The following is a 125,849-nucleotide window of genomic DNA, read 5'->3' as shown; positions in this document are numbered from 1 at the left end:
CCTGCAGCGCCGGCAGAAATGGACCGCTTTGGTTTCGGCCGCGTGCAGCTTGTCACAATTGTTACAGTTGAGGAGAGAATGGAATGATTTTTGGGGGGAAATCACATCTGTTGCAGCATTTTGGGCCATATTTGGTGTTTACATACCAGGCCTGTATTTGAGCCGACAGAGGAAGTGTTTTCCAGGATAAATGCGTGAGGAAGGAGTTCTGTGGTGTTTATCACTGTACAGATCTCCACGTGGGACCTCTGCGTTGTTTTGGAGAAGAGAAAGATCAGGCGGCGGTGTGACGTTCGTAGGAGGACCTTGTTTTCATGCTGCTCTTCTCTCAGGAGAGGATTCAGTGTCAGGCTGAGAGGCTTGTTTTTGAAGAACCAGTGCAGCAGCAACTTCATGCATGAGATCAGTGCAGAGAGAACGGGTTGTTTTTCACCTCCAGATCAGAAGCTCTGCTGAAAACATCACTGTCATCATCATACCTGTTATTTTGAGTGTTTGATGATTTACTAACATTTCATTTTTAGCAGCAGAAATCACACATCTTATTATTTTTTAACATAATTTAATACTGTGCTGATTTTGTGAAGATAAACAATGAATGATTTCTGGTAGTCACGTTGTTTTATGAGGATAATTCTCCTTTATTCATTTCTCCGAAGTGGCGGCTGCCTCGGCTCACATGCTCTTTCCATTTTGGAGTGGGGATGTGAGTTTGTTGAATACGGTGTTGGCCCGCCGTGGGTAGACGAGGTCGTACGGGGGACATCTGAGTCCTGGGTCACCCCCTCCCGCCCAGACCACAATACTTTGGAGCCCACCCATTCCTCACCCCCACTCCGCTCCCACCCACCCCGGCTCACCCATCCGCTCACAGCAAACTGCTACTTCAGAGGAAGTCCTGCTGGTCCCGTGTGGAAGGGCAACAAAACAGGCCCTTCTCTCAGCTGGTGAAGGCTGTGGGATGACTCTTAGGCCAGCCCATCCTCATCGTCACCCTGGCCTCCCTCTCTCTCTCCCATCTCCTCCAGCTTGTTTTTCAGTAGGAGAACTGAAACCTGTCGGGTTTGTTTTTCTCCTTCTCCTGGCCCTGTGCCGGCTCTCTACAGCACAGGTGTTGATGAAGATTGAATCATCTTTCTGACAAACAACAATGGGCTTCAGTGTGTGTGTGTGTGAGAGAGTGTGTGTGTGTGTGTATATTCGAGTGGTGTGACAGGTATTGGGATAGCTGTGTTATCTTCTAATATGTTCATCTTGCAAACCGGTTGGACAGTCTGACAGCAGCCACTCTTACAGTCAACACATTTTTCTTGGCTGAGACAAAATGTTGTTATTCTCTTTCCTCTCGTGCCACTGAGCCGTACAACAAAGTGCAAACTCTGGTTTTCATAACAAAGCAACCTTAAAGGCTCAACAATATTTACACGTCTTCTCCTGCAACATCTTAGATCCGCCTTTGCTCTTGTCACATAAAAGGCAACGTTGAAGCATTTGCAGAAGCATTTGACCTTTGGCCTAATTTGAAAAATGTTTTCCCTAAATGGAGGTAACTTCTCTACAAATGACGATGATGAGAACCTTTTATGTTCTGACTTTTCTTTTTCTTGTTAGTTATGTTGTTTTTTCCACCTTATAAGTATTTGTCCCCTCATCCTATCCAGGAACTTTGTTTGCTCGTTCCTTCCTTTATTATGTTATGTTGTATTATTATTATGAAGAGTTTCTCTTCAGCTGACTGGCCGATTTTTTCCCCTCTTATTATTCTTTTTTACAACTTTCGAATTCTTCTGTCCGAATAATATCAGGACTTAATACTAAAGAAAAGCATCACAGCACTCAGCCATTTTCACAACTTGGAATTTTTCCCTTAACATTGCGACACTTTCCCAACAACTCCTCAAGTTAAACTAAAAGAGAAGTCAAATCTGGTGACTAATCTAAACGGCGACGCCAGTGTCAGATCAACATGGCAGAGGTCATGTAGGGTTTTTCACTCATCAGGAACCAGTTTGTCGTGGCAAGGCATGGGTGACATCACTGTTTAAGCACTGTGTACAAATAGGAGTTCCCCTTTAACTTCATCTAGCACAGTATTACCTCCACATTGCACCATCGGGACTGTACAGATGGAAGTTAGACTTCTCCTTCCCTTAGTCAGATTTCAGTGTTTGTATCTTCAAACTAAAACATTCAGCCCACTACTAACATCTGGAAGAGTCCAACTGACAAACCAATTTTAGTTTTAGTTGAATTACTCGGAAGAAATTGATACTACTGGTACTTCTGTCCCCGGACGTCTGTGTCTGTTCCAGTCATGAGCGTCTCCTCTAGAGGGAGGAAACCCAGCAAAGAGCCTTTTGGGGAAACAGAGTAAGGAAAACAGAGCTGAGGCACATCGGTCCCACAACACCCATCTACCAACACCCCATGGGAACGTTCGTCACATCTTCCTCCTCCTCGCTGCTCCTCCAGCCAGAATTCCAGCTGGGGAGTCAGAAGGTCGTCCAGCTGATTTAATCCACAGGCCAAGTCCCACACACACACACACACACACACACACACACACACAACACAGGAGGATGAGAAGTAGACCAAACATCTGCTGTGTGTTGTTGTAGAAGAAAAAAAGAGAAAAGCTGCTTCTTTATTCAGAAGCATTATAGAAATAAATAGTTATATTAAATTACAATGAATTTTGCAGATTTGTTTGGGCTTGAATTCATTTTTCATTAATCTATTCGGTGTTTATTGGGTTTCAGTAAAACTTGGACACTTTTGGACTCAGAGCTCGTATAAGTTTGGTATTTGTCGGCCTGATGGTGGCGCTGTAATAACCGATTTTATGTTTTGGCCTCCCTATAACCTTTGAACCCATAAGTTGTAGAACCAAACTACTATTTGCGTCTACTTTTCTTGGAGTCATTTACCTCAAATGTTACATGTAAACGTCTGGACAAAAGTCCTATGTTTGTTTTTTAATATCTCTCGCTGTCTTGCTACATACAGTACATGCTGTAGTACTGTATGTCATGGATGAATGAGTCCAATGTGACCAAACTTGGTGGACACGTGTGCTCACTTCTAAGAAACATCAATCAACCTGACACACCCTGCAGGGGAGTGGTGTGATCAGGTCTAATCAACAACCTGTTAAATCACAGAGGGACATGATTGGAGAACAATGTGTCCTATTTTATTGATACAGGATGCAGCATGTGTTTTTCACACCTGAGGCTCCAGAAAAACATATAGTGAGACAAACACTTAAGTCCCGATCTGTCCTTAAAGCTTTGTTGCTGTAACATGTTGACATCCACATTGCAAAAACACACCATAAGCAAATGTTTGATCAGCAACCTACAAGTCATGGCCAATCAAAATGCAGGAGGCATTTCCAGGTCGGCCTGTAATTCCCTGTTTCCCCTCAGTATGCGCAGTAAGGTAGATGATAGGTGACCTAATGTGTTTTTCATAGGTTAAAAGCATTGCAGTGGTTTTACACAGACGTGTCCCCTCTACATGATGGTGACTGGGAGAAGAAGTCATGTAGTATATATATGTTATATGAGATGAATGTGTATGATAACATACAGTATATAATAATTTTTGATTCATTTGTTTATGATTAAAAAACATTTACATCAATGAGAGGCTTAATCTCAAGAGTTAATCTGCAAAGATGACCACCAAATCAATGAAACCATATGAAATTTAAGTCTTACTTTTAATATTTGTATCATTCTGTATTCCGGATCATATTGATAAAACTTTGTGTTACTTAAGTTTATTTGCAAAATTGTATTGCAATAGTAGTTTATGAATCTTTGCAGCGTGTGTCAGCGCTGCATCTGTCCTGTGTTACTTTCACATCACGCCCACTGTCATTGTGGACTGCTCAGAGACCAAACACGCCAAACTTTGCACAGCAACTGCTACGGATTACACAACAGGTCTCCAGTCACGCAACACACGGCCGAACAATGGTGAACTGGTGATTTGGGGAGGGAGAGAGGAGGGTGGAGGGGGAGAGAGTGTGAAAATGAGACAGAGAAGAATGGGTGTGTGAATGTTGATGATGACCCAGGGTTCATAAACTACCCAAACATCTACAAATAAAGAAATAAAGAAGAGTGGAGAGAGGGATGTTTTGTGTGCCACTTTGTCCACTGTGTGTGTCTGTGTCTGTGTGTGTGTGTGTGTCTGTCACTGACTATTATTCAGAAAAAAATAGTCAAAATAGCCTCGGAATGCCTGAAATCTGGGTGGGCCATCCTCAACTCAGGCATCATCAAACCTGGCAACCAAGAAGCAAATAGCCAGACAGACTGACTGAGAAAGATGGAAAATTCACAAAAACCGAGAAAGAAACTCAAAACACACATAAACGTAACACATCCCAGTGACGTGCTGTGACAGATTGAGTGCAGAAAAAGTGCTGCAAACAAATCTGTCAAAGGGTCAAATCCCTCTGCAGCTAACCAGAGAGTCTGCTGCCCCGGCCAGTTCAGCCTGGCACTGACCTGGATCAACACACACCACAGCAAAAAACACACATTATGACAGGTTTGTTTAAACGTGATGTGTGTTATAAAGTCTGACCTGCACAACAGAAACAACAGAAACAAAGAGAAAAAAGGATGGATGGATGGCAATACACTACAACCCCACAAACTATGGCCTCTCTCTCTCTCTCTCTCTCTCTCTCTCTCTCTCTCTCTTTCACTCCTTCTCTCCCTCTCTGCATGCTTGTACAAAACAGCTGTTACAGAAACGGGCACAAAAACGTGCAGCAGCCCCTCACACACACTCACACACACAAAGAGAAGAGAGGGAGAGAGAGAGAGAGAGAGAGAGAGAGAGAGAGAGAGAGAGAGAGAGAGAGGCTCCTCTGTCCAGCCGAGTTGAGACTCCAGACATTTAAGTGACAACATATGGACGATGTGTGTGAGGTGTGGAGGTGTTAATGCACTGAATGTGTGTGTATGTGTAGTGTGTTTTGGATTTGTAATACTGTGAGATATTCACATTACACCATGCTTAGTTGATGTTCTGTTCTGTGCTCCTCTACATGTTGTCTTAATGTTTGTCACATGTGTTTTCTTCGTGTTTCCATGAGACTAGAGAGTGAAGACTGAGCCACACAACTTTGGAACACACTGACTTCAGCATTCAGCTTCAGCCCCACAACAAAGGGGAAGTGAAACTAAAAACTGTGTGGGTGTACGTGCGTGTCTGCGTGTGCCTGTGTGTGTGTGCGCGCTTGTGAGCAGCTGGGAACAACAGACCCCGCCCTCGGCTCTCTCTCATTGGCCCCACTGTTGTCAAGCTCATTTAACAAGAAAACGAACCAATCAGGACAAACCTAGAATTTCCCTTACTTATCAACAACACCTTAGCCGCCGTGACGTTACACGGCCCTTTAAACGGCTTACCGCAAGAGTTTAAATGCCTTCGGGAGGAAACACACACACACACACACACACACACACACACACACACCGACAAAACCAGTTTCAGTCCTGTGTGTCTTCTGACTTACTCTGCAAAGTTTGCAATAACAAAGACAACAACAGGCAGGTTTATGTGGCGATTAATGTATATAGCCCTTCGCGTTGATGCATTAAATAAACTGGCTCACCCGTGCAGCAGCTTCTTGGTTGACTGCCTTACAGTGGTGTCCCAGCTCGGGTCAAAGGTGGTGACGATAACACGGGGCCCACAGCTGGAGAGGGCCCATAAAAATTCCAATAACATGACTTTATTTAAACTGGAGGAAGGAGGTGAGAAAATACTCTTTCTGGGAATTCTCCTGGACAATCAATGGCTCCTGCTTGTGTATATTTGTTCAGATATGTCGTCGCTCTGTACTCAGTAAAGTCACAAGATTTTGATTATATGTGCACATGAGCAAGAATGTGCAAAGAAAACGTGCGATACGGCCGTAAACGTTTTAATGTTTACAAGTCTGGAGACGCCACTCTCGGCATGTTCCAGCAGCCCTGCAACTGTCCTACATACAGCACCTCTGTACAGTACATCCTGCTGTGTTCCTGTCCCTGTAACATGAGCATGTTTGTGTTCTCGTACATTATAAATATAGTGTAGAATGATCGTAATGCTGAGACCGAGCAAAGGCGGCAGTGTGTGTGGGTCAAAAGAAGTGGGTCGGGTCGTGTTTATACCTGTCGCCCACACGTGAGGGTGCGGCAACGATACATAGAAGTGAGGAGTTGTGGAGAGTTTACAGGAATTCACCGTCTTCTGCACACTCTGTTAGTTTAGATACAGCAACACCCTGTGACACCTTCTAAGATATACAGCTCTACATTTAAAGATGGTTTGAGTTGTAGCCTGAGGGAGATTAACTAAAGGACTGAATTGATTTCCTTTGCATTTGTGCCATCCAAACTATTTTGGAGCAGTGTGCAGACAAAGGGCACACATTTTCTTTTCATAGGTGAGCAGGGGGAAGGGGGGGGGGTTTATGCAATCGGTCAATCGGTATCACATGAAACTGAAATGTCAAAAGTCTGTCTTGGTTTTGTGCAAACGTGACCATGACCCCCGCTCACCTGGAGTACTAGCGACTGTGCCACCGCGCCAAAGTAATTATGATCCCTTCGTGTCGCTACTATAAACAAATCAAACGACACGGATGACTGCTAACCTCTATGTCACGCTAACTGTGTTTGTATTGCTCTTGTTTGCCCATATTAACGGCACATTTCCCACAAAGGACAATGGCGGTGAGAGGGCACTTGCCTCGTTTATGGCCCTGACAGAGAGCGAGGCACTGGGTGAGGGGTCAAAGCCAACCGACTGACCAGCAGGACTAATGTTGCAGCCTTTATTTATCTGAGGTCTATTTTTATCCTTTCCTAGAACCCAGAGTTCATCTGGATTGTAATGATTTTATGGTTTTCCCTGTCTTTGTTATACCTCAAATTTAACCAATAAAAAAATCATGGTCAGGAGTAACAACAATGCCTACAATGTCTTTTCTGAACAAAGTGTACATAAGCATAGCTTCTACACATGCATGTGTGCAACAGCGAACACAACACACAAATGCACACTGAGACACGTTGAGGCTGGTGAGAGCACAAGTAAGAGGAGAAGGAGCTTTTCTGCAGTTCCTGTGTTTCTCAGGTCGGCCATCAGCTGATAGGAAGCTCACACACGCGCACACACACACGCACACACAGACACAGTGTGTGTTGTTTTCTCTACTTTCAGTCACACCTCTCCTCAGAGCTGGTCATGCCCAAATGTCCAGCTGTTGGCTTGGGGACGGTGCTGACTGAGCTGTGGCCCCACCAGTACACTCACTCTGCATTGTTGCCATTTGGGAACATTTTACACAGCGATGTTTGAGTGACCTGTACAGTGACCATAGAGTAGATATGAGTGTGAAATCAACATGCTGCCAACCTCTTTGGATCTGCGACAATGAACACACAGGTTGAAGAATGCACATAAGATATAATACCGATAACCGCTATTACATTTACATGACACACACTGAATGCTAGTATCTGTCCCTCCAATTAAGCTGTGTACTCGCATGGAATCAATGAAGGAAGCTGCAAATAGCTAGAAAGTTTAGAAAGTGACAGTTTTATATGCATTTTTATGCATTTGGGCTCAGATGAGAAAGTTCTCACACATTTTCCATGAGTCCTTGAATGACAGCAGTGAGCTCAGCGTTTTTAATGGGACGCTGGCTCACAGAAAGCTCCACCGTTTCTCAACAACAGGAAAGGCTTGAGTAAACTTGGCCCGTTTAACTAAAGTTCATTAAAATGTACGGTTGCTGCCAAAAGCAAAACCACATTCTGTCTAAGATCACTTGCATTATACATGACAGAGGCTATTGTCTTGACTCACCTTACATCCAAACATTTGGTTCTTTGGGAACAGAAAAAAACCCAATTTCTTATAAACAATCAAACCTGGCAACCCCCTAAATACGGTTTCAATCTGAGAGAGGGATGAACTGGAATCGCCAAACCTTATATTAGCAAATCAATAAAGTTCTCCTTTGTCTGTAAATGGAAGAGAAAATCCACACACCCATACACACACATGTACATCTTCTGCAGCATTTACCGTCCCACATTCTGTCATCATCAGGTGGACGTTGACAGTATGCAAATGAGCCGTGGCTCTGGATTGGTTGACTCTAAATCATTGCTGTCTGCAAAAGGACCGTCTGAAGATGAGTAAAGTTATGAGAGGCTAGATTTATGTTTATGTTTATTCCGTTACAAACAACAACATCACAAGAATCGCAGGCTGAATCCTGGCACGTTCATTGCACTCCATCTCTGGGATTTACGTTCATATGAGGGTCAGGAGTCACAGAATGAATACAGTTAATGATAGTTTACTCAGCAGCGTACCGGTCCTAATATGTAAGAGTGTGAGCATGTGTGTATGCATGTATGGGAGGAAGGAGTAGCAGGAAGGAGCAGGCGGGGGGGAGTTCGATGTAGCTCGCAGCTCTGGCTCACGCCGGTTTGTGCTGCTTTTTGCCGGCCCGTCCCCACAGCGAGGCTGCGAGGTTAGCAGCAGGGTGGATGCTGTGGGGGGTGGGGGGAGTCGTTTAGCGCCTCGTTTGCCCTTTGCAGACCATGCGCTCTCTGCAGTGCTCAGGGCCTTGGCAGGGGTATGCGCCAACATACCAAACAGATATCTGTGTGCATCTGTGTGTGTGTGTGTGTGTGTGTGTGTGTGTATTAATGCATGCAGCGTACATCAACACCCAGAAGAATCAAGAAGATCCTCAGGCTGGTCATAAGGATACTAGTTTGGATAGATCACATACTGTATATGTACTCTATATACACTGTATGTAGGACAGGCATATATAGAAAGTTTCCACATGCACATACACACACACACACGTGCTGAGCAGGGTTATTATTCCAGCGTGGTCATCTTTAATGCATTTCTAAACCATGTTTATATTGAAGAAGCAGAAGTGAAAGCTAAAGGATTGTGAGTCCACATGGGTAACAGCAAAAAATATATAAATAAATCAAAATCCCTCTGGAATCTGGAATAATAACAATCAATAATAAGCAGCCTGAAGCAGCTCTGAATATATAATGTTTACGTTTGACAGCATCATTGATAGAAACTTCACTGAGCCTTAACAGTGAACAGAGCTGGACACAAGGGCTTTTGCGGGGGGATGTGTGTTTGTGTGGGGGGCGGGGGGGGGGGGGGGGTCGCATCGCCACAGCTGTTTAACTCAAACACAAGCAGCAGCAGTAGGAATGTTACCGCAGCATGAACGTCCATTTCAATCGTGCAGCTTAAACAAAACAAAACAAAAATCCCAAACCCCTTTTCTCTTCTTTAGCCATGGGATTAGAGGTCAAAGCATTTCCTGCTGGAGACAAAAGCCAAAAGCCTGCATGCTAGAAATTGTTGCTTTTGCATAGGATAATATGTATGCACACACACAGTATAGGTCCAGGGAGGATTTTAACCAGCTGGGGGAATGAATAAAATGCAGCTGGAGAATTATGCAATGGAAAATCTAAGTGGTGCTGCCTTGCTTCTCCTCGCTCCACAGGTGGAACTCATTTTCATCTCTGGATGTTTTCAGTGGCAGACGGACAGATTCTTGCCAAAGTGTGCTCACGCTGGATCAGCACGTGCATTTTTGTAATCAATGAGGTGGAGAAGCTGTGTGATTTTGTAGATCCTCATTCAGGATTTTTGTTTTTTGTTCAGGGTTTATGTTCCCTCTCAGGTCTTTAATGGCTCCACTCTCTGATGCACATTGTGATGCAGGAACCGGCAAGATATGAGGAGATAAAACATCTGGGCAAACCTTTTTTATTCTATTTCTTTACACTAATTTTAAGAAGTTATCAGCACGTGAGAGATATTGTTGTTTCATCTTCCTGTTGTCTTCCCCGATGCTACACAGGAAGTGTAAACACATGCTGGACTGGCAGATCAGCCTCCACGCAGCTCTCATTGGTCACACATTATAAATCCTCTGAGTCAGCACAGAACACTTACTATCACACAGTGAGGGATGTGTGTGTGTGTGGGGGGGCGGGGGGGAATGGGGGAGTTGGTAGTCTGAGTTATGGCGTGAGGTCAAAGGTCGTCCACCCCCAGCACAGCTCAGCTTTCCTTTATGCCTCAGACATCCAGTGAGTGTGTTTACTCTTGAGCTGGAGTCCCACTAATGATTCCATTACCACTACTATAATTATTACTACTATAATAATATAATTCTATTCAATTAAATTAAATTAAAGGCCTCATACTTTGCAGCAGAATGTCGTATCAGCCGAACCCTCATAACCCCGGAATGGAAACCGCGGGGCGGCAGCGTTGTGACTTTGGCTTCATCATGCAGGGATTCTAAATTTGCCGTGATGTGTGAATATTACTGGGAACGTTTGTTTATAGATCAGATCTGAGCACAAGTCATGACATCGGGCTGCAAGGACCCATCCAGGAGAGTAAGTTTAGGCCTTGGCACCTGGTTGAGTCCGGTAATAGTGTCGGTTCTCACCGTCCCAGACGCTGACACACACACACACACACACACGCACACCCTCTGACCTCGCTGCTGCTCCGCTATCGAATTTTTTATCATCTGATCTTTGGCTGGCAATCCAACATGGAAACTGAATTCAGAAAACACCTGATAGTTCAAAGGCCACATCATCCTGCCATCCTGCCATCCTTAAATAAATAACCATAGCAAATCAACAAGACATGAGTCACTCCGTCGCATGTAAATATGTGATAAACAAGATGCCTTTCCTGGAAGTGGTACATCTTCATAGTATCTGCATATAGAGCTACAACTTATAGGAGCTGTAATTAGATCCCAGCTCTGACATGGGAACAAACTGTCCCAGAGAGGTATGTGTGTATCTGCACTTATGTCAAAGACGCTGGCCTGATCATCAATAAACCCAATTTGACCCAGTGATGACACTGCCTGATGTCTTTATGTAAAGCGTGGGGGACACCTGCTCATCTGTTTGTCTTCTTGATGATCCTGTCATCATCATTGTCACTGACGTCGCTCAGCTGTGGATCCTCTTACGTTTTGGGCAATGTATATCCAAGTTGGTCCTGGTGACAACAAGCCTATGACGGAGCGCTAAGAAAAAACTTCAGCCAGTCTGAGTCAGAGGAAAGAGAGGAGGAGGAGGAGGAGGAGGAGGAGGAGGCATATGAAGGGGGGTATATAGCCCCGAGAGTCAGCCTACGCTGGTTCAGACCGGTTCCTGCCCCCTTCCCCTTCTCTCCAGCTCCTGTTCCTCCTTTTTGCTCGTTTCCTCTTCTTATCACATTTCCTCTCTTCTTTTCACCTGTGTTTTTACTTTCTTTTCTCTCTCTCTTACTCCTCCTCTCATCTCGCCATTTCACTTTCTCTGCACTTCTCTTCTTGTCTTTTCTTCCCTCCTGTAGATTTGTACAGACAGACGTAGGATCTCTCCTAGATCTCCTAGAACCAGATCCTTGCTTGTGTTGTGTGTATATTTAAATCTCACATGTACAGTAGGTTGCTCCGGGTAACACAGTAATTAAATGTAAATATAAAGGCCTCCAGGTTTTACACGTTACTCCAATGTGTGTCATTTCACAAAGGCAGTCATTCACTCTACAAAAACAACAACACAACATGTATCATATGATCCATGTTGAGTGGTCTTTAAACAACAAATGATCCAAATAGCTTTGTTTGTTGTTTACAGGTGTGGGAAAAATTCTCCACAAGGCAAAAAAATACTTGATGAAAATAATAATGATTGTTGTTATTGTAGATTGTTGTAGCAATTGTGAAATCTGAAATGACTTGATAATATCAGACTCAGAATCAGGATCAGGATCAGGAGCTTTTTGACTTGATGGCCAAAAAAATCAATTTCTCTACTCTGCCATGAAGATCACTGCGCAACTTGAACCCTTTTGCACTTTTGTGTGTTTTGAGGCTGAACAGGAAGTAGAGCATGAGGTTCTTATTCACTGGAAGACGACGAGCGCTCAGACTGTTACTGCAGCCTGGTTCATCTTCTCCACACAAACAGACTGGTCTTTTTTTCATGCAGACTCTGCGTTGACGTGACGCCGCATCTCCACCCGGGGGAGGAGCCTGGAGATGAGATGTAAACAACAGAGCTTCCCTCCACCAGGCGTCTGGCCAGAGGGATTAAAGCCTTTCAGCAAAAGCTCAAAGAGGAAAGCGAGTGGGAAGAGTTCTAGAACCAAACACTGACTGGCTTTTACGTCAGTTGAGATTGTAGTGTGTGCTGCGTGATTAGACCTGTCGAACACCTGGTGTGTGTAGATCTACTCGACCCACAGCGAGAAAACACAGCAGTAACACCAAAGAAGGAGAATAAAGGAAATGTGTGGATTGCAACTTTAAAACTTTCTACCCTGACATCATTGAAACATTTTTTTATGCTGGTCATACTTTGCTCCTGTAAAGAACTTGCAGCGGGCCTTGAAATGGGACGCTCCCCTCTGAAATACATCCATTTGTGTCTCAGCTCTGTTGGGCTTTGTCACTCACATGCATAGCATCTGGCTGAAATCACCTTCTATCTGAAAGCTATTTATCAAGTTGTCTGTGAGATCCTGGCACAAACAAGCAGCTCTGGTGGCAGGGAGACATTTGATAGCACGACTTCCTAATTAAAGCTTGTTTACACTGGACGTTAGGTTAGCTGGGATTTACTGCACGTGCTTGATCATCTCCTACTCCGACTAAGCTACGTAGCCTGTTGTGTCTTTTTGCAGCCTTTGGTATGTGATTGATGCTCCTGATTAAAGAACAATGCAATCCTGGCGCCGTTGGTGCTTCGCTCCACCTTTTAAACTACACCTACATGTTTATTAGACACTCACTAATCCTGTACTTTTCCATTGACACCTTCAGCTCTGTTCACACAGTAAATGATGAGATAACTGCTCCATTTAGAGGTTGTAGTCGGTGTTTTTCCTCCATGAAGCCTGAGAAACTTCCAGACTGAAATACAAACTGTTTTCACACAATTAACAAAGGACAAAATAGGATACACACACTGGTTGGATAGGATTTTCACATAGGTCATCCTGAGAAGTTGTTCCATGCAGACGGTGTTTTGGTCTATTTGTCAAACCAAGATAGGAGTTACAAATATTTTCCTCCCCTGCGGCAAACAGCAGATATCGGCTGTGGCGACACACTCGGTGGTTCTTGTGTTTCAAAGCGAGTCACGTCAACCAGATAGGAGATACCTAGACCAAAACAACCCAGACAGAGAGACAAACTTTGTGACATCATCATGTACTTCCAGCTTTAACACATAAACAACATAAACCGTCTCATCACACTTAGTAATTTACATTCTGCAAGGAGCCGTCACAAAACCAAACATGTCAACAAGCCAACAACTGTAATAAAGAGCTTAGGTCACAAGTTTTCTGATTACAGGTCTGAATATATTTTCTTGCAGGGCGTCACAAGCTACTGTGGGAAATCAGAGGTAGAAGAAGAAAAAGGATGAGTTGAGGGTCGATGCAACAAACAGGCTAATGAAGGAGTTAACTTTTATTAAGTAGCACTCAACCACGCCTCTGGTTGCTAGTTTGAACCCTGGGGTCAGCTATAAGCAGCGTGTTTAGGAGGTGACTCACGTTGACTTACATGCGTAGCACACAACAGGGGGTCAAGGAGAGTGGGGGGTGAGGGGGATGAGAAATAAGCTTTAAGAAGTTTCAGCGTTTGGCTCAGGCACCTGCCCATAAAGTCAAGCTGTTGCCTGATTGTACGTTGTAGTAAGGATTTGATACATGCATTTTAAACGAAGCCTCCTTTCGTCATGTCGATATTTTTAGATTCTATCTATAGTTTGTTTTCCTGCTGGTCATCGCAGCCTCAACCTTAACCTGCAGTGATTTCATTTCAGTTCACCCTGGACTTTGTGTTATCGGAGCCATATGGCAAGTTTGGTGGCCAAGCTGCTGTTTATGAGGGGGAGAGAGAGAGAGAGTCTTGTTTAGAGCCTCATCCTCCATCAGTGACCTTCTCACCACAGCAGAAGCCGCTGAGTCAGAGCTAAAGCAGTCTGATCTTCCTGACCTCAGACCTGCTGAGCTGAATCTTTAGTATCAATGAAACGATGCCACATTATTGCTGAAGCATTTTAAGCAATCATCAAATGGAAGATCTGTTGGATGACATGGCACCAAAAAATACCTTTTAAATTCACCTGACATATGGTGACATTAGTGTAGAGCCTAATAACTTTGACCCTAATATTGGATTTGTTTTCTTGTGTTCTCACTAAATAATCTATTTTATGATTCATTTTGTTTCCAGGCATGTAACAACATGTCCACATTCCTCTCAGCACATGAGGACAGCATCAGAGGAACAACATCCGCAGTGTGTGTAGGTGTGCGCCTGTACGTAGGTGTGTGTCTGTGGCACATGAATCATTTGAGAGTACTTTAATTTCATTTAACTAAACATTCACTCAGCTGAATATTAGACACAAATGACATTGCCTGTGGGTTTCTCCTGTGTTTGAGACTCAGTAAGTTCTCCACATAATTTAAGATTTTTTCTATACAGGATTTAATGTGTGTGTGTATGTTTGTGTGGTCCAAACGATTGCAACCTGTGGTTGTCTGGTTACAGGATGGCTGAATCTCCTTCACCTGGTGGGTCATGTGTTCTGTTTTCAGTTTGTGGTCCTGTTTTGTTGAGATTTGTGACTCATTTCTTTTTGAAGATAACATCTGCAGACTAGGCGTCAGCAAACACACTCCAAGTTAATGACACCCAGTCATGGGGATATTTCTGCTTTTGGTTTCCCTCACAGATAAGTTGCGCTATGATATAAACTGAAAGCCCCGCGCCAAAACAATGTATCTTTTACTTTTGGTAGAAGATCCCCAAGCAAGTTTTGGATGTGCTGCTCTTGGCGTCATAACACCTTAGAAATATGAAGAGAGGTTCCATCACTCTTCCGGACACAGCAAGAGCTTGGCGTGGCCACAAGGTCACAGAGATAGATGTGGGCTGTTATTATGCCTGATTTGTCATCGAAGCTTCATGAGGAAAGGAGGCTCTTAGCCAAAACAGCCCAGACTATCAGGGCAGGACGACAGACGCATAGAGTCGAGAATGTCATTTTAGTGTTTACTTGTCTCGGAGGGATTTTCTGCTGAGTGTGCATTCACCTTCATACACGCCAGCCAGGAGACACTTACCCAACATTTTCAATTTGAGTGTAATTCTATATCATTCAAATCTATGCATTCACTCAGGGATACAAATACGACAACAACGTATTTCAAGCAATTGTACACTTTTATTTCAATTGGTCCACAGGTGACGGTCAAGTCAGACTAGGGGACTTCCTGAAAGAACCACTATGACGTTGCTGACACACACACACACACACACACACACACACACACACCGTCTCAGTTTCAGTGAGTTCTTTGCTGGCCCACAGAAGGCAGTAGGTTGACCTCTGCTCTTGAACAATGGGCCTCGATCTACAGCCTCAAAAACACAATACTATAGCTCCCTCTAGTGGACATGCTTGATACATGCATGTTTTCGGGTGGGTGTTTGTGTGTGTTAATAGAAATAACTATATATAATACAAGAAATAATAATATCAGTTTAATGTCATTACATCAATACTTTCCAGTTATCGTATTGATTATTTATCCGTGTCAACATCTATGCCATCCATCCATCAGTTTTTGTTTAATGATAACGCAATTCTCTCTTCATAGTTTGTATTATTATGCGGTGGTTATTGTCGTTGTTGTTGTTGTAGTTGTACAACATTATTATTGAAGTAAGTTAAAATTAATGTGCTGTGCATTTCCAAGTGTTTCGTGACATTTCGGCAGTAATAAACTTTAGGTTTCGTTCTCAATTTCAGTGTAAAACGGTCCCTCAGTACTTTGTAGTCAACAGGAATCTGCTTCTCTCTGCCAATCGACCAGGACGCATTATGCAAGGAGCCACGTAAGTCGACGATGAAGCTGGTGTAGTATAGAAAATAAGGTTTTGCCGTGAATAGGGAAATACTATTTCATAAATGTTATAACCTGGAATTACAGTTGTTATTTTTGTTGTTGTTACGGGGTATAATGTAAATAAAAGCACAATAAAGTACACAATAAGTGGACAAATATACATAAAAGAAACCGAAACATAATTTCAGTCGGATAGAAAGGCCCGTTAGGAATCTGGAAATGTCTCCATAATGGTGTAAGCATGGAAAGCGTGTGTTCTGTGTGTGTCCTCAGTGCCCAGGAAGTTAATTTTTTACAGTGAAGTCTTAAAATAAGTTCCTTTCACGCACACACAATGTTTGAGTTAGAATAAGAGTGGTTGTTTTAGTTTTCTTGATGGTAGAGAAGTTACTCGACATGAGCATTTAGTGTAAATGTAGTGTCAGTAAAGTTACAGTGGTCAGTCTCTGATAGAGGCTGAACTTCGAAATTCATCTGACATTTTGCCTGAAATAACGTTAGCTGCATCTGCAAGTACATTGTATTCTAACTTTACAGCAGGTTTAGTGTTGTGCTCAGTCTCCTTTGTGGTTTAAATGTTATGAGGAAGTAGTTACTGCCAGTGATCGTAATCTTATTGTGTAATCTTATTGTGTCATGTGAATACATTCATATTGTTTGCTGTCCCTCCTCTTCATTTTCTTCCTCCTCCTCAGACTCATGTATGTTTCTTTTTTTTCACAGCTTTAGTTTCGGACCCCGCACGGCTGCTGTCAAGACAGAGGATGCACCCAGCGACACGCACTCCCTCACCACTCAGAAGGAAGAGGGAAAGAAAGAAAAGACTGAGAATAACAAAATATATCCTCCATTCTCAGGCAAGTCACTACAATATTTTCTTGTCAAAGATTCTTCATGTTTGAGTTGTCTTTTAATAGGATTGCCTCTACACACAGACATGTTGTGTTTGTTTGACCGCTCTAGAGATCTTTAAGTTCTTTAAATGTCTGAGTGTGACATCACTAGTTCTCTGCTGAATAAGAAAACTCCCCAAACAACCAAATGAAAACACAAGTTAGACTCAGCTTCATCTTCCTCCGTGTTTACCCATGAAACTCTTAAACTCTACAGCAACGCTGGCAGATCCATGGAGAGGAATGCAGTGGACAGAAGAGTGAGTACAGCCTGGACTTTACAAATGAATAATTGTTTTGCTGTCACCCTTAGCAGTGGAAAGAGGTACATGATGCTTGATGCTACAATGCTTGACTGATAAGTTCTTCATAACTTCACTGCTGGTGGGATTTGGTCCCATATAAGTACTTTTTGTGTTTACTTTCAAAGTGTATAAGACGTTGTTGTGAGTGTCCCTATATTTCTACACAGAACATAAAGAGCCATATTGTTCCATTTACAACAGCAGCTTTCATTCAAACCTAGGCAAAAGATGAGCCTGATGAAGACCGTGGGCTCCTACAGGCCAAGCTGTCAGGAGGTGACCCGGGCTCGGGTTCTCCTTCTGGGCCCGGTCAACTCTGGAAAGTCGAGCTTCATCAGTTCGGTCCAGTCTGTGTTTAATGGAAGAGTCACCAACCGTGCCATGGTGGGGTCGTCCTCGACTAGCTTCACCAAGAAGGTGGGATATCTGGGCCGTTCAAACATGATTCCTTAGTGAGAGAAGAGTTTGACCGGTGATACATAAACTGAGTCAACTGGTTTGATATGGAGCATTGCTGAGGTCACAGACGTCCTATGAGATGCTCTGCTGCTTCGCCGCCACACATGGGATCAGTGAATGATTGTGCAAGTGTTCTTTGTCGGGATGGAAAGTTGTATATCAGTTCAATCTTCCTTGCATCAGCTGCAGTCCTTCACCATTTATGGTCAGAAGGGAGGGGAGCCTACTGGGCTGGTGCTGTGTGATGTTATGGGCCTGTCTGATGGAGAGATGACCGGGCTGAGCCTTCATGACACCCTGGCCACCATTAAAGGTCATGTACCTGAGGGACACAGGGTAGGCAGGATTTGAATACTTATCCTGTGTTGTGATCTAACCTGGAGTCTGTTTCAGTGAGCAACATTATCATCTATCGTTTCAAGAGAGTGTTCAATCCGTCCAAATCTAACATTGAGTCTTCATCTCTTCCAGTTTAGGGCAGCACAGCCAGTGAGGTCAGAGACTGTGGGCTATGTGAAGAAGCCGATGCTCGAGGACAAGATCCACTGTGTGGTGTTTGTGGTGGACGCCTCCAAAATCTCCTCCTATCCCAAAGGTCTCAACACAACTTTCCAGCAGCTCCGGGAGCACATCAGTGACCTGGGTGAGCACAAGATGGGCACAGACTGAAAGATATGAAGCCATCTGACTCTTTGGTGTCACAATTATGCTGCAATATTTGTTTTTTACCACATTAGAAGCATTTTTGTCAACTGATGTTTCTGATGAGATGTATAGCCCTGAAATTGAAATGTATAATATAGTGAACCTCTCTCATACCTTGCTCTGCTAGGTGTTCACCAGGTGGCTCTGCTGACCCACGTGGACTCGATTTGCTCAGAAACGGCCAAAGATGTCACCCAGGTTTACAGGAGCCGCATCATTCAGCAAACGGTAGAGAGAGATTGTGGCATATAATATGCAATTGTCGAAATAATAATAAAAATATGGAATGGCTGGACATCACATCTGCCACCCATAACCCTCTGTAATTGACTGTTATTTAGATGAATTTCTTGTGTTTGTATTTAGATTGAGAAAGCTGGAGCCCTGCTGGGAATGTCCGCCTCCTACATTGTCCCGGTGAAGAACTATTCGTCAGAGCTGACTGTGGATGAGAACACCGACTTGCTTCTGCTCAGCGCTGTCGACCACATCCTGCAGTATGTTGACCTGTACCTGCAGGACAACGCAGTAAAACACAGTGGCAAGGTGGAAATATGAACATCCAATATATACTCTCCACAAATACTATTTCATCATTTTTGTTCCACATTCTTTGAAAACTTTTGTACTTTTTTGTTAAAACACTTCTGAAAACATGTCAAAATAAAAAGTGTGGCTATGTAAAGGATGAGTGGTCTGTGGTGTTTACTAGCCTTTGTCTGATATTGCTTTTGTGTTGGAATCTAATACTTCTTACTGTCAGGTTCTGTCGGGTTTATTGCATGAAGAGGTTTAGGTTGTAGTCAGAGTTGCCTTGAACACAACCATATCAGCCATTATCAGTAACGATGGGGAATTACTATTTTTAAGCTCCTCAAATTGTAAACATAGAGAATTTTTTATTTTTTATCTATATCTAATTCAAGATAAAAAAAAATTGTGTTGCCTGCTTATTTTGAAAAACGGATGTAGTCACTTGTGTATCCCCGCACTCAGGTGGTAGTTAGTAGTAGGTGGAAGGCGGGAGTACGCGTACACCAAATGTGGGTGCGGCTGATTTGACCACAGAGTTTCAAATGACCGCCGACTCAATCGCAGTTGTTATATCCAAAATGAATCCTCTAGTCTAGATCCTACTCGGGTTTTCCACGCACCCCGCGTGGGCGTGTCCACGCGGCCATAAACCAATAGCGCTTTAAGTCAACACAAGCTGCAAGTCATCCTGACTCTTACGTTTCTAACGACCCGGAGCAGAGCTACATGTGAATGTGTTAAGCGAGCTCTTACGTGTCTTAACTGCTACTTTAACAGCGACTGGAGCTACGACTTTTAGCAACTATTAGTCCGAGGAAAGCGCATGGAGTCTCTAAACGGCACCCCGGGCCCCTGTGCGAAGACGTGGCTGAACCATGCCAAGACTCTGAGGCTCCACACCGGGAATTTAGTGAACCGGAGCCGGTTAAAGAAGAGATGTCCGTCCTCACCCAGCGAAGAGGTAACACACTAACAACTGAGCGTGCAACTTATAAGCTAGCATGTTGGCTAGGCTGCCCGGCTTAATATTTCATTAGCTACTCGGTGTATTATTACTGAAATCCCCGCGTATATAGTTATAGTTAAAGTGTTAGATCACCGCTGGGAAACAAGTAATGCAACTTTATGATCTAACGTCAGGTGGATCGTTAGCAGACAATAACAGGTGACCTCCACCTGCTGCTGAATGAATGAATGAATGGATGACTAAATGTTCAAAGTGGATCAAAAACAGCAGTGAAGTTCTTACATTCATGTTTCTGTGTCATGTTTCAGCTCAAACAGTGTATTCAAGCCACGCTGAGTGATTGGGTTTCCACCAAACAGCCGCCATCCAACGAGGTAAGACTGAGTTTGTGTTGTTGTGTCTCTGATGGTCTCAGTCACATGGCAGTGTATAGTTGCACACAGAGACCCCAACATTGAATCTAGTGGAACATGCATCTAAACACAACAAATCCTAAACGTTTTGCATGTTGTCATACAGAAAACTCTCAACAAAACAGCATTTGAATTGACTGTTGTTGTGCCAAGTAGATACTGATGATGCATTGAGAAGATTCCAATGCCTGACAAAGCAAAAATAACTGCCAGACATCAAAGTATGGCCGCTGCGCTTACTGAAAGCAAGCTGTCAGGGTGATGATCATGCTGTGTTGGCTGCTAAAAGCCCTGTGGGTGAGGGTGTGTGTGTGTGTGTGTGATTTGTTGGGGTGAGTGATTGGGGCACAGAAAGAGTTGTCAGTTGGGGGATTGTGCAATCAGTCTATCCTCAAATCAATACACTTTCTGTGAAGTCATTGTGAACAAACACATTCCTGAGCTCTTTAAAGAGGCCGGATCAAAACAATGCTGTCGGGGCTGTTTGTCTTCTCCTCAGCCAATCTGTGCTTTATCACCGTGTGTACTGGGCACGTTGTAAAGCTCAAATGTGCTCTTGTCTTGACTTTCCAGGACCTTCCAGATACGTTGGACTGCTCCATTCCTCAGCCAACAGATGCTATTACACCTGAGGAGAGGGAGGAGCTGAAGGTGTCGGGTCAGTCTATATTCTATAAACTATAAGAACCTTCTGCAGGGAGACACAGGGCAGCATTCGTTATGGGGTCTTTATGTTATACATGTATAATATCTCAGACACTATTGACCACAGGGTAATGATTTCATCTTGCCTTTTCACAGTAACACTAAGTCACTGAGCTCATTATCATGCCACTGTATGCTGCTTGTGTTTTACAGCTAAATTGTTCCTGTGTGAGTCTGGCGAGTCTTCTATCAGAGATGCAGTGGAGATGGGTGAGTGTTTGATCTCTTAAAGCACAGCTGATCTGGAACTTTCTTCTTAACCTCAAACATACTATTACTGTTATGCTATTACTGATCTGACTTTTCTTTGTCTTTTATTTAAAGCCCTTCAGACGCTGGCTGTGTCCCAACTTGACTCTGTTATCTTAGCACCGCCGCTGCTTACGGACGGTGACCATCAGACTTTGGCCCACTTTCAGCCCGCCTGGGAGGAGCTGGAGGCTCTGGTCAGGAACCAGCAGATTGCAGCCATCGGCACCTCTGACCTGGACAAAGATCTCCTGGAACAGCTCTACAACTGGGCTCAGGTCAGTGGGGCTGCTTCTCCGCCGTCACAGTCCAGCCGATGCTCTGCCGGTGCTCAGCTCGCCCCCTCCAAGAACTGATGTGCGTTCCCACCACTTAGAAGCAGAGTCATACTTGTATACCTTCGCTTTTTTTTCAACTCTCCTGATTGCACTTTATTGTTTAGCCGAGTGTTTTTGCAGTGGAAAAACTCTGAAATGTTCTTAGTTTAGTACCGACACAAGCTCAGGTGGAAGAGGGGGTTTGGTGTTGTTCTCTTTGACTGTAGAGGAAGTTTTGCATATAAGAATATTGTAAGGTGATTTGCATTTTCGCATAATAGGATTTGACCACCACAGAGCTTCTATTGTTCAAACTGAATATTAAATCCCGTCCCTGATGCCGTGTCCTGTTCCAGGTGAAGCCCAGCAGTAACCAGGTCAACCTGGCCTCCTGCTGTGTGATGCCACCGGACCTGACAGCCTTTGCTAAGGAGTTTGACATCCAGCTGCTCACACACAATGATCCCAAAGGTGAAGGCACTGTTTTTATTTTTTCAGAGTCAAAAGGTTTTACAGGTTTTTCATACACTTAAATGAAAAATCCCAAATTGAAGGTTGTTATTCCCGGAGGGTTTAAATTCATTATGTGTGTGCGTGTGCGTGTGCGTGTGCGTGTGCGTGTGCGTGTGTGTGTGTGTGTGTGTGCGCGCGTGTGCGTGCGTGTGCGTGTGCGTGCGTGTGCGTGTGGTATTTCACATGTGGTGACTCGTACTTTAATGCTTCTCCTTGAGCTATGAAGTGATCGCCGTGGACCTCTTGCGTTTCAGAGCTGATGTCTGCAGCCACATTCCAGGAGGTGCTTCAGGAGGGAGCGCAGGAGCTGAACGGTGCCGAGTGGAGGCTGGAGTGGGTGCTACGCTACTCCATCATTGTCAAGAGCCGGGGCATCATCAACGCCAAGGGCTACCTCGTCAGTGCCAGGAAAGCAAAACCCTAGCACGACCCCACCAGAGAAGGGGACAGACACAGGGATGGAACCATTATCATCCTTTTCTTTCTCACATACACACACACACATGCCATGCAACGTCATAGCTGTAAATAAGAGATGCTGCTAATCACCACCGGTCCCGACGTTTTTGTTTGATATATATCTCTGTATTTTTTTCAGGTAAATATGTGAAGGTATGACTACACTGCCAGTGAAATAGAAAACAGAACACGATATCACACACACACACACTACGTGACAGATGATTTTCCGTACCAATCAATACTTTTTACTGTCGTCAAACCACTCGCAGCAGAGGCTTCGTTTTGCTAAAGGAAATGTAGGCGTTGGGAGACTTTGACGGAAGGCGGTCGCTTGAGTCTTGTTCTTACGTGAAGTGCCTCCGGTGCCTCCCAAACCCTAAAGCGTGATCATGAGAAAAGAGCTTAAATGCTGCAATACATGGAAATATGAAGAGGAATAGAAAAAAATGTTGATTGATTGTTTTAGTACACCTGTTTCAAAGTTTTAAAAGGAGAAATGGAATCAAAGGAGAGCACTGTACTCCTGCTGCACATTCCTCCACTGGGAAGAAAAGAATGCATGAATGTTGATCCTCCTGCATACAGTGTCTGTGTTTATGCTTCTGATGATTTAATTAGATTGCATTGGTCTATTTTGGTTTTAATATAATTGTTTTTCCAATACCTTTCTCTAACTGCACTGTTTGTTTGGTGTCTCGGTTATTGTTCACTCTTACTATGCTTGTGAGATTTATTTTATAGATGGAAGTACTGCCCTATTTGGAGATTGAAGTTCTTATCATTTATATCCTTTGTTAGCACTGGAAACGCCAAGACAAGGCAATGTGAAAGTTTGTTTTGGAATGATGGTCGTTCTTCCTCACAGGGTCCAGTAAATCTCATGCAGACAAATCCTCTGTGGTACTGTAAACGTATTTAATACTGACACATAATGTATATCATGAACTGGCTTTATTAAAAAGATCAAAATTTTTGTCGCATGTTTTTCTCATTTATTAATATTCTTTTTTTTTTATCGTCAATCGTTCATTAATACAAGAAAAATAACAAAGCAACTGCGCCATCTAATCAGCGCCGCTAGAGCGCGCACGTATTTTCGCCTTCGTGGTAGCCGTATTAAAACGGAAGTTAGCGTGAGGATACACAACAGACTGACAACAGACAACAGATTTATATCCGTTTTTCAAAATAAAATCAATAAATAACCTGACCACAGATTTAACTCAAAATCAAGCACTTTTACTGTATCATTTTAGAGAATTTCAAAGTTAAAGTCTCACAGTTTGTATGTCTGATATTTTCTACATATTCTCAAAAAACCGACCGGTCACAGGAATGGAGGAAGTAGAGAAGTGTGTCAGTGCAATGAAAACATTCAGGGTTGTGGATGAAGACGAGGATGTATCTAATGCATGGACCGATCATATAAGTAAACCTGTGTTTGATAAAATAAGATCAATCACATCCAAAAGATTGAGAATTGTCTTTGGAATTTCCTAGATTTAACACAGGAAAAGTCTTAATTTTGTCCTTTAGCACGTAGTGATAATAGTTCTGATGGTGTATATAGATGCATTTTTTTCTGATCCCTATCTTATTCACCTTTCTTATTTGGTTGTATTGCACAGAAACTAAGTGCCCTTCCATTTCATTGCATGTTTTACTTTGCAATAATGCTCATGTGACAAATAAGGAACCTTGAACCTTGAACCATGGTTCATTACAAGTCTTTACTACCGTCTCCATGGCCAACATACATCATGCTATTGTCCCCTTTTAGTTAATATGTATTATAATTTCACATTTCAAATATTGGCCGTCAGTTTGTAAGTATCTCCGCTTTTCTTTCAGATATCGGCTCATCTTAAGGCAGACGGGCTGGTCCTGGTGTAATTCATAAAACGGGTGGGTGTTGTGACACGCTGCGATCATGAGTTTCTCGCGCAGCGCCGATGTGAATGCTGGGAGATGTAGTTCTTCTGCCGCCCGCACTTACGGAAAGGAATCTGTTTAGAACTACAAGTGCTACAGTGCAGCGCAGCGGGCTCGTACGGGACCGCGGCTCCTCTGCCAGAGCGCATCCTGGCCAGACTCACTCTTGGATCCTGGTGGGCGCCGACAAAGCGGGAGGAGACAAACGGTAATCGGTAACGTTACACATCTGTATGTCTTTTTATTAACGGCGACGTGGTAACGCGTACACTTTTAACGTTTGTCGTTACAGCTACCGGCCTTTAGCGACCCCTACCCTAACGCTACTTTAGATAAAGCTGGACACGCTACTTATCTGTGGAGCCAGCTGCAAAACAGCACGCTAGCTTTAGCTGCTACCGCTCATTTCACACACTTACTAACTAAAGTAAGCACGCAATAACATCACATTAACATTCTCTTAATCTAGTGAAGCCCAAATGTTTTTTAGTTATTGATAACAACAACACTAGACAACATTTAGCTGTTTAGAAACGAGCTGTTGGTAAAGTTGAAGGCATAAATGTGCCGCAGGGTTTAGCTCGTAAAGTGTGAAGTTGTGTACAGAGAAAATACACATTTAAGCAATAAGAATAGATAATTTTTACAGTGGAAAAACACCAGAGTTCCGATTAACAGACTTAAATCTGCTGGAAACTCCTTCCAGTCAGAAGTAAGTGTCAAACTTGTCTGAGTTTACTTTATGCTTCTGTTTTGGTAGCATGAATGTTTAAATCTTTAAATGTTACTTATCTATTTATATCTCTAAATTAATCTGTTATTTAGATTAGCTGTACACATTCATTCATGGACATTTGTTTATAGTTTAACCTTCTCTTTTAACTTCTCTTTTTTCTCCTTTACTGAATTTGAATTTATATTATATTGTATTGTTTGCACATTATACTCCCATGATCGTGTTTGTGTCAAAGTAACTGTGAGATTCTAATGTGATTGTATTTCTCTGCATTTTTTATTTCCAGGAAATTAGAGGCGAATTTTTTCAAAATGGCAGGTTTGTCTCTCCAAAAATGTCTTCATATTTAGTATATTCTATAAAAAAAAGTGCATTTGTTTTCAGGCACATGATGATGTAATTGTTTGATTTCTTTATTTGTAGGCAAGGAGAATAATTTCCCCCCCCTGCCGTCATTCATCCGGATCAAGCCGTGCTTCTATCAGAGCATCGAGGATGAGATCCCCGCTCCCCACCAGTGGCTGGTCAGGAGAGTCTACAACCTCTGGATGAGTGAGCGTTCAGGCCGCCGCCTTCCATTTTGTGCATACATGTTCCTGAATTTCAGCAAAGAAACGCAAATTCTCATTCTCCCTCCTCTCCTCTCCTCCCTCTCTGCAGTGTATTCGGGTACGCTGTGTATGAACGTGATCTCCTGCATTGCCTGGTGGGCCGGGGGAGGAAGTGCCGCCAACTTTGGCTTCTCCCTGCTGTGGCTCATCCTCTTCAGCCCCTGCAGTTACACCTGCTGGTTCAGACCTCTGTACAAAGCTCTCAGGTGAGTTCAGCCTCACGACCCTGCACCGTTTCCATAGCTATGCTCATATTTGTATTTTATATTGTATGTAAAGTACGCAACAACACAACTGATAAGCCATCTCAGCTATAAACACTGAAATTTGTCAGTTTGTTTTTGTTTGATTCTGATCAGATCTTTTTGGTTCTTTTGTTAAATATGTATTGTTATCGTTGGTGAATAATTGTGTTCTGTACAAGAGTGATACCGGTGAAGCCACAGTGTCATGGTTCTGTGAGTCGGGTCTATGTTTGTGTAGCATTCAGGGGGCAGAGAAGCGAAGACGAGGAGAGACAGAAGAGAACTAAAACCTTAAAGAGAACCGGGCTGTGTAAAGAGACAACAGAGCGACAGCAGCAAAGGTCGTGTTGAAACGACATAGATAGATGACATCAGTGTTGTTAGTTCTACAATCTGGTAGGTTGGCAGGATGACATCATACAACAGAGCAGGCAGCTTCAGAACGCATCAAAGAGAAACCAAAAACAAAAACAAAAAGGAAATCCCAAACGAAGCCCCCCTGAATGATCCAACATTACATCTGATTTATGTTCCTATCAACTGGAATCATTGACACGTTCTGAACAGTTGTGGTTTAGAGCAGCAGCAGTTAACGCGCCACTCGCTGCAGCTTAACCCAGATATGCTGCGGCTGCTGTCTGTGTCCGGGCCGCTGAGCCCAGCCGTCACTTCTGCTCACGGCTCTCAATATGCACGCTTACAGAGCAGGTGGTGTGTTGGGACAGAGAAAAGTGTGTTTGTTTTAGAGGGGAAATGCATCTAAAGTTGCTACAACATCCAAAATAAATATATAAAGTAGCTAACTGGAGTTGTTGAAGTATACGAGTCCATAAACGATGGCTTTGTCCTCCACAGTGACAGTTTGTAGCTTATCTGTGACTCGGTTGATTCGGCGTATCTAGTTCACTTCAGTGTGTCGCCCTGCCTCTGTATCCATTTTGTGGGAGGGAAAGCAGGAAGCAATGACAGAAGCACGGCCACAGCTCTCACCGTGCCGTCCCCCCCATCTCTCCACAGGGCCGACAGCTCCTTCAACTTCATGACCTTCTTCTTCATCTTCTTCCTTCAGTGCGTCTTGACCCTCATCCAGGCTTTAGGCATCTCTGGTTGGGGAACATGGTGAGTTGAAGTTTAAGAGTTTGGGGCCGTACTGCATGGAGAGGGCGCCTTTAAGTGTATAAACGCACATTAACACGCAGATCAGATTCATTTGGTAGCGGATGCGGTTGCAGTGAATAGAGTAATACATTTTTGTCTGCTTTCATTTCTCTAAATATCTGTCTGAGTGATGTTAGTTTTAGAGGTTATAGAAACAACACAGGCGTCTAAATCCTCTGGAAAGTAATGAATAGAAACTTCAAACTGCCTTTCAGTGCTGGTGTGCTGTGTGATGTCATTCCCTCATTTGTCGTCGTGCTGCATTCAAATGTTTTCCGACTTCATCGTAATTCCTCACTGCTTCATGGCTTCTTTAAGTGATGTTTGATGTTTAGTTGCTAATTGCACACGGTTGACTAACCCTTACTACCTCCTCATCTCACCTCACCCTCACCGACGCACCGCAGCGGCTGGATCGCCACAGTGATGTTTTTCAGTTACAACGTGGGCTCTGCTATAGTGATGCTTATCACAACTCTGCTCTTCACTGTGGTGACGCTTTTAATGGGACTGGTTCTCATTAGGGTGAGTATACACACTGCACAAATGAACACGCTGCACAAAACGCACACTAAGAACCCCCTCCCGCCCCTCCTCCCCTTGCGTCCGGTCTCCTGCAGGTGCACAGGCTGTACCGCGGCGGCGGCGGGAGTCTGGAGCGCGCCCAGGAAGAGTGGAGCACCGGGCTGTGGAAGAGCGCACCGGTGAGGGAAGCGGGCTTCAACGCCGTGGCCCAGACGGCTCAGGGTCCCAGTTTGCCCCAGTACCCAGCGGCGGTGCCCAACTACCCCGACAACAGTCAGTGGTGATACGGGGAGCGGCCTCTAGAGGGAGACAGGTAGCCGGCCATTCCTCCGGCGCACAAGTACGCTGAACACTGTATGATTTCACCTTCATGTGACGAGACGCTTTGATGTTTTGTGTTTGAGTGAGAGGAACGATAGAGGAGAGGATTTCACACAGACTGAAGACTTATCTAGAGAGGGCTCCATTCCATTTCACCTGTGTTTACATGGACTTTACTTTAGAAGAGTCACAGAAAAGTAGTTTCACATAGATAAGACATTTGTTTAGAGAGATTTAATATGTTGCTTAACAAAATATACAACTGGAAGAAAGTGAAGTATTAGATGAGGGGTGTGTGTGTGTGTGTGCCTTAAGTTATGGGCTTTATGATGGGATTGTTTTATTTACTGCCAGAGCTGCATGTTAGAAAGTGAAGTATGTCCAGGTTTGTTTTGAAACAAGAAAGAAAAAAAATAACTGCACGATTTTAATGTGATGCCAATGTTTTCTGTGTATTTGTGTCAATTCTGGGAGCATTTGTGTTTATTTTTGATACATGGTGCCTAATGTTGTCCAGCGCTCCCCTCTGCTTCAGCCGCCGCCGCCGCTGCTTCTTGAATGCGCCTTAACCCCTGCGTGCCGGTGTTGCATGCGGAGCACTGCCCTATGCTTTCTCTGACTCCTCCTCTGCCTTAACAGATGCAGCTTCTCTCGTTTGTTTAATCGACGGCGTTCCCGTGAAGCAATGTGTGAAATGCGGTCGAAGAAGGCCGTTGCGCAATCCAAAAAATGTGCCAAAAAAACTCTTGGATCTCTCCTATATTTTGATACTGAAGTCACACCCAAAGTAGATAAGAGTGTTTGGAGCCTCAGTGGGTTCTCATGCTCGGTTCAGCGCCTTCAAAGATTCCGCTAGTTTCACTTTTTCCAAAACAATGCAGATTATCAGAGTGGTCTGTGCATAGTTTACCTTTTCAATAGCCAGCCTGATACACACACACACACACAGGACTCTTTTGCTTTTATATACATTTATACTTTGGTACCCACTCAGCTTGCATGTAAGTATCTAAACTCTAACTGGAAGAAAAGGTGTGTGCCCATTAAGAAGTTGTTTTTTTTTATTTCCCCCCCTCATACTAAAGTGTCCTTCATGGCCGACTGCCAGGATTCGTGTTTGATTTTGTTTTTCTTTGTGATTTGATAAATGAAATGAAAATGCTGAAGTGTCAAAGTCGCCTTTAAATATGACAACATTTCAATAAATATTCTTATTCAGACTGTGTGTGTGTGTGTGTGTCATATTGATACTCAGGGAACTTCTTACATTGCTGAGATGACAGGAAGTTATTTCCTTCAGTCTGAGTCCATGTTAAAGGTTAAACGTTGATTCTCTACCAGCCCGTTGGGTTTTATAATATTTTATTCTTCAGTATAAAAATGCATCCACTGAGAATGAAAGTTTCATTTTCTTACTGCAGCAAACTGGAAACCCTTCAAGGCCCCTGATGTAATATTTAAACAAATCTTTGCAACTGTATTGACAGTATTTATTAATGACCAGGCAGACACCAAAACATCACTTTACCTCCTTTGGTTTATCATAACTTTCTTTTACTGCACTGTTAAACTGAGCAACCCCGCCCCAGCATATCTGCCTGTGTAACATGTAGTACAAGGCAGCGCTTAGTACTGACAGGGAGAGCCTGGAACACACACACACACACACACACACTACTCAAACTACATTCAAGTAATTTTACTTGGTCTCAGAGTTTCAGACATCTTTCAACAAAAACAAAACAGGTCTGAGGTAAATGTGCTGTCAGTGTGTGTATATATGTGTATGTGTATGTGTGTGTGTGGATTTCAAGCGGGATGAGCACAGCAAGTTCAAGCGACGCGCTCAAATAACATTCCTTGTTGTTGGGAGCGAGGGGCTGTAATCATGAATACCACACAAGCTTCCAACGAGGCATCCCGAGTGCTACACACACACAAATCCCACTGAAACTCCAAGCTGTGACTCCTCTGATGGTTAGGGTCGACTCACTGACAGAACAGTCACGCCCAAATTTCTACATCCAAATGACTTTTTTATCTGTCATAGCATCAAACGCAACATCCCTACAAATAGATCTCCAGTCACTGAATCACCAGGAAGGGAGGGAGGGAAGGATAAACACCTTGTGACATGAATGTTGTAATGTCTTAAATAAACACAATATTCCATCAAATGAAATAGTCCTGGAAAAAGAGGTCACAGTCTTTGCTACTTGTTCACTGTTGTTATTTACAGGTGCTAGCTTGTTGAAACAGAGACTTCAACGAGTCAAATAAATAAAGAGTTTGTGGTAAAACAAAGACATGGCTGTACAGAATATATCACAAACTGTACACAAGGAACCATATACAAAATTATATTCATAAAAAATTATATTTATCCAGGAGAGAATGTACAACCATCTTTAAAAAAAAAAAATAGTGTCCAAGTAGAGCAGCTGCCTAATTCAAATAAGACAGGCAAGAAAGAGAGTGAAAAGGTTTGATCCTATGAAAATGCGACTGGAGTCAAATCTCTGATTCGTCATTTATGTATCCCAGACCATCCAGACATGAAATGTTGGCCATAGATGTGGCGAGCTGCAGCCCGTTCCCCTTGAAGTCCACCGCAGTGTGATTATTGTTCGGCGTGGGCGCAAGGATGTTTTCCGCAGGCGCCGTGTTCTGGATGTGCATGCCCTCATTCGACGGCCTCTTCCTCCCCTTTTGACCGGAGCGCTTTAGAAACCTGGCCCAAACTTGAGGTTTGCCTGAACGCTGTTGTCTGGTCGAACTCTGTCTAGTCCACATCCAAGCGATGACGCCTATCAGGCAGAGGGAGATCAGCGTGAGCAGACCCACACCCACCTGTAAGCGAGTTATCCTGCTTGTGTCTGTTTGCATTTCCTTGAGCTCCTGATCTGTTATGTCCTTGCTCGGACTGTGATTAGAGCTTGAGTTTGAGGTGGTGGGGTTGGTGGTGGGAACAAACCCCGGTCCAACATCAGAGTAAGGCTGTAAACGATAGACCGCCACAGTCCGGTTGTGTACTCTGTTGTTGACGTGCTCGACTGAGTCACAGCTGTACAGGCCAGCGTCGGACTCAGCGGCGTCCAGGATGAGGAGGCCTCCGCTGTAGAAGACATATTTGTGGTTGGATTGAAGTGTTTCTTGGTGGAGACGCCAGTGGACCTTCGCCAAGTTGGAGTGGAGCTGGCAAGGCAGCCTAATGTTATTCTTCGGAATGAGGATGAGGTCCACAGCTGCAACTGGATCTAAACACACACATATACACACATGAGGGTGGTCTCACCAAGCAGTCTCAGATGAGACAACAACAGTCTGGTAGTCAAAGCGACAGATGCAGGTGAACACAGAACACGGTCGGTGGAGGTTCCTGTGCGTGTGTTTACCTGCTGTAGGACACAGCGAGACGTCCCCGTCCTTCAGACTCTGGATTGCTGTCTTTGGGTTTAAGCCGTGGACTGACGAGCACTGGTTACCGGTGAAGTCCCAGGCACAGTAAGGATCCCTGGCCAGTATGCAGTCCATGCAAGTCGCGTGGCGCTTACAGTCGCTGAGCGGAATCTGGACAACGGCAAACATGGAGCCTGCGTAGATCTGGCCCTGTAACACACACACAGACACACACCACAATTCTCTTAACTACCTATGGGCAGCTATGAAGTAATAACATCTTCAGACTGAGACGTAAATATAAAGGCATGTGACCAGAGTAGAGATGAACTCCTGTCATGAGGTCGTGTACCTTGCTGGATGAGAGGCGCAGGATGATGATTGGCTCAGGGTCTTTGTACAGCTGAAGCTCCTCAATGATGAACGTCTCTTCGGCGTATTTGACGGCCTTCTGAACGTAGCCGTTGTCTATAAGGAGACAAACACATGTATTATCTGAAATCTTTGCTCAAACCGCTCCTGCATGTATTTCTCGTCACGTAATCGCACGACTTACCAGTGCCCATGAACATGACGTGATAATTCTGTTTGTCCAGCGCCGTCACACTGTCCACCACGATCCGAGTCAGAGACGGCCCCTTCCTGACCAGCAGAGGACCCCCGGTCAGAGGGGGGACGGCGTCGTACATGACGGGGTGATCTCTGACCACCTGAAGGGTTTTGTCAGGGAGGCTCTTGGAGTTGTTATACCCGCGCTTCCGTGCCTCATCATTGATGCACTGAAACACAAACACTACACGTTAAGAGTTGTGGAGGTTTGTGCTCCTATGTGAACGTTTGACACCAAGTCTGGGTCCAGTTTCTGTTCTTTTTTTGGGACTCACCGCTCCTGGTCTGGGTACTGGCACATGTCCGGTGTTCATCACCCACACCTGAGACGTTTCCACATCCACGGGTTTTTTAAACCTTCCCTCATTGAAAATGTCTCTGATGTCGAACATTTTGAATGCACACACTGCAGACACGTCGGTCAAATGCCTGGAAACACAAACGAGTCAAGTCACACACCGATCCAAACCAGAGCAGTGAACAGACGGCAGGATCCGACTGTAAGTACATACGGCTGCGGACTGAAGATGGCGTAGAAGATGTTGTCCTTCCAGTTCTCGTGCTCGAGCAGGAAGACATCCCGGACAATGGCGGGCAGACTGGGCTTAGTGACGGAACAATCCAGACGAGCTTTCAGGAACGTAGACCATTTCCTGGTAAGCGTCCGCTGGCCACCCACATCCCCCTAAACACAGACACGGAGACACACACTGTTCCATATCAACTTCACAACAACCAGACCTGCGTTGGGACTCTTAAGTATGTAATGTGTGTGTATGTGTGTGTATACCTTGCAGACCCGCGCCACTCGTGACACCTTCACCTTGCCCCTTTCGTTTTCATTTTCATTTTCCATTTCGCTGAAGAACAGGTACACCTTATCATCATCGCCATCGGTACTATTGACACTCTCAGCTACAAAGGTCATGAACACAAAGTTGGGGTCTGAAAACACAAACGTGAAATTAAAAACTTGGAAGTCATTTCCTGATTATTGGAAAGACGGATTCACACGGATGCTAAGGGCAGGCTGGTGTTGAACGCCATAGGTTGCAGAGGGACGCACCGTTGAGCCAGGTGGAGAGTGTCGAGGCCGAGCGAGAGGGCTGGCCAGTCGAGGGCGAGCTGCGAGAAAACAACGGCTCGGAGCCCAAGAAGTTGTTGGATGTAGCAGAATACAGGTCACTTTCTGTTGGAGAGGAACAAAGGATGAGGCTCAATGGCTGTCAATCCATCGTTCCTGTTACAGTTAGAACAATATGTGATTTTAATGCCAGACATGCAGGGAAATGACTGGCTCACCTTTGAAACCGGTAAGGAGATTTATTAGGATATTGGGTCAAAATGTGTGTCTTTGGTGATAAATAAGGCTTTTCTGTTTGTGCAATTTGAATATTTAACAATGCTCTACTTTTGTTTCCTTGTTCCTTGTTTCTAGCAGCAAACTAGTCTCTCACACACACACACACACACACACTGACTCACTCACCGACCAGGATGGAGGAGTACCTCTGGAAGGGATCAAAAGGACACTTCCCCTTTCCGTCCTGCTGCTTTCCCTGCAGCCTCAGCTGTCCGTCGGCAAACGTCTGTTCGGTAAAACAACAAAGGAAGGAAACGTGAGAGTGTGAGAGAACCAGAAAGTGAAGGCGCTGGAATTAAAGGGCCGACAGGGTGCGTTTGCATATTTGAGCTTATTCACTCCAGACTACATCAACTGAGCTGATTGCATTTAGATTCCTTTCCTCCCTTCCAGGCAGACACAGATTCAATTCATTTCAGTGCAGTATGAAAACATGCAGAGCTTTTAAACCTGCTGACATTAACTTCAAATAGGAGAACATTTAAGATCTCTTTTTAATTCTCCTGTTTGACTCTTGTACCTGCTTATTCCCACACTTGAGTCAACCTTTAAAATACTGAACATACACAGTAAGACTCTAACCAAAAGATGTTTTTACAGCAAATTGATTCCATTTCTTGTGAATCACTTAAAACCCTTAGATGCTTTGATGCAGCCCAGCGTGTGTCGCAATTAAATTCTACACTCTTGCTTGATTTGCAAAGACGATGCATCATCCCACCAGTAAACACTTCACATGCACGGTGATGGATTTGTGTCCTAAAAGAGTCTTTGGAAGTTTCAGACAGAACTTTGAAGTCAAATCAGTGGAAACCGACGCAACGCCGGAGGGAAGAAAGTCAATCTGATGCAATACAGAGCGACTGCAGTCATGTAAGGTTAAGGTTTGTCGAATTTAACTACAGATGCGACAAAACGAGGATGTCTACGTCTTCTTTGGTCATTTCAGCTTCTTCAGAGTTCTCTCAGGGTTCTTTTAGGACCTGTGTGTTTGACTTACTAGATGCGTTTCTATAGGAGTGGGGAAAATAACAAACAGGGGCAATTTGAGTGACATAAACCTTAAATCAACATTAATCTTTACTTACCAAGTGATCACATTTGGGGCTGTAAGCGTCGGTGCCGCACACAAACATAGTGGTGTCATTCAGGGTGTGTAGGGCCCGGATGTAGTTGCGGCAATCCCACTGCAAGGAGAGACGGCAGAGAGAAATTGCCAAGGTCAGAGCTTTGTTAGTTCAGCCGCAAAAAAGAAAAAGCACAAACACGCAAAGGGATCCGTCGGCCGCGGCGGCTGCCTGGAGCTGCGGCGGTGAAACGCAGGGTCAGGGCCGGGCACGTGCTTCTCCCCATCAGGCCTTTATTTGGACATTCAGAATGAAGCGACCAAGAAAAAGCACTATGGAACGAAAGGCTTAAAAAGGGAAAACACACACACACACACAGGGGGGAGTGAAGCGCTCACAGGCAACACTGAACATCTCAGGCTTCATCATCCTCACAGCAACCCGGCCACATGTTCGTCACGTCTTTCACAAACCTCAAATTGTTTCCCCTTGTTGGCGCAGCTCCTCTGCTTCTCCTCCGTCACTCCCCAATACACCTGCATCAACACAAGAAAAGTGCCTCTTGTCAAAACGCGCAGAAGAAGTGTCACAACCCACAGGGGGGCCCCGTCGTGCTGCGGCCTGCTGACACTCACCAAACTTGTTATTTGCTTAATATATGTGTCTAACATGGAGACTTGTCAGTGCAGCGTGTAGGAGGAGGAGGAGCCGTTCCTCTTCTTCTTCTTCTGACTGTTCAACTTCTGCAACTGCATTTATGAATCGACGTTCAACGGCGTAGACTTCAACGACATCATTACTCATTTAAATTCCTCATGCAAATCAACTGTTGCGCCACTCAGCTGGCTGCTGAAGTGATTGCGGCGGCACCTCGCCTGCATGATTCAGCAGAGATTCATCCAAAGATGTAACATTTAAAAATAGGTCACTGGTGCCGTACTGTCACCATTTTCCTTACCAAAACATATTTTAGAGAAGGCAACACTGGAAAGTACAGTATTGCTGATTACAGGATTAGCTCAGATATTGAATTGTTTCCTGACGATAATCTATTCGGTACACGGCCTCTAATCCACCACTGAGATTAAAACATTAAAGTGTTTTAATCCGGTAATCAAGAGCAATTTCATCATGCAGAGCACTTATGAACACCGGCGTATAATGACACAAGTGTGTGTTTATAAAGGCTTGTGCGGACATGTTCCACTTCGTCTGTGGTGTGAATGTGATGATAGAGTTAATCCAAATGGAACAGAGGCTCACAGGTGTTGAAGATGAGGTCGTTGAGCGTCACAAACTAAGACGAGGAATGAAAATGTACGTAAAATACATTTAGGATCAAAGTTAAATGCTCCAGGCTGATTTGACTTCCAAGCTGCTTTTGGTGCCTCTATGCGTGTGTGTGTGTGTGTGTGTGTGTGTGTGTGTGTGTGTGTGTGTGTGTGTGTGTGTGTGTGTGTGTGTGTGTGTGTGTGTGTGTGTGTGTGTGTGTGTGTGTGTTCGTACCGCAGACTTTTTGTCAGATACATCATTGATGTCCAGAGCGTAGATGGCCTCTCTGGCCCCCAGCAGCAGGACACCCAGGTCCTCTCTCATCAGCATGGTGGAGTAGTTGGTGATCCCTTCTTCACTGAACTCCTTGTAGCGACCTGAACATAAAGAAGCATCACATCTGCATCAGCACGTTGCGTCTCCTTTCATTTTACCGTCACTGACTTTGCTGCCGAAAAAATGCAAATGTATGGAAATTTACTAGCTAACCCATAAAACAAGCAGTTAAAGTATCAAACTGTGCCCATATATCTATCTATAGTCTGCAGCAGAGTTTAGTGACGTTAGGCTCTGAGGTTTGAGGCAAAGATGAACCCCCGGGTCTATGAAACCAAATCAACCAGAAATAAACAGCCAGAGCACAGTGAGTCTTTGTCGTGGCAAACTGTGTGACCCCCATGGATCCTGGACTTACTCTGGTAGGGGACAGTCTTTCGTGGGAGACAATAGCGAGTATTGAGCGCGCCGACTGAAGAACTGAGCAGCAATCCACAGAGAATGCTCAGGGTCCAGAGAAGAGACATGACTTAAGACTCCAGATCTGTCTCTATGTGTAACAAGCCGCTCCTGTCCTCTCTAGAAGCTGCTGCGGACGCCATGGTGTCCGGCTACTGCAGAGGGACGCTGGAGGAGATCGTCTTCATCTGAGAAAGCCATGATGAAAGAGTAGAGGTGAGATATGTGACGAGTGTGATGGAAACGTTTCATTTAGCGCTTTTATACACTTGGACAGACAAAAGAGATGTCATCATGCCAACATCAGTGATGTCAGAGTAACAAAGTGATGTCATCAACCTCTACATTGATGTCATTGAATCAACCAGCTACTGCTTCCTATGACATCATCACATGAAGGATGTAGGGAAGGACATTTTCTTTAAACAGTCATTTATCCCAAACAAATCAACTCAATCTATAACTGATATGATAACAAACTCTAACAAACTATTAAGATTTTCTTTTTGTGCTTTAACAAATTGCAACATTTGTTATTACTTTTTGGGGCATTTCTTGCGTTAAACAAATGATCAGTTAATGATTTCCATTTCAGTAGCAATTGATAGTAATCAAGAATACAAGAAAACACACACAACACCAAAAACACAACACAGAGGAGCAGAGAAAATGTGACAGTGACACAGACTGGTGCAGAATATGTAAAATAGGGGACAAAGACAACAATTCTAGTAACACACAGTTCCTAGAACAAGCTTTAAAAAGTCATAACTGTAGCCATAACCTACAAAAGGATTCAGCAGAAAGCCATGTTGCCCACCGCACATACTCTCTCTCTCTCTCTCTCTCCCTCACTGTAACTCTCTCTTCCTCCTCAGCTCTTTCTCTTCCTGTCCTCTGCCTGTTTCCTCTGGACTCTGGGGAGGGTCCAGACAGCAGAGGGGGGGATCAGCTCAGGTTTGGGCATGCATGCAGATCACAGTGATAATTTGCTCTTTTAGCTTGCCCTCTCTCTTTCTCTCTCTCTCTCTCCAAAGTTAGACTCCTTTGCTGAGTTTCAGTCTGTTCTGACTAAGCAGGCGGTGTTGCCTCATTCAAAATTAATCATGGTGCTTTTGAACAAACCCTCCTTTTATAGATACTGGTGGAGCAGAACTCATAAAGATGCACATCATCCATATTCACTCGTTCGCCTCCTATCTTTGGACGGCCTCAGCTCTTAGTCAGTATTTGGTAACTAACGGTCGCTCTCCCACCTCCTTGTTTCAGGACGAGCTGCTGCACGTATAACACTGCTCATCTGTTGGCAGAGCCGGGATGTCTTGCATACTTTTCCCCCTCGAGGAACGTGGTGTGTGTGTGTGTGTGTGTGTGTGTGTGTGTGTGTGTGTGTGTGTGTGTGTGTGTGTGTGTGTGTGTGTGTGTGTCAGCCTTACAGCTGGTTGGAATGACTGTGAGTTGTTATTGGGAGTTTGACAGATGCTCTCTCACGGTGCAGACAGGCAGGTATCCCTGTCCCTGTCTCTCTGTCTCTGTCTCTCTGTCTCTGTCTCTGTCTCTCTTGTTTTCCCAGGCTCACACTCACAAGCTGACATGTATGTGTGTGTGTTTTTTGTTTGGAGGCGGAGGGGAAATATCGCTGAGGTTTTTGTTCTTGCGTTGTCACTCATCTGACTCAGCGATGGCGCTGATGGTTCATCTCTCACTGCATTTGGTCGCACTCATTGACTTCAATCCTCTACAACTGCACTCAAATATGAAGAAAGGTGTTTGGTTTTGCTCTATAGCTTCATTTCATAGATCATATATTAACTTCATTATCAAGTTAATATATGATCTATTAACCAGGTCAGCCATTAATAAAAGGAGCCTTTGGTTGTAAATGCAGGATCCCTTTGGTGTACAAGGTGGTGGGTTTATAACCTGATACACTCACTCTCTAATAAACTACAAAGTAAACAATTCATTTTTAAAGAATTGTGACAAGCCCTCCGTTGTTCTTGACTTTCAGGTTTCCCCTTCCCGCTCTCACTGAAGGAGCTCAGGCTTTGTGTTTCCTCTCTTTCAGGTTGAATCACGCTTTCTTTGCCACCTTATCTCCCACAACAATAAACTAATATCGCATGAGGTGTGTTCTCCACTTTGGCAGACAGGACGAACGACACAATGGCGTGAAAGCCAGTAAGCAGTTTGTTTAAAGGGGATCAAAGCCTCTTTTTTTTTTCTTCTTCTTTCCAGTACAGCCAGCAAAACCTGCTTAAGGATCGGCCATTAAACACACAACTGCTCTGTGTAACTGTAACTGTGTGCATTTGTTTTTGTAGGACCATGCAGGACCTCGCCATACATACATTACACAAGTTTAAAATCATTTTCTGAATTACTTTGAGCTCAGTTTCAAAAACTGATGATGATCTTGATGTTTGAAGCGAGTAAACACCTTTGATAGTGTGAAGAAGGACAACCGGCTTCTAGAAACCAAAAGCAAACAGCAAGAGCTTTCCAATATGATGTTAGATTAGGAGTGAATCCATGATTTTGACATGCACATATCCAATGAGCTGCAACCACGGTGCGTTCAAATGCATCAGATGAGCTCTGAGCCACACACAGAGGAAACCCTACAGCAACACCTCCAGACACCTCAACCACTCCAAGCAAGAAGATATTTATAGAGAGTTCTGCAACTTTCAACTATACCTGTAATGATCTGTGACGGATTCTCAATGACTAACAATTTACAAAGTCAACCCCCCCCTAACAACAGCAAACGTGAACAGGCATGCACGAGAGATCCACGTCCAAAAAAAGCTGTGTGAACGGTGAAACAGCTGTAGGGAACGTGGAGCGAAGGCGTCCTGCAGCCAACGTTGTTATTTGAATCTTTTTGACTGCGTTATGTGCGGTGGATGGGCAAGGCCTCTGTTCTGTGACTGATTGACCGGGGAGGATGACATAAAGCGACCCGCTGAGCGACCGAGCCGTAAACTGACCCGTTGGTTTTGCTGCTTTCCTGCTCTGTTGCCCTGCTGATCCGTCTGGCTGTGATACAGCGTTCCAGCACGATGGGGCCTAAACAGGAAACTGCCTGTGGGAGGAGGGTGTTCACCTTTGGCACTCCTTCTATGACAGACACTGTTGTGAAACATTCACTGGAAAACACACACACCCCGGGTCAGTGGCAGGTTATATTTATGAGAGCTCCGATGGCTACGACAAACTGGCATGACGGCAACTTCACTTCTTTTGTTTTGATGTGCACGAGATTGTAATTAGGGGGAAAGAATCCTCGTCTCTTCAGCATGTGTCATAGACTGAAGGCAATAACAGTTTGGCTAATGCAATAAAATGTAAAGACACCCAGAAGCATCACCCGGTGACATATTAAGATACTGTATTACACGCTGGCCTGACTAATGATGCATCATTGATGAGACCTGTTGGGTTACTTGCACTCCCATGTGCAAGGGCAAGTCTCAGCAGGAGCCACGACACAAAGGGAGAATATGAACACCCTAATATCTGTGCTTGTTCCACCTGAGGAGTGTGACAAGTTCACTGACAGACGGGAACAGAGAACTGGAGAAAGAACCTCGCAACACACAGAAAGGAGGAGGCCACTGAAACTCTCACCATGGAGTTTACCGTCGACTTCAGAATCATGAACGCCTCATTTTCAATATTTTCAGAGAAATATCAAGATCTAAGTGGATTCTTTCTCCTTAAACTGTGATCTCCTATGTGTGTCATGTGTTTCCTACACAGTCTGACTGATCTGAACGCAGCTCTATCTCCAGATCGCTGCATGTCAAAGTCTAATCTCCTGTCGACCTGCTGCAAGTCCATTTTTTATTTGTGCTCGCCGCAAACCCGTCGTTCAAATGTGTCCGTGTATGTAAGTCAAAGGGGAAAGTGCATCACCACCAACTCAGACCACAGACTCAAGAGTGTATTATGTGCTGTGAGTGTGTGTGTATGTGTGTGTGTAGTGATCCTCCACACTCACACTCTGACCCCACTGAGCAACAGTAGCACATCTAAAATTGGGCAATCCGCCCCCCTGAGCAAGTGCACTCACTGACAGCACTGAGGTCACTCCCAGATCATGTGCTCGCTCCAAACTCAACACCATCAAAACACAACTGGAAACAAAATGCAAACATCGGAAAATGAGCTCATCTGTATTAAGATATTTTGTGGAAAATGGTGGAAAACTAATAAACTAAGCCAATTCTGCATTTCAACAGCTGGTTGGTATTTATTCGTAGAGGATCTACAAAGTAAAAGCTCTTTCCATGAGGGAATCAACCCGCAGCTCTTCTATACTCTGACTCGTCCCGCGGTGTGGAAGCTCCGGGGTCGGTGTCATAGTATCCGCGCTGGTCGGTGTGTTTAGGGGTTTGGGGTTAGAGTGGATCTGAGTCCTGCTCTCTGCGGCTAATAATAGATTAGGATATCCCGTAATCTTAGATAAGACTAGAGAATTTGCTGTGCGCTCTCCGACCAACACCACAGGTTGCCGATTCAATTCCCGCAGCCTGATCTCTCCGTGGAAACGTCCAGGCGCAGCGGGAGCGAAACGCCGGTAAACAAAACAAACAACAATAAGTCGCCAAAACAGTCGAGGTCAACGGCGAACTCGCCTTTACTCACCGGGGCGTCGCGTCGGTCTACATGAGGAAGCGGCCGGGCGGAGCCGTGACGGGCGTGAAGTGTGTGTGTGCGTGTGTGAGTGTGTGTGTATGTGTGTGTGACCGGGTCCTGCTCGCTGGTTTGTGCTCCACCTGTAACGTTCGCTCTCATCTAATTCCTGCAGGGAGCGATTATGTGTCTCAAGCGGCGGTTGGCGGCGCCTGATCATGTGACTTTTGATTACATTTCTCCTCAAACTTCCCTTTGGCTCACAGGTGACGACAGCAGAAAGCCTCAAATTGACGCATCTTGTGTTTATTTGTTTATTTTATTTTATTTGATCTTGTTTGACTTTTTTTTATTTAACGCGCTTATTATATTACTGCAACAACATTAATGTTATCATAAAAGTCACATATTAGCACATTTAAAAAGTCAATATATTTACTTTATATTTAATGCAAAATCATTAACATTTTTTAGCTTGATAACAAAACATAACATAACATAAATAATAATAATAAATTCCAGTTCGACAGATTTGTATTCTTATATATACACTAACATTCGGCGGTATATTCAACTTTTGTCAGGTTTAAAAATACAAAAAAGTACAGTACAGTTACAGTGTACAGCATGTGCCATCTAGTGGTGGAAAACACCACAAAACACATCTAGTTTATCCTCTTAAACTCTTCATGTTTCCCAAATATCCCCGTAAATTAATGACAAATGTGTAAAATATGAAATATAAACTCCCCAAAGAATTAATTCCGATTTTTTTCAACCGTTGAATCAAATGGAAATGTTGTACAGTATATGTGCATTATTTTACAGACATTGTTCCAGAATTTATGTTATTATATTTGTTATTTTTTTGAAGTTGTTTTGACAAGAATTTTAAATTTAATCTGGACTTGAGTAAAACGTTTATGAGGTTAAGAAAAAAAGCCAATCATCATCATCACCATCATCATCATAAAAGCTCATTATTAACATATGCACAGTGGCGTTCAGGGACTTGTGAGGTCCACGACCCCTTCATGGTCTTCGATTTGGTGTGTTCACATATGGACTTGGGCTTTGGCGGTGATGAGAAGGAGGAACCATCTTTAGGTTGTCCAGCTGTGCCCCAGGACGCGGCGAAGGCTGACGGTTGTGTGTGTTTCCATAAATGGGGCAATCTATGACCAAATTAAAAACAACAACAATATAAAGTTAACTTTCATTATTGTTTATACGTTACTTCTGTTTCTCGTCCGTTACAGCGTTTGTGGAAAATAAGACAGAGTGCAAACGGAAGGTGGTCTTTTGATTCTGGGTCTATAATCAAAATAGTTTTCTTCACAGCTCAAACCACACAGATGAGCAAAGTGTTATCATGTCCTACATCTTCTTTTAAAACATTGCGCTGTCAAACCACAACTAAACTTTGCCTCTGAGCAGTCAGCGGTCACAAGGGGCTGATAAAGCTGCAGTGTTTCCTCCTCATTTACTTTTCTCTCACACACTCTCACATAATCTGCCTGCTCTCACTTTAGTTACTGCTTCATCAAAGTTTTGAATTGAATAGATCATCTATCCTTATCTATATCTACAACTTGTCCTCTGTGATATCATATCATGCATAGACACAGATTTCACCTTTAAACTGGATGAGTACCTCTGCTCCTGTGTGCTCTTCTTCTCCTCTTCACCAAGACATATACCACCACCAGGACCACCAGCATGACCACGCCAACTGCCAGCGCGGCCCATATCCACCAGTCCAATGCAACACCCACTGTGGGAGACACAGTTACTGTGGAAGAGATATGACAACTTTGTTTCGACATGTGATAAATCATTATGAATAGCTGGTAATATTTTAGATCTGCTTTATTCCAATCCAACGTGTTAATGTTGTGAGAGTTTGAGGATCGACACTGTGACCATGTTTGCAGAAGTTCCCACAGTTCAGAATAAATAAAAACTTAATTAGAGTTTTGTCTTCAACAGAGATAATGGACAATGTGGTTGTGTCCATCTTGTCCACGATTTGTTGAAGAGACACCGCCGACATTTTGGAAACATTAAAAGTTGTTGATTCTGGGACAGTTCAGATTTGACTGGGCCCTAAAAATATGTGGTGCACGCTTGTCCACGAGCCCTCGGAATACACACGCGTCCACACACACACACAAACACACTCAACTGCACACACACATTCATCTGCACCTTGTATTCCTGTCACTGTAGGGAGTGACAGAAAGGTTGTATGTTCCGTTTTGCTCACTGCTGTTGCTGAGGAAAAAGTGATACTTTAAGAGGCATACCAGTATTTGTAGCAACCCTTCATATTTTCAGCATTCATTATTCAGTAATTAAAAAATATGCTGGATCAGATATATATGATATAAATTATACTTACCAATATGTACTTGGGTTCCATTGCTTTGAATTCCTTTAAGAAAGGGAATTTCTACCATAACTCTGCAAAAGTACCGTCCGCTGTCGTTGAGTGTGACATTTGTTAAAGTGAAATGGGACCATGTCTTCTCAGCATCTATCCGATGAGCCTTCGAGTCTGGTTTAGCAGAATTATCAAAGACCTCAGTGAACCTTACTGAAGCATTCAGGTGCCACTCCACCCTAATCTTTGCCCCTGAGATAGGAGGTTCTATCCTAAAACTGCAGCTCAGAGTTACAGAGGAACCAAGATGAACCCAAACGCTGCTCTGAGGTTCATCCAGAATCAGAAGTGTGGACACAGATATCACAGCAGGTACGACTGAAATGACAGACGGACAGAGATGGACAGAGACGGACAGAGATAGACAGAGACAAAAGAGACAGTGGGATAAGTGAACATCGCAACACATTCTGATGACACCTGTGATGATTCAATCTATTAAATTCAATTTCCCAATGACTCTTATTCTGTCGGTTGAATACAAAGTTGGGTTCCTACCTGTTAGTAACAGAAAAGTTGTTAGTTTCAGCCACATTTTCATTCTATGGTTGTGGCGGTATTCTCGTCAGACTCATCCTGTCTTTGCACCCTGTGTGTCTGCAGGTCTGAAAGATTGAAAAATGTGTGTGGGTGGAAGAAGGAGGCGACTAAACTTACTTTGTGCTGAGAGTAAGTAAAGTCAGGTGCACTGAGGGGATTGTGGTTACAACAGCTGAGGATGGAAATGATGTGGGCTTTACAGAAGACAAAGTGCTTTCCCACACACGCAGACACACTTACACATGCTCACAAACGCTTCACATCACTAATATCATAACAGATCAAAACTGACTGACACCTTCAACCTTTTCTGTAGGTAGAAATCAAACATCGATTCCCTCAATGTGTGCCAATGTGTGATAAATTCTCAAGTGGCCGACTGTGAATTAAAGACCGAACATTCAGAATGACAGATCGTTTCTAAAAACCCCTGTGGGTTTTGGTTAAAAGGTGCTAAACACACGTTACCCTATCTGGTTCAGCGCGTAACTATCCTGAGCTTGGCTTCCTGTCAGAAGACGCAACTGAGTCTGAGGGGAGATCTCACTGAGAACAATCTCACTGCTTCTCCAACCACAATTTTCAAAATGATAGATGGAGAGAGATTGAATGGCTGTTGTTTTCAGACAGAGCTTTTGTTTGGTGGAATGTTCTCACAAATTATTAACACATAATTCAGATGCATTTTTGTATTCACCCAATGTTAAAGTGGTGTAACACAGTTGTGAGAAATCATGTGACAGAAAACCAAAGAAAAGCAGGTCGCAGACACTGACAGTACTGAAACCGCAATGAAAGGTTAAGATTTTCTGACAACTGTGATGCCGTTAGAAAAGTAGTTTATGTAGCTGATGTTATATTTTATGATTCTAGCTGCAGTAACAGAATGAATCCATCAAATATGTTTCATCAACGTGTTTGCATGTGATTTGACCCAGTTAAGTTTCTTCTTCTTCAAATATTTAACAGTCAATCAACACTAACATTTGTTCAGCATCTTGTAAAAGGATATTTATGCTAAGACATGTCAAAATGTAAAAAAGAATTTAGAGAGTGTGGAACATAGTCTTCTATTTTATACAATTATATTATATTCTAATGTGTAAATAACGTGAAATACAAAATAATCGGACAGATTGGTGGGGGGAAATTTACGTTTATTAATAGGTCTGCATAAGTAAATAATTAATAATATGACAGGGTTGAATGAACTCTCAACTCAGGTAAACTTCCGATTTGTCTAATTTAGTTTTATATCAAACCTGTGTTATCATACTTGATCCTACCGTCCTTGAAAGCAGCATTACTCACAACACAACAGCACAGCATTACCCAGAGTCCCCTTGTGACGCATGCGCACATCGCACTCCGGCCCAAGGCGTTGGTGGTGGTAGGAGTCCGTCCGAAGATGATGCACTCCGCCCCGGCAGCATCAGTACCAGCTCCGCTGCACAAATAAAACCAACCCGGGGGACAGAGGGACATAACCGGCGGTGTTTGAGGTTGGTCGGGCGTCGGTACATCGGAGCGGCGAGATGGGCGACCAGAAGGTGAGACGGAGCCGGAGAACAGGTGTCTGTGATGGGGGAAGCAGTTCAGGGCGTATCGGCAGTGTACAAAGAAAGGAGGGGGAGACGCGTTCAGGAACTGCGTTTCCTTTTTTAAGTCAGCGTTTGTTCCGGAAATCTAGGTGTTTAAGGTCACCAATGATTCTGAGACGGGACCCAGTGAATAAAATGCAGCAGTTTCATTCTCGGACCGAGGGGGCCTCTTGGCAGCTTCACGATAAGCGTTCGAAAATCCCTCAGTGGCAAGCGAAAGGGCTGCCTGCTCTCGGATAGATGAGCCTAAGATGATCAGAGGCGAGGCTGCTGTTGTATCAGAGCTCATAATATAAGCCATCTGTTATGTGTTCAGACGTTAACACCGATGTGCAGCTGCTTTATTGAATTATAAATGCGCATCCTTCCGCTGCCTGAGCACGGAGGATAGTTCCCTTCTCGGATGTAACCTACAGCCTGGAGGATCCTCTCAGGTCCCATATAGTCCAGAGCAAAGTGTGTGTGTGGTCACATTGGTGTGACGTCAACTCCCGAGATGGAACTAGTCATGCAATTCATACAGAATATGAAACATCTTACTCAGCCTCGAATGGTTTTTTTTTATGTCAAAACAAAATGACTACAGTAAATAACAGAAGAAGTTGTGTTTTCTCCAGGAGTCTCTGCGTAAGATCACCCACACGCTGGCCGTGAAGAATGAGGAGATCTCAAACTTCGCCTGCACCCTCAAACAGAGCCTGGATAACTTAGAGGTAGAGATGAACTCAAGCTGAACTCAAACCCTCTTTTACATCCAGTCCAGGCTAATGCACTTACTCGGTTTTGTTTTTGCGACACACCAGGCCAACTCCAACCGAGTCCACGAGGATCTGGACTCTGAGTTCAACGCCCTGCACTCTGTTCTGGATGAGCTGAAGGAGAACATGACGACTCGCATCAAACAGGAGCGAGCCAGCCGCACCTATGAGCTGCAGGTAGAGAACAACACAAACTATCAACATCCCTTTTAAATGCATTTATACAATGTTCATTTGTATTTGAGGAACTGTTTTGGATTGTTCAAACTTACAATTATTGGTATTTTAATGGTAAACGTTATGGCTTGAATGAGTGAAATCACCACAATAAAAGCTCAAATGTTTGTTCTTCTTAAAAGGGAAAAAAAGACTAAAATAGACAGAAGACAACATTACTGAATAGACAAAATTGTGGAAATAGTGCTTAGTCTTTATTTATCCCAGTGACTCAGGTATTAGGTAGTTGTTACTTTATAAAATAATGTGTTTTGCCAGAGAAAGTCCCTTAAAGAAGCGTTTCACACTGCTGGAACCCTAAGGACCAAACCATGACTCTCAAGTGATGCAGTCAGCTGTGACTTATAATATTCTGATTACACACTGCAAATGAGACTCAGAAAAATGTGTGCGTCTGTAAATTGCCTGTGTCCGTTGTTGTTTGTTTTCCCTCAGAGTCAGCTGAGCGCCTGTTCCAAAGCCCTGGAGAGCTCTGAGGAGCTGCTGGAACTGGCCAATCAGACGCTTTGCTCCTCTGAGACGGACGGCTTCACTCAGGTAAGCCACCGGCCCGCCAGCTGACACGACGCCTCCCCCCCCATCATTGATTATTTACTCTGGCGAACGGTGACTTCCATTGTCCGCCCATTTGACCTAACCTGTCCCTCTTGTGGTGGCAGCAGCAGCAGCAGCAGCAGCAGCAGCTTGTTGTTCTTGTTCAGTGTTGAATTACGACATGATGATGATGATGATGATGATGATTGGGCCTGGACTCAGTTTTCTCTTCGCTTCCGTATCTCTTTCTCCTTTTCCTTTCCCCCCTCTCTGCTTCTCCTCTCCAGGCGGCCAAAGACATTAAGGATAGGTATAGTACACGGATATGCATTGCTCCCCTTGCTTTCCTTTAGCGTTCTCTCAGCCATCTCATCACAGTGTAGCATGCATGCGTTCAAACATGTAGCCATCGCACCCATTTAGCTGTAAGTCCCATGGAAGACTTTAGTGTTTGTGTTTCCCACTGCCTTCTCCTTCAGTCAGTCCCATCTTGTGTGGCCCCCTTCCCTGGACGAATGCTCCTCCTTCCCTCCCTCCCTCTCTGCCTCTGCTTGTTCATGTTCTGATCCTGGTGATGAGTTAAACTAGTCCATGACGTTTACTTAGTTTCCTTTCACGTAGCCAGTCAGCGTTAGAATCACCAGTTTCCCCTGTTTTGAGTCGAATAATGGATGATGCTTGTTTGTGCCCTGTGTGTGTGTGTCTTTTTGTATTCCGTTGTGTGTCTCTTTTGTCTACAGCGTGACAATGGCTCCAGCCTTTCGCCTCTCCCTGAAGGCCAAAGCTAGTGACAACATGAGTCACTTGATGGTGGATTTCAGCCAGGAGAGAGAGATGCTGCAAGGCATCAAGTTCCTCCCAGGTCTGCCCCACTTTTACACACACAGACACACACACACTGTGGTACAAAGTGAACGCTGGGTGAATGCAGGGAAATATCAGGGAATGTTTGTTTTAAATATGATAAAGGGGGAAATTCAGTCGTGAAAATTAGTAATGTTAATGTTTGGGATGGAAACTAGAGTCTGAAGCACCTACTTTGCATTTCTTTCCTTCTTTTTTCACCCCATTTTCTAATAATAAGAGCATTCTGACTCCTCCCAACAGTATGTAATGGGTCAACATGGTGACCAGTAGGAAACATGACAACATTTGGATTCACAGAGAGCGAAAATGTGCATATCTAAACTCACTGTATTATACTTTTGGATGTTTTCCTTCATGTTGTGGTGTAATAAAGAGGTGAGCATGTGTGGAACGTTAATAAAAAGGTGCAAAATGCTAAAAATCCCTCCACTAAGTTGCTTAAATGCAAAACAAAATTGCTCCATTTTGTTTTGGTTACCTTAGACTGTGCTAGAGTGAGACTGACCCGACGGTGTGTGTGTTCTCGTATCCCTCTCAGTTCCTGCCACCCCGGAGATCCAGCTGTCGGAGTGCCAGGTGTGTGACAACACCGTGGCCGTGGTTTGGACCTTACCGGAGGTGGACACCAAGATAGACCACTACATCCTGGAGCACCGCCGCACCAACCACGAGGGGCCGCCACGCATCCGGGAGGACTACCCCTGGATGGTGGTGGAGGGGATCCGGGAGCTGGAGCACACACTCACGGGTACGAGCGGGCAGCAGGAGTGTGTGGTGGCGATTGTAAAGTCGTAGCTGAAATCAAGGCCGAATCATCTTCTGCGTTTTTGTCACATCAGGTCTGCGCTTTGACACCCGCTACATCACGTTCAGGGTGAGAGCCTGTAACAAGGCTGTGGCAGGAGAGTTCTCTGAGCCGGTAACCCTGGAAACCCACGGTGAGAAGACGGAGTGAGGCACAGAAACAATAGCAATCTAAATATTTTGCATCTTCTCACATCTTCATCTTCTGCTCTGTCTGCAGCGTTCAACTTCAAGCTGGACGGTGGCTCCTCCCACCAGAACCTAAAGGTGGAGGACTTGAGCGTGGAGTGGGATAGCACCGGGGGAAAGGTCCAGGAAATCCGCAAGGAGAAGAACCGGCCCACCAACTCCCCCATGCACTCCCCTGCCAGGTGGGTGAACGCTGAGCTGACACGAGGCCTGTAGTCGCTGAGGTTACATGATGGATGTAGGGATCTCATGAGTGTGTTGTCTCCTCTGGAATTAGGACGGCGCTGATGTCCCCGAAGAGGGCGCCGTCCGCCCGGCCGGGCAGAGACAGGTTCACAGCTGAGTCCTACACCGTGCTGGGTAAGGACACTCGCTATTAACAAACACGCAAAATGCAGAGACAGTTCGCCCCCGTAAACGTTCTTCCTTTGTGCGTCCCGACGCTCCAGCGGACACCATTATCGACGCCGGCCAGCACTACTGGGAGGTGCGGTTCGACAAGGAGAGCAAGGCCTTCGCGGTGGGTGTGGCCCTGCGGAGCCTCGGCCGCTTCGACCAGCTGGGGAAGAGCGGCGCCTCCTGGTGTATCCACCTGAACAACTGGCTGCAGCAGAGCCTCACCGCCAAGCACAACAACAAGGCCCGCACGCTGGACTGCTCCATCCCGGCCCGCATAGGGGTGTACTGCAACTATGAAGAAGGCGAGGACACACACATGCACCCAGGGGCCACAGGCCTCCATGTATTAGTGATGTTGTAGTTGAGCCGACGTTGCTGTTGTTCACCCTCTCCTCCTCCTCCTCCCCCTGCAGGTGTTCTGTCCTTCTTCGACGCCAAAACCAAGCAGCTGATGCACACCTTCAAGACCAAGTTCCAGCAGCCCGTCATACCAGCTTTCATGGTGACGGACATTTCCTTCACACAGATCACTGTTGTTGTTATTATGTCTCCTTTTTTTAAAAACTGGCTGTGGATCTGCTGCCCCCTGCAGGTGTGGAACGGCACTTTTTCCGTGGTGACGGGCCTGCAGGTTCCCAGCGTGGTTCAAAGCGGTCAGAGGAAGAACAGCGGCACCAGCAGCTCAAACGCCAGCCTCACATAGAGCCATCATCATCATCGTCAGCGTCATCGTCAGCCAGCTGGACGACTCCCGGCTCTGCTGGACCTCAGTCAGCTGCTGAAGAACGTTTCCTGCGCCATATCACGGAAGAGTTACATCCCTGGAATATGATGGTCCCGCCTGGTCCACACAGCCGTGTGTTTGTGTTGCATGATGACAAAAAAAAATGTTTTGGGGAATACGCGAGTCATCAGATCCCTCAGTGACAGAACTCTTCAGTCTCATGACTCCGGCTGCCGTGACGCTCGGGGCACGCTAGCGTAGTTCTTACTAGTCTTTCTCTCTCTGCACATTTCTTTAGCTCCAGCTCCACTGCTGCTAGAGCAAATGGTTTAGCGCTGGCCGCTCTTCCTCCATTGAATCACCAATGGTGTTAGCGTACTGTCATGCAGCCAGAGGCAGGTGTAACTCGGCTCCTCCCTGTGCCTTCCTCCTAATATCCAAACTAAAAGGCCAAATCTGGTGATCCCACATGCTAATATCCTCAAGATCACAACAGACGGCCTCCCTTAGTTCAATCTAACACATTAGTATCGTGTCAGTGTCAATATATCTTGGTAGTAATGTAGATTAGTAGTCATTAACACATGAATCTGCCTCTTTATCAATCAACCAACCTATGTAACCCAAATAACCTGCTCCTAAACAAAGCTACTGGAGAGAATACAGCTCATTATTGAAGTAGGAGATATTAAAGCAAACTTTGCAAGCAAAAGCAGATCAAGAGTTTGTTATGAAACGGAACAATACCGCATTTTTTGGGATGCAGGATTCCAGTATTTGCCGAGGATGCTTGTTGTATTCGTTGCCTTTTCTCCAAAACACCTAGCTTGCAGGTACTTTGCTTCTTTGCGGTCCGTGTCTCGGACCGTCTGGCTGTTTGTGGATTCGGAGCATTTGGACGTTGATTTCCAGGTATTGGGATACAACTCTGATCATATCTTAGTGTTTGAATGTGTGTGTGTTTCCTAATAATGCCACTTTATTTGAAAAGAGAACCCATCCTGAGCACTATAGCAAGTATCCAACCAGAAGCTTCAGCTATCAGACTGTGTTTCTGACGGTTTGAGCCTCTGCAAGGGCGAAACAAAAGCTGAAATCTCTGGGAAGTACCAAGTCCATGTTTGTGCACTGCCTGATCTCTGCTCTGGTCTTTGTTGCTCCTTCTGTGTCGCCTGCTGCGCTGCTTTACGGAAACTTCTAGCTGAACAACGATTCTGTCTTTATGTCACAAAAGTAATATCACACGGTATTGTAAATAGTTTAATTTTTCCACTATAACGCATCAGTCATTGAGTAAATAAAGGAGTGACAGTGCTTTTTTCTTCCATGATTCACTGCTTCAACAAGGCACCCAGTGAGAAAATGAGGTCACGTCAGACATTTCTTTACGTGTGTCTGAGTGAATGGGACAGAAACGGAATCTAAGCTCTCACACTCGCAGAGAACTGACAGTTAAGTATCAACAATGTATAAAAAGGAAGTAACAGAACAAATATAGGATCTACAAGATATACAAAATATATTACACTTCTTACACAGCAGCTACTGTACAAATACAAAAATGACCCCAAAGAAATCGGTTCGGAAAAACTACAACTATCTGATGAGAATCTGTGTCAAACGTACAGGAGGAAGAGTGTGAGGATGATGTGACACGTACACTCCCGATTAACAGGCTGTTCATTTACAAGCCAGTGTCTGAGGAGGGTTGAATCGATACCGCGTCCATCTGCAGAGTGGACTTACTTCACACGGCCAGCGGAGGATGAGGAGCGGCCGTGATGAAGGCAGCGGAGGCAGATTGTGGCGTGTGTGTGCGCCGCTCGTCTCCACTCAACGCACCACAAAGGCATCAAGGAAAAAATGTCTCCTTATGGAATCAACACTCCTGATCGCAACTCTGATGATGATGATGATGATGATGATGATGATGTTTCCCGCCAGGAGAGATCAATCTGCACACATCCCCCTCTTCTCCAAAGTGAGTCTCAGCTCTGACATTGCTGAGGGGGGAAAATGAGCTCGTATCAGACTACGACCTTTACAAATGGAGCAAAACAACAGCATGTGTATAGAATTCTGTCCTCTGGTGGCTTAAGGCCCTAAAAGACGGCGTCTTACTCTGAAGCATGGAGTCGGTGTTGCTCCTCGGCCTTTTCTCCGGGGCGTTTGAGGCGGACAGACTGGCTATGGGAAGAATGGGCGGAGAGATTCTTCGAGGAGCGGGAATCGGGGGCATGATCGCTTTCCTGGGAGCTTTCTTCCCCGGTTCTTTTGGAAAAACGGAAGACATGTTGACAAACGGGTCAGCATGAAGCAAGGCAGACTGGAGGATGAGTAGGTAGGTGGGGAGGAAGGGAAGACATTTGGTGGGTGGGTGGGTAGGAGAGAAGGAAAGATGGAAGGCAGTTAGGATGGTATGTCGGAAGGAAGGAAGGCATGGAGATAGAAAGGAAGGACGTTTGCAGAAAATAAGGAAGTTAGGTAGGAAATTTGAAAGAAGATAATTAGGTAGGTTGGTAGGAAATAAGGACTTTAGGTAGTCAGATGGGAAGGTAGGTAGGAAGGCCTGTAGGTCGATAGAAAGTAAGGAAATTAGGAACGTGGGGAGGACAGATGAAGAAAGGAACATTGGTAGATCAACAGGAAAGAAGGAATTCAGGTATTCAGATTGACAGGTAAGACAGAAAGGAACTTAGGAAGGAAGGAAGTAGGGAGACTCAAACACTCACTGGGCAGATGAAAGATCGAGGAGGATTCGCCTGTTTTTTTCCCTCCGTCCTTCACCACCACCGCCGCCGCCTCCTCCACCACCTCCTCCTCCTCCTCTTCCTCCTCCTCATCTTCCTCTGCTGTTTGAACACACACACACACACAGCTGGTAAGCAACAGTGAGAAAAATGAAGCCATACCTGTTGTGGCTGTGTGAGGCTTAATGGCAGGAATGTTTGCTGGCAGAAGTCGTACTCACGCAGGTCGTTCAGATACAAACACTCATCAACATGTGGCAGCGGCTCAGCTTCTCTCAGAGACACTGGGAGACACAACATGGAGGTTGGACGTTACTATATGCTCAGTTTAGGACAAAATACACAATGTCAATAAAGTAACCAGTCACTAAAGTAATGTTTCATGTGTTTGAATTGCAATTAAGAAGCAACTGTGCTGTTATACAAGCGATTCTTTCTTCATTGTGAGCTTCTATTGTGGTTTGCAAATACTCAAGTAGGTCATTGGAAATCCCTGTGTGAGAGCAAACACTGATGGCAAACAGTGTGTGCGTGTGTGTACGTGTGTGTGTGTACGTGTGTGTGGTATGAGCAGAAACATTACCTAGTTTAGGAGGTAAACTCGGCGGAGGGATTGATGGAGCGCACTGAACTGAACTCAACTCTCCGCTTTCGTTATCGGGCCGAATAAAACCTGAAGGGAAAAACATGAAGTTGACTTTGAATATATGTGCGTAAGTGTCAAAGCCAAGAAAGCAACAGCATAGCAACAAAATACCAAATAAAGTGAGATTGGAACATGTGTGTTGTTTACACGTACTGATGTTCTTCTCGTACGGTCCCTCCATGATGAGGGGAATCAAAACTTTGTCCGTTTTTTCCACTAGGTAGGTGATGACATCGTGCAGGGTGGCACAGGGGACCTGCATGGACGACACGTGTTTAATATAGGACAAGGGTCTCTTGTTGGAAAAGGACAATAAGAAACAAACAAAAAAAGTTGCTTCGGTTTGATACTTAAGTCAAACCCAAGCTTATCTACCAAAAGCTAGAACCTCAAATCACTGCTTGAGGTCGATGTTTGTAGTTGCTGAAGTGACTCATTACAATCAGGAAGGAGCGAGCGACTGCTGGTAAGTCATTCAACTGCATAGAGCTGAGTCACCAAAACACAAACTGCAGAAAACCCCTGGACTATACAAGAATTACGACGCCATGAAACAAGCAACATGATACATTTGACGTGCGCAAGCTAATTTATGATCCCCAAATTACACCTATCAAGGATTTCACTTTTATTTACATATTACATAACGATTATTTGGCAGACGCTTTTATCCAAAGCGACTTACATTGCATTACACTACCACCCTTCGCAGAGGGGGGAGCAATTGAGGGTTCGGTGCCTTGCTCATGGGCACCTCGGCAGGGACTCGAACCGGCGACCCTCCGATTCCCAAGCGGAAGCTCTACAGACTGAGCTACTGCCTCCCCAGACTGAGCTCCTGCCTCCCCTGTGTGCCTATTTGGCACAATATTAACCTGGGCTCCTCCCAATTTTCAAGCAAGTCTAAAGAGCGACACTTCCAGCAAACCATATCAACACAAACTGCCTGAGCAGGTTTCTGAGCTATTTAATACTCACAGGAACGTCCACATCGATGGCAAAACTCCCGTCTAGTTCACGAATCACGTGGTAGTGTTTGAATATGGCACTGAGGTTTGTAAAGAAAAGAGGAGAAGGCGTCAATCAATCAACAAATCAATCGCTTACACTGTGTCAAATGCATCTCTAATACCTACTGTAGTGTTGCTCTTATGTAATGGAGTCACGCTGATCTCTTAGATGATCGAAACCACCACAATGTTTCTAATCTGAACAATCGTCACACACTTTGACACACACTCAGAAGCAGCTCCCTCCTAAAAACCCTCAGGTCACCCTAAAGGTCATAATCTAATCTAAGGTGTGAACAGAATCTCAAAGGATGAATGTCACTTTTCTTCTCACTTTGTCTTAGAAACAAGAGTAAACAGTGTTTTCCATTTTCCTTCAGGCACTACTGGTAAATAACTGTCCTTCCTCATTTAGCTCAACATGCAACCCGCTGATTAGGGAAGTGGGAAGAAAACGTTGGTACACCCCTCTATTGTGCAGCTCAGCATTCTAGTCTATTCTGTTTATGGTCTTTTAACAACAATGCCTGTGTGTTCTTTGTCTCTAGGCAATTAGTGCATTCTCCACTATGCAGAGTATGCCTTTGCTGGTGTGTGGATACATGCGTGTGTGTGTTTCTGTCTTGTGTGTGTGTACCCGTCTAGATCCTGTCTGGTGGAAACAGCGAAGTTGACGCCGTCTTTGCTGTGCCGCAGCAGCAGGTTTCCCCTCTGGGTTTCTCGCTCCAGCAGCAGCTCTGCCTCCTGACGGGACACGTTGAAGAAACACCTGCTGGAGGCAAAGAGATGGGAGGAGAGGCTAAGCTTATCATCACACACGCATCTGGCCAGCGGCTCTGAATCCACCTCAATATGGGAATATTTCTGGGTTTGCCGATGAAAGAATCTCACAACAGGAAGAGAAATGGAGTCCTGACTAAGATACACGTCTCTTGGGCTCTACAGCGTCACTCGTACTCACGCTGGCAGGTCGTCTTGGACGCTGATGTTTGGCTTCCTACCAGGGACAGGAGGAGGAAGATAAGAAGAAGAAGAGGGGTTCACTCTTTCCGTTTCCTTCTCTATTGCCTCCTTTAGCATGTGGACCTGACCCGGTAACAGGTTGAGGGAGGAGGGTATAGACAGCTGCAGGGACACACACACACAAAACCACAGCGTTTAAAGCGACTATCAAATCTGTCTGAATCCGAATCACATCAACTGCATCTAAACATGGATGTTTCCTTCAAAGTACAAACCTCTGTCACAGAATGAATAAAGCCCTTCCAAAGCTCACGAGCCTCCGGGTTCGGGGCCTGTAGGAGGATTAAAGGGAGGAACATTGAGAATAAGGAGGATGATTCCCTTCAGTCTTCCTCTGCAGCAACATATCCACCACAAATTCCCTCACAGTGAATTTGATTTCGCCGTCCTTATGCTGGAGGTTGAATCTTGCCGCGTCTAGGTTACGGTCCCAAGTGCCGTCATCTGATACTGAGATTAATCCACTCAGATCCATTTTTTCTACGTACTGATGAAACACACACATGGAATAGATTATTAATCACAAATCCAAATCTGTGTGTTTTATTAACCTCCACCCTCTAAGATAACTTACATCTGCGTCTTTCTTTTCGTTGTAGAAGAAAAGCGTGGTTCCACACAGGCTGGTCCAGAGTTTCCGAGAAGTCTGCAGAAACACAAGACACAAGATGGAGAGATTGTTTCATTTCTTAATCAAATCTGATTACAAATTACACAACAAGGAAATATCAAACTGCAGGCATCACATGTTTCTTGTATTCCAACATTAGATGAGTTTGTCCCGTGTTTCACAATAACAGAAAACAATGAGTACGATCATGACTAAAGATGTGTCATCAAGCGTATGAAAGTCTTGACCAATTTATTGTGTTGTGTTGTCGTTGCTGTTAAGGAAGGAAGGAAGCCAAAGAAGCTCTGAGATGTTCCAAATGGTAAATATCATCTATCTGTGTAAGGAAAATGTAATGTCCACATATGAGGGGGCAGGGTCTCAGAAGGATAACTTAAAGGTAACCACAAATAAACTAGTGACCTCTGACCCGCCATGCTCTCCTTTGTATAATAGTCTCAGGTGCTCTTGGTAGGAAGCTTCCTCATTGTATTCCAGTATTTGTGCGCCTTATCAGTTTGGGCTTGGTGGAGAAGTGCACTTTATTTACTGTTAGCCGGCCTTTGCCTGCTGGAACCTTTGCTGCCCTTACCGCCTGGAAACTTTACAATACACTGAGCGGAAAAGCAGTCAGACCAGTTAGAGGGAAAACAAGATGTCTGCTGCTCAACTTCAGTGTGTGGTAAAGAATCAAAGTCCAACACCACACAACTTAAAAGACACAACATAGCCATTATGTGAAGTTGCTCCACCCATGGAACACAACACTTAACCCGGGCTGGGGAGAACACGGTGGGTTAAGGTCAACTTTGGGGCGACATCGTTGCTTCAGACTTACAAGTATTTATTAGAGCGGTAAACACTTCATTACACTGCAGTGTGATGCAATGATAAGTCAGGATTAGTGCGGGTGAGTGAATGAATAAACAAGGGTAAATGTTCCTTTAAATGTCTCCCCTAACCAGGAAGCTGAGCTCATTTATAATCCTATTCTAATGATCAGTCTAACAAAGTGTTGAATGGCAACCTGTTTGTAACTAAAGATGAGGAATAAGAGTTGTTGTTGATGATAATGATGGTGATTATACATTAGACTGAACTTTGGAGAGTGTACCACAGATCCTTCACATTCCTGTAATGATTTTCAAGCTGGCAGTCAGTCAGGTTTGTCAATCAAAACATGCACAGAGACACACTCAGAGAGAATAATAACAACAACAACAACTCTTAAATATAAGCTGTTGTTATCATTTTACAGCCATTCACGTTACATTTGACTTATTTATTAGAATTAAACCTTTAAAAGACAAGAGAGGAAGTGTGAGAATGGAGCTTTTCATGGAATGGCGTCGAACAAAGAGCCAAATGCTGCGAGTAACACACAGAAATGTCACAACAATCTAGATCACAATCCGAGACACACACACACACACACACGGTACACACACCTTATCTTTGAACGACCTCTTCTCCAGGTATCCTTCATAGTAACATTGTGGGAGCTGGTTCTTCTGCCTCCCTGCTCGCTTTGCCATCCTGAGAAGTTCCAAAACAAAATAGGATCACAACTTAAATTAAACTTCAACTTCTTCGCGGTTCATTTCCCTGTTAAGTTGCCTGTAGGTTGTGTTTGTCTAAGTCGAGCCTCGCTGCATTTAAGACGGATGGTTTAATGGGCAGATAGGGTTTTGCTGGTATCATTACGTCACCCGTCTGTCAGCAGATTCCCTCCCTGCTGATTGGTCTACTCAGGAAGTAGGCGGGGCTCCATATAAATCTCGACAGGTGAGATTTGTGACGTAGTCCTGATGGGAATTAACGTTCGCGTGCCATTCCGCTCTACCATCGAGTTCAAGAAAAATTGTAATTTCACCAGGCAGAGTTAATTAACGCGTGTGTGAGGCGTTTCTAACGAACTCCGCTCATGTACGTGATTGGCGTGACAAAACATTGATTACACCTCTCAGTATAATGCAGTTTTACAATGGACACACTATGACACATTAGTTCCTGTGAAGAGTTGAATCAGCACTTATTTCTTTTGACATTAAAATCCGTATGCGTTATTAAGATAGCTGGTCACGTGTTAAACAAGGTGTAGAGCCTGTGACAACAACATTAAATAATAAATAATAAATAATAAATTATTTCTACGTTGTTGGATTGGACGTAAAGTCGAATTTATGAATAACGCACATTTAAAAACAACAGAATAGATCCAAAGTGCTGTAGAGTGGAGTCAGGAAATGAAAAGGATACAGATAAACAGCAGTAAACATGAAATAAATAGAGCTGAGCGGTCAAAAGCAGCAATTATTCCCACATGTGTAGCAGTTTTAAGAAAATAAAGAGTCAGTTTTGTAGTGAGCTGCAGCCTCAGCATATACTGTATATATAGTCTGGGATTAGACACTTGGTTTAGTGTTTCCATTATTAAAAGACGGTGGCCAGCATTACTCATCCATTCCCAATTGTAGTAATTGGTATGACATCACGACATGAATGACGACATTAAGTGCTTCTGCTAGTGTGATGACGCCATTAAGAATACACGTCTCCCTCTACTATAATTTGGCAAGACAAATAAAAAAATTAAACAAAAATATAAATGTAAATGGTACGGAAAGCACCTTGTGTGAACAATGTCTACGGTAGGTTAGGAGACGATTTAAATGGTGCTTACACACACACACACACACACACACACACACACACACACACACACACACACACACACACACACACACACACACACACACACACACTGTAGTCCTATATATAACAAAGAAGATATGAGATCAGATTAAATCAGATCAGTTACATGTTATTGCGCTGTGGTGAGACATTCCCTGAGCTTTGCTGCCCCCTTCAGGTGAGTCTCTGCCACTGCCGTGTCTGCTGGGAGATAAAGAAGGAACATCGCTGAGGAGAAGAAGAAAGCGCCAGTGTTCAACACACTCCAGCACGGGAGCGGGTTCGATTCATAACACTTAGATGAATCATCTTTATTTCCTGATTTACAATCTTTTTTGCGACTATTTCTTTCTTCACGCTGCACTTTTAATCACTAAAAACGCCGCCGATCTGACGGTGTGAACGCGCGCGGCGACACTTCATCATCTTTCCGGGAGAAAACACATTTTTTTTTAAATCATGGTACACCGGTGATATTTACACACAACTTGGTCCGATCTGCGCCTATTTACGCGGTGGTGTTGATAGTAAAAGCCAGCGTGGAGGTGAATGTTTGGCGATATTATGGCAGACAGACTGGCAAGGCACCGAGTCAGACAAGCCGTTTAGAGCGGAGTGACAAGGACGGAGAGAGAGAGAGAGAGAAAGAAAGGGGAGGGGAGCTGACATTAAAGCAACACAACAAGGAAACTCCGCCGCTGCAGAGCCACAGACGCCTTCCTTCATTTTATGCTTTTCTATAATAGCCGGAGCGAGCGTGTCGACGACAGAGAGAGAGTGTGTGTGTGTCTAAATGTGTGTTGTGGGAGTGAATCTTGCCCCCGCACAGCCCGGAGTGAGTGTGTGAAAGGAGCAGCTTTAACCCGGGGAGCGATCACAGATATGGGTGAGGAGAATGGAGGGATCGGGCTTTTAATTGTCATTCTGAGGCAAATTAAAGAAGAAGGGGAGCAGCTAGGCCTCTTCCTGCGGAGACAGCCATGTCCTAATGGGAGGTGGAGACAAAGGACAGCCGCGTAGCTTAGCGCTCATTAATAAAAAATGACTATTTAAGTGATCTTTTGGCCATTTTGCCCCCTTGAGATCCGCTCCTGCTATCTTGTAAGCCTTGTGCGAGTATGAATGGTGATGGCTGCCATCGTCATATCGCCTCTATTGATGCCGGTGCAATGATTGTGTCAATAATTCTTAATGTGTTCATAGTTTCTAATGTAACTTGAGTAGTGTGACCTTTTTTAAAGTGGACTATTCATGCATGTAAACACATAAAATGGCACATCAAATTCATTCCTGGTGTTTATCACTCACATACTAATCCACGATCTGTGTCTTCAGGCTCAGAGCCACCCAGCTCCCCACAGGTGGTAGAGGATGGAGGTGAGGAGGATGAGGAGGAGCTGAGTGGGGGAGAAGAGGCAGATCTGAGGTCCAGCTCAGGTCGCGGCTCCCTGCTGACCCGCAGAGGCATCACCCTGCGAGTTCTGCTGAAGGACGGCCTGGTGGAGCCCGGGGACGGCGTGCTGTCCATACACTACCTGGTAATAACACACACACACACACACACACTCCATTCCCCAAAGCAAAAGCAGCAGCTTCAAAATGAAACATTCACCCCTCCTCCTCCTCCTCTCTGAACCTGAAGGGCAAGAACTTTGTGGGCGACCTATTGAATGATGGGAAGATCCGATGGGTGGAGACGGGTCAGATCTTCAACTCCCCCAGTGCCTGGGCGACACACTGCAAGCGCCTGGTCAACCCGGCCAAGAAGTCCGGCTGCGGCTGGGCGTCAGTGCGCTACCGGGGCCAGAAGCTGGTCCAGTACAAGACCACCTGGCTGCACAAGTACCAGCCCAGTGCAGACATGGTGAGAGATGGAGACTTCTGTTCTGTTTATGTTTTTAACTGAGCCCAAAGCTGCAACAGAACCAAACACAACTTAAGAGCTGCTCACCTTAAGTGTATTCCTGCTATTGTGATGACTCTCTGTGATCCCAGAGCTTGGTAAGTGAGGAGGATGACGACGAGGATGAAGAGGAAGGGAAGACGGCTGTGCAGACAGACGAGAAGAACAAAAACAGCAAAACCGGCATACACGGTAGGAATCCCTCTCTCGTCAACATCGCTGCACCTAACTGTTTGATAAAGTCGTCTCACCGCTGACAAACATGGTGGTTTCTCGAAAAAACAGATCGAGAGCGAATCCCCGTGAGATACTGCACCTTGGGGACCAGGGACGCCGCCAGGTATCTGCTTCATCAATCATTCATCAATTGAATAGAGTCGTTATAAGCCAGGGGATGAACGGTTGAACATAAGTGATATTGTTGACTCGTGTCCTCAGAGATCCACACACACTGGTGGAGCTGTCAGCCTTCTCAGCCATCAACAGATTCCAGCCTTTCAATGTAGCCGTGTCCAGTAACGTCCTGCTGCTAATGGTGAGAGAGGAAGAGGAGGAGGAGGAGGAAGAGGGGGTGTTATACTGGAGTTATAGAACAGAATAGAAAGTTTCACGCTGCTTGTTTTTGTGTCTTTTTCAGGATTTCCACTGTCACATGACCACCAGCGAGGTGGTGGGATACCTGGGAGGACGATGGGACACCAATACACAGCGTGAGTGTGTGACTTTAGACAAGAAATGAGAAGAAATGTCCACTTCTGCTCTAAACCCCAGCGTCGCCCCCTGCTGGCTGTGTTTCAGTGCTGACCGTCTTGAGGGCCTTCCCCTGTCGAACCAGACTGGCAGACAGAGAGACGGCGTCTGCTGTCGAGGAGGAGGTGAGGCGTTGACAGTGACAAAGCGGAATTGTACTTGTTTTCCTGGTCATCGGGACAGTTCAGCCAACTTGCGTCAACATCTGCCACTCTATCTAATAAGTTTGAGATGTTACTTTGTAGTCACCATGACCAGAGCGATCGTGTTCTATTGGTTGGTTTTGTTAGCAGTCTGACCCGATTTTGACAAAAGCTAGAATCTGAAAGAACCCATGAAATGTTGGTACTGATTGCCAGATTTGGGAGTTTTGTTTCACCGATTGCGTAACATGGGGAGATGGGATGATTTGTTTTTAATAGTTAATCAAAAGATTATTAATAGAACAATATCGATGTACAGGAGGTGAACACCAACCGTTTCTTCTAAAAGAGTTGAGTCTAATTCTTCTTCTTGTTATCGTGGTTTCTTCTCTTCTCTTTACAGTGACACAATATTATTACTTCTTCACGTTTCTTCTCTCGTATCAGATCTGTCAGAACCTGTTCATGCGTGGACTGTCGTTGGTGGGCTGGTACCACAGTCACCCGCGAGGTCCGGCTCTGCCGTCCCTGCAGGACATCGACTCCCAGATGGACCACCAGCTGAGGCTGCAAGGCTCAAACAATGGCTTCCAACCCTGCCTGGGGATCATCTGTGGTCAGTGTCTGACTTTAAACAAACAGCAGAAGTCAAATGTTACAACTCAGGTGTCCAACTGAGACTTTCGACTTAAACTCCTCAACTTCCTGTTTGTGATTCATTGTATTTCTGGAATGATGTGATGTGGGAGCATCAATGTTGGTCTCTGAACTTTCACCTCACTTCTTGTTTTTTCAGGCCCATATTATCACGGCAATCAGGGTGTGGCATCCACAATAACACCATTCTGGGTCGTTCCACCCCCTGAGGTGAGGGCACAAACAGAACCGCTTCTATATATGGTTCAGAGTTTAAGTTAAAGCCGATGCTCTACGTTCCTCATGTGAGGTTTGTGCCCCAAACCTGAACATTAACATCAGGTCTCTTCCAACAGCAACGGCCCAATGACTATGGCATCCCAGTGGCTGTAGAGGTCACATACGTCCAGGACAACTTCCTCACCAGTGATGTTCTTAATGAGATGGTACCGATTCTTCATATGTCGTCTGAAAAATACAGCATAAGGAGACAGAATAGCTCGTTATAAACTATGCTAAATCAATGTATCAATGTATCAAATCTTGTTTCTTACCATCTCGTCCCCTTCAGATGCTGCTGGTGGACTATTACAGGTCAGCTCCTGATCTGGTCCAGTTCAACCAGTACTGGTGCCCCGATACAACCATGATGGATAAGATCAAGGTTAGATTTTCCGCTGGCTGCACTCTTTTCATGCTCAGATACTCACCGTGCAGTCGTCGTGTGTGTTGATCTTCCGTTCTGTGTTCTCGGTTCAGGGTTCTTTGAGCTGCCACGCTCCCAAAGACCAGGCATACTCTCAGATCCTGGAGCATGTCTACAGCCAGCTGAGCAGCATGCACTGAGTGGATCCTGTGCATATGTGTGTGTGTGTGTGTGCGTGTGTGTGTGCTGCAGACCTGGTGTGATGGCATTCAGTGTGAAAACCGCTTGAACATATACGTAGATGCCTTTGATTCGCTCACGTGAGAGCGACGTTTTTGCATTGGTACAATATTACAATGGGTTAAAAACACACCGCAGTGACTTTACAGCACCAATACTGAAACAATTTGACCCTAGAAGTTTATATCCTTTTTCCAATTGTACTCAATTGACTTGTAATGAAACTATAAATAAACAAATTTACTATATGCCAAGGCAGAGCAACTCAAGGGAAAACAGAACCTGTAACTGATCTCTACTGGGTCAGAGAAGGCTATTTAATGTTTAACAGGAGACCAATAGATTTATGGAGCAGACATCTGGAGCCTGTTTGCGTGTGTGTGCGTGTATACACACACTCCCACTGGCCTCTTACCTCTTATACATGGACCTATGTGCCTGTCTGTCTGTCCTGTGTCTGTTTTTATGAGCAGATATCCACTGATGTGCGCTGTGTAACATTAATGTGTAGCAATCGCCTTCATGGACTTCAAACCAAGGGGCAGCGTCTATGGTGCGAAATGTGCATTTACAAAGTATGTACATCTATGTGTTTGTGTGTGTGTGTGTGTGTGTGTGTGTCACCTATAAATTGTAATCTGCCTCACTTCCAAGTTTGAAGACTTTTTGCAACGTAGTGATTCCACTGTGTCCAACGCTTTTTCTACAAAAATATCCACTAGTCTGATGTACCAGGTGTGTGTGTGTGTGTGTGTGTGTCTCTCTACTGTCTCCCTGTCAGGTGTCAGGACAGTAATTTGCTTCCTCTTTACCTGTACTGTATTTATTACTCGTGGATTGTGTGACGTACACGTTTGCCTTAAAACTGCTGACTCATCTTCCTCCAATTAAAATATACACACTGGAACTCTCCAACATGACTGTTTGTCTATGGCTGATGTCCAATAATGATATTACACCACACACACACTTACTGGTTTCTTTATCTTTATTGTAAGAAGGGGGAGGTGGGAGACAACATTGAAGCAAGTACAAATACTTTGATAATAAATGACAAAATATAGCGGTTAAAGTCTGTACTTATTACCAAAAGTAAGAAGGCAACTTAAAACTAAGACGTACACTTAGAAGGCGATAATAGGACTACATGCAAGGATTAATTTAAAATGCTTTAAGGTCTGGTATATAAAAAAATAATACTATAAAGAGCCCGGATGATTTAACGCTTTTTTTAGAAGAGCGCTTAAGACTGAGGAAACAAATACAAAGCCCTTTCAAAATGGGACATTTTTCTCTGAGTGTGGATAAGAAACCTACATACAAATACAGCTTCCACTCACTGGTGATCTCTGCTGACACTCAGCTACTCAACGTGTGTCCCAAGAAACTGCCGGTAGTGTCACGGACGCGCGCACATGCATTGAAATCTTTACATAGGAAAGTGCCAACGGCTAATAAAAGTAGAAAAAGAAAATTGCCGACCCCTCGTTAAGTAGCTTGGTTATTTTTGGTTGCTGCAATGTTTCCCTCCGTTTTTGTTCCAAAGGCACTAAAACCAAACTAGCAGGGACTTTTTCAATGACGGAGACAGCACCAACTATTGGCTTGTTTTCAGCTTTCCCCTGAATGTGACACTTGAAATAAACTACGATCATACATGTAAACATATCAGAGGGGCCTAAGGGTGCAGGGTGGAGGGTGGGGGTGCAGGGTGGAGGGTGGGGGTGAGGGTGCAGGGTGCAGGGTGAAGGTGAGGGTGCAGGGTGAAGGTGAGGGTGCAGGGTGTGGAAGGAGTTTGGCAGCGTGGAGTGGTTAAATGATGGAGGGGAAGAAAGCGCTGCATTAGTAAATGTAGTGTGACGGTCCAGCAGCAGAACAAAGCGCGGAGAGATGTTCCACAAACTGAAGGAGATCCGGTTGTTCCTGCTTCAAACTTCATTTCAATTTGAAAATCAGCTGGACTGGAGGTTTGCAGTTTTGTGAGGAGTTTTGTCCCATTTCCCTTTATATGTTTCCTTTCACTCCAGGTCTTTCCCTTCATGCAGTGTATGTTCCGTTATACTCCATCTGTGGCTAAAACGCTAAACAATAAGTAAGTCTTGCCTAAATAGTAGAGCAATCAGCAGGTGTTTGCCTGTTGCAGATATATTGGCGTGTGTTTGCAGATAAGCAAATAGAAGCTGCGGCACACGCTACATTTGAAAATGTAAATTCATGAGACATTACTTCTATTTCACACTCAAGTAATGGCTGGCAGCCCCCTGTGCTCCCTCCCACACAGGACATGATGGCGAGGGAACAACACAGGAAACTCACAGTTAATTTGTTAAAATTTCTGTTTCATTTAAATATCATCATCTATAAGAATTTTTATTGAAGAAGTGTAAAACCGCCTGAATCAGAAATGTAGTTGCCACGTTTCCATATTGGCAATAAAGATCCAGTCTAATTCAGGCCGCAGCACAGACTGACACACAGACACACACACGCGTCTACGTCGTCTTACCGTATTAAAAAAATCAAACCCGATCAGATTTGTGAATTACTAAGAATGGCGTCCTGTATCTGCACGGCAGAGGTTGACATTCTCTGAGCTATAGGGAAAGAATGAAAGGGTTAATGAGGGAAAGTGTGTACGAGAGACTAAAGACGCCGCCAGCAGCGCCGACTATTCAGGCACAGCTCAGACTTAAGAGGGTCAAAAGGACCAAAGTAAAAGGCTTAGGATGCTAAGACAAATACAACGGCTACATTACAGAAGATTCACTGTCATAGAGCTAAACGCTGCACAGGCCTACCAGAAGTTTCTATTGCATTGGATTAGAACGTATTTGGCTCCTGTATTCAACAGACTAGCACAGAGACACTCAACCACCAAACCAGTCAGCATCAACTACGATCACTAACACGTGCGTATAAAGGCAAGTGAGTCAAGGTGCAACATTTGCATTTAACTTTGGGTTGCTGTGTGTGTAGCGGTGGAGGGAGGAAGTCTGTCCCGCACACACACACACACAAACACACATCAATCTCATTTGAGGACCAAGGTGCAATTACGGCTTTTTTTTCTCTCTCCCATATTCACTACGCAGTTCTACAGGTAAAACTACTGTACAAAGTTGAGACTGACAGAAATCAAAATACTGAAATGAAACATGGAAGCGGCTGCGTCGGGCCTGGAGCGTCGTCACGGCACCGGAGCAGGGGCCGCTCGGTTCAAAGAGGCCCCGACGTAAAGAACTGTCCACATCACTAATCCAACGTCGGCTCGTGGGTCTCGGGGGGGGGGGGGAAATAAAATGCAGAGACTCTATTTGTCACATACAGCTGCTTCTACCTCGTGTCAGTCATGTGTTGTTCACTTTAGAGTAACTCTGAGTCAGGCCAGCAGGTGGCGTCATGAGATGAGCCTCAGTCCCACTGTGAAGAGCCTCGGACGTGAAATGAGAAACGTTCTCAGTTGAGTTACACAGGAAATTCACTTCGTCTGGTCTTGGGTGACGTAAAGGTTTTGTCACCTGATGACTTTGTTGATTTTGCTGAAATGATCTTTGTGGTTAAAGGGGAAAATACTGATGATGAAATGCTAAGTGTGTAACATTGAGTGCTCTAAAGTGATGTGTGTGGATGTGAGATGTTTGTCTCAGTGGAGGAACCTTGTTACCTTGAAGTGGAACGGGCCGACACCGTTTCATTCTCTGCTCTGGAATGTGAAAAGTGAACATCTTCTGAATTTCCAGAACTCCAGATGACAGGAAGTGCTGGTCTGTGACGATGACGTTGGAGCCGAAGGTGAAAATGAGTTTCTACGATCCGTCCTTCCTCCCTCTCTGCTAATTCCCTCCTCCTCCTCCTCCTCCTCCTCCTCCTCCTCTTACTCGGTCTCTCTCTCTCTCCTCTTTGCTCTCCCTCTTTACATTAGTGTGGCAATGCCACGACGACCTCCACATAGTTGAGAGGGAAGAATCCGGAATGGCCGTTCAGCATTCCCTCGTACCAGTTCTCGTCGATCTGATTGGTCAGTGTGATGATGTCGCCCTCACGGAAGCCTAACTCGCCCTCGTTCTCGGGATCGAAGTCGTACAGAGCCTTACAGCTGGGCTGCTCCGGGACTGAGGACGGACAAACAGACAGACAGGAGAGGAGTGTGACATTAGGTCAAATATCAACTATTTTGGATGCACACACACACACTCACTCACATAAACAGTTTCAGTTACACAACACTTCACACTGTTAGCATGCCGTCTATCCATTAATAATGTAGGGTTGTCAGTATGTGATACAGTCAGATCGACCTTTACACAGCATTAAAGTCCAATCTGTCCTCACTGTCAACCTAACCAAAGAACACGTCATATGACACACACACACTGCCCCCCCCCCCCCCTCCCCCTCCTCCCTGCATAGCATCGTTTGCTCTGTGTCTCTTGTCTCTGTGACCTCACATAGATCAACAGAGCAGAATGAGGCTCCATGTACAGACAAACCCGGCTTTCTGTCTCCTAACAATTTCCTCATTGTGTCCAGTTTACGCCACAGACTTCTGGGAAGGCCAGAGACAGCGAACGCTTCTGTGATTCACTGCATGATGCGTTCGCTTACAGTGAGCTGACAAAATAATGTCAACACTACGTTAAATGCCAATTATTGATATGGGAGCTGTAAGAGAAGTCTGGCTGTTTGTTTGTGACTTGAGTTTACGGTGATGTAATGTGAGGCGGGTTTGAACACTGGGCAGGATGAAAACACTGAAACTGAAACCTTCATGTCATGTTTGGCACACAGAGCACTTTCTCTGCGTTCTAATGCAAATCTAAGCTGCGTGCTGCTCTAAAGTCAAATCAGATCATCTGTGTTTGTTCCTCAGTGGAACAGAGAGGAAGGATGTCCTGCACACTGACGGGCCCACAGAGGAGTGATGTAATGATGTTTACATACAAACAGGGTCTAGATAATGTGGGTGAGTCTATTCAAATGTAAACCCACGTCAACAATGTAAAAACATACATAATTTACAATTTACCATTTAACAATGAGTAATAATACTTGTAGGAATACTATATGATAAAGTATACAATATAATTCTAACAGACTCGAGTTAGTTCGAAATTAAAACCAAAAGGTTTTGCGCCTTAGTAAGATACACACACGCACACACACTTGCCTGCATGTTATTGTATGAAAACATGGACAATAAGCAGCTTGATAACAGCGCATAGAGATATAAACACATCTGCATCTCGGCCTGTTTGGTTTCTTAAGTGTGCATTTTAACTTACATGACCTTTGCTGAGACACAAACCTGTAGAAATGCACGCGTGTTTCCTAATATTAACATTTTTCAGGACGTGTTGAATCAGCATTCTTAACAAAGCAAGAACACTTAGGCAGTTAGTGGTGCAGTTCCACAGAACAGGAAGTGGATGTCACACACGCACACACACACCCACACACACGACCGCATTCACTTAGTTCATCGTTAACCAGCGAGTATTTGTTGAACTTCTGGGAAAGCGTTGTGACTCCTGCTTCCTACATTTCACACCATAAAGCTGTGCAAGCACGCCGGGGCCACTTCAGGCGGACAGGCAACAAAAACACTGAGAAAGGAAGAGAGAGAAGGAAAGAGAGAGAGAAAGGCCCACACACACACACACACACATTCACAATCTGACTCACTCAATCTGGGCTTCCGTATGGACAATCTGGCCAAGAGAAAAGGCGCCTCTAATGATGTCACAGGAAAGAGGAACAAGGTCAGCAGAAGAAAAAGGAAGTGGAGTGACAGAGCAGGACAACCGCCACCCCCCCATCCCCCGCCTCCCCCATGCCGACTTTCTCTCTTCCACACACACACACACTTGTTGACACGTCTCTTGGGCAACAGCTGACTGTGTGTTTGTGCTCGCTGCACTTGGCTTTGGCAAACTTGCAACTATCTGGATTTAATGTAATAGAATCTTTATCATGACACCACAGATTGTGTGTCTAGTGTTAACTGTACACACGTCACACTGTTTTTAGAGGGAATTCCTAAAACTTGTTTTGCAGAGGAAAGTGGGGGAGGAGAGAAAGGGTGAATGATATCGAACAAAGGTCCCCGGGATGGAATCCAACTAGGGACTTGCAAACTACACACTGACTCTCTAAGCCACCAGCAGGCCCAGAGGAAACCCAGACAGGCGCTGCTCGGTGGCACCCGTTGTTAAACTCGTCGTCGACATTAACAGAACTCGGAGCAAAAGTTGAAACGTTAATGTGTGTGTTGTGCGCTAAACCCGAGACTGGTTCCGTTCTCTAACCGCTGTCTTACCGGAGCTGCGTGAAGGCGGAGGGCCGACTGACGAGGTCGTGTAGCCGCCGTTTGAGTGGTTGTTGTCGGGGTAGTCGAAGATGGGTTTGGGTTTGGGGGTGTATTCACGTCTGGGTCGAGTCTGGGCCTCGGTCATCCTGTGAAAACACGTGATTTGACCTGACGTTAGAGACAAAATCACGTCTATGGCTGAACCAGAATACATGCAGTGTGTGCATGTGTGTGTGTGTGTGTGTGTGAGGATTCGGTGGTCTAACCTGTCTCTGAGTTTGTCAGAAAGCTCCTCCAGCACCTGCACAGCCTGTCTGTGGTACTGCAGCTGCGACTCCACCAGAGATGAAAGCTGGCTCACCTGCTCGATCTGTGAGAACACACCCACGCACACACACACACACACTTAATGCAAGATCCTTGTCACCTTGCTAAAGTTTCAGTGTGACTCATGCCAGTGGAGGGTTTTTCCAGAGTCAAACAAACATTTCAGCTGTGGCCAAGACAAACTTCATATAGAACCCATGGGAACATGGAGTATGAACTCTGAATACTACATTCCAAATCTATTCTACCAGTGACACAGACAAAGATAAAAAGAGATTGAAACCACCACAAGTTACAGGAAATACATAAAGGTCAGACTTCCTGCAGAAACTTATCCTCGCCGCAACAACAACCAGCCGCCCATATGAAATGAATCTTGAGCATGAGTCCTGAACACGCCGTCATAAAGTCATAAATCAAGCTCCATGTACGGGAACGCCGGCCTTGTTCTCTCCCTTTTTCCAAACTGATAACTGATTGTGTTCAACCGTTTTATTCAGCGTCCAGTCTTAGTCTGACACGGCTACCTCAGTGTGAGCTTTGCCGTGTTCGTATCAACCACCAGGTGACGTGTTTATCTGCAGTGTTGCTTTTATTATGCTGACTGGGTGTGTTGCAGGTTCATATCGTGTTTGTCCTGTGGGTGTGTGAATCGAGCAGCAAAGCCTCCTCTGCTCAACTGGAACTCAGACAAGCTCTAAAATCAAGCAATTACTCAGTTGGCTAGTTGTCAAAATGGCAAAGAAATCTCCATGACTCATAATTCGATATTATGAGAATATCGAAGGCATAAAGCCGTTTTCTTCTCTTGGGTTAAAGGAGATGAATCAAAAATGAAAGTGTCACGTTGCTTGTTCATACACTCGTAGGACTGAAGGTGAAACAGTCGACCTTCAAAGTTTATAAGTTATGTTCAAGTTCTGGAGCTGCAGGAGAAAAACTGTTGAGGGAAATCAGCATCAATTTAAGTACGCTCATGCTCATGCCATTGTAAACCAGTGTATTCAGACATGTAAACATATTAATGAGAGTGTTCAGACTCGGCGTACGTTTCCGCAGTAGGAGGTCTTGCTTCATACTGCGGTTACACAACATGTCATTTACACCCTGAGAACACGGCATCCTATTGTTCCTGTACGTGTATACGGCTTATCTCCTTTGACCGCAGTACAAACAAATATCCATCACTCATATTGACATTAATGAAACACAATGGGCGTTTGTTTGGAAAGTTATAAATCTACATCTTATCTAGAGTTCAAAGCTGATTCCTGTCCCTAACACATAGGTCCCTATTGTCCTGACATCTGTTCTGGCTGGAGACATGAAACCCATCACACTCACGTCGGTCTCCAGCAGGTTGTACATGCTGTTCTCTGCCACTTCCTTCGACTCGTGAAACTTCTCCAGGGCTTGTCGAAGCTCCTCGTCTGGGATCTTCCCCTGTCGCTTTTTCTTGTAGTCGTAGTCCAGGCGGCGACCTTCCAGCTTCTTTAGGTGGTGCTGAGGAGATCAGAGCCATAGGTTTAATGTGTGCAAACAGTACTGAGCAGCCTTATTGCTCTCTTTTGTATTCATTCAGCAGTAGGCAGAACCTTTCCTGAATGAAATACAAAGGGGATGAACCTATGACAACAAATGAATCTTACTGGGTTAACAGCTGGACTGACACTCAGGGTATTTCTGTCATACCTGTATCTCCCTGAGGTCTTTGTCACAGAGTCCTTGCAAAGGATCAATGAAGTTCTGTTTGACGTCGATGTCTAGAGAGTCTTTCACCTCGGCCATCCTCTTCATGGCCTCTCCGACGTCTACCAGCGCTCCACCTGAACCACACGGACACACACACATTACTACTGACGACGATGACCAAAGCTGTAATAACACCCCCAAACATCCTCTGCAAAGAATGAATCCGAGGCCCACAATGCACCCGCACTCCCGCAGCCTACCAAAGTTAGTCTCCTCTCCGAGTTCCCGTCCATACTTGGTCATGCACTCCCCCATGAGCCCCTCGGCCTGAGGGTAGCCGGGGTTCTTCACCTGCCCGCGGATCTTAGACATAGTGTTCAACATGGACAGCTTGGCCCGGGATGCTGGGGAGGTCAGAGAAGGGAGTTAAAATGTCAGCAGTAATGATAAACGTTGACCCAACGTGACCCTCCAGGAAAGACTCCAAGTTTGTGCTGCGAGCAAAGAACACACAGCGTCTTCTCACCTGGGTTGGGCTGAAGGTACTCGGATGTTTTGGAGATAACGTCCACTACTGCTTTACTGGTCACATCTACTTTCTACCCAAACACAGCAAGCACATCAGAGGCTTCAAAAGGAGCTACGACAGTCACAGAACTAAATGCAGAACGGTAAGAGGGACGTTTTCAATAAATCACGTTTTCTCCACTAGCAAAGGACCCAGAAAAACATTAATTGACACCATCGACAATGATGTCAGACAGAAACAGCAGTGTGGTGGGTAGTGCTTCCGCTTGGGAACCGGAGGGTTGCCGGTTCGAGCCCCTGCCGAGGTGCCCCTGAGCAAGGCACCGAACCCTCAATTGCTCCCCCCTCTGCGAAGGGTGGTAATGTAATGTAAGTCGCTTTGGATAAAAGCGTCTGCCAAATGATCGTTATGTAATGTAATGTAATGTAATGTAATGTGGTGTGCTGTGTGACAAACTAAGCCGACAGCTTTGACCTGCAAGACATCTCCATTAGTTACACAGGACGGCTCCCCTCTTACCCGTTCCAAGTCTCTGAAGTCATCATCGAGTTTAGTTCCTTCTGCACCTCCAACTTTCTCACTTACCATCTAGAGGGCGAGAGAGAGGGAAAGAGAGAGAGAGAGAATGAGCAGCGGTGAGAAAGAGAAAGCATGTTCATTTAATTTGGCTGGCAAACATGTCTGAGCTTGTTTCTCAATTACACACAACTGCTCTTCGGTGACACATTGTACAAGTTGAAGATCTCGAGGTGGATTGTTTTGGCAAAGCGTCCACGTGGAGTGCATTCAGCCTCGTGCAGGCCACAGTGAGACCATGTGTCGTGATGAATCTGACCATTTCCCTCAACTTGTGTGACTTGCATTACTTTTGCCTTTTCAACATTGGCAAAGGCTGAAGTTGACGTATCAAATGAAGAGTGCGCAGACCGCGGTGTAGTAAAACAGATTGCGCAATGTGTTACGCAATCCCCTTTTCTGTTTGCCGGATGAACAAAAGTTGGAGCAGGCGTCTCCAGTCTTTCTCTGATCCCTCTCTAGAGGAGGTGATTTCAGTTAAGACGGCATTTCCCAACGAAAGCGACACTTGAATGTGTTAATTGAAAGCATCTGTCCTTCCGTTTGGGATCATGCTACGTGTTTTTAGGCCAGTCAGCAAAGCCTTGCAGTCTGTTTTTCCTTATGTGTGCAGCACAACTATTTATTTAGAACTCAAGCCACCTCCCCGTGCTGATTCTGACTCATTGGAAATGGATCCAAATACCTGGAGGTTTCCACTTAAGAGTCTAGGTAAAATTAAACACACAAGTTAGTCCTGCTCAGTTCAGGAAGAGCAGCAGGCGATAAGTTTTTGCTGCTATCTACGAGCTGTAATGACTGAATCTGTGTTGTCTGGTAAAGCACATGATAAAGGGGCCTTGAGGTATTCAGGTCACAAGTAAAGGTCACAGCCTCAAGTCTTTGTCTGCGTGGCATGTGTCTCCACACCTCCGTAAAAACAAGACTTTAGTCAGCAGCTGTACATCATCAGGCATTTAGTCATCCTAACTCGCTTTGAAAAACTTTGGGCCTAAGTGAAGTGAATTTGTTCCAAACCCACTTTAAATGGTGGCATTTTACTTTCACTTTTATAAGACACCCAACGCTTTCTGAGCCTCTGAAATAGGAAATGTTTTTGTTGGAGCCATCTAGTAGCTCGCAACTGCGTTTGATTTTCTGCTACTGAAAATCTCAAACTCAGTATAACATCCCATTAACTCAGAGGCATTATCAAATAAATGGAGCCCAGAATCCTCTAACAAAAAGGAACAAACAGCTTCACAGCGGGATCAGGATCAAGCGAGACAATGGGTAACTGCTTAACATCCTGATGCATTATCACACTGAACTAAAACCTACTTCAAGCTCGACTTTAGCAGGTTTCAGCTCACATATCTTATGTCAAATTTGTCATATTACTTCTTAGTGTTCACATTTTCCACTGTGTCATTTCTCCAACACATACAAACATCTCACCACAAAGAGATGAATCCAGAAAATCATTTGTCATTTGCAGAGGAGAGATAAATAAACACAGTATTGTCCTACAGATGCAGAACTCTGTAGGTGTTGGGAGATTTCAGTGCTAGAATAGATGAGTCACATCATAGTTATGACGGTTGTGAGACAAAAAAAAGTGGGTCAAGATTCCAGCTCCATAAAGAAAGAGCTGTGGGACAAACAAAGCCCCATGATCCGTAACGACATGACAGCAAGGGTGTGATGGAGATTCAGCTGCGTTGTAAGGTGCATAATGTTTCTAACCATAACACCTAAGGAATACATCTAAAATTGTTACCTACACTTAACATGAACATTCATTTCACTGTCAACCCAGGAATGTTGGTGTGATTTTCCCAGTGTGTGTGTGTGTGTATGTGTGCCCTAAGGGTGTGTCCTTTGAGTTTGACATGTCAGGATTTAAGCTTTAGTGTACAGAAATTTAACAGAAAATCAAAGCGAGGGAGGGTAGACACCACAAAGAGAGAACAACAAGGATGTGTGAGGGCACAGATATCCATTCAACAGCCAACTTCCTGCATGCCTCAAGCGCAGAAAATCTGAGCTGTGTACTGCAGGGGGCTGTCATAAAACTAATTCCAGTTATTAGGCCAGGATGTAATGTGCCCGAAGCACAAGTCCACGGCTGGAGAGAAACCAGCGTCCTGCAGATGGAGGGACCTCTCCATTTTTTCAAGCGTGTCAACTGTTATTGACTATCATGGTGTGTTGGCAAGAACAGTAACTGCATTGCAGTCCAACAAGGAGAAAGCACACTGTGTCCATTTTCTCTGCAGCATTCCAGAGGCCACATTTCCACATACATTATCTTCTCTAATCTCAATTAAAGGCCTTTCATAGAACACTATTATTCATCACAGTCAACACCAAAAAGGTCCAACACGTCAGATTTGCTCTTGTTTTCTTCCCACCACCAAACCAGCAGGGATCTGAGTGAGTTCCTGACAGGAAGCTGGGGCAGTAACCAATGTCTTTCCTGCTTAGATCAGCACAGAGAGGAAGAAAAATACTCTAAAGTCTTAATAATCATACACGCCCATGACAGAAGGAGGCCATCAAAGAAAATTAAAAACATTCACACACTTTCTGTAGCATTCAATCTAATCCTGCCACTTTTACATTCCGTGGACAGCAGTGATCTTTCAAACGCAATTCCTCTTGGTTCACATAATCCCGAGCTAGCACGAAAAACAAAACATTAACAAAACCCAGCTGGAAATAGGTAACTGGGTCATTACCGATTTGAAGAAAACACTGAAATCTGAGCTTTCGGTTACACTGTTTAACCAACAGAAGAGGTTTTGTATTCATTCAACACGTTAGTATTCATTTCCATAATGGCTCATCCGTTTATATGAATATTTTCTCTGTATTTTTGTTGGACTCTGGGAATTGTGACTCACCCAGGAGAAACTACAACACACTAAGCAGGGGTAAACACTACAGTACGTGAACTGTGGAGGAATCAAAGCTGAAGTAACTGAAGAAAAACACTTGTATGCATTGCACGAAGACTCGACAATCTGTTAAAACATTCCTTAGTAAAACTTCAACTCCTTTCACTGATATTGACGTTGCTAACTTGGAAAAAATGTCGAAGCTTGGCGTGCTTAATAACTTTAGCAGCCGGAAAACCGCACACTGTGATTGCACTGACTACAAATAACAACCCCTTTGCTGTAGCGTTACTCTGCTCTACGGCCCACATCTCATTTAAATACAAACATTAACACTTTTCTAAAATACTGCTGTCATAATGCTAATGAGGTTAGCTAGCCACAGCTATGCACCGTTAGCGAATATTGCTAAATGAGGCTAGCTGCTAGTAGCGATAGATGCTAAAAGAAAAGTTTTGCAAACCTGACTGGCTTTATAAAATTGCTTCTTGAAGCCCGCTACCGACATCTTGAAACCCGGCTTTCTTGAACTTCCAACGAAGGTGTAGACGAAGCTTAAACGGTTAGTTGACAATATAGTTAGTTAGAAGGAGCCAACGCAGAAATGTTCGGGAGGGATCATAGGACCGCACAGCCGTCACTCCGAGTCGAGACACGCCAACTGACCACGTCTACGTCGGGGATGAGCCCCACTATCACAGCCGGCAGAGTAGCGAAATGAAAGATAGTTATAGTCCTAAAAAAGTGGAGCTAACACGAAGCATTAACTATAGCGCTCACTCGCACAGCACACACTCAAGATCCGCACAGTTCACTTCGTTAGGTGGAAATTAGTTTTCCCAGCGTTACACAGGCGCTACCGGGGCTCTTTACTTGGTGGACACCGCCCCCCAGAGGATTAAACTGGGACACACAGCTCCAGCACCCCCCGAGACAGATAAACAAATGTTTTTTGTTGTTGTGACTTTACCGTAATAAACATTATAATATAAACAAAATATATTCTTAGATATTTCTGTGCTCACGCAATTACATGTATTATTATCATCATTATTTTTTTACATTTATTGATTGAGTTAGGGACAATGTTTACTCTTGTCCATGAACAGAACTTGAGTGCTCCTCTATTATTATTATTATTCATAAATTTAGTTGTGAATATATAAAGGGGACAATGTTTTCTCTTGTCCATGATTAGAACTTGGGAGTGCTCCTCTAAACTGCAGCTGCTGTTGGAGATGATGCATCAACTGACCTTTGTCTCAGTTGCTTATCAGTGTTGTTGTCATTGATTGGTTAATATTGCTGATGCTTAAGTTAGACGTTGATAGCCGAAGCTACTAGTTACTATAGGGTGGTTTATAATGTACTATGTACCTATTATAGGGTGTTCTCGTGCTTTCTTTTTTAAGCACTGGAACAACACCCACACCGATTCTTTCTCTTAATTTACTCATTAGATCCCCTCTCAAGACCATGTGGGTGTGTATGGATCATGTTTCATGGACATCTTGTCCTGCGAGGTATGAAGTGTTCACTGTAAAAGTGACAAAATTGAATATATCTGTAATAACTCAGGTATCTGCATAGTAAATGGGGTTCTTTCTTTTATTAGGCCTTTCTTTCTAATGTCATTTGCTATACTGTATTTTTAATTATGGAGAAAATTGTCATTAGAAAACAACCAATGTTGTACAGCACCAAATCCATTTGTCATAATGTACTGCATAGCTTGTTTTTTTGGTGCATTTGTTTTAAGATTGTATATATTAGTACCAACTGTACCAATATTTTGAATAGCATTGTCAAAGTACAGTAAAACCACAACCACTTTTAATTATAAAAGACTTTTATTACATTCTTAAATCCACATATTGTATCCCCATTGTGCAATAACACTTGACTGTGTTAATAACCTTTTGGGCTTTATATCCATGACATATCATAAATTACTTCTTATTAAAATCTATATTGATTCAATAATGATCATCTTAAAATAGACTGACAATAAACAGAGGGATTATGACAAAAGAGAAACCTTTAGGGAGACATCTTTAAAAATGCTCTTTAAAAAAAATAGAATTACATCTCTCAAGACAAAAAGGACACTAAACAGAGGAGAAAAACAGTACAGTTAAGGATAAAAATTAAGAAACAAAGATCACAACAAAACCAACACAAGATTTAGAATTATAATCCACCTTTCATATTTTTCACTGTATTTGTATTTTTAGACCCTATTCATCTATGACTTAAACTCAAAGATCAAATATTAGACATGGATAAAAATCTTTGATACTCCTGTGATCAAAAATTCACAAGAACATGTACTGTACACAGTGATTAGGGTTTTAAGGTCTTCTAAGTAGGTGCAAGGTGTCAGGCTAACTGAAGACACTGTAGGACTGAGAGCCCAGCTATCTCCCCAAGTGACTCGAAACGGAAAAGCTATCAAATCTGCAGGATAATTTAGAGTATCTTTTGAAATCCGTGTCAATTTATTACAGTATTGTGACACGAGTGTCGTCTGGTTCTGTCATTTTAAAGGCTGAAATCTGTGAAAGGTGGCAGTGTATTTGTTATGTGAATAGCCTTGTCTGTTATGCTGCAAGGTTAACCGTGCATCTCTACTGGAGTGCTTATGAAGTAATAAACTGTGAAACGGGGCAAGGACCCATCATACTGAGAACACTGGGAAAGACATTATTGCACAATCCCTCCATGCTGCCTTTTTAAGCACCCAGAAATTGCTGTACTTAGACTATGTAAGATATATATTTTTAACAGCACTGTTCCAGCAGTGCAAAGCAAACCTAGCTGATTAAATAGAAGTGCTTTAACATGATTGTCTTATTGTGCTTAAGGTAGAAATAATACTAATGTTTCCTTGGATCAAACTTTTCTTTCTAAAGCAACTTAGAATGATGGTATAGGCAGTGGTATGTGTATATGTGAGAATTGATGAAAAACATTTCATCTGGTCTCGCCAATGTCTGGCTCCAGAGACATGTCTTCAGATAGATCTGTATCTTTAGTATGTAGGACATAGTGGATCTAAAGGAAGGAACTCCCTAAAGCTGTTTGTAGACAGAGACCAGACCATGTGATGTCCCGAGTATAAGATCAAAGCAGAGAGGAGCCTGTGATCTCAGGCAGCACTTATTTTTGTCCACTTTAAAGACCAGAATCATACATTTTAGTTTTTATCGTTACCTGTCAAATTTCACTTCTGATTTCATTACTGGTAATTTAAAGAATCTCTCTTCGTGTGAAACCAGAAATATAAACTCAGGGGGGTAGCCGCTGGCTCTCTAGACCCTTTGCTGCGCCTTGCAGTGTTTGAAGGGGGTGAGGTAGTAAAGGAGTGGGCCTAGGAATTGGATGATCTCATTCTCCAAATCAGACTGTCTGCCCATGACTGCTTGTGACAGCACAGTCTTTCTGACCCCAGAGCAGTGAGAGTGGCAGGCAGAGAGTAAATCCCCTCTAAATGTCTAAGAAGCTTAGACGCCCACCTGTCCAATTTCCATCCATTGCCTTTCAACCATGTGATTCACTGTGATTTCACTCTCACTTTTCAACATCAAACTCTCAAATCGACACATTTTTGTCAGTACTCCCAAAGTCTTTTTGGACCAGCTGGTTCCAACAGTTTGAGTGATGGCACTCTGATGAGGGGGCTGAGGCGAGGCAGTTGGAGACGCTCCTCCACATGAGGTCAGCCTCTCAGCAACTTGTTCGTACAGCTTATCTCAAATCAGATGTTGTATCTACCGCGGTTGACCATTTTACAAAAAGTTCACAGACGTTCCGTTTTGAGTGTGAACCTATAAAGTTGTGTGTCAAAAAAGTGAAGTTTGGATGTCCCAAAGACTCGTAAGTGCTAATTTTCTACTGCACTTTGAACAATCTTTCCATTGCAGGGGCCCAAGGTATGAGGCAGGCAGTATATCTGTGTGAGACCTGAGTACAATCAATGTGTCACCATTATTTTCCCTCGATTCTCCCTCACTTGCATTGACACACGGCTGCTCTTATCTTACATAATTATATAGGTATACATACATAAAATACTTTCACAATACTTCTGTGAGTCTTCACTCTCATTCCGTAAGTGGCATTTGCAAAGGGAAAAGGTATTAGGGCTGAGGTTGTTGATTGCATAAAAAAATAAAAATAAATAAAGAGCCTACACATATCAGTGTCTAAGGGTATGCTGGTGAAATACCTATAGAGATCAGCATAAGTGCTATGCTTTGTGCTGTGTATGCAGGTTGTTTTTAGGTACACACTGGCAGACACTTTGGGTGTTTGCGTGTGAGCTACACAGTTTAGAAACGCTGCCTGTTTATGAGTTTGATCATGGTCCCTTTAAACAGTTCGCTCATAAGATACAAAACTGTCAAATTTGGGCCCTACCAAAGTATTAAAAGAAACAGGTATCATTACTGCACGCCTCCACAGAATGGGCTGGGCTTTAAATATCTACATTCTGCATGAAGCCTACGGCTGTTGGTTAAGGGCAAGAGGGCTACATTCAACAATAGCTTGCAGAAACAGTGAGAACCGTGTCAAATTTCTTCTCAAAAGGAATTTCATGAGAGTTGTAACGTAATCTCATAGAAAAATATTTTTCAGATACAAATTACTGTATATAGGCTACTATTTAATAATTACCGCAAACTCCCTATAAAAATAATTAGGTAATATGCAACGAGTAGCCTGCAGCACCTTTTGCAGCGCTGTGATGGAGGGACTGGCTTGTAGGGCAGTGAAGAAAGCTACTCTGCAGGGTGGGAGCTCAGAGGTGAGAGGAGTAAGGTCTAAAGTGTAGCGTGCAGGATTGTCATTGAGTTGCGGGTTGGTTTTTCCTCTGCCGATTGCCACATTTTTCTCCCCCCTCTCTACACCTGAATGTTTCGATTCAACTACTGTATCTGACTGGACATTGTTAACCTTCTGTGGAGTCTGGGAAGGTGACATCACTACCAAACACTTCCCTGTACAGGGGAGGGAAGGTGTATGCCGTCTCAGGGTGAACCAGGCGGAAAAACTCCAGTTTGTCGATGTGAAGGTTGCAAATAAACTTCATTACAGGAAGCTTGGACACCATCTGGGAAGAAAATACAGAGAAAAACATTTTAGAAGAGAGAACTATCCATAGCAATTCCTTTAGTTTGGCTTGAAAGACCAAAAGTCCCCGATAAGTTAACTAATACATGAAATAAAATATGTCAACATGTTATTTTGATGTATTGAAATGCTTCAGCAGGGTCTGTACCTTTGCCAGTTTCTCCTCTGATGCACCTTCTCTTTGTAAGCAGCGCTGCAGAGCCACATAGACCTTCTCCTGCAGCTTTTGTACCTTCTGGACATCTGTGAGCCATGGGCGGTCTGAAGGAGGGTGACATCAATTGTTTGATTAATATCCTGAAGTTGACAAGTTGGAGCTGAAGTGGCTAATATTTACAATGTCTTATGTAGATGCTTGGAAAGAATATCAAACATTTAAAGACACTTGTGTGTTTGTACATTTTATGCCATTGACTGTTTTTATACAGTTGCAATAATTGTGCAGAGTATCTGTGTGTATTGTACAAGGAGACAAATCAGTGTTCTTAGTGAAAAAGGATCTGACCTGGAGAGAGCAGCACAGCAGCACTGAAGAGAGCCATCTCTTCCTCAGACAGCTGAATACGACTCAAGCTTTTAGCAAAATCGAACACTGCATTCACGAGATCATCACAACCTGGAGGAAGAAGAGAGACGAATCATGAAAGCTGCCGATTATGCTGACATTGAAGAGTTTGCTTAAAATCACCTGTTCATAGTTCACGTGGTGTATAGTTTGAGGGAGGCATTATGAAATGTGTGAAATGTCTCAAATAGCTGCTAAATATCGAGCAGCAGGGGTCGTCCCTGTAATAACCATCTACACTACTGATAGCACAAAGCTTTAGCAGCGTGTGCTACGCCTTCAAATGGCCTCATTTATTGTCATTTGTTCAGCATTTCCTTGTGCATTAGAGGTAATAATTAACCATGAAATTCATCGTAATGATCATATTTCAGTACTATTAAGGGGGCAGGTGATGAATTATATAAAACAGCAGGACTGCAGTATAAAAAAAGGGACTTTGGTTTGTATGCTAAACTATAATCTGTCTGCTTTTGTTCTGATTTCTCTTATTGCAATCTAGAGGCCTATGTGTGTTTTTTATGTTTTCTTGTAGACTCACCTAGAGCTTTGAAGAGCTGAGGACCGGCAAACTTTCCATCAAAAAGCAATGTATTGTTGATGGGGTTGTAAGCCCGACACATACGGATGAGAAGAACATCCATGCAGCCTGTGGATGGACACAAAACAACAGAAACAAAGGGCTTAGGAGCAGTAGATAGATACATACAATGATAGGTCTACACTCCACCTAATGAAGATTAGGATTGACAGCTCTATGTGTTGGTGTGGTAACTCATCTCGAAAAAATGTATGACACCCATTAGTCATAAGTTAATGCCGTGATTAAAAATAGAACTGCAAACTCAAGAGCAGTGACAAAGCCTACAAAGTATGAAGACAAACATGGGTAACAATGGGACCGGAGTAGACTCAACCAAGTGCGAGGCAGACGGTGTACTTCAATCTATACAAATGCATGGCGCTATGCAAACATCAGACACGCTACTACAGACGCTCACGTATTCCCCGCTGTAGTAACCGCCCCCACCCCATTAAGAAAAGTCTTTGGAGCTCTACAGGATTCACGCAAATGAAACTATTTGACTTTCAAAATGAAGTGTGCTGATAGGCCACGAGGTTGCAGGTATGTAAACGTCTCTGCAGAACTCCTTCAAGCGTCGGCTTTCTTCAGACAGTTTCACACAGCAATGAACACAGCATCATTGTGAATCTATTTTATACACGGTTTCCATATGACTGTGACTGACCTGCTTTGAGGAGGATGATCTGATCGTTCTGACAGAGGTCCATGAAGCCGGTGATGCGCTTTGCAAACTCCACCACATACTGGATTGCGTTGGTGATGTGTAAAGCACACTGCTGCCACATTATCTCTGATGACTGCGGGAGAACACAACGGACGGAGAAAGGCTTCCGTGAGCTTCATTCAGCATCACAATCTACACGCCATATTGAACTGTGTACATACGAGGCACAGATTGTCTGATTGTGTGGTTTGAAATTGAAAGAGAACAGCAGGGCACAATGACTCAAAGCTATTATATAACTATATGTTTTATGTACTCATGTGTGATTCATACAATTATTTATTCATATATTCATGTCCAGAATGGCTCACGATATATTGATCTTTACATAAAGTTTTAAAGTCTCCCTACCTTGATCTGGTGTGAGCGTGTTTCCTCAGGGTTGTGCATGGTCCACATCATCCTCTTCATCTCCTCTGTGTACTGGCTCGTCTCAATATGGGACTTCACCACACTCTGGGTTATACGCTCTGGAGGAAAACATGGCAGGTATATTGTATTTATTAGAATGAATCAGAAGCTCTTATTGTTTCTGAATGATACAACATTAATGTGAAGGTTCATTTTTAGGTTTAAACTAACCGATCTCAAGGAGGGAGCAGGTCTCAGGCAACGGGTTGAAGATGGCGTGTGAGAAGAGCCCAGAGTCGTGCAGCAGCTGGTACTCGTGTTTGATGTTGTGGTTGCCTTCTATGAAGTCCAAGTTGGTCTGTTCTGGAGAACTCTGAGAGGACGAGCTGCTGCCCGCACTGCCGCCCAGCATGTCCAGGTTACAGTAGTCTGCACCTCCGTCCTCCGGGGTCAGCGGCAGGTCAAAAAGCAGGCCTTCTGGCAATGTGGTGAGCTCATCCAGATCGCTGTGTGCGGTGCCAGAGCCTCTGCTGTAGGTGCGGCCGTGGACAGACATGTCCCTGTTCTCTTCGCCGGCTGCGTCCCCCGCACATTCCCGAGACTGCTGGTGTTTCTGCACCTCTGCGTACAGGCTGTCCCGCTGCTTTTTGGACATACGACCAAACTTCACCGCTGCAACCAGAAAGTGTAGCGTTATAATTTCACATTTTAACTCCAGCAGTAGAGATAAGCGCAAAAACGAGAGGTAATCACACAGAGTTAATTAGCAGGTAATGAACTCACCGTCGCGGCTCATGCCCAGAGCTAGACACTTCTGCAGCCTGCAGTGTTGACAGCGGTTGCGGTTGGTCCGGTCAATTAGACAGTTCCTCTGTCGTGAGCAGGAGTACATTGCGTTGTTCTGTTGGCTACGTCGAAAGAATCCCTACAGACAAAGACGTGGTTAGTCAATGCTCCTGAGCTCATGTAAACCATCACCAGAATGTGTTTGCAGACTCTGTATGAACGTGCTGATAACAACTCGACACGCTTGGAAACCAGTTTGTACAAGATGATGAATAACAGATAAAGCTAGATATTATTGGTTCACCTTGCAGCCTTCACAGGTGATGACGCCATAGTGGATCCCTGAGGATTTGTCCCCGCAGATCTTACAGGGAATGACTTCTATTTGAGCTGGAGAGGAGAGAAGGAGCAGAAAAGTTGTTAATATTCTGTTATTAAGGAATTATATGAAATCATTACAACCAATCACTTCACTCTGACATTATCACAGTCACTTTGACAGAACATGACATGATTTTGCGATAGGGAAGTAATGTGAAGAGATTGCATCCACGAATATAATTATGTCAAAAGGAGACGTTTCTTTGCTCACTGTCCAGTAATATTGGGATGAAGAAACATTATTTTGGCAATTACAGGAACATTAAATATTGAGTTTTTAGGCACATCCTGCTGACTGAACCAACAGAACACCTCAGCCTTATCAACTGAAATACACAGCTGATAATGAATCAATGTTTGTTCAAGAAAGCCCTGATTTTTCTAATCAAACACCTTGACTGTGATGTAGTGTAGAGTACACTCCCTTTCCATTTTCTATTTTTCCTTTTTATTTTTTTTCTCATCCAGGTTGTTAAAAGATATGAGATGTAGCTAAATGTAAGATAGACTGAGTATTTTCAAACAAACGTAAAAAACAAAAGAGGACTATGTATCCTGTAACAGATAAAGAAAATCGTGTGTACATTATAAAACCTTGTCTTCGGGTGTTATAGCCTGAGCCGACTTATCCTGGAACAGTTTGTTCTTTTCATTATGTTGTTTATCTAAGTGGCAGGGCCTCCTCGGGCCCAGAATAGCAGGTCAATTGCATTAGCTGAGGCCCGGGGTTATAAAGTTTCACCATCTCTCTTGTCGCTCCTCCTCCAGGGTGCACAAAATATTAGCAGGTTAACAAAGGCTCACTGCTTCAGTTAGACTGTTAGGCCTCCTGTGGTAATGGGCAATAACCTCTCCAACTGATGGTTATTGTGTTGACTATCTACCAGGATTTGATTTGGCTCGGGCTGCAGAGTATGCCAAACAAATCTTTAAGCACTTAGCTGGGTCACACCTAGAGTTAGGTAACCGGGGCAATTACAGACATGGTATTAACTGGCCTTCATTGTTCTTACTGTTTTGTAAAGGCTCTTTTAAAAACTACTCATAAGCAAGCGGGGCCTGTGTGGGCAGATATGCGTCACACACACACACCGAGGCAGGACAAAAGAAGGTTAGTGACTGACATGACTCTGAAAATCACAAGTTAGGGGGGGAAAGGAAGGACGCTCTCCCTCGTTTCCCTTCTTAGACTTTGGAAGGAGTTCAGTCTTTCTATACATTGCAGGTGGCATATTTGTGTGTCTCTGTTGGATTGGATTCCTACTAGCTAACTAAAATGCACTAAGGGATATAAATAAATAAAGGGCAGTGGAAAAAAATCCTTTCTCTGTTCCTCCCTTCACTGCTCCCCCCTCCACATCCTCCCCCCCGCCCTGCAGCCCTGTTATATAACTGCCGTCTGGCTACATTCCATGAACACGCTCATTCAAAGGTGGTTGTCTTGGTAACCCTGTGACGATCCTTCCTCGCCCTCTTCTGCTCTTATTGGCTGCCGGGAAAAGCGGCTTTGTCCCCACAACTCGCTGCCTCACCTGCCAGTCAGCTGAGTGGCACAGCCAGGCAGAGGGCAGGAGTTGCTCCACTGACACAGTTTCCCATTCAGCAAAAGGGAGAGGGGCTTGGCCGGGCAGTCTTACAAGGCACCTAATCTCATTTCTTGTGGTTTTTTAAAAAGGTGGAACCAACTCTGGCTCAGTCTTTAGATGAAGTGAGGGTGGAGCACCGTCTTGGCTCTGAGATCAAAACAAAGTCTGGTTTGATCAGTGACAGAATGTCAACCCTGTTCTGATTTGCAGGTACAAACTGTGCCACTGTGTAATTTTACAACTTGTGTAACATCTGGGAATATTTCCAAAACCATCTCGTACTGTAAGTTGCAGAAGAGGGAGCGGGGGGCAGCTAATAGTGTCTCTCAACTTGTTGCCGCATGTCAAATATTTGAGTGAAATTTCAGCTGCGTTTGAGTGAGAGGATGAATCTATTTTTACTCTCGTGCAGTTGGTTGGACACAACTCCTCTCTACATCCAGCTGAGCAAAGAAAACGTTACATAAACCCTCACAAAGCGTTTCATCGCTGAACAACTGCGTGACATTTCAATGGGGTGATGAATCGGTTTGAAATGATTGGATTAGCGTGTACACTCTTTTTTGCGTGTGTGTGGAGCACTTATACCGCTGCCCTCAGGTGGGTGATGTGTCAAGCTGCTAGATATTCACTTTGAATATGTCGTGTGCCGTTGACTTAAGGGTGATTTGGTCAGTGGGTCAGAGATGTTTGTTCAGTTGGGTGTAGAGTCGAGCCAGTTACCGCACAGAATTGAACAAAGGTCCCGTTTCCTCATCAAAATCTGTTAAGAGCATTAGCACGACTCTAACACAAGCAACACACACTTCGCATGTACAGTGGACTCACCATTTCTATTGAAACTTAAGAATTTATTACAGAGTGTGACAGCCATGCCAATCCACTTCCACTGCCACCGTGAAAAGTATTACTTAACCATAAAATCCCTCGTAGCAAAGCCTTAAATTGCCTCTGTGGTAAGTCGCCTGTGTGTTACTCAATCAGTGTGTCAGTCAGTCGGCCTGTGTTCGTCAGCGTTACTTCATCAGAGCTGTAAACCATCCGATCGGTAGACTTTGAGCTCTCACTGCGCCTAATCAAACACAGTCCAAGGTCCTACAGTATTTACCTAACGCTTTACATTTACCTGCCATACTGTAGAGTGAACCTACATTCGAATGTGCGAAAGTGGGGAGATGGATATACGGCACTCAGTACGTTATGCAACAATCTGTTACATAACATACAGGCTTTTGCACGCTCAGAGTCGGCCCACAGAATTCCTCTCTCTGTTTCCTATTATGCAGAGCTTTAACTACATAAAACTAATTTAGCGCTCTCCATGAATTATTTAAATATGCGCTACAGTGTTAAGTATTCAGCAGACGGAACAGTAGTTGATTGAGTGGTATTTATGCATAATGTCAAGCTTTAGTTTCATGCATTAGGCCTTATCTTGCATTTGAACTACAGCCGTGGTGTAGTGCCGGATTATGCAGTGAACATTAACATTGGATACGAGAGGCATATTACTAAATCTGCCCAAAACATATTATATAATAAAACCTGGGGCTCAAAGTTTGATGGTGCTTTATCTGCAACTCCAACCAATGTCGAGGCAGTATTATTATATATACACACAATGTCCCAACAGACACATTAAATGTTCACATTACTAAATAATGAGCACAGAAAATATCAACACTTATCATTTTTCATTCAATAATTTCTGATCAGCCTGAATAAGTGTGAGCTACAGTAAGAACAGCATATACTACATTTCCATCTGCACACTGACACAAATACATTTATCTTGTTGTTTTGCCTTCTACACAATTCTCTTCTGTGCCAGCTGTGTAACCTTGACTCATAATCACACACTGATGTGATTTTAGAATGGCAAGTTGCCATCAACGAAATTGAGTTTCCTTTAGGTGATGAATGTATTTTTCTCCCTGCGTGTTGCACTTGGATGTCTAATTAGTAGTTTAAAGCTTCTGAATCTATAACCTTCAGCATGCCCACATTATGAAATATTACATTATAAGAAAAATTCAGTAGCTTATTTAATGCAAAACAATGTGCAGACATAACATTTATTCTGCACGTTTTCCTTTAGAACATTAACAAGATGAACAACAACACTACTCCTGGCAGGAAACCAGTGAAATTCACCCGCCTCTGTAATTCATCACCATGAATCAAATAAGCAAAGTGTATTGACTTCGACCTGCTGTGTATGTTGTTCCCTTCCAAACCCCAAAGGGCCTCTGCACCAGGAGCACAACCAGACTGTGGAATTCAGTTAACAACGTTCCATTTTGCGCGCTGTCCTGAACCACAGCGACAAATTTGGACTACACAACAGCGATCACAGTAACCTCAAATTAAACACAATCTCTTGGTGTCTGCACGGTGGTTTCTTATCCTTGCATTTAAGGAAAACAGATATGGTTCATAAATCTGACTGTGCCTTTTGATTCAGGGGCTGGAATCTTAGCGTTGAGTTGTCAGAGAGAAAGGGCACCTTGACACATACTGTATCTCAATGTGAACTACACCAAGGCTAAACGCTGAACAGATAGTGGCTTTGAGCCTGCGCTCAGCACAGCAGTGTCCTTGGAGGGCAGAGTGTGTCCTTTCCACTCAACGGCACCTTCGTTCCAGGAACAACTGAGGCTCTCTCATACTCTCTCATTCTCATAGAGCATGCGGCTGACACCTGTGAAGGTTAAAGGTGCTCTATGTGATTGCCTCTGCCACACACACTGCTCGCTGTCACAGCTCCTTGTTGTAAACACAGATGCATTGGTTGATGGAAAGACAGTGAGCTGCTGTCCTTCCATCAAACTGTGCTACAGGGGATGGAACAGTGACATTTCTGATGGTTCAACACTGTCAAGTTGTCACAGTCAAGTTTGCATTTCAACGCGGTGTTGTAATATTTGCCGTAGGCACTGTCCTCCCTGACTACAACATGCTTAGCTGTTCTGCTTCTGTGGTAATCTGCCTGAAGGGCAAAAGGTAAACTGTGACCTCCTGTGTGGGAAAATTTGATATAATTAATACATAACCTTCATTGCCAGAATGATTTATTGGGGTTGACAGCTCGTTTCATTAAATTCACTAACATAATTCATCTATGATTGTTGCATCATACCTAACCGACCTGTTTGTGTCCTAGATTAGATAATAGCCTCCTTCAAACAACAGCAAACCAACAACTGGTAACTCTGCTCCTGTTAACCTTTCAGTATTTTTGTTTGCTGTTGCGGATTTTGCCGAAATGCAGAGCTTACATAACACGAGTTCCACAGAGGGGCCGAGTCTGAAGCACAACCCATCTGCCAATCACTCCCTGTCTGTAACCCCCTCTCTCTCACCTGTCCTTCTCAGCACTTTCTCTCCTTCTATCTCCACAGACCCCAAGGGGGATTAGGAAGGTCAAGACTGTGCAATGTCTCCCCTCCCTCACTGTCCTCCTACTCCATAAACTTCATTTCACTTGATGGTGTGGTCTTTTTTCATGAACTGTTGAACATTCCATACTGAAATAATCATAATAAATAATTTGAGCTCCCCCATGCCCATTAAACATTGGGGAGCTCAGAAAGGATTACTGCTGAAATGTTGTGATACTGTTACAAAATCAGATTGGCAAGTCGTACCTGGCTGGAAAATAGAGTGACATGCATTCTGGTTGATGTAAGTAACCTTAGCTGACAGAGGAATCTGAGCTTATCTAAACCCTGTTGTGCATCATGGCTTGGTGTGTGCTTGCTGGGCCCATATCCTGCTCATCTCTGTCTACAACAGCGGTGCGTCAACAAGGGTTATATGGACTTTGTGTTACATGTACTCAAAACATAAGCGCATAACATATATATTCAAGGGCTCAACTTTTACACCTTTTTTGGTCTTGTTTTTTGTATAAATGTAATAAAATTAATGAACATCCAACTGAAATCAGCTCTTCCAACTTAACACAACAATCACCAGACCCAACTGCAGGCAACACAACATCGTTTTCAACTTTATATCCCCTGACAACCAGACAACCTCATCAGTAATGACTACAGACCGATAGGACCACGTCCACCCTCCACACACGCACACACACGTCCTCCCACCCACTCCTCATTGTTATCCTTTAAGACAGATCTAGGTCAATGGAACACCTCCCCTCCCACTCCCCCTTCACAGTAGCATACTGAAATACTGACAACAGCAAACAATGAAAAAAAAAAAAAAAAAAAAAAACATTACAAAAAAAAAAAAAAAGGAATTGGAAATGAATAAAAATAGTATATTATCTGTGCGTGATACAAGCAAATGTAATATTTTAATAAAATAAAACTCAACCAATGTATTATTCATGGTATTATTCATGCTATTCATGGCTTAAGGCACAAAATAAATCCCAGTCCAGATTTTCGTGTGGTTTGACAGTTTATGCATCAGCGCTCCCTCCCTCCCTCCCTCCCTTCACTTTCTTACATAACTACAGTCGCTCACTGGTGAAATAAAGTAACTACAAGAGCAACGTACTTTTTTTTAACCACAGCTCAGCAGAGCACAAATGCATCGCCGTCGAATTATGTAACTTTAACATACTCGCGCATATGTGGAAACATGCATGCATAACTCCTCAAATTAAAAGAATCAAAGTTTTACTAGATTTACTCCCTTTCTATTCGGATCAAACATCTTGTAAAGTTATTTTATATTTAATAAAATTCCATATTCTTGTAAAATGCAAAGCCTGCTCAGTACATTTGCATTCGATAAGTAGTTTACGCGTCCAGCTCCGTATCATATGCTTGTTTATTACCACGCGATCGCTTGCGGTCGACGCACTTCGGACTCTTGTTTCCAAAGCTGCAACAGCTACAAAAGTTACGTATCATAGGCGCCAAAATGCGTCGTAACGAAAGATAATATGCACCAACTCACCTCTCATGTCGTCGCTTGAGTCTAGCAAACTATCTTCGAGTCATGAAACTCCCGAGTGGAAGCAAAGCCAGGAGAAGCGGAGAGCGAGGCGCACTTTTTTGCTCCAAACCGGAGCAGCTGAAAAGTGTCAAAACAACGAATCCTCATATGTTGTTTTTTTTCCTCACTTGCTACTTGTCCCACACTATATCTAACCGGGATGAAACAATGACGGCGTGTCTCTGACTGACGCTGTTTCGGTTCCGTTCGGTCTCCTGTGTGGCGCTGCAGCAGTGAAAGCAGGAAAAAATAACAACGCAGCAGCTGCTAGTCTCTCCCTCCCTCTCTCTCGCTCTTGCTCGCGCGCTTTCTCTCTCTCTCTCACTCTGTGGCTCGCGCTTACCTACTTTCAGCGCGTGGACTACACATGATCCTCGCGCCGCTGTACGCCCTCCCGCCTTGTGCCCCCATGAGCCCGACGCGCGCGCCACCGGCCGCCCCGCGCGCGCGCTTTAAGGAGGACTCTCGCGTGCGTGGGAAAGTGTGGCAGTGTGTCAGTTCAGCCCCGCCATGGGAACCAATTCTCACCATTCAAACCAGCAGATTTCGCCCCCGCGCCATTTTACTCCAACTCACAATGTTATGATACACTTAGGTATACTATGAAAGTATTTTTATACCGCTACAAACCCCAGCAGGCATTATAATTTCATTCGCAGAAAGGGTCCTACTCATGTTTTATATGCTTTAAACCAACTTTCTATGTTTATAGTCTGTACTTAATGGCAGTAAGTGCAAATATAAACACAGATTTAAACATTATAACCAACTCCTCCACCTCCTCCTTGTACACTGTACACTGACATAATGGAAACAAATGTCTGCCTTCCATTTTAAAAGCCATTAAGTATGTAAAGCATGTGTTTCCATTGTGTTGCTTTTAAAGACACAGCATTTTTCTATTATTAACGCTCAGTAATAAATGTGAATTATGAACACCAGGGATTAGGGTACTTCTCCAGTGCATTAAGCATAGAAGGAATGCGTAAAAGCACCCAGCCACCACATCAGCAGTCCTAGTATTTGCATTACTCATAAGGTTCTGTAGTAAAGGGTTGTGCTTTCTGCTTATTGCTATCTATCTATCTATCTATCTATCTATCTATCTATCTATCTATCTATCTATCTATCTATCTATCTATCTATCTATCTATCTACTCATGGTTGATTCTTACTTATCTATTTCTGCTGATGTACAGAATAACCTACACTACAGCACAGGACAAAGACATTAATTACAGTGAGAATGGGAATAATTTTAAGCGTGGGCATGACCAAGAGTGTGTGATGCATGTGTGATGTAATTTAGGCACAGTTATGAAATGAAGAGAAGAGAGGGATTATAGTAAGTAGGTTAGTGGAGCAACACAGAGATCCACGCCCCTCCTCTCCCTCTTTGTCATTCTCTCTCTCTCCCTCCCTCTCCCTCCACCCCTGTCATTCTGTATTACATAAAGTCTCTGGCTTTGGTTCACATCTTCCTATTGTTCGCCATGGTTACCACGTATCTCATATATCTATACCTATGAATAAGGCATGTATCTGCCTTTCTTTTTGCTCAACACAACAATACCTATTAAATGCAAAGAATAGTGTCTTCCTGAATGTGTAATTTTAAAATACTACAGCCGGAAAAGTACTGAAAGAATGTCTGCTTATGTGTTCTCTGCTGTAAACTTCCTCTTCCTCCCATTTAGTCGCTTTGCTCAGTCTGATGGTTTCCTTCCTGATCTTCATCTGCTTTCCTTCGATTAGGTCCTATAGCACGTCCCCCGGTTTGTCCCTGTTGCTATCCAGTGTTTGCATGCACGTCACTGACCTCCTGACCCTGAAACTTATGTAACCATGGCAATACTCAAATTAGAACATTGAGCACGGAAAGAAGGAGGAGCTTAACTTCACATACAGGCACGTAGCTTTCAGCCAGATTAAGGCAGATAGAATGAGCCTGTGAGTGAGTGTGTGTGCGTGTGTGTCTGTGTGTATGTTTGTTTAGAGAGAAAGAAAGGAGACATCAAACAAAGACACAAACAGAAAGTCAACTAAAGACCGCTGAAAGATGTGGTGGTGACACATGGAGGAAACGCGTGTGTGTGTGCGCCAAATGTGGAGCATGAATGCAATGACGATTCAACTGTGCAAATTGTCCTTTGCCCCATGGTGGATAAAGCCGAGTATACTGAGAGGATTATTTTAGAATACAGCTCTGGCTCCCATAATCCTCTCTTCTCTTCTCTCCTACATCCCGCTAAACCCTCTCCCTTCTCCCCTTTCAAATACTCACTAATCTCTGTCTCTGAGTCTGTATGGCTGTAATCTGGTTTGTTCCTATGGTTCACCTGTGCTACGTCTATATCAATAGGTCAGTGTACCATAAAGCATGAGGCTTTCACTCTGAGCCGCTGTTTGATGGCAGAATCAAGCATCAGGAACCAGCAGATTTATAACTTTTCTATTGTTTGATTTTGACTTACAGTGATTTTTCTGCTGCAACACAAAACAATGTTGCTGTTATGGAAAGAATTATTCAGGAACTTCAGAGACACAGAAGAACAAACAAATGCAAACAGAAAGACTACTTAAGGCTGCTGTAAGAGGTGGTGGTGACACAGGAGGAAATGTGTGTATGTGCTTCAAATTACAGTGCAAAAAAACAATCACAATCGAAAGTAACGCGCTCTGAAATCAGGCTTTGAAAACAAAGAGCTCAAATCTAAGGTGCTTTATAGTTTGTTCCACAGAAACTGAAGGCCTTTCCTCCAGTTTCAGTTCAGAATTTGTATTATGCACAGCTGTATCTGTGTTTACCAAGACTGTTATTCCAGGAAGGATTTGATGTCATATAAGGTGGAGGCTTATCACGTCTTATGACCAACAGCAGCCAGCCAATTTTTCTCATTCAGGACACAGTAGAGTGTGTAAAAGCTGTCACCTCTGATGACTCTTGTGCTGAGGGGGAGACAGAGTCTAGTGGTTTCATTGTGGCGGCAGCTTGATTGTAGATGCGTAATCCACAATCTGATGCATCTTCTGTTGCATCTTCTTCCTGGGATCTCAACTCAGTTCAGGTCAGGAATGATTGAAAGTATGAAGAAAATGATGGTTAAATGGTTGGACTTTTTATTTACTTATTCATGATACCAAAGGGAACCAAACTGCAAAAATAATTTCCATTACAGATAGAACAAATTAATGCTAAATAATTCTTCTTAAAATCTGTGCTCTCTTTTGCTCTTAAGTTAGAAGTGGAATGAGCTTGTGCCCCTGGTTGACCTTAACCAACCTCTGACTACAGAAGGTGGCAGAATATGGTCGTGCTCTGGTAGGAGGAGGGCAGCTGAACGGTGACACAGGCAGCGTGTTACTGATGAGTTAACATGAGCTAAACAAACAAGAGAAGAAGCAAACCGGAATGTCCTTCCCTTCACTCTGACTTGGTATTTGTCCTGACAGCAGCTGTTGACACCAGAGATGGCTGAATTTATCGTCCTCACTTCCACGCCAGCCTTAGCCCTCCGAAATTGGAATTCATTGCTGTTTATTTGGACTTGACAGGCATTTTTCAAATAACAGACATTTAATTAAAGCTGACATTTACCGTACTGTATCGGTCCATGGCGTTCCTGCACTGTGTGTGCGTGTGTGTATGTGTATGTGTGTGTGTGTGTGTGTGTGTCCTGCTGTCAGTCGATATTGCTCCGCTTCCATGTAGATAATATCGTATCTGACAGGCTTGACAGGAAGGAGTGACTGCCGGCATTCACAGAGGTGTGACAGGGTTTGACAAAGGGATGCGGGAATAAACATCAGTTTAGACAGCATGACAGATAGAAGAGGTAATGCCGGAGATTATCGCTATGCCACACAGAATGAGTCTAAAATTAACTCTTAAACAACACCACCAGTTGTGGACCATGGTTTATCAATCTATTGGGATCCGTATCAACTGAGTCAAAGCTCCCTGATGAGTCCCGACTGGTCCTCCAGCCGTAACGCGATGTCGGTATGAGGAAGTCATCCCATTTCCACAACCCTCTTTGAATAAGTGGTTGTTTTAACTCAATCCACAGAGTGTGAAATGACCTTAAATTCATTATCTCATTCCTCCAGCTATTTTCCCTCTTTCATTTGTTGCTAATAAACTGTAAATTTGAGCACCAGTTCCATGATTACATCTCCAGTTCCCATGTATATCTACTTGTCTGTTTGTGGTGTATGACACACAGTATTTGTTAGACTGTAACCAAACACAAACTGTCACAAGGGACTGTATTCGCTCAACATGACTAAACAAGACGACTGGCTGTTTTGACAACAGAAAGAGACCCATGCTGATGGATGATCAACGTGTACAAAAACACATCGGCCGTACAACTGGGCCAAAAGCCCTCAGTGTTTATGTGGTGTGTGTCGTGTCTGTGTGTGAGTGGCTGTGCTTATAACACTATGGAAATGTACAGCAGATTTTCAGAGACCAAGAGGAAGAAAAGAGAAGAGCGTGGTTTCAAACTGGCGTGTGTCCACATGCCAACCATTCAAACTGTTTTGCTTGCTACTAATGCTGCTTTGCATATTCCTGAGATTTAAGCTTATTTTAGTAAAATGTCCAAACTGAAGGCTAGCTGCCTAGAATAAAGGTTCCCAGTGGGCAAAGGACTCAAAAGTGCTTTAATTTACTGTTTGGTATGCAACTTTGTTCAGTCTACATATGATGAAACTGAATCATCTCTGTGACATAAGGAGTGAATCAGCAAAAGTAAAAATGCCAGAGGGACACAACAGGACACTCAGAGAGTAACAATAAGGTGAAAGACAGAGGGTGGAAACCAAGTCCACGTCGACAACAATCTGAAGATGATACTGAAAGGAGATCTGCCGTTTCCAACACTCGCTTCCATGACAACAGCCTCACAGGGCCCCCGACCCCACGGCTTTTCAGTAATGAATCATCTGTCCTGGAGGTAACACCCACTAATGCACACATATGTACAGCCAAACACTCCCTGGAGGTTGCAACACACACACACACGGACACACACGGACACACACACACACACACACAAATACTTTCACATGCACACATACTACAAGTTAACACAGATATGATCATAACTGTGATTGCTACTCGTTTATGAACATATGCTCACACTCACATACGTACACAAACAGACACTCACACACACACACACCCACACACACACACACACACACACACATAGTCATGTTCCCATTTCGTGTCAGAATGGTTTCAAGCATACACACAGAGAAATAGATCTAGAGAGAGACAAAGAACCTGCTTGTTTACCTAAAGAGGATTGTTTGTCACATGAGGCAAAAGCAAACAGAAGTAGCTCATACTTTTAAACCACGAGTGCTGCTAACACGCTACATGTGGATCACTGTAATTGTCAAAGCTCGTTTACCGGTTTGGTTGGTTCTACCCAGGTGTCACTCACACCATAGCAGAAGGTGCAGAGGCAGGACAATGTGGCGCCGTGTTAATGTTGCTTTGGGAGAAAAATGTTGTTACCTTGAAATTTTTATGCTTCCCAGGTGTTTAGGTCCAAATGATCAAAAGAAGGAATGTTTCAAATTCCTTGCATGCCTGACAGATCTTAAATTATAGCCGTTATTTGCCTGCGGTTATCAGAACTTTTGACAAACCATCTATTATTGAGGTGCTGTTAGGGGCTCATCTGGGGGCTCTCTCTCTCTCTCTCTCTCTCTCTCCCTCTCTCATTTTAGCTCAGTGGTGCAATGCCTAATGCCTAGTCAGAAAAGACAGGGACTGTAGATCAGTATTTAATCTTTCAACGGATCTGAAAGCAATAACTGAAGACACAAGGTCTAATTTTGGCGAATTCTATTACTATTATTTCTGTAGCCATTACTGGAAATTCATTTGTTCCAGTTGCGTCTCTAAAGCATAGGTGCTCCTATATGAGGTGCCTACATGCTGCTGAGTTATTGACTTGTCCCCTGATGAATCAACATGATGCATCATGTGTTTCTGACCTACTTACCAAAGCTGGAGCTGTGTGTGCATGAAACCACGGGCAGTTTGCACTGAATGCTCATATGGCGAAACAAATTCTGCCACACCTTTAATACAATTTTAGAATCTTAATCTGTTGTTCACGTAATATGTACCTTTGTTAACCTCACGTCCTCTCTCTCTCTGCCACTCTCGTCTCACCTCTCCATCTCCTCCCCTGTTCCCATACACACCCTACAATAAAAACGCAGCAACCAACATAACACATGAATCCTACAAATTGCGAAACGACTTTTATTCTGTCCGCCAGCGTCTCTCTGTCCCTTTTTTTTTGTCATTGCTCTGTTTCTCCGACCTGGTGGCCTACTTTCACTGAAGTGAAAGTGCATTTCCGTCCCTCTGTCCCCTCATTTCTCCTCCTCATCTTCGAGGCTCTGTGGGGTCAGGTCAGGCAATCTCCAGGTCTTATGCTCTTTAAAAAACCCTGCAGTTCTTGAAAAGCCTCCATTGTAGATTTCCATGAATAATTCTGTGACAAATGAATTAACCTAAAGCTGATGCGTGATCTCATTCTCATGTGAGAGCCATAATGCATGAACGTGTTTTGTTTTGTTTTTGTTTACAATAAACTGCATTGTTTAAATCCCAGTCTGATCACAACCCGTCCTGTGCCTCATTGCCTTTCCTCTTTTCTACAGCACAACAACAACAGCAACAAACATGGTGGCTCTCGAAGCCTAATATGCAGTACCTTAAAGAGATTATATTGTTTGCTTTACTCCTGTCAGTCTTTTCTCTCACCAGGTGCAACATGAGTGAATATATATATTTAAATATATATATTTATATATATATATATATATATATATATATATACATACGCATACAATAACCCTCTCTCCCTCATTGGTTTTATTGGAGTCATGTGGTGAGGATCGGTTGGAATAATTACCAACTACAGGGAAACAACGACTCCTGGTGTTGAGAATTAGTATTGCAGCTGAGGCTCCTTACATAACAAACATCAGCCCAGCCCTTTGGTCAGCTGCACACAGCGTCGGATGCAAATGAGATCATAGAGCTGTATGATTTTAATGGACGCATTAGAATTCTGTTCATATGTGTTTGGAACAGTGTAAATTAATGTTCTCTGTGAGCTTCTTTAATGAAATGATCACCCACAATTAAATTACCTTATTATGCAACAACTCGAGTGGAGAAAACTTAATGCAGCAGTTTACGATTGTTTTATGCCTCAGTGCATTTACGTCACACAGTCAATGAGTTCAAATATGATACGGTATTACATAATAATAAATATGTTATGTAATAAATACGTGTACATAGATCTGTAGTTTATTATGTTTTCCGTTTTTCAATTGTATTTATTTGTCTGTTTTTAAAGATAAATCATACAAAAGAGAGGAAGTTGCTTGTAGCTTGAGTTTGTAATCATTTTTTGTTTCACATTGGACTTTGCTAAAGCCATAGTTTCCCATTTTTATGTAAAGCTTTAATTTCAGTTAGTGCTTTAATTTCAGACAGTCACAGCGTAGGACAAATGTGATAGTATCAAAGTATTCGACCTTTACTTCCACCAAAAAACAGCAAGGAATCCTTTTACAAATGTGCCGAATTTAGAATTTAGAATAAAAATGAGAAAGTAATAATAAACAGTGAGGTTAATCAGATGCATAAACACACAAACATGGAGGGGAAGATTGATGCTCTCAAAGGTGGAGCCTGTTTGCAGAATGTGTCTGGTAATTACCTCATCGATTTGGTAGAACTTAACTCGGTGGTAATAGTCGAGCACAATCTAAGTTTAATACATTTTATCATTAGGCGAGGGTAAGAGATTTTGGGCGAAGAATAAAGGAGGGGAGAACAGACGGGATAGGAAAAGGTGAGGAAAGGGGAGATGGGAGCGATGAGGCGAAGGGGGTGGGGGGTGAGAAGAGGAGAGGAAGGGACCGGTGAGGGAGGGGCCAGTCATCTGTCCTGACCTAGTTAGAGCTCAGCGCTGAGAGGAAAGTTACAGAACAGCAGCTCCACAATCTATAACCCCCCCCAACAACCACTCACACACACATCCTATTCATAAACACATACACATTTACAATTATACACCAACATACACATACACAACATCTCCCACAGCAGTGATGCACCAAACACTGCTGCCATTAAACCGAATACACAATTGCCTGTGGTGAGTGGCAGTGCGGCAATTACAATAAGTACAGTTCATTAGTGTTATGAGTTATTCAGGCTCAATATCAACAGCAGCGTTGTGTGGAAAACAACAACCATGAGACCCAGCAGCCGACACAGTATCTCTACGTACAGCACAGCTGACTGTCGACTGTACAAACTGGATTGCAGATGGAATGCAGCCATGGATGTACAATTTCCTGCTCACAAACCCCCACTAATAATCAGAGACAAGCCCCGGGAGCTTTAATTTAATCTTTGGCCAGATTCAATACAGGGAGACATTAGACAAGAGTGGCATTTTATTATCCGTCACGGTTTCTGTTTCAGGTTTGGAGTTAGCTGAAAGAAATCTATGCCCTTTTAAAGCTTCCTAGCCCGCGCAAATCGTTTTGCTCGTATAGTAATTATATACAGCGTGTGATAAAGAACCCTAACTCCAAGCAATCTGCCATGTGGCCATTAAAAAAAGGGCCCAATGTAAATCGTATTTCTTGTGAACATTTATTAGGTGTTAGAATGTAACATTTGCATTTGGAATGTTGTTTTAGAACATAACTTTTTGATTTGTGTTAGGATTTAGAACAGTTTTTTTTCTACTATACTGTACCGCGAGGACCAGAATCTTCACTTTCTGGTGTTTCATTCGGTGTAGAACCTAAATAGCCCTAAAACTAGGTCAGCAGCTTGTACAGTACTCGTGATAAGTATTCACATGACATTAGACGTATGCTGAAACAACTCTGCTTCATTAAACCTAAGTAAATAAGTAGTACATTTGTAGAATTGACGTGTTTGTTTGTGTAACTGGACAGTACGTACCGAATTGTTTTACACCAGGATCACATTTTACCGACTGGTACACATAATTTAAGGATTACTTACATTTCTTAGGGTCTAGAATGTCTCATTGCATAAGAGAGTATCAGTAAACAGTCTGTAATTAGTCTGACCCCAAGAAAGCCTCAAAGGTCTGAATAATAGATCCAACTCTGTCCAAGAACGCTTCATCCGACCCACATGAGTATTTTCTTAATTGAACTACTCTATTCGAAAGACCGTATACAGACTCCTAGAATACCCTGCACAGGACATTTCATTCAGATCAAGCACCATTTGTGGAAATAGATTAGAATAGTTTGTCACACAGCATGAAAGGTTCTGAAGGACACAAACAAGAAAACAAAGGTATTGCTGTCTTCTTGTTGTTCATAGACGTTGTGATTGTTCCACAGATCTTGTGATTGCAACTTGTGATCAGTTGTGTAATCTGTAGCTAAAGGCATTTAATAAATAATTACATGCAGCCAAGGAGATGGACAGAGAGAGAGAGAGAGAGAGAGAGAGAGAGAGAGAGAGAGAGAGAGAGAGAGAGAGCACCTTTCAGCATATTGCTTCACACACTCGCAAAAGGAAGATGTGCTGTGTTACTATGGCAGTGTCCATGAAATTCAGAAGTTCAGACTTCTCACACAAATTCCTTCTCACTGCATCTCTGCTGCCATTTTAGCTCTGTGTTACTTGAAAGTCATGAGAAAATGGAAGAGATGTTAACGATTGCTTTCATCTCCTATAGCAATATATTAGTGATTACAATCTGTTTTCATGGCGATTCTTATCATGCAGTGTGCAGTTAGAGAAACACATTTGTTTATAACACAGCTGAAATGTTGAAGTGAATATGTGTTTCAGTGGATTTTGTAAACGTGGTAACTGGTTCATACCGGTCATGGATACACCATGGTTATCATGAGCTGACAAAAAGCTTGGTTTTACATTACTTTTCAAGTGACTATGTGACTAGATATGAATACAGTCACGCTAGAAAAGGGCGTTGTGTATGTGTGTGTGTGTGTGTGTGTGTGTGTACATATGGGCGTAAACAAAGGAAAGGGAAGTCTAGGAAGTCCATCACAAACCTGCTTTCTATTTGTCATGATGATCTTTCTCATCCTGTTGATTGTGCAGAATAGAACAGTGGTGAATAGGTGAGGTAATAGAAGATAAGGGAAACTTCTATAACATGTGCCTAAGTATTGTATAGCACACTGAATGAATGATGGCAAAATGGCCGCAGGCACCCGAATTCACACAAACACACACATAATGAATGATTCTAATCTCTATTTCACGCTTCAGACTCAAGATCTGTTCTCACACATTTAGATTTGTCCTTCGTCCATACAGCAGTATGATCAGCAGCAGGATCAAGAAATGAACAGGCTACTATAAATACACTGCTGTGTATTTGTCACAAGAGCGTAAACAAATGGCAATCTATAAATTATTCAGTGACATCTGGGTCAGTGATGTAGCCATAGTGACCTGGTCAGCGATCCTGCGTTACGCTCCTAGCTCTGTTTTTTTTTCTGCCTCTGGGCCGGAGGTAAGACAAGGCACAAGATAAGGCAATGATCTGATCTGCTGATCTATAATGGCTCACAGGAGTCTCCGTTTTCAATTACTCACACCCTCATTGTGTTACAGCAGAACAGTGGCACGGCTAATTACCAGGACTGACACACTGACACAAATTTAAAACCACAGCTAGAAACTCATTTCATAAGCTCTTCTTTGATTGAACACACAGCAGTGATCCGGTGTGTGAGTGTGTTTGCCTGCTTGCTTATGTGTGTGGGATAAGCAGCTATTGTCCAAACACAATAATAGATGTGCAGGAGTGGTGCAAAGACACATTATGGATGCTATTCAACTGCATTGAGCATTTATTGTCATCCAAAATAATCCTCCTTAAAGCGTATTCCACTTTAAAACATACACCTTGAGATCGATTGTATTCGAAGGGTTCAAAATTGCTGTTTTGAATGTAAAAATGGTATGGATACAAAGATAAATGTGAAAGAAAAGCTATTTTATATTGCATCCTCCATTAAAACAGTTTTCTCAGAAAGCAATCTTTAATCATTAAAACACCGAACCATATAATACACCCACAAAAGAGATGTCAGGGGGAGAGTCAGGGGAGCTGTGTTTGATGTATCGATACAAGTCGTTCAATGCTTAAGAGGCAATCTCCTGCTAATGTTCAGCATCGGGAACTTTTTATCCTTCAGGGACACCATAACATTTATTACCTATTTAGTTGTAACGGAGGCTCAGTGGATTTCCATCCAAGCAGCAGCAGCCATTGTGCTGCTAATGATGAGAAAGGCCGCTTCATCAGAATTGGAAGGGACATTTAATTAAGGACTAACCCAAATATTGCAGTTACTGGGTCTAATTGCAAACTCTCTGTCTGAAAACGTTCCATTGATAGGAAGCCAGAATGGCAGCAAAGTGATGTGTGATAGATAAACAGTGGCTTCATCTAGATGGCAATGGGACCAAAGCTGTGTGTGACCAAGGGAATATCTTCGCAACATAACTGATAGAAGTACAGTCCAGTATTGGCTTCGGATGAAATCAAATCATGTGTTTCATGGATAGATGTTGAAGGAAAACATCAAACATTTATATTTGCCCCATTTCTAACTAAAGTGATTCCAAGAAATTGAATCAACTTCTTGGAATGAACTGTGTAATCTGGATATCGTCACTTGAATTGGTTCCCGTCTGATAAAGTTGTCTGACCAGCTACAAATAGTGAAAAATGTGAAAACATCTTTTTCTTTCAAAATGATTTGGAATCAAAACAGGTAGGGATTTGAAGCAAAACAAGAATTTGGGCAAAATGTTTATTCTTTGCAATTCATTCCACCTGCGTAAGAAATATGGAGCTGGTGGAGTGATTCCAGTAATTTTCTGAGAGATGGCTGTAGATGACATTTAAATTCAAATTGTATAATATTGTTAAGTAGAAACAGGACTAAGTCCAAGGGACAAGTCTGATAGTTGAGAGGAAATAATTACGATTAATTTTTGCAACCTGATCATGTAAGCCAGAGAGCTTTAGAGGAAGATGTATCATGTTGCTAAGGAACAAAACTGGGATTGTGTCCATTTCACAGTAATGTGTGTGTTTGATCATCCCTGCTTATGCCATTCAAACGGCCACAGCCAAAGGTTTTATAGCGGTTAACAAAACAAAGTGCAGACAGAGGTCGGCCCTGTCTGCTCCGTCCATAGCAGGGGATTGTAATAATTGGATACGACTTTTATTTATTCTAAACAAAAAGACATAAAAGTCATCCCCTTTGTTCTCCTTTGTTCAAACATATAGTGTAGAATTGCAATCCAAGAATAGGAAGCTGGACTACGCCCAAATAAATTCAAGACCCAAAGTAAATAATGATATTCTCTAAGACATTGAAAGCTTTATATGCATCAGCAGGCACATCTCAGGAGACAATGAGCCATCAGACATGTACAGAATATTAAATGATCTATTTAAATACATGCCAAGCAGAAAGAAGCTTATCAGGAGGTAACATCTTATAATCATCTGAGAGTAGGCTAACAGGTCTGCATCAATCACACCTTAAATGGTTCTTGTTCTTTTACTGAAATAGGTGATAATGAATTGTTCTCAGGTATCTCCGCAAATATCACATGTAGACTAGGGACTCATATTTGCTAATAGAACAGTATGCTGGTTCATAGGTTTTCAAGATTGTGTGGCTGCTGCAGATTTGCCAGATTTGCCAAAGTTGCCTGTACTGAAACGTTTTCAGGGATGACAAGTCGACGTCATATTCTAGTCACGATCCAGTCTTATATTTTCCCATTTCTACAACACGCGTTTACAATGTGCTGACCCCGGGACCAAGTTTCCATAGAGACGCCTTGTTGCCACACCAACCCAATCTGTTGGACAATGGCAGACGTAATATCGACCTCACATAAAGCAGAAAAGTGCCTTTGTGTGCAAAAGCGAGGAAAAGATGAAAGTAATTTTCTGAAAAACTGAGACACTGATTGAGGTAAAGGCTTGAGTGAAGAGGGTGAAGAGAAACAGGAAATGGGACAGAAACGCTCAACAATAGAAAAGTGGTCTGCACTACTGCCCCAATACCCTCTGACCTTTGCAAAGTAACTTTTGTGGCATGATGTCACAGGCAGAGAAAGTTTGTGCCTGGAGTGAGGAAATTCTGATTATACAGAAGATTCATATGATTAAAGGCAAAACCAACAATTTCAGTGACTGAAAATGTATAGAAAAGTGCCTGCACTTTATCTCACACATATGACATACAGTCATATTGATGAATAATAGATATTGTGTATTTTTGAAAGATTTGTTTACGGAATAGTCAATCAGAAATGGATAAATCGAGTTTATTATTATATGGTTTAGATTAGATCAAGACAAGATTCTCTTTGTTTTTTGAACCAAGTACCACCTCTGATCAACCAAGCCTTCCATCCTTAGAAGAAGGAAAAAAATATTCATTGTAAAGGTTGAATGGCTATTTTGCACATAAATGAAAGCATTCTATCTACAGAGGGAGTAAACACACATACAGAATATGTAGTAGGAAATCTACATGGTTATCCTGCCCGACCCAACAAACATGTTATATCAATAATCATAATAATGATGCACCGGCAATGCTGCCTGCTGTAATCATCATTATTATCTGGGTACATTTATAACATACATACATCAAGAAATATGTATATATCCCAAGACACAGCATGTTGGAACACACAGCATTATTGAATGGTATAAAGCACGGCAAAGGAAAAAGCATTTCAGAATAATTCTGTCCTCTGCTTCAGAACTCACTTAGCTGAGGCTGTGGCCAGATGGGTTTGTGCTGTGTGATGAAAGAAAATAACACAAAAAAGGTGCTAAAGTCCCCTTTATGGAGGACGACAGTGGTAGGTGGGTGCTAATAAATGGTGAGCCATTAGGCGAGCCTGCTAAGCTGGTGAAGACGGGGAGCTGATGAGCAAGTCAATCCTGTCAAGAAATGGGTTTAGTTAGTTTACCTCATGCTGGTTCCTTTTTCACATTTAGTTTGGCTTCCTATCGGCCACCCTTCCTCTTTCCCTCGGTTAATCGTCCGGGTTGCACAATTTTATTTTTTAAGATCATGCGGCTCCACGTTTACGCTGTTACTCTGGTGTCAGGACGCACAGACGCCTTATAACCTACATTTGCAGGTGTGAGTACAGAGGGGAAGAGTACTCATGGCCTTAAACACAAAGGAACCCTTACAGCCACAGTTTAAGGGTATATTTCATGTCACTTTTGTAAATCAGAAAATCACATAATCTCATCAAGATATAATGTTGTTGTTCACTGATTCTTTGTTATGTCCTGACAGGAGTGTTTGTATGGGGCGCAGCTGCACACCCTGCTGACTTGCCAATTAGGCCGACACATCTCCTTATGCCCCCTGCAGATTTTCCAATTACACCTTCACCGTCTCACACACACGCCGCTGACTGTAATTAGGCCTACGTGTTCTCTGCTGTTCACAGATGTGCATTTCAAACAAACGGCTCAGGATGTAACTCATAGTGCACAGCTATCAATCTTTGTCACCAATTATATAAACACAACAAAGGGTTTGAAATTAGACGAAACGAAGGTGGGCAGACGAGAATGATGAGAAGGAAAATGATGAGCTGTACGAGCGAGGCAGTGGGTTGATGTTTATGAAGCAGCGCAGTTCCCTCTTAAACAAGCAGGTAGTGGGCTTCCGTGTTTTTTTTCTTCACACATTGCTGCTAAGCTCTAATGCAGCGAATTCAGAATGTGGACAGCAGGGGGTTCCTTCAGAGCTTATTTTACTCAGGTAAACTAATTACCACTGGCTAGGTCAATCAGTGTGTGCATGAAAGTGCGTCAATTCACAGAAAAGGTATAGAAATACATAGAACAACAGCAGAACATATGAAAAAAACATCAAGATCCTTTATAATTTCTCGGTAAGCTTCAAAAGACCCGATCATTCCCAAATCTTTGCTTTCCAGAGAGAAGCAGGATATTTGCTTGACTGCCCTTCAGCCAGAGGAGCCAGATTCATACCTCAGATATGCATCTCCCCTTAGCTTGATGTCTTTATCAGCCCCGTGGGTGGCTGGACCCCCTCTTGTGGGAGGGTGTTCTATAAGGTCTAATATTCAGAATCTAATACATGATGCTCCTCTTATCCTGCAAACATCCTAAGATACAATGTCAGAACTGGAAAAAGTGGTATGATTTACCTGCTTGTACTTGTTAAACTCAATGCAAGGAGTTATTCATTTCAATATCTGGACTAGTAATGGTAATACTAATCGCATCTACAAACCTTCTTGCTCGCCTGAATTTCTGTTTTTGCTTTTCCCCACATGTCCACTTGGGGGCTCTCTGCTCCCACTTCACTTACTCTGTGGCCCTTTTTCTCCCACATTCATAACTTTTCCCCTCACATGTTGTGTTTTCCATGATTGCTTTCTCACATATTAATTACTGCTGTGCATTTGTATTATTGGGGGCTTATTATTAGACCCTGATTATTACAATAAAAGAGCAAAATACCTGGCAAAGGCTTCAAATGGGTTCAATTGGATTTCATTTTGTAAGTGAGTGAAAAGATAAAAGCAAGCAGAAAGAGAAAATGTTACTGATTTATCAGATTTGCTTGGAGTGATTTCCAATTTGATTTTTCAGCACTTTATAGCGCCCCCTGCTGCCGAAGCACCAGCAACACTCAAATAAACTCTTCTGCACACTGTAAGAAAAAAAGAACACTGTTATTGATTCAAAATCTGTACATCCATACGCAAAACCGTGGAAAAGAAATTGTGGTTGTTAATACACCAATATACTGCATATGTCCATTGATTCAGCTGTGTATTCTGCCCTGTATCAATACAGCGCTAACATATTACAGAGTCCACAAGACAGTGAGAAGGCTGTGATCTGGCATTATGATTATGAGGAGCTCAGCTGTGGAGTAGGGAGTCAAATCAAGGAGAGTACCCGCTGGCACTGTTTCAGCCTCTTCATTAATCAGATTCATCGTGTGTATGTGTGTATGTGTGTGTGTTTGAGAGAGAAAGAGAGAGAGAGCGAGAAGGACAGAGAGAAAGAGGAAGAAGGAGACAGATATATTTAGAGAGGGAAAATGATTTTGATTGATTGATCAAGAGATTTATGGGAAGTGGTCATAACCCTACACCAACATGGGGGAGAGACAGGGGGATTGATGGAGGGATGGAGAGAGGCTGGGCTGCATGAAATGATACCGCTGGTATCAGGTACCGTGGTCTCCTTTCTTCACTCCTTTTTCACAGATCAGATAGGACATGTAGGACTGCGTGTAAACAAGTTGTAAATAATCCAAACCACTGACACGCAGTCACCTTAAATCTGCAGAGGAGAGTGAAAAAACATGCCACAAATACTCCTGCTGTGGAAGAGGGCACGGTGTGGGACACAGCAACATCAACCCCCCCACCTCCCCGCCTCCTCTTCCTCCATCCCTCCCACTCTACTGCTGCAGTGCTGGAGGGCTTCAGTCTCATAAAACATCAGGGAACGAGAGGCTCTGACAGGCCCTCACAGTCGTCCACCACTCAACAGATGTGAAATGGCCTGATTGCCTCCCCAGAGAGACGAGGAGGAGGAGAGGGAGGAGCGGATCAGACGAGAGTAAGCGTGAGGGGCATCAGGTAAAGGAAGTGATGTCAATGTCACTTTAAACTTGGCAATATGTACTTATGAGTCAATGTCCGCTCCCCTCAATGATGGCCACTTTTCTTGTTATGTCGTTAAATGTCTCCTTTTACACGACAGGCCTTGGCATTTATCGCTGTTGTTTGGTTTATGAAGCAACAGCACACTCTAATGAACACTCATGGTACTACAATACCTGCTCTCTGAACAGGTGAGCTCAGCACTCTCTAAGAAGGCACAAAGGGTTAAAGCTTCATTATTGCTGTTCACTGATAATTTATAAATCAGTAATATGACTTTATAAGCAGTTTTAGTGTTGCTAGGCTGTAACAAAAAATACCCTTTGGCTGGTATGCTAATTTACAATTTAAAACTTGGACCAAGGTTACTCGTCCAAAAAACATTAGACAGGTGCTAAGTCATTATTTAAGTGCTGATCCACTGGAATAAATCATCAATAATGTTAAAGTTTAAAATGTCAATCAAGGATTTTTCACAACCTGGTAACCTTTACTTGTATGTATTATCTTTACTGATCTACATTATGATCACTTCTGACTTTAAAAACCTTTAACAAAACAAAAAACCTTCTGAAGAGGGGGTTATGTAATAATAGATAATAGAGTTAAACATTTGCATATAATCACTGCACAAAAAGTAAGTGTGTGAGTTGTGTGTTGATGTGAAAGATGTGTTGTAAGATTATAAATACAAATCAAAGACCTTGTAGTCAATGAACACAATTTAAAGGTCAATGTTTGAGTGGTTTATTAGAATAAGAAAGTTGACATAGAGCAAAGTCTCCATGCGGAGTGACAGGCAGAGCTCAGGACAATGAGGAGAATGGTCAACAACTGCTGAATTGTGTGTATTTTTGTGTGTGTGTGTGTGTGTCTGTGTGTGTAGTTTAGGTGTGTGCTGCAGTTGTAGGAGGGTGCATGCACGTGTTGGTTTTTTTTGCGTGACGACAAACAGATTTCTTCGCGGGACACAAGCACACACACACACACTTGCATGTACTGTACAAATTCACACGTCGCTACTTCTGTACACACGGAGGCTGTGTCGTCATGCAGCTACTGCACTTAAATTACATTTAAGCATCAAGGTTATGTACACGTAGTAGGGACATGTGTTGTCATCTGATGACAGCGGGCCCCGGGTGTCCCCAGGGACGGGGACGACCTCTGGTGAGAGCCATAGGACGGACGGCAGGGTCCTTCACAGTAGGAGACTCCGCTCCACAGAAGAAAAGTACGAGTCTCTTTTAACCTCAGTCTGTGTGAGTTCATACACTCCTCATCCTCATCTTCCATTTCCTTTCAGATTCAGCATAGGCATCGAAACAGAAGAGGTCGTTTCAACGCTGCTCACAGTACTGCTTCATTGTCAACAATCATGATAGTCATCAGGTTCCTCTTCATTGTCATCGTCAAAATCCGGCACACCAGAGAATTGAAAGTGAAATCATATACAATAATATTCCATATCATTTCAAACCAAATATCTACCACGGAAACAAACAATAGAAAAGAAACAAACATGACAGAAATGATCGGCGCTGCTGACCGAAATACATCTACAACTTTACAAAAATGCTCATGTTGATTTTGTTTCACTTTTTGTTTTTGTGCTTATGCGTTCATATGTTGGCTTGGTAGGGAGTGTGTGTGTCTGCAGTTTCATGTTACTCCTCCCCAGTGTGGCGGCGGTGGATAAGATACAAGTACGCCTCCTGCCCTGGGCTTCCTCTTTCCAAGAGTCAAACGTACAGTGTGGGGGGGCGGGGGGGTCACTGTAGGCAAGATGGCAGTAACAGGCTGGGGGGCAGGGAGGGGGGGGTCGGGGGGTCGGGGGGCATCGCATCACTGGGCCACACGGCACAAACAACCCCAACACACAAAGGCATAGATCTCTCCAGCAAGCACACCAAGACACAACATGATAAATAGAAATACAAAGAGAGTGGGTCACGAGGGCTGTGTGTGAGGAAGTGTGTGTGTAGCAGAGATAAAAAGAGAAAATGTGTGTGTTTGTGTGCAGGGGTCAGAACTAGAGGCAATGCGTGTAACATTTTTTTTTTTTTTTAAAGTCCAGAGAAAATCGTTTCTCATTACAAAACAATACAGAGGAAAGCAATTTACCGCATGACAGGCTCGGAAAATATCTTTAAAAAAAAAAAAAGTCCTGTAAAACATTACGGGTTTGATGTGACATAAAAGCGAATTTTGATGGATTTTGGTGCAAATTAGTTTTGGTTTTGTGTTTTCTGTCACCGCCTCGTTAAATTAACCAGCTCACTGTTAATAGTGACAAACAAACATGGAGGAAAGAGTGTGTGTGTGTGTGTAGTATGAGTCCGTAAAAAAGGAAAGGAGCTTTGTAATGAAGAGAGGGAGAGAATAGCTGGTGAAAGACGAGCAATGAGAGGGTGACGGCTGCCATAAACAGTCTCATGCTCCACGAGGTACCATGTGAATTCTTCAGCTGCCCTTTAAAGTTGGACTAAGGTCTAATCATATTATACAGTTAATACGATAACATCATGTACAATACCTTTTATAGGAGCAGTCAGTGTGTAGTCTATTCTTGGGAGTCTTGGCTTGAGCTCTATCGCTGATCTTAATTCAATTGTGACCAGAATTGAGTTAAAGGAGCTCTGTGTGTGTGTGTGTATATATGTGTGTGTGTGTGGCTGGTGGTTAGCAGAGGGGTAATGGCGACTGTGCTGGTGAATGCGCGCCTCATCTCTCTGGGGCTGATGTGTCTGCAGTAATCTTCTCTGGGGCTCATCAGGCCATTAGAGGGGCCGGGGAATGTACTTTGCCTAATCAAGCATGTTTCAGAGCGACACTGGATGAGACGGCGGAGGCGAGGACACGGCTGGACGGACACGCCGAGGCCTCATTCATACGCGCGGCACTTAGGTCCACGACGGAGACATAAAGAGAGACAGAGGCGAGGGGAGGGGGGGGGGGGCGCGGCTGGTGGAGGGCCTCGTTTCCTCAATACTAATGACCTGTTTTTCGGGGGCGGTTTGCGGCCGGGTGGAATGTGTAAAGAATGCACTGTAGCCATGTCGTGAGTCGCCGAACTTCACCCTCCTGACCTCCTCTGCTCTCCCTTGCTTTCATAAATCTCTTTGAAGCGCTCAAGCTAATATCTCCGTCTCTGGGCTGTGTGTACTTGTAATGTACTCGGGGAAATATATATGTACCGACAACATCAACCATCTGACCCCCCCCAAACCTTAATGCATTATAGAGTATGCGGCGATATGATTACGCAACCCCCTGCGAACACTGATTTGTGAATGTTAAACAAAAGGGTTGCACGTCATTAAAAAGCTCAACCGCGGTTAGGAAAAGAAGCACAGGGGTGAGAAAGGAAGTCAAACTGATACAAATCTGTTTTCTACACTCAATATGAGTAATGTATTCATAGGCACAAACCCTCAGAGGCTTACACACAGGCACCTGCACGCACACACACACACAGTACACTACCACTACCACGACCCAGATGAACCAAAAAACTATCTCTGGATCTACATTTGAATCGAGAGGGGATGAGAAAAAAGGCAAAAAAACATCAAAAGAACAGACAGCCAGTGAAAGAGTAATTCCACACCCAAGTCCACCCATGACCATCTGTTTTGTTCATCCTGCTTTTGTTGTGAGATACACAGGGATGAAGCCACTAGGGATGACCATTGTAACAGCTACCCGGCGGCCCAACTGCCCCGGGTCCCCCCCCGCCCCTCAAACCACATCATCCCCCCCCCCCCCCCCCCGGCTATGGGCTCCTGTTTGACACGGCAGATCAGTTAATTAACCGCCAGCGTGGGTGAAGCAGGTTCGGGGCATTAGAGACGTCCAGACCTGCTCGGTTCATCTCCTTACGATGTGACGCCTCATTGATATTCTGCCGGGGCTGCCGTGCTCGGTGAGGTCCCTGACTCTTCGTTAATTTGTGGTCGAAGTCTCCTCCCGCTCCGGGGTGGAGGGTGGATAGGGGGGGGGCACAAAGAGGCTCAGTGTCGGGGGCAGAGGAGGCTGAATGGAAGTCCCAAGTGGGCGGGGGCCTCGCTGCCCCGCCGTTCAGACAGAGAGATAGACAGCCAGACAGCCAGACAGCCACGGCTCACATTCCCTCTCCTTCAAATGGCCACTGGCGAGCCCGGGGGAGAGGCCTCGGGTCAGGGTCGGGCAAGACCCCGGGCGCGCTGAGAGAGAGGGAGCGAGGGGAAGGAGGAAGAATGGAAAGAGATATTGTTCCTTTTCCCAGAGCCCTGCAGGATCGGATTACTCCTATACAGTTTGGTTGAGAAAACAGCACTAATTTAACACGGAGTCGGCTGCTAATTAAGATAAAAACGTAATTCAGTCTTCTTACCAATATAATTCTTGATTATTATTGCTCTCTGTCACGTCGTTGTGGCTATAATCAGTGCTGCTTCTGAGGTACTGGGAGCAAAATGAAGGTGAGAGAGTCACTTTCACCACATCCACACCTCTGATTGGTCGATTGTTTATACAAGGAGATTGGACTTCTTCCTTATATAAACGTCATTATGAAGGCATAGTTCACAGTTAGACAGGACACCGGTTGGGGTTGTTGTGGCCACTCGCAGGGACGCACACACACACACACACATCAATCAGACGCACAGGCATACACACACGCATGATTGAGTGGGAGTCGTCGCCCTCTGGCACAGCTAGGACAGATTTTGTATCATATTATGCGATCTGTCATCCCAGGTAAAGCACGTTGATTTCTGCTGGATGCCACTGGCACAAAAAAGCAGAGACAAAGTTTCAACTCAACAACAAAAAAACTAAATCAAAGGAGAAGTTTACGTTGGGAAAACAAAACGGAAGAGGGAGACTTTTCACATTTGGCCGTTCCGAGATGAATTGCCAGTATTGTTTTCTCCACATTGTCCTTTTTGAAAAGAAACGGCGTCCCCGTGGCGCCCCTTCTTCTTCTTCTTCATGTTATTCGTCCCCGTGGTGTCATGGTGGAGCTCCGTGCGTCGTTCAGAGCCGAGGGGTGCACCTCAGATTAGGATGGGAGGCGTGAGGAGAGTTTTCCGCTCTTTGCCAGCCGCCTCTTAATCTCTCTCTCTCTCTCTCTCTCTCTCTCTCTCTCTAAATGGCCGGCTTCACAGCAGTCAGCCTCTTCAGTCAGCTGAATGACGTCAGAACATTGAATGACGGTGAGAGAGGACAGACGGGGCAGGGTTAGACTGGGATTTATTTCAGTTTACTAGGAGAGGGAATGGGGTTTTTTTTCCAAAGAGAGCTCGGTATCTCAGCACACACACACACACGTTACCCCTCACTGGCCGCTGGGTGTGCGCTCGCCCATGTTCTTCCCTAGGAGGTGGCTGAAGTCTGCCAGCTCCCCCAGCCCTCGAGGCCCGTGCATGTCTGGCCTGATGAGGCCCTGGCGGTGGGGGTGATAGGGGGCGCCGTTGTTGCTGTTGTAGTTGAGCGCCTCGTGGCTCCAGCGAGGCTCTCCGTAATCCATGTGGGGAGTGGGGGCTGAAACCACCCTCCGGCGGTCCGGCGAGTCCTGCGGCGTGGCGGGGTAGATGTATTCCCCCGCTGAGTTCCTTAGGTTGCCGGTGGGACGGTTGCCCCCGTGCTCCCCTCTCTGGGTGGCGAGGATCAGGTAGCGCTGGCGTTCCGTGTGAGGGGGGAGTATGACCTCCCCCGGGTCGTCTATCCGAACCATTCCTCCGCCGCCTCCGCCGCCGTGCAGGAACTTGGAGCTCAGGTAGATGACAGAGTTGTTGGGGCAGGGCGTCCCCACGGCGGTGAGGAAGGTCTGGCTCTGGTCCCACTCGGTGTCTGGGAGACGCATGGCCCGTTTCTGCTGCAGAGGCGTCTGCTCCGGGGTGGGCAGCAAGCCCGGGTCCATCTCACCTTTAGGCCAGCCGTTGGGCATGACGAACGGGTTGTCAGCTTGCGAGCGGCGCCTCTCTCCACCGCTGGTTCTCGTCACGCTCATTACAGATCCGCTGCGCCCCTGGGCCAGCATGCTCTGCTCTTTGTCACTCTTGCGGCGGGCGCCATTGCCTCCGGAACCTCGAGAGCGGCGGTGGCGGTGACTCATGATCCAGCAGACCATCAGGCCAGAGAGGACGGCTCCTGTTGCGAAGGCGGATACAGCCGACACCACCAGCAGGTTTACAGACACCAGACCATCAGGCTCCTCGATGAAACTCTCTTGGAACAGCATGCCTACAGAGAGACGCAGAGAGGAAACAGTCAGACGCAAAACGAAGGCCATCAGTCAACACGCTCAACGATCTAAATAGAATCAATATTTCCTCGATTAAACATGCGGGAGCCAACAATAGTCAGACATTTTCTTCCCCTCCTATGTGGGTGGGTGCTGTGTGCGCTCCAGCCAAGGTAGCTCTGGCTAATTGCCTTCATTACGTAAAGTGGATGGTGATTTTAATAGCTGTAATAACTGTCTTCCTGATTGAGAATGGCTCTCAGCGCTAACATGTTTGAAAACATTAGCTTGATTGTAGGAGATGTGAAGTCTGGCATTAATGAGCAGTAATAATTTTGTTTTTTATATCCTATACCATGAAACTCTGTTATCGTTTATCTAGGTTGGGGATAATTGTGGCTTATACGTAAACGGATACATTTATCGTAAACGTCATTTATTTCCGTTCCGATAATTTGTCCTCGCTGCATCTCAGGCATAAGCGAGCGGTGAAGATAAGGCGGCGGTTTTTTAGAGATGAAGAAGACAGAGAGCAGGAGTTTCTGTATTATTTAAGAGCATAACATGAACTTCCTTGGAGAGAAGAACTTATGAATTATTGAGAATGTGAATACAACAAGACCACAGCACACAGACTGCATAGGATCAATTAGAAAAAAAAATTCTTCGTCTCTTTCTCTGCTGTCTGAACTCCTGGGACGCACGTCAGCGAATACAAGGACAGTGTGGCAGGGGAGCAGAGTGGAGAACAGAGAGAGAGAGGGATAGAGAGAGAGAGGCTGCCTAAAGCACATTTTAACATGTGGGGCCTTAGACAAACATTGTAATAGTTGTTAAATTACAGCTCCAACTGCAGCAGAGGGAGAACTGTCTCCACAAGGACAGAGGAATAAATTCTTTCGCACAGAAAATAAATGGCTGTCATTAATCGACAGCGGGAGCCACTTACTCACTCACACACAGCGTAGAGACGGAACGGGGACAGAGAATGAGAGAAAGAACCAACACGAGGCTTTTCAAACAAACATACATTTATTGCGCCGGGCGCGTTTATTGTCATTCTAATGGCGACAAAACGGAGAAGATTGTGGTGCAGCATCCTCCAGCAAAGGGGAAGGGCTTGGTGGTTAATTAATGCGGCCTGTGGGAGGCTGTAATAAAGTGTTGCTCTCTCCACACTGACATTAAACTGAGGAATGGCATCGAAAAACACACAGACAGACTGTTGAATCCCCACAAATCCAAAGCACAACTCCGTCAAAAGCAACAAGAAATCTCACAAACAGAGAAACAGAATGCAGTATATCGTGACTCTCTACTTCTTTTTACGTCTTTCGACCGGTCTATATCTGATACTTGTGTTATATTTGCACAGGTTAGGCTGGAAAGATGCTGCAATGCTGCAAAGATGCTGCAATGGATGTAAACCAGAGAGGAAATTAAACAAAGTAGTGCTTTCAGAAGCATTTTAGGATTAGAGACCTGGTTGTTGTATTTTGTTGTAGTTTGAAGTATTATCATCTATCTGAAAATATTCAATAACATTTGCTCCATAATGTTTAAATGTCTGCAATGTATATCTGATATGTGCATCATGTGACCGCCCCTTTGTCCCTATTTAGCTAAGAATGCAAATGCTGCTACAGGCCACAGAAAACCTCCAAAACCCTCAACTGCAACGTTTACCTTCATTCTGAAACAGTTACATAAGAAAATCCCCATTTCTCTCTGAAGCCTGGCACATGTTCTTTCTCTCAATTGCAAGTCACCTCGCTACTGAGAATGTTGTTGGGATACAAACCAGTAGCTGCACTTGGTATCTTCCAATCTGAGTAAATGACTCAGGGAGAACATTGAAGCTCTGTAAATGGAAATGATTTGCTCTTCCTCTCCGGTATTGGCACAGAGGCATCGAACAAAGAAAACAAGAGCACATACTCTACAAGCGTGCTCATGAAGCGTTACAATTCTTATTTCGTCCATTCATCTATTCCCCCCGGCCGCGTAGAATCGCTTGTTAGAGATCTGACGGCAGACTTCCAGTGCCATCAATGTAGCTTCCATTGACATTAATCAACCGGGCTTGTTGTTCAGTCAATGTCCTTTCCAGCAGTAATTAGTGTTTTATCACCAATCCAATACCCTCGGTGATACATGTGGACACAGGCCTTAGTTACGGCCTGTTAATTATGGGAGACGCACAGTTCATCGCAGTTGGCCGATGGGCAAATCCTGCTGAATAACCAGAGATCACATTTTAACAGCGGCTCTGTCTTCCCTTCTTACTGCCAAACATCATCCATGTTTATTTTTAATTTCTTTGTTTGCTCACTACCTCAGCTCTGCCCCCTCCCTCCCCCCTCCCTCCTCCTTGTATTAGCTCATCGCCGTCTTCAAATATTAATCTCTGAATAATAATTCTCCGTCTAACACTTAGTTGAAAACATTGTACATTAAACATCGGCATGTGGCTTGAGTTTGCATTTAAAGTGTTTACATAAAGGGGTATTAAGATTTATTTGGAAGGTTATATTAGCTTTACTCAACATGATTGCCCAATATCTGAAGCTTCCTGTGAGCACAGATGGCAGTTTACAATCCAGACCTCCCTGCGTGTCTTTCTTCACGTCTTCCCTTCGCGCTGACACACTGCCAGCTCATCCAACCAGCACAGACATCACTTCAGTCTTGTGTATTCATTTAAGCACCCATGTTGGTCGACAATGTATATTGAGTTTGGCGTTTGCTCACTGGGAGTTCATTTCTGAACACATTGTTGTCATCTTTGTTACTGCAGCCCCGAACGCAGGCCTGATTTATGTGGTATTGGTTTTCATGTTTTGGGCCAATATTCAGTTTGGAGGGACTGCCAGTTTCAATTACATTACCCCTCATCTGCTCAGTGAGGTTGTTCAGCAGACGCAACACAAAGAAAGGCATTTAGAGGTTATAGGCACTGCCATGTTCGTTTAGGGCATCGGCACACACACGCACACACACACACACACACACACCCACACACACACACACACACACACACACACATCCGTGCACAAGGACTTTGAGGAGACAGGTAATGAATTGTTTTATGGTTTGACTTTTTTCCCTCTGCACCACATTGCGCTGATGACTTTGTAAACAAAAACGCAGGGCCGGATCGGCAGAATATCCAGATCAACCGTGCGACGTAATGCATCACATCTGGAATTGTTCACTCGGCACTTCGGCGCGGAGGTTGTAGATATTTCTTTAACATTCACCACAGCTGCGGTCTGGAGTTGCTGTGTGGCACTTCAGATTAAATTCTGCACGGTGCAATAATACTCCTGTCAACTTCGTGCAGGAGAGGAATGCTTGACAAAGGGATATATGTGTGTGTGTGTGTGTGTGTGTGTGTGTGTGTGTGTTTGGGTGAGTGTGTTTAGACGGTTTCGCTATGGAAAATAGACCGGGATTCTCCTGATAATGAAGGCACATTTTGCCGATTCAGACACAATATGCTTCTTCTTTTCACCGCTCTCAGACAGACGCCTGGTTATGTTAATCATTTCTCCCTCTCTCTTACTCACTTTCTATCTGTCTGTCTCTCTTTGGATGCCCAAAATGTAGAAGAAATCTTTGCCTAGTGGCGATAAGCAAAGAAAGATGACAATGAAGCAGTGTGTGTGTGTGTGTTTGTGTGTGTGTGTGGCAGAAAATAAGTCTGCATCCCACTGAGGGCTCACGATTATAATAATAATAATAATAATAATAAGTTGTATTTATGTCTCCTTTCTCAAACTCAAGGTCACTCTCAAGATTAGCAGCAATAAAAGAAGACATACAGATAATAATGCAAGATCGGAATACTATAGAAGAAGACATGAGCCAATCAGCAGCAATACAAGAAGACGGAGCAGCATAGGTACAAAGCAAAGATAAGAACCAATAAAACTAACAATAGAACCCGATACAGCAACACAAGCAATAAGGACAAAAATCAGAACCAATAAAAAGAGACGCAGGCCAGATCAACAGCAATAAAATGATACGAAGATTGACAGACGCTGAAGTTGTATTGGAAGGGTCAAACAGCCTGAAGTGTGTTTGGGTGTTAAGCCGGACAAGATCAGAGATGTACTGAGAGGCGAGGCCGTGCAGGGGTTTAAGTGTGTGTAGTGAGAACTGGAGAGGTGGCTGGTGAAGCTTCTGGAGAACAGGTGTGATGTGGGAAGATGTTTCTGGTGTGTGTGAGGATTCCTGCTGCAGAATTCTGACCGTATCGGAGTTAATTAAGAGTTTTGCTGGACTGGAACTGAGATAAACCTGTGTGTCATCAGTGTAACAGCAGAAACTGAGACGGTGATGGTGAAATGATCGGACCAAGTGTGAGCATATAGATAATAAAGAGTGTTTGATCAGAGGGAAGGGGCGGAGTCTAGCTGCTAGAGAGCTGAGCTGAGGGTTTTTGATTATCAGGAGATTATCAGGGGGTGACAGGAGAAGCTAAGGCTTGCACTCTCTCTCCTCCTTTTAACTCCCTCTCTCCTCTCCCAATCCTATTCACTTATTAAAGCTTAATAGAAGCCAACAGGCCTGCCTGTCAACCTGATGCACGCTGAGCCTGTCTGAAGGCTTCCAGCTCCAATTACAGCCAAACAGAAGAGGAAGAGGAAGAGGAGAGCCCAATAACATGCAAAAAATGAAGGAAGGGTGAGGTGAAATCACAGACAAATGAGATAAGACGAGAGGAGAGCGAAAGTGAGGATTACAGTGATGAAGAGGAGTGAGAGTGACGGAGGAAGCTTTTTAGTAATACAGGAGATGGAGCCAGTTCCGAACAAAGCAGTTTAACCGTGACACACACACACACACACACACACACTCTCACACTTTCAATTTTCCTTTGCTTACATTCTCATTTGTGTGTAACTCTCACTTGTCTGTTCCTTCACACTCCACAGTGTCCTTGTTAGTTGTTAATCCTCTCTCTCTTTCTCTCTCTCTCTCTCTCTCTCTCTCTTTCTCCACCAGCCCTTTGATCAGCAGGGGTGGTGGCATTATAGGACTAATGGCTCAAAAATTCAAAATTGAAGTAAATAACTTAATACCCTCACACTTTCAAATCAAAGCTGTCCCTCCGCGCTCAAATTAAATATCAATCTGATGCAGAGACGTATCCATTACACAGCAAACGTGACAGGTCAACCGGCTGCATTCAACTCCTCTTTGTAGCTGCCTCTGACTCCTCCACTCTCATTTTCTCTCCCCTTTCTCCGTTTCCACAGGGAACAACAGACACTTTGTAGTTTTGAGGCAGTGAAATAAAACGGAATACACATTCTACTCTTCGTGTACATTCATCTCTATGTGTGTGTGACAGATAAAGAAAGAGCCAGATGGATTTAACCCTGTGTTGTTGATTAAATATGAATGGAATCTTGCAGGGATTAACACACACACACACACAAAAACAGCATTATGAAGCATGTTTCTGCTTATTGTCAACACTGTTTTTGATAACCCTCACAAGGTGTTTGCAATTTTCAACATTACCCAATTAATTTCAAAACTATTCAAGCCTGCCTGCAGTGTGATAACATCCTTAATCAAAAGCCGAGCGCCGGAACTTTTATTCAGTTTGAGAGCTGGGATACGTGTGTTCCAAAAAAATACCCAGCAGATCACAACAGAACAAAGAGACTTCACAGCATCCCAGCGGACCCGTCGATGCCACGAGCGCACGCTTCTGAGCTTCATAGGTTACGACCGTGTCAGCGTACAGCAAAGTGATCTGAGGCGGCTTTCATCTCCTCAACCCTCGCCGTTTCTCTGCATGTTAATGTGTTTATGTACGCGTTGACTGTATGTAAGGGGCGCACTTGTCAGAGCATGTGCAAAGAGGTGTGGATATGTGTTGAAGTGAGTGCATGTTGCTGTTAATAAGTGACTGAATGTGCCGCTGCACCCATGGCTCGATGAGTTTTGCTCATTATCCTCCTCGTCCTTTCCTCTGCTGAGAGACTGCAGGCGCTGTTTTGTCTCTTCCTCTCAGCATATACTTTAAATTTCTCTTTCTACACTTTCCAAAATATGTCCTTCCATCCTATGCAAAGTCATAGAGCCCTTTATACCAGCAGAAGCACTGAGCCTGGTCCACCAAGGCAGCAGGTTCAGGTTTTTAGCTTAATTTGACACTTTTCTTCCAGCACATCCAGGCGACGTCTCACAATTTCACAAGAGTAAATGTTTTCCTTTTTTAAAGTGTTTCCACACGGCGAGGCATTACTCTCCTATTTAACCATTTAGCTTTTAATACGGTGATGAGGCGACGGTGATAATCTATGATCTGTAACTAAGAGAAGGGAGTTAGCAGATACACTGTTTATGCTGCAGTGACTCACACTCCTGCAGTGAGTTTAAGTATTCATCAAAGCATAATCAACACAAAGGATTAAGCTCTCCTTCCTTCCTTCCTTCCTTCCTTCCTATCTTCCTTCCTTCCTTCCTATCTTCCTTCCTTCCTTCCTTCCTTCCTATCTTCCTTCCTTCCTATCTTCCTTCCTTCCTTCCTTCCTTCCTATCTTCCTTCCTTCCTATCTTCCTTCCTTCCTTCCTTCCTTCCTTCCTTCCTTCCTTCCTTCCTTCCTTCCTTCCTTCCTTCCTTCCTTCCTTCCTTCCTTCCTTCTTTCTTTCTTACATTACATACATTTACTATGTAAGGAATGCATAAGGCCTCGTCTGGTAAGTGCAGTGCATTGCCCCGTGCATTGTTGGTGCACTTCTGGTATTTCTGTGGTTGCCGATGCATAACACACCGGTGCACTCGTGGAAACTGTGTGGGCTGAGGAAGAATCGATTGTTTTACATTACGAGTGGGCGAGCTGAGGGGAGTTTATGGTTTGGTAACAATCGCAATCACAACCGCTCCTCTCATCTCCTTTAAAAGCAGCAGCAATCTCCCCACTGTGTGACGTTTGGTAATGTGTCTGCACCAGCGGCTCCTCAGAGGGAAATACTGAATCTATTATCTATTAAAGTGCAGGCGAAATATTAATCTACGCAGCAGAAGTCGCTGCAGCGTAAATTAATAAGCATTGACATGGACCCATGAGCTGACATCCCATAATGATGCTGTTTACTATCCAGAGGTAATTGTGTTTTTCCCTTTGACAAATGTTTGTTTCTGGTCTCTTCTACTCACTTAAATGTAACCAGTTACTTTACAAAGATTTCAGTTTTTCCACATAATGTTGGCGGTGGCGTTGCATTGTAATTAAAAGTGTTGTGCATCAGGTGCTACTTCTGCAAGAGCTGCTGGAGAGAGAATGTAGCGCACACCTGTTGCCCCTGGTAACAAGATTTTGGTATGAGGATGCAAAAAGGAGGGGCGCAGAGAGAAGAGTTGTTAATTGTCTTATGGATTTTCATGCATGTGAGAGAACTGTGTGTCCTAGAATGTCTCCTTGTCCCCTGATGACTCTGACAACACAACTGGCCAAAGTGGACGACACACACAGACTTATAACTTGCGCTTAAGCTTGTGTGATTGTTTTGATTTGCGGAGACGAAGACGCTTATTCACGCAGGCTGATGTGGGCGAGAGATGCTTGCCAGAATCCCAGATGAATCTTCACTCGAAAGAAAGAAGGAATGTATAATACACACAGTCTAATGTATTACATATAGAATTAGAAACAGACCTGTAGTTCATTTCCTTCTGTATCAATAATTCATCAGCTGTTCAAAGCGTTGGAGCCTCTGTAGGTTTTGTGTTGTAAAGCTGCTCCACTGCTTGATGTGTTTTCTTTTCTCACAGCATCTCTCGAAATTTGCAGTTTGCAGTTTTTCTATTGTTAAGTGCGAGCAACTAACCCCCCTCTGGTTTTAGATCAATCAACAGATCGATATGTCACCTTGATCCAGAACAAGTTCAGATCTTGTTTACTCTCCAAACAAACAGCTCCGAAGGTTGTTTGTGACTGGAATGAGACCAAACTACTCCCAAATGCTCTTTGTGCAACGGTTTGGTGGAATTGTTGTGATCAGAGGTGCCCAAGATGACAAAACAAAGGGTGGAGGAAACAAACCCCAGACGAGTCTTGAGTCAGATCCAAAATAGCTCAATTCTCCAAGCAGATGAATCGACTCATGAATCCTAATTTCTTCAACTTGGAACATTCAGGCAAATATTCGAGACGGTTGGAGTTACGGTGAGTAGTGTTGTTTACGTATCCGTTTGCCTCTATCACATTTTCTTCCCCACCTTACACCCAGATACAAAACACACTCTCACACACACACACACACACACACACACACCCCACTGTGAGCTGTTAAGCAAACGCCAATGTGTGTTCAAGGATGGAAAGAAAGTCGGAGGGAATTAAATCGCTTTAAGAAAGAAGCATCCAGGCTGCACAGCTCCTTACTCGGACTAAACCTGCTCACTCGTAAACAGTGTTTACTCTCGGGGACGACTGTAAAAAGACTTTACGGTTCCTCCCCGACTGTGTTTTCAGAGCACGGCTGAGAGAAACTGCTGCAGAGTTCTGCCTCGACTCTGGGAAAAAACGAAAAAATACATAAATAAATAAATTAAAACCCAGAACCCGGTCGGCCCTCCTGTCTCGCCTCCAAAATGATCAATGTGTTAAAACATTTATGCGCACGCCAGCCATATGTTTGTGATTAAAACTACATCAAATCTCCAACAAGAAAACCCGCTGCTATGAGACTAAAGTCTTCAGCTGGGTCTATTAGAGAGGCCGGATCAGGATCGGGCTCCTCGCTCTGGCTCCGGCTGCGGCTGGCTCCGATTCAACGTGTGAGATAACTGCCTAATTACATTCCTGCTGCCTTAACATCTCGTCACGTCCTCTCATCTTCCACGCATCTTGTTTCTTCTTATCTGCCGTCCCTCCCTTCATCCCTCTTGGTTTCCCTTCTGCCTTTTCATGCTTAGAGGAAGAGGAACCCTCCCTCTGCTGGGGGGAGACGGGGAGGGGAGAGTAAACGAGGTAGAGTCTGGGAACTGCTTTAAGGAACGCCCGAGTGTTGAATCCATCAGAGGCCTCCGACTCCCTCCAAGCACCACATAATCAAAAAGTACAAAATTTCCTTTCTTCACCATAAATGCTTCTTCTTCCCCCCTCTTCCTCCCCCCTGCACACATGTTGCTGTCAGGAATGTACCTCCGCCGTGAATTTGCGGATTCAATTATATCGGGAGTTCTTGTTTTCCCAATCTGGTCAACCTTTTCGCAAAAAAGGCAGCTTAACAAGGGGTGAGTGTGTGTGTGTGTGTGTTCACAGCTTCCACTGCATCCAAACCAAACAAAGCAAGTGGGCTGTGGAGGACACAGCGGTGAAATAAATTGTTTTCCAAGAGTGTTTGTGTGCATACATGTGTGCCAGAGCGGCGCGCATGTGTGTGTGTGTGTGTGTGTGTGTGTGCGTGTGTGTGTGTGTGTCTCAGTCCCCTCCCTATCCTATGGCTTACAGCAAACTCGTTGGCTGCACTCTTGGATGGTAATTGATATTCTCATTTTAAGTGCAAAGCCAAAATCACACAGTGGAAAGTACAGAAATAATAAATATTCGCAAACATGTCACAAGCAATATAAATTGGAGAGCAGGTCGGCGTGGCAACATTAGTCTCTCCGTCCACGCAGAGCTTCGTATCGCTCATTCCCAAATCATGCAGCGGGCGATTCCAACTTAATCTCCCTTACATGCGAGATCTATATATCACATCGGCTACACACACACACACACACACACACACACACACGCACACACACACACACAGTGTTACACGATACACCCACCAGCTGAAAACTGCAGCCAATTTGTATTTTATGTTAACACCCCCAGTGCTGAAGTGTTGGATTTGTTCCCAATACAAATTTCTGAAGGTTTAACAGAATGATTAAACTATCAGACCCTGTGCTGGGGCTGCACGCCATCTGCTCGGCCTGATTGAAAGTGCTCTCGCCTCATTCGCTCGCGCCCCTGCCCCGTCCCGGTGATTTACACGCCGTCTTTAATAAAACGTCCTCGGCTTGAAGCGGGGGCGTCGACCAAGGCCTTTCTCAGGTTGGAGACGCCGACCCTCAACGCGCGTCAGCTGTCCCGGGGCTGAGGAGGCGATGTGTGGTGATCGATACGGAGGATGGAGGGAAGAAGGAAGCGGGGGAGGATACGGAGAAGGATGAGAGAAGGAAGAGGGACAGACGTCGGAGGGGGGGACGGATAGACGCGGTGAAGAGGAATGAGACGGAGACGGAGTGTGTGACTGAGCGAAACAGAGAGACGGAGAGCGTGGAAAAAAAGAGGAGGTGTTATTGATGTGTTGAGGAAAAGAGGAAAGGTGCTGTTTGATGCCAGGAGTTAGGGGAAGTCACTCTAGTCGATTCCTGTGTGAATGATGGACTCAGTAACAACCCCCCACCCCCTGTACACACACACACACACACACACACACACACACGCACACACACACACAGGCAGGGTGGTTATAGCAGGGCCGGGTGTCGTGCTGTAGGACTTCTAGGTGAGCCGTTACACAACTCACCACTCTGCGGGTCCTGCTGGCAGTTTGCTGGACAGCTTATTATTTAGCGCTGACCACAGATCAGCCTGAAGCGCTTACACTTCATCAGCTCGCTCCCTCCCTCCCTCCTTTCCCCTCTCTCTCCCTCTCTCCCTTGCTCGCCCTTTGTGTGTGTGTGTGCGTCTGTGTGTGTGCGCCTGAGTAAGTTCATATTAGATAACTGCCAGCTGAAATCAAATGTGTCACGTTCGTCTCAGAACGCTGAGATGAGTCTCTGGGCTAAATTTTGTGTGTGCGTAGTTGCGTGTGGGTGTGTGTGTGTGTGTGTGTGAGATCAAATTATAAGAAGGCATTGCCAGACAGATGACAAATGACGGATTGGCCGATCAAACAGTCATGAGACGGGACCCAGACAAACCTACGACCCTCAGCGCCTGCAGAATAAACACCAGACATCGACTTCTAATATTACACACACACACACACACACATACACTCCTAATGAAGCCGCTGTGCCGGAGCCAAACGCTTAAATGTTTGCAAAGTTTTCTCTTACAATAAGCTTCTCTCTCTATCTTCAACCCGCCGCTATCAGTCATGACCCTGCAGCTCACTGAGGGGTCAGTAAGTGTGTTTTTTTGTGGCTCCCGTAGGAAGAAGAAGAAGAAGTTGTGGCGGTGCAGATGAGAGGAAAGAGACCGGGCCCTCCAGGAATCCTCACACCTCAGCCAACTGCGCAGCGGGCTGAGGCGGCTATTCTTATCTTCTTATCTTCTTAGAGCTCGTAGCAAATTCACCCTTTTCCATGTTTTTGCACTCAAATCACACACACACACACACACACACACACACACTACGATTTCCATTCCTTCTTCGTTCTCTTATTCCCAAGTATATGCAGTCGCGCCGCCGCCGTCATAGATCTTCACATTTCATCAGGGGAGCTTCGGAATTCACTAAGGGGATCAGATCTGCTCTTGAAGCCACTCAGATGCTTCTCTGAAGGGAAAGATCTGGTCTCACACCCCCCCTCCCCCGCCCGTCTCTCTCTCTCTCTCCCTCACACACACACCATGTTGTTTATCTCTGCCCTTGGCGTCTTGACTTAGAGGGGCGACAGCAGGGGGAGTTAGGAGAGGACGAAGGACGACTCCTGCCTCAAGGTTGCAGCAGCATCATCCTCCCTTTTAGTCTTAAGGCCTGAGACCACATCAGACAGGAATTAAGTACTGTGGCGAACGACTCCCCCCCCACCTCCCCCTCCTTTCCTCTCCCTGTCTGTCTCTGTTGGGGTTCAACCGACGGGTCAACGCATTCATCATAGGCAAACCTAAAGACGTAAAGAGAAGTACAAAGGGCGGCGTGGGGCTTTATGGGTCCCCCCTCGCTAAGCCTCAGCTCGGGCCCCTCTCCAAACCGCCGCAATTAGACTGGAAATAAATGCGACCGCAGCCGTAAATTTGGCAACAAATTGTCTTCCCCCGTACAAAGATCCACAGGACGCCGTGACCACCGGGGAGGGAGAGAGAGAGAGAGAGAGAGGGGGCCGTCTGTCCCTCACTCCCTCCCTCT

General features: G+C 44.1%; 11 protein-coding genes across 21 annotated transcripts in view; 5 read left to right on the top strand and 6 right to left on the bottom strand.

Moving 5' to 3' along the window:
• The first annotated feature begins 15,995 nt into the window (after positions 1-15,995).
• Positions 15,996-19,002, top strand: ifi44g (interferon induced protein 44g). 2 transcript variants are annotated; one of them, XM_076153650.1, is made up of 8 exons: positions 15,996-16,024; positions 16,759-16,892; positions 17,146-17,188; positions 17,455-17,650; positions 17,882-18,028; positions 18,164-18,335; positions 18,525-18,625; positions 18,764-19,002. In XM_076153650.1, the coding sequence occupies exons 1-8, from the start codon at positions 16,011-16,013 to the stop codon at positions 18,953-18,955; spliced, it is 999 nt and encodes a 332-aa protein (XP_076009765.1). In that variant the 5' UTR covers positions 15,996-16,010; the 3' UTR covers positions 18,956-19,002. The 2 variants fall into 2 exon arrangements, with proteins under 2 accessions (XP_076009765.1, XP_076009764.1); XM_076153649.1 differs by having other exon boundaries at positions 17,876-18,028.
• A 597-nt stretch (positions 19,003-19,599) lies between these two features.
• Positions 19,600-23,530, top strand: gclm (glutamate-cysteine ligase, modifier subunit). The gene is made up of 7 exons (XM_076153522.1): positions 19,600-19,892; positions 20,207-20,272; positions 20,885-20,969; positions 21,170-21,226; positions 21,341-21,543; positions 21,939-22,053; positions 22,350-23,530. Exons 1-7 carry the CDS (start codon positions 19,755-19,757, stop codon positions 22,517-22,519), a joined length of 834 nt encoding a protein of 277 aa, XP_076009637.1. The 5' UTR covers positions 19,600-19,754; the 3' UTR covers positions 22,520-23,530.
• A 970-nt stretch (positions 23,531-24,500) lies between these two features.
• Positions 24,501-29,305, top strand: scamp4 (secretory carrier membrane protein 4). 3 transcript variants are annotated; one of them, XM_076153046.1, is made up of 7 exons: positions 24,501-24,697; positions 25,512-25,543; positions 25,649-25,777; positions 25,886-26,042; positions 27,099-27,200; positions 27,647-27,764; positions 27,860-29,305. In XM_076153046.1, exons 1-7 carry the CDS (start codon positions 24,516-24,518, stop codon positions 28,046-28,048), a joined length of 909 nt encoding a protein of 302 aa, XP_076009161.1. In that variant the 5' UTR covers positions 24,501-24,515; the 3' UTR covers positions 28,049-29,305. The 3 variants fall into 3 exon arrangements, with proteins under 3 accessions (XP_076009161.1, XP_076009162.1, XP_076009163.1); XM_076153047.1 differs by having other exon boundaries at positions 24,611-24,720; XM_076153048.1 differs by having other exon boundaries at positions 24,630-24,704.
• A 492-nt stretch (positions 29,306-29,797) lies between these two features.
• Positions 29,798-41,337, bottom strand: LOC143002721 (semaphorin-4E-like). 2 transcript variants are annotated; one of them, XM_076153045.1, is made up of 15 exons: positions 41,184-41,337; positions 39,524-39,665; positions 36,490-36,718; positions 36,030-36,172; positions 34,997-35,059; positions 34,545-34,643; positions 33,583-33,682; positions 33,160-33,282; positions 32,884-33,038; positions 32,606-32,778; positions 32,369-32,522; positions 32,041-32,263; positions 31,837-31,952; positions 31,481-31,694; positions 29,798-31,342 (listed from the first exon to the last, which is right to left on the bottom strand). In XM_076153045.1, exons 3-15 carry the CDS (start codon positions 36,596-36,598, stop codon positions 30,597-30,599), a joined length of 2,418 nt encoding a protein of 805 aa, XP_076009160.1. In that variant the 5' UTR covers positions 36,599-36,718; positions 39,524-39,665; positions 41,184-41,337; the 3' UTR covers positions 29,798-30,596. The 2 variants fall into 2 exon arrangements, with proteins under 2 accessions (XP_076009160.1, XP_076009159.1); XM_076153044.1 differs by lacking the exon at positions 39,524-39,665.
• A 517-nt stretch (positions 41,338-41,854) lies between these two features.
• Positions 41,855-44,463, bottom strand: LOC143002631 (uncharacterized). Of its 5 annotated transcripts, none has more exons than XR_012963807.1 (5): positions 44,113-44,463; positions 43,573-43,932; positions 43,380-43,445; positions 42,826-42,963; positions 41,855-42,346 (listed from the first exon to the last, which is right to left on the bottom strand). XR_012963807.1 is itself a non-coding variant. In XM_076152827.1 (5 exons), exons 1-5 carry the CDS (start codon positions 44,153-44,155, stop codon positions 42,204-42,206), a joined length of 732 nt encoding a protein of 243 aa, XP_076008942.1. In that variant the 5' UTR covers positions 44,156-44,340; the 3' UTR covers positions 41,855-42,203. The 5 variants fall into 5 exon arrangements, 1 of the variants encoding a protein (XP_076008942.1); XM_076152827.1 differs by having other exon boundaries at positions 42,826-42,945; positions 44,113-44,340; XR_012963809.1 differs by lacking the exon at positions 43,380-43,445 and having other exon boundaries at positions 42,826-42,945; positions 44,113-44,339.
• An 808-nt stretch (positions 44,464-45,271) lies between these two features.
• Positions 45,272-51,428, top strand: fsd1 (fibronectin type III and SPRY domain containing 1). Its single transcript, XM_076153440.1, has 13 exons — positions 45,272-45,704; positions 46,373-46,468; positions 46,559-46,690; positions 47,186-47,287; positions 47,572-47,594; positions 48,025-48,146; positions 48,690-48,899; positions 48,991-49,089; positions 49,176-49,326; positions 49,422-49,504; positions 49,594-49,845; positions 49,957-50,045; positions 50,136-51,428. Exons 1-13 carry the CDS (start codon positions 45,690-45,692, stop codon positions 50,244-50,246), a joined length of 1,485 nt encoding a protein of 494 aa, XP_076009555.1. The 5' UTR covers positions 45,272-45,689; the 3' UTR covers positions 50,247-51,428.
• Positions 51,429-51,514: 86 nt separating this feature from the next.
• Positions 51,515-57,990, bottom strand: LOC143002990 (signal-transducing adaptor protein 1-like). 3 transcript variants are annotated; one of them, XM_076153438.1, is made up of 13 exons: positions 57,755-57,990; positions 56,271-56,342; positions 56,064-56,183; positions 55,912-55,968; positions 55,635-55,798; positions 55,311-55,445; positions 54,642-54,711; positions 53,817-53,919; positions 53,601-53,690; positions 53,239-53,301; positions 53,000-53,116; positions 52,389-52,538; positions 51,515-52,270 (listed from the first exon to the last, which is right to left on the bottom strand). In XM_076153438.1, the coding sequence occupies exons 1-13, from the start codon at positions 57,839-57,841 to the stop codon at positions 52,218-52,220; spliced, it is 1,281 nt and encodes a 426-aa protein (XP_076009553.1). In that variant the 5' UTR covers positions 57,842-57,990; the 3' UTR covers positions 51,515-52,217. The 3 variants fall into 3 exon arrangements, with proteins under 3 accessions (XP_076009553.1, XP_076009551.1, XP_076009552.1); XM_076153436.1 differs by having other exon boundaries at positions 53,000-53,119; positions 57,755-57,989; XM_076153437.1 differs by having other exon boundaries at positions 53,000-53,119; positions 55,311-55,442; positions 57,755-57,989.
• Positions 57,991-59,502: 1,512 nt separating this feature from the next.
• mpnd (MPN domain containing) lies at positions 59,503-63,865 on the top strand. Its single transcript, XM_076153497.1, has 13 exons — positions 59,503-59,886; positions 60,336-60,538; positions 60,643-60,864; positions 60,996-61,095; positions 61,189-61,243; positions 61,342-61,438; positions 61,541-61,613; positions 61,702-61,778; positions 62,244-62,412; positions 62,593-62,663; positions 62,789-62,878; positions 63,004-63,096; positions 63,192-63,865. Exons 1-13 carry the CDS (start codon positions 59,730-59,732, stop codon positions 63,276-63,278), a joined length of 1,494 nt encoding a protein of 497 aa, XP_076009612.1. The 5' UTR covers positions 59,503-59,729; the 3' UTR covers positions 63,279-63,865.
• Positions 63,866-64,288: 423 nt separating this feature from the next.
• sh3gl1b (SH3-domain GRB2-like 1b) lies at positions 64,289-76,474 on the bottom strand. Its single transcript, XM_076153505.1, has 9 exons — positions 76,092-76,474; positions 72,693-72,761; positions 72,171-72,243; positions 71,905-72,048; positions 71,645-71,778; positions 71,297-71,455; positions 69,892-69,995; positions 69,635-69,771; positions 64,289-67,430 (listed from the first exon to the last, which is right to left on the bottom strand). Exons 1-9 carry the CDS (start codon positions 76,134-76,136, stop codon positions 67,237-67,239), a joined length of 1,059 nt encoding a protein of 352 aa, XP_076009620.1. The 5' UTR covers positions 76,137-76,474; the 3' UTR covers positions 64,289-67,236.
• Positions 76,475-77,868: 1,394 nt separating this feature from the next.
• On the bottom strand, positions 77,869-91,043 carry rorca (RAR-related orphan receptor C a). Its single transcript, XM_076153170.1, has 10 exons — positions 90,673-91,043; positions 84,078-84,163; positions 83,771-83,912; positions 83,219-83,659; positions 82,988-83,106; positions 82,577-82,709; positions 81,868-81,975; positions 81,267-81,377; positions 80,910-81,022; positions 77,869-80,741 (listed from the first exon to the last, which is right to left on the bottom strand). Exons 1-10 carry the CDS (start codon positions 90,677-90,679, stop codon positions 80,580-80,582), a joined length of 1,422 nt encoding a protein of 473 aa, XP_076009285.1. The 5' UTR covers positions 90,680-91,043; the 3' UTR covers positions 77,869-80,579.
• Positions 91,044-111,295: 20,252 nt separating this feature from the next.
• The window catches only part of sema6bb (sema domain, transmembrane domain (TM), and cytoplasmic domain, (semaphorin) 6Bb), a 109,583-nt gene continuing 95,029 nt past the window's right edge, over positions 111,296-125,849 (bottom strand). Inside the window, exon 17 of the mRNA XM_076153253.1 lies at positions 111,296-113,743. Within this exon, the coding sequence (XP_076009368.1) occupies positions 112,836-113,743 (908 nt within the window). The 3' untranslated portion in view covers positions 111,296-112,835. The remainder of the gene's footprint in view (positions 113,744-125,849) is intronic.

Source organism: Genypterus blacodes, unplaced genomic scaffold, assembly GCF_046128005.1.
Source record: "Genypterus blacodes isolate CSIRO-AG114 ecotype Tasmania unplaced genomic scaffold, CSIRO-AGI_Gbla_v1 ptg000058l_1, whole genome shotgun sequence".
In the NCBI taxonomy this organism is placed as follows: Eukaryota; Metazoa; Chordata; class Actinopteri; order Ophidiiformes; family Ophidiidae; genus Genypterus; species Genypterus blacodes.
Note: the sequence above shows the minus strand (reverse complement) of the source record. Positions and strands in the feature narration are given on the sequence as shown.

Excerpts from the sequence above, each read along its gene's own strand:
- mpnd (XM_076153497.1), top strand. The coding sequence starts at position 59,730 with ATGCTTTTCTATAATAGCCGGAGCGAGCGTGTCGACGACAGAGAGAGA. Across the intron at positions 61,244-61,341 it reads GGGACCAGGGACGCCGCCAG|AGATCCACACACACTGGTGG; the intron begins GTATCTGCTTCA and ends TCGTGTCCTCAG. Across the intron at positions 63,097-63,191 it reads CCATGATGGATAAGATCAAG|GGTTCTTTGAGCTGCCACGC; the intron begins GTTAGATTTTCC and ends TTCTCGGTTCAG.
- gclm (XM_076153522.1), top strand. The coding sequence starts at position 19,755 with ATGGAGTCTCTAAACGGCACCCCGGGCCCCTGTGCGAAGACGTGGCTG. Across the intron at positions 20,273-20,884 it reads AACAGCCGCCATCCAACGAG|GACCTTCCAGATACGTTGGA; the intron begins GTAAGACTGAGT and ends TTGACTTTCCAG. Across the intron at positions 21,227-21,340 it reads CAGAGATGCAGTGGAGATGG|CCCTTCAGACGCTGGCTGTG; the intron begins GTGAGTGTTTGA and ends TTTTATTTAAAG.
- scamp4 (XM_076153046.1), top strand. The coding sequence starts at position 24,516 with ATGCTGGGAGATGTAGTTCTTCTGCCGCCCGCACTTACGGAAAGGAAT. Across the intron at positions 24,698-25,511 it reads AAAGCGGGAGGAGACAAACG|GAAATTAGAGGCGAATTTTT; the intron begins GTAATCGGTAAC and ends TTTTATTTCCAG. Across the intron at positions 27,765-27,859 it reads TGGGACTGGTTCTCATTAGG|GTGCACAGGCTGTACCGCGG; the intron begins GTGAGTATACAC and ends GGTCTCCTGCAG.
- ifi44g (XM_076153649.1), top strand. Across the intron at positions 16,893-17,145 it reads AATATATCCTCCATTCTCAG|CAACGCTGGCAGATCCATGG; the intron begins GCAAGTCACTAC and ends TAAACTCTACAG. Across the intron at positions 17,651-17,875 it reads CGACTAGCTTCACCAAGAAG|CTGCAGTCCTTCACCATTTA; the intron begins GTGGGATATCTG and ends TCCTTGCATCAG.
- sh3gl1b (XM_076153505.1), bottom strand. The coding sequence starts at position 76,136 with ATGTCGGTAGCGGGCTTCAAGAAGCAATTTTATAAAGCCAGTCAG. Across the intron at positions 72,762-76,091 it reads AATTTTATAAAGCCAGTCAG|ATGGTAAGTGAGAAAGTTGG; the intron begins GTTTGCAAAACT and ends CTCGCCCTCTAG. Across the intron at positions 69,772-69,891 it reads TCTGACAAACTCAGAGACAG|GATGACCGAGGCCCAGACTC; the intron begins GTTAGACCACCG and ends GTGTTTTCACAG.
- LOC143002631 (XM_076152827.1), bottom strand. The coding sequence starts at position 44,155 with ATGAAAATGTGGCTGAAACTAACAACTTTTCTGTTACTAACAG. Across the intron at positions 43,933-44,112 it reads AACTTTTCTGTTACTAACAG|TCGTACCTGCTGTGATATCT; the intron begins GTAGGAACCCAA and ends CTGTCATTTCAG. Across the intron at positions 42,946-43,379 it reads TACAGTGACAGGAATACAAG|TGGGTGTTGCATTGGACTGG; the intron begins GTGCAGATGAAT and ends TGTCTCCCACAG.
- LOC143002990 (XM_076153436.1), bottom strand. The coding sequence starts at position 57,841 with ATGGCAAAGCGAGCAGGGAGGCAGAAGAACCAGCTCCCACAATGTTAC. Across the intron at positions 56,343-57,754 it reads AGAGGTCGTTCAAAGATAAG|ACTTCTCGGAAACTCTGGAC; the intron begins GTGTGTGTACCG and ends GTGTTTCTGCAG. Across the intron at positions 55,799-55,911 it reads TTATTCATTCTGTGACAGAG|CTGTCTATACCCTCCTCCCT; the intron begins GTTTGTACTTTG and ends GTGTCCCTGCAG.
- LOC143002721 (XM_076153045.1), bottom strand. The coding sequence starts at position 36,598 with ATGTCTCTTCTCTGGACCCTGAGCATTCTCTGTGGATTGCTGCTCAGT. Across the intron at positions 34,644-34,996 it reads ACAAGGGGAAACAATTTGAG|TGGGATTGCCGCAACTACAT; the intron begins GTTTGTGAAAGA and ends CTCTCCTTGCAG. Across the intron at positions 32,264-32,368 it reads CAGTACCCAGACCAGGAGCG|TGCATCAATGATGAGGCACG; the intron begins GTGAGTCCCAAA and ends TTTGTGTTTCAG.
- fsd1 (XM_076153440.1), top strand. Across the intron at positions 46,691-47,185 it reads GCCGCACCTATGAGCTGCAG|AGTCAGCTGAGCGCCTGTTC; the intron begins GTAGAGAACAAC and ends GTTTTCCCTCAG. Across the intron at positions 50,046-50,135 it reads CCGTCATACCAGCTTTCATG|GTGTGGAACGGCACTTTTTC; the intron begins GTGACGGACATT and ends TGCCCCCTGCAG.
- rorca (XM_076153170.1), bottom strand. Across the intron at positions 81,976-82,576 it reads GATCATCCTCCTCAAAGCAG|GCTGCATGGATGTTCTTCTC; the intron begins GTCAGTCACAGT and ends GTCCATCCACAG. Across the intron at positions 81,378-81,867 it reads TCAGCTCTTCAAAGCTCTAG|GTTGTGATGATCTCGTGAAT; the intron begins GTGAGTCTACAA and ends TTCTTCCTCCAG.